Source organism: Diceros bicornis, chromosome 14 (genome assembly GCF_020826845.1).
Source record: "Diceros bicornis minor isolate mBicDic1 chromosome 14, mDicBic1.mat.cur, whole genome shotgun sequence".
NCBI lineage: Eukaryota > Metazoa > Chordata > Mammalia > Perissodactyla > Rhinocerotidae > Diceros > Diceros bicornis.
Window position 1 is genome coordinate 65,940,110 of NC_080753.1, and position 144,179 is coordinate 66,084,288.

The window sequence follows — 144,179 nt, forward strand, 5'->3', positions numbered from 1 at the left end:
CAGCGCTCTAAGTGCTTTACACGCATTAACTGATTTTATCAAGACAGTCGCTAAGTTTAACTTAGATATTAGGCCACTCAAAAAGTCCTCTTTCAACTCCCCTCCACATGTTTAGCTTAAAAAATCTGAACATATTTTCTTTTTAATGCTCTAAGACTGTCGTTTATGGATGCAGCTGATTTGTCCTGTTTCAGAGTGTGAGACGGCTGCCCACGCCACGTCAGGGGCAGTTTGATTTGGACGGGACCTTAGATTTGTGTTCTCCACCTATCCTGCAAAGCCCCCAGCAGCCGTAGAAATGGATACCTTCAGAAGTCTGATGTGGAATTCCTGCTTTGCATCTCTGAACTGGAACAGGGGCTGGCCTTCCAGGAGCCTTCTGCTGCTCTCTGGGGATCCCCACAGGCAGTGTGGCACGGCCCGTGCCCACACACCCACCAAGTCATCCAAGCCCGGGTACTCTGCGGGGACACGCAGGACAGCACAAGGCCTGCCTCATCTGCTTTGGATGCCCAGCCTGCTCCCCAGATGTGCTCTGACCGTGGATGAGAATTTCTGCCCTTTCCGAGCTCACCAGCATTCATGACGGCCTCCCACTCAACTCTCGTCCACCAGCGGCTGTGGGCAACATGGGGCCTCATTTCCGAGACTGCAGAGGGTCTTTGAGACACGTTTGAAGATTGCTTCCTCAGTCGTTTTACTATAACCCAGCAGGGAAGTGACGCAGGCATTGTGATTCCATTTTACAGAGGAACACATGAGATTGAGAGGTTATTATAAGTGACTGATGTCAACAGAACGAGCTGGGCGGTGAGGACAGCCCTCAGCCACACGCCTCACTGAGGCCTGAAGCCTCCTGGCCTCTGACTTTTCACCTGGCCTTTCTGCCGGTCCCCACCAGGGGCATCACTGCGTCCACCTCCCCTTGCTCCCTCTCCCACATTCAGGTTGGTCCCAGGGAAGCAAAGCCACACAGACTTGGCCTGGCTTGTGTTTGCCTGTCTGGCTTCCACCTGCAGGCTAGGCTGCTGCCGCTTCTCTTTTTCTCCCTAACTTACTCCTCACAGCCCACTAGGCCCCATGCCTTTGCCCCACTTGCCTCTCACCCCCACCTCCCTCCCCTGTGGAGAAGATGAGGTGTGAGATGAGACTGCCTGGACATCTTCCCTCCCACCCTCTCCTCCACGTCTTAGAGGTTTCTGTCTCCATTTGCAACTTGTGGATATGGCCAAATGAGGGAATAAAGGAGGCACCGGCATGAGTCTTGTTCTGTCTTCCTCTAAGCACCCTTGCACAGTCAGGCCCAGGTGCTTGCTCAGATTCATGTTTTGGACTTCACCTGGCCATTGCATCTCAAACTTTCGAGGTTCTGAAAGGGTACATATGAGCAGGGTAGTAAGACGAGCAACAGGACTCGTGGGCCCGTGGGAACAGACACACATCGTGTTGGTGGCATTCAACTGACAAGTTCAGTCTGGACATTGCACAAAACATTTTGGCATTCTTGAATGGCGTATGTTGTTCTAAGTTGTTTCATAGGCTTATCAGACAGCGCTAGATAATGGTACTTTACGTGAACAGTAGAGGGTTTTAAGAGGATGGCTCTGCTCAGAAATGTCTGAGACCCCCAGTGGAATGTGAGCTCCCTCCCTCTCCTCCTGCTGACCTGAGTGCCTCAGCTGTCCTTCTCTTCTCCCCCCATGCTGGGCCCTTTGTGTGGGGCAGCCCCAGTGCCCTGGAACCCCTGCTGGGAAGGGCGGTTCTGGCTGTCTCTGTGCGCCTGCAGCGCCCCTGGACCCCCAGCTCACAGGAGGCCCGCAGCAGTTACTGGACTAACCTGTGTCCCTCATCCAGTTTAAACTGAAATTTCTGTTTTGAAACTCCCTTCAGAAATTCCCTTTCTCTTCTAAATGTTGTGCTTTTTCTTTCAACGCTTTGCAAAATCATCATTCAAAGCCGTGGGCAGTGCATTTTGAATAAACCCACTAGACTTGTCTGTTCATTTCTGCTCACTGAATTTGGTTCTCTGTTTTTATCTGGTATCATCTGTCAGGTGTAAAAGGAACCAACTTATATAGAAGATGAGGCCTCAGAGGGGCTGTACTGTGAACGTTTTGATTAAGCTTCCTTGGCAGATGTATTTTCCTTTTATCTTGAACAATCAGTGTGTCACTCCAATCCCTGACAGTGTTGTCACAGTTCATAAATGAATCCTTGCAGGTTGTACCTCGGTGTGTTCATCCTGGATGACCTACACAGACCTTTTGGGAGGCTTAAAATATTGTATTTTGCCAATTCATGATTTATATGAACTTTTTATTTTGTAAATTAATATGCTGTCCTTTTTTGGGTAAAATTTTACTATTTCTTGGCTTTTTTTGTAGCATCTACAACAAAAGTCTCCCTAATACATTCTTCCTTGCCTTCATCTTTATAAATTAGAAATAGATATTCTTTTTTTTTTTTTTAATAGAAACTTCCCAGTTCCTTCAATGTTTCTTCCTTTTTTTCAAAAGGAAGGAAGGAAAATCAAGTTCAGGGTCCATCAGCAAAGTTAAGTTCCAGGATGTGTTTGTTTTGATTCCCACATTAAAACACCCAGCTGATGAGAGTATATTTAGTGTGTGCTGTTTTTTGCATTAGCCTATTGAATAATTTTCAGAAAAAAATCTATTCTTGAAATATTGAATTATCATACACAGATCTCAGTAATTTTAGCACTTTCCTTGCCACGGGTTTTGTAGACACGTGCCTCCCTAGTCTTTTGTGACGAGGCTCCATGAACTCTGTCGACATCCCCCCTGCCCCCCGGCTCGCAGCTCTTCCTGACCGTCTGAGTTCGCTTTTCCATTTGCCCAGTTGAGGGAAATGTCTCAACGTGCAACAGTATAACCACAGGAGGCACTTACTTTTCCAAGGGCTCTGAACCCCATTGTGTGACCAGGTCTCTGAGAGAAGTATAAGCAGGTGCCTACGTGATGCCTAGGGGCACTGTGAGTCCTGCACACCCGCGGCACCATTCCTTCCCTCCTGCCCAGGTGACAGTGAACATCCCAATGTATTTTTCTGAGTCTACTCTCCAGTGTGACTCTGACCTCTCTAGGGCACAGGGCCTCTCTCAGTGAGACATTGCTGCAGGTGCCCCCTCTCCTCTGGGCAAGCAGGGCTTGCTAAAGCAGATTCCTGAAGTTGGCAGCAAGTACACGACATTTCTCTTGTGCCTGTTTCAAGCTGGAATGACGTCCTGAATCTCAATAGAGCACAACTTTCTCCAAGATTCTGTGGCTGATTTCAGACAGGCAGAGTTTGTGAGGGGCAGCACCAGGCACCGAGGAAGACACAAGGATGACTGCGACGTGCAGCCCACCCCGTCATAGGCCTGAACCGTGCACACGCCACTCAGCCACAGGAGGAAACACAAAGCAGAATGAAATATAATTATGACAAAATGGAAAAGGGGAAGATCCTAGAGAAAATGCCATGAAGGTGGCATTTGACCTGAACCTTGAAGTCACAAGGTTTCATTGTGATAGAAGAAAGGAAAGGACAGTCCAGGCTGAGACCAGTGTGGCCAAAGTCCTGAAGTGTGACTGGGGGATGTTGGTAGAAGAGCGTCGTCTGGGGTGGAGGTGGGGACTCAAAGAGTAAAGGGGCCAGAAGGAAGGCTTGAAGCCCATCAGAAAAGACCATGGAGGGTGTGACACCACCTAAGGGATTCATACATTATTGGCAGAACATTGGTTCTTCAGAATCACTGTGATCCCAGAGATTCAGACTCAGTCAGTGGGCCCAGGAACATGCATGTCCATCAGACAGTGGGGGATTTTGATTCAGGGGTCCTAAGACCACACGCTTTGAACAACATAGCTGGGAGAAGGGGGGCAGTATGTGTGTGTGGGGCACATTAAGAGTTTTGGACCAGGAAGTGACTCAACCCAACTCAAGTTTCAGGAAGGCAACTTTGTAGTGGGTACAAGCGAGTTGGAGCGCAAGAGAGTGCAGGTGGATGGACAGGCGTTGCTGGGCCTGGGGACCAAGGAGGTCACAGAGAAGGAGGCTCTGGTGTGGGGAGTCACGGCTCACTGTAGAGTGGGCAACTGAGGGGGACACCACGTGTGCTGAGAACCAGGGACAGGAAACGATGACAGAGGAGTGACGTTTATGGTGGATGGTGCTAAGTCTGACTTGGGAACTTGGGTTTGAAGCGCTAGAGGGATGTTTGAGCAGTTTGTCCTGTAAAAAGCAATTAGAATCCACTTCGGAAGCAAGTTAGGCAGGGGACAGACAGGCTGGGTGTGCATATATGGGACCCACGGGCAGACAGAGAGGTAGCAGAGGACTCCTGAACTGTCTTGAGCTGCGGTTAATAGCAGGCTTCTCTATTTGCCTGCCCCAAACTTGGAAGGTTGGGGGCAAGGGGAGGTCAGGGGGAACTAAGTTTCCTCTGACCATGGATGCTGATCACTGCCCTCCAGGGAGGTTTCATTCATCACAGCTTGGAGTGGCCCTGGGTGGGAACAACCCAAGGTAACTTCCTTTAAGCCTGCAGGTTCCCTGGCCCTGGAGGAAATGCTGTCGGATGCCACACCCCATCAGAGCAGACACAGTGGGAACGACAAGGGAAAGAAGGAAAATAATCAGGTGCCAGGTGTGAGCAGGCGAAAGGGGGAAGAATATTGGGGAGCTTCCTATGAATACAGTGGCTTTTTGGAGACTTCTTCTCCCAAACTGGTTTGAAACATAAAGCTGTTCTGCACGTCAGTGGAAGGAGGAGCCTGGGGCCACGCATTCAGTCAGGGACCGTGCCCACGGCCGAGGTGGACTGTTCGAGGTCAGAGGTCTCCACAAAAGTGCCACGTTGGATCAGTGTTCGGTAGCAAGCTGCAGAGGGGCCAACCTAACATCTGGTCTGCGGCTTACTAAGTGGGACTTTCTTCATTGATTCCTCAGTCATTTTTCAGTATAAGCCAGTGGAGAAGGGAAGTAGCCATTATGATTCCATTTTAGAGATGGACATGTTGAGATCGAGGGGGTTATTAGAAGTGCCTGATGCCAACAGAACAAGCTGGCCATGAGGACAGCCCTCAGCCACACACCTCATTATGAAATGAGCCCAATTTGATCAATATTGAGAGACACGTCCAGCCTCATTAATAACCTCTCTGCTGGAAGGCTCTTTGCAAGTTTCTGTGCCTGCTCCTGGCTTTCCTTCAGGCTTTACTCAGAGATCATGGTGCAGGGACCTTCCATGCCCCCACAGTCACGTACTCACACACTCATACCTGCCTTAGTCTTTCTGCTCAGCTCTGCACACTCTGCTTCTTCACGTGTTGGCACTGTGGACGGCTCATCTCTACTCCTGCAGTGTGAGCCCCCTGAGGGCAGAGGCTCCAATGCTCCTGCTCACGGCATCACCAGCACCCAGAACAGTATCCGCACCTGTCAGATGCTCAGTAAAGGTTTCCTGAATAAACAAAAGAGTGAGTGATCATTAAAAAGGGAAAGCAAATTCACACCCATTTAAATGAGACCACAGGAGACAACAGCTGTGTGGCTGAAAGGAACACACTCCTTCTAGAAGGAGACTGGACACTTCGTCAAAAATGTTCACCTCAGCATTGCTACTGTAAAACTTGGAATTAGTTTAAATATCTAATCACTGGGGAACAATTAAATACACATTAGTACATTCTCACAGTTGGGAAGTTATATTTATGAAAATTTTTGTTAATTTGGGGAAAATGTGTCTGATGTAAAGTTAAGGGAAAAGAGCAGGATGCAAAATTGCATGCATGATATGATGTTAACTGAGAAAAATGCTCCAAAGTTAGGGAAAACCCCAACACGTGTGGTGAGGTCACACATTATTTATATAAATTGTTCTTGTCCCCATTTTTTTCCCTGAAGTTTATACTTTTTGGGGGATAAAAATATAATCAAAACCATAAGAACATTTTCTTAACAACAGAAAATTAACACACATTAAGATTGACTGATCATGTTGGTTTTTGTCAAATGCTATGACAATATCTCTTGACCTTCACTTTTACTCAACTCTCAATCTGTCAGCCCTCCACTGTCTTCCTTCTTACTGTACAATTCATTCTGTAAACATGTTTTTGATTCAAGTTACTCCTATTTTCTCACTAGTGCCTTACTCTAGATTTCTTGAAATCTGGCGTGGGTTGAAGCTCTTGGCAGGGAAACATAGAACTCTGGTGTTAAAATTCAAAGATGATATTCTGTGCTAGGTATTTTGGGGAAATACAAAGATGTATTAGAGCATGGTTCCTGGCCTCAATAAATTTTCAGTTGAGTAGCCTAGTTCTCTCGTCTTTACCTTGGAGGAACTACTTTTATTGAAACCACCAATGACATTCTTCTGGCAAAAATCCAATGGCCTCATCCCTTTTCTAGGCCTCTGGGCCTCTTAGCTTCTCTGTTGAGGCTGACCAGCCCCCTTCTCCATGACATCCCTCCTTGTCTGGTCTTCAGGGACATTCTGCACCCTTCATCATAGCTTTCCTAATCTTTTGGGCGTCTAACTGAACTCGTTTCCTCCCTCTCAGAATCTCCAGGCCGCATGATGCTCTTGAATCAACTCCGATTATCTGACCAAATACTTCCAAGATGTTTATCTTTGTGACACCAATTACCCTCATAACCTTGGGCCCAGTGGCCTATGCTGCCCTCTTCAACCAAAAAAGTAAACCTCATTGCTGCCTCTCACCTCTGCCATACCCCATCTCCTAATGATTCAAGCGCTCTGTCTTTAGCAGAAACAGGCAGGTCCCTCTCCATCCCAAAATATTCTCTGTGCAGTCATAATTCAACCATTCAACCACAGCTTTCAACTTCCTCTTCCTGGACTGATCCTGTCTGTCCCACTCACCTTTAATGGGATGTCCCTGTTCTTAGCAGAAGGTTATATCTCAGAATATGTGTAATATCTATAGGCATGGTTTTTAAAATTCATTAATTATTTACTTAATTTTTAAGACACTTTACTGAAATATGATTGACATGTAAAAAGCTATACATATTTAATGTATACAACTCAAGTTTGGGGATAAGCATACGTCCGTGAAGCTATCACCATCGTCAAAGCTGTAAACATATCCATCACCTCCCAAAGTTTCCTCCCATCCCTTTTATTATTATTATTATCATTATTATTATTATTATTATTTTGTGGAAAGAACACTTAACACAATATCTATCTTCTTAGCAAAGTTTAAGTATGCACTACAATATTGTTAACTATAGGCACTATGCTGTAGAGTGGATCTCTAGAACTTATTCACCCTGCATAACTGAAACTTTGTTCCCTTTGACCATCACCTCCCTCTGCCTTCCTCCCCCCATCCCCTTCAGTCACTATTCTACTCTCTGCATTTATCAGTTTCACTATTTTAGATCCATATAGAAGTGAAATCAACAGTATTTGTCCTTCTGTGTCTGGCTTATCTCACTTAGCCTAATGTCCTCCAGGTCCATCCATGTTGTCACAAATGGCAGGATTTCCTTCTTGTTTTAAGGCTTGAATAATATTCCATTGTATGTATACACCACATTTTATTTATCTATTTGTTATAGGCATGTTTTTAATCTTTGGTTTGTGTATGTTTCTTGTAATATCCTATTTCTCCCTAATAAGTTCTAAGGGCAAGGATCTTGTTTTCTATTTCTTTATTATTTTTTTACAGGACTTAAAATAGTGCTCTGCACAAAGTAAGCCACCTGACAGGCAAAGTGAAGTAGAGAATTCAGGCAATTTTTCAAACAAGGCTAATTTTTTAAACCCGCTATTGAGAAAAGTAAGACATTTGGGTTTGCGCTATCCTAACTGTCCATCTACATTGGCCAAATTCGATGCTTTTTCTCTCATACTTCATTTTATCCCTACAGAGATCTCAGAGGTAGATTTTACTTGACTTTCAAGCTTTCCAGATGATACCCCACTCCTGCCAGGTTCAAGAGCATCTCTTCACCCACCCTAGTCCTTGTTTTCAGGAGCGCAGGTCACAGGAATCATTGTGACGGTTCCTCAGTCTTTCCTGTCTTTATGCCCATGGCACTTTTGATACTACATCAGTTACTTTGTAGAATGTCTCAAACTTGGATTTTTCTAATGTTTTCTCGTCATTGATTGCATGGAGGTGATGCATTTTGGCAGGGATTCCATGGAAATGATACCTCAGCCTCCTTGGAGCATCACGTTGGGGTGTATGATGCCGACAGGCCTCCTTCCTGGTGCTGTTTCCTTGGTCACTTGGTTAAGGCAGCTGCAGGGTTTTCCACTGAAAACCTACTATTTTTCTCTTTCTAATTGATCAGTCTCTTGGGAGAGATAAGTTGAGACCATGAAAATATCTTGTTTCTTTTCAAAGCTTAGCCCAGTGATTTTTGTATCCATCATCGGATCTTGCCTGCAACGATTCTTACTGTAATGTTTGCCTAATGGTGATTTTGTATCTTCCTCATTCCTTCCACATTTGCTAACTTGAATTCTTCTGTGAGGAAGAGCTGCCCCTTCTCTGCCATTTATTTATTTATTTATTTAATTGTTTTTAACATCACTATAGACTCAAAAATATTTATTTTATTCTGTGGATTAGAATCCAATACTTCTAATTTGTGGATTAGAATCCATTGTTTATCCTTTTGCTCAAATCATTCTAATTTTGGCCATTGGAAGCTTCTTCAGGTTGGCTCTTGTGCCTTCTTGGTATGTCCCTTTCTTTTGTAAACACTTTATTTTCTGGCCCCACAGTCTCAGGATCATCTGGTATTTTCCCTGCTCCAACGCTGGAATCAACCACTTAGCCATGAAATTCATCCCCACGCTTTTGAATCTCTGTTTCACAAACACAGCTGCGTTCCAATTACCACCTTCTGGTGGAGATGTTGGCCCCATGGGAGCAGGGGCCGTGCTTGCCCCGTCATGGCTATTTCCACCCCACCCAAAACAGCGCTGGAGACAGCCCAGGAGCTCCCTGGTGTGCTTAGTGAAATGAGCAGAGGCTGACTTACTCCTGTCTCCTTTGGTGACCTCTTATGATCTAGCATAGAGTTCTGGTGAGTGACCATAGAAGAAGTTGGTGGCTTTGAAGCAATTCCAGCTTCTGCCAGTCTGGGGGGCCTGAAACTGGGAATCAAATCTCTGTCCTCATTTTTCTAAAAATAGTTCTGAAGGAAACAGAATCCAGGAGAGAATAAGTCACTCCACAGAACCAAGTGCCACCTCAGGCAGTCAGGAAGCAGAGACGGGGTGTAGGACATCTCAGGAGTTGTTTCATCATTAGGCTTGGTAGTAAACATGCAATACTGACATGGATTCTGGAGAATTTATTGGCACATACGTGACAAATTTATAAAGTAACAATTGAGAGCCAGGAATGAGCTGCTGAGTTGGGCAGTCAAAGGTGTACAAGAGCGTTTGCGGGAGGATTGCCGCTGAATAACAGGGTGAAGCATTAGAGCTGCTGCTGATGTTGTTGGTAAACTAAAGTAGGCACTTCGCAGATGCGTGTGGCGCTCTTTATCATCGAGCTGAACTTTCAAAAATAAAGTCTGAATGACGTAAGACAGGCCAGAGCAGTCTCTGCATCTGCCATTATTGCATTCTTAAACCAAGTCATTCACTGCTTGGATTAACAAAGATTCAAGAAATGTGGCAAACTAAAATGTAAATGATAGCTCTTTACACCTTACAACGAAGAGCCAAAGGTTTCAGAATCTTACAGAATTGTTACATGGCAGTCCTGGCTCTTGACGTATGTTGGGATATGAGTTTTCGGCCTCACCTTTGGGAGGTAGTAGTAACAAAAGCAGAGTTGACAGACAGACACCCCTGAGTTCCAATCCCGGCTCCACCCACTGCTAACTGCACTCTTGAGGACCCTGCTCCACTTCTAGCCTCCATCCGGCAACTGCTCAATGGTGATGACTCAGCTCCTTCACTCGACTCTTGGTTGCCAAGTGCCGACCATGTGCCGTGCTATGTGCTGGACCATGGGGAGATACAGTAGTGAGTAGTCAGCACAACAGATGAATTTCCTCCTCTCATTGGGTTTGCATTTTTTATGTCAATATGGACCCATGGATATTTATTTTATTCTATGAATTAGAATCCAATACTGTCATTATTTATGTTTTTGCTCAACTCGTTCCAGCTTTCACCATTGGGAGCTCTACCGGGTTGGCTTCTGTGCCCTTTCGATATGTCCCCATCCTTCTGTGAGCACGTCCTTCTTTTCTGCCTCCACAGATGGAGATCAAGTCTTAAACAAGCAGTTACAATAACAGATAACTGCCATGCCGAGGCGGCGATGCTTCCACCTAACAGGACTGACTTGACGCTAAGGCTGTGGGGTGGGGGTGGGCTGCAGGGGCAGGGAGGGTCAGGATGGCTGCTTGTTCCTGAGGAATGAAGAACGTGCACAGGGAGAGGGCGGGATGCATTGAGGAACTGAAGGAAGGATGCAGGCTGAGGGCTGGGGGCATGTGGCTGGAAGAGAGCTGAGCGGGCCAGACATGGCCCAGGGTGTCGTAAGTCAAGGTAAGGAGCGCAGACATTATTTTAAGGGCAACTGAAGCCATTAAGGGTCTTAAACAGGGCTGTTTTTAGGATCAAGTGTGCGTACATCTAGGACAGTGTTTGGCACATAGGAGGTCTTCAAGAAAGGGTGGCTGCTGCTGCCACTGCTGCTCTGACTGCCACCACCACTGCCACTACTTCTATTGCTGCTGCTGGCACTGCTGCTCTGACTACTCCTGCCAGCTGACTACTACTACTTCTCTATCTTTATCTCTATTTGGGAAGCTAAAACAAAGTTCTTCTTTTTTAGTGAATTCCTTGTATCTCTGAAGGCCCCCAAATTGGATACTGGCCACTCCATAACCCTGTATTAATTTACAGGGACACTCCTCAGACTCAGTGGGCACAGCGTGTGGAGTCCAGTGAGTGTGTGTGGTCCTCCCAGACGAGAGGGAGCTCCAGTCTGGAGAAGACAGCCTAGACCTGCAGCTGGCCACGAGGCCGTGACACCACCCGAACGTCTACTACATGCCACCACGTCAGTCTTTGGTCCATGAAAATGTGCTCTCAACCCAAACACCTCTAGTCCTTCGATAAGCCCGCACTGAGCACCCACCACATGCTATGCACTGTTCTGGGGCTGGGATCCAGCAGACGCAGGGTGGCTTCCAGTCCCCTCGGAGCTTACATTCTTAGTGAGCAGAGCATAGAAGGGGTCTCTGAAAGAATATCAGAATACCTGTTACTATTGTTTTAATCTAAAATCTAACAAATAAAGTGAACTCTTGCTTAGCCTAGAGAGTCAGTGGCCCCACTCTGTCTGTCCATTATGCTCATGATCCACGGGCGACGGTCCTACAGGGAGATGGGCTTCCTGAAGCACAGGCTGGTGGTGGCCCCTTCCATGGGGACTGCCACAGTGCACTGCAGGGGCCCCTGTAAGTGGATTTGCAGGTAATACCTTCTGGTGTTAAATAGACAGCCCCAAAAAGAACTATTAGCAAAGAAACTATGAGTGAAAGACAGCAGTAACAACGAGCAAGCAAAGGGAAAACGCAGAGCTCACTCTCTCCTCTGAGAAACTCTTTGTCAGCCGCCTTTCCAGATTAAAAACATGCAGGACTAATCTGACAAGATCTGACAAGAAGTTAACCCCTACATTTGAGATTCTCAAAAGGGCTATTTGCAATACAGATGCGATAGACTGAATGTCTGTGTCCTCCCCAATTGGTACGTTGAAGTCCTCACCCCTCCGTGTGGTGGTGTTGGGAGGTGGGGCCTTTGACAGGGGTCAGCTCATGAAGGGGGAGCCCTCATGAGTGGAGTTAGTGCCTCTTTAAACGAGACCCCAGAGAGCTGCCTCACCCCTTCCACCACGTGAGGACACAGTGAGAAGACCCTGTCCCTGAACCAGAAAGAGGGTCCTCGGCACACAACAGATCTGCCAGTGCCTTGATCTCGGACTCCCAGCCTCTGGAACTGTGAGAAAAAAACGTTTGCTGTTTAAGCTGCCCAGTCTGTGGTAGTTTGTTACAGCAGCCAGCCAAACTAATACAATGGATTTCCAGTCTCTGTCATTAACATGGAACCTCATACTAGACACGTTTTACCCTGTGGTGTTAGCTAACGATGTCAACCCCATCCCAGGGGATGGGAGGTGTGAGCTTAAGGTTTTCCCCCTCAATGGAGATGCGTTCTGTAAAAGTGTGGAGTACACAGCCTTAGAATCCCCCAAACCCACTCACTGAATGAATGAGTCATTCGATAATAGTTAGGGACCAGACAGCATGCTGGAAGCTGGGGGTGCTGAGATGAATAAGACACCATCCCCAGCCTCAAGGAGCTCTCTCTCTCACACACACACACACACACACACACACGCACACAAACACACATGCACACACTCCACAATACAGTGTGATAAGTGTACAAGGAGGCTTCAGGATGAAGTTCTGCAGGTGCAATAAGAGATGTGTGTGGAACTGCGTGTGGTTGTGCCTGCAGAGGCCAAGTCACCAGCAGTGGGGACCTGTGCACTCAGGACCTGGGATCCCTGGATTCCTGTTGGCCTTGTCCCTGTGACAGAGCAGGAACTCATGGGGGCATTTCTGCCTCAGACTCCACAGCGACTCTGCTCTCATGCGGTGTGGAGTGGGGTCACGAACATGCCTGCGGGGCCTGGCCATGCTTTGTTTGAGTCCTGGCTGCATCATTTCTAACTATCTGACCCTGAGCAAGTTTCCCAAGAGTGTGAGAAAGGAAATATCAGTACTAGCCTGATGCCGAATGACATGAGGTTTGTAAAACCCTTGGCAAGCGGCCTGGGACTGAGGAGGCGGCTGGTACCATGTTCTTCCAATGATCCTCCTGCTCTCTGATGGAGTAAAAATGAAATGGATCTCCTTTCCTTTCAGGACCAATGAAAAGTACCTCTTCTTCCTAACGACAGTATTATGAGGGATACCGAGCAAGGGCTCGAGCTGCTTGCCACAAGATAAAAGGCCAAGCAGGCAGTGGTAGAGAAAGAACTGTAATAAGAGATAAGCTAGCATATCGGAGGATGGTGGACTATCGTCCTCAAAAAACCCATTTTAAAGGGGAGCTGATTTGGAAATGCCTTATATAAGGCAAACGGGATGGGGGACGGGGCTCAGAAATGTCAGGTGATGGATGACCGTGGAAAGTTGAGCACGTCTCCGTAGCAGATCTGCTGAATGCAACGTTCCTGAGGAATCTAAGAAAACCTCAGTTACTTCTTTATCTGGGACAGAAGGGACAGTTTGGGCAGAAGACAAATTATTCTTTCTACCAGTCACAGAGTAGCTTGCCTCTGTGCAGGTCTAAGCATTTTTCCAAAGCACATTGTGAGAATGAGACAGGGAGGGGTGCATGTGGCCTTGGGGGCTGAAGGTCAAAGAGTCTTCTGCAGGGGCAACTGCTCAGTGCTCCTGCGAGATGCTTAGTCACGGGTTTGGGGGGCTGTCAGCAAACTACTCTCTTTATCTGTGGTCCTCCTGCTGTTCTGCAAGGCAAGCTCAGAAACTTTGGTTAATGTGTTTTCCACGTTAACCCTGTGGGCACAGGCCCAGTTTCATCCTAATCCAGGGAAACGTGAACTCCTTCATCCTTAGTTTCCCAAGGGCTAAAAACCTTGTCAGAATGCTTTGTGCTCTTTGGTAGAAGAGATGGTACATAAGTACAAGAGAGCATGTCCCCTCATTTTGACGTGCAGGAAGCCAGGGTCCGCTGAGTGTTGGACAGCTTGGCGATACCTCACCATCTAGAATGGACGTCACTCCCCAGGTTGCACTTTAGGTCATCGCATGCATCCAAAGTTGGGGTAAACATTTCCAAGTGCCATTTAAAAAATAATAGTAATTTAAATCTTACATAATAAAATGTCTCCGAAGAAGACCTAGGAATGAGAAAGAAATCACAGAAGGCAGGCTGGAGAAGAGGAGGGAAGTCCTGGGGAAGGGACGGCTGTCGAGAGGGAGCCAGGCTTCATCCAGGGAACACAGGTTTGGGGGTAAACTTCTAAAAGGTAACAGTTTCCTACTGAACCGAGAGTTTCCTGCTCCCAGAGATTTTTAGGTCTCCATGGGCAGCAAACCTTTCCTGCGGGCAGAGGATCACCCTAGTGGAAGAACAGACACGCTCTTAAGGGGAACAGTGACAATAGCAGACAACAACTGCTCTTCTCTGAGATTCTGGGAGCTCCCTCCATTGATTGATTCTGGAGAGAGAAGATGAACACAAAGATAAGTCTCAGAACATTTTTTCCTCTCTCTACCACCTCCCACCATTGAAAATCAAAATTTGTTCCTAGAATAGTTTTTTTTAAAAAGTGAGAATGGTGAGGAGGCCTTACATCTCTTTCTTTTAATTACCTATCAAAAAAAAAAAAAAAAAAAAAGGAGAGAGAGAGAAGTTAAATGGAAAGCCACAATCCACTGTTCTGTTCTGTTGTATGAAGTACAATTTGATCTGGTATTTCTGGAGGGCATTTAAATGTGCAGATCTTCTGACCCACAAATGGCACTTCTGGAAAATTATCTTAAGAAAAAAATCACTTAGACTTGCAAAAACATGTGCATGAGGGTGCTCAGATACCAGCCCCCTGTACTCCTCACCCCCCACAGGGAGATTGACTTCCCCTTCCCTCCCACTAGCATTCATGTCCATCTTGCTTGCTGACATATCCCTGGACGTAGAAGACTGCACGGCATACAGTAGGCGTTCAGTTAACACTTGTTAAACGAGGAAGAGCACTGAAAAAAATTGGCTCCAATCTCAATGTCCAAAAAAAGAGATCATATCTTCCCAGCATTTAACACAGAGCAGGAACACACTGATGGAAGCAAGGAGGTCAAGCATAGAATCCTGCCGTGTTTCTAGAATGAAGGGAAGAAGCTCAGAGAGGTGGCTGAGGCTCCAGGTGAGGCAAGAGCATGCTGAGCTTCTCTGTAGAATTGGAGAAATTGTAGGATTGGGATAGCGTGGGCTCTTAAGGTCTGATGCATCCACTGTATTAGTTTTGGGGTCAAACTTTTGCATTAGTCCAAATCTAGTCTTTATCAGGCTCAGCTGGGCTTAAAGAGTTTAGGCTGAAGATAGCCCTAGAATTTCAAGTAGTTAGAAATAAGCAGATCTCAGTTTACTGAAGGTTTGTTCCATGCAGACGGTGGTGGTTGATTCCTTTCTCAAAGACATCTTTTGCCCCAGTGTTGGGCTTTCCATGGCTACTTGTCTTGCCCCAACCTCACAAGAGGGCTTAAGAAAACAAACAAGGATATAGGTCAAATAGATCACAGTTATGAATCAGTGTGGCCTTTATAATGATGATATAGAATTAGATGTATTGACATAGAACGTCACCCTACACTGTTGAGTAAAAAAAAAGCCTGCTATATTACAGTATCTATACCATAGTATCATTTACATAAAACTGCACCAATCATCTCTCTCTCTCTCTCTCCCTCTCTATCATCTACCTATTTAATCTTCCTAGAGAGATAGCAGGAGGAATGTTCAGGAAATGTTAAGATTGCTTATCTCTAGGTGAAGAGGTGAAGATAATTTTTGCTTTCTTTTTTGTATTTCGTATACATATATACTATTTCCATAATTAGCATATGTCATTTTTATCTTCAGAAAAAAAAAACTACTTTTATTTTAAGAGAAAGACAGACAGACTAAGGTTATCATATTCCTGAGGTTCAACTTCAGGTAGGGCATTTGATTGCCCAAGTTGAATTTTCTGTGAACGGTGTTGGAATGACTGAGCTGAAACAGTTATGTGTGGAGTTATATCTTTTTTTTTTCTTACAGACTTAATTTTTTTAGAGCAGTTAGAGGTTCACAACAAAAGTGAGAGGAAGGTACAGAGATTTCTCATACACCACCTGCTCCACCCCCAACACACACACACACACAGCCTCCCCTCCTATCTACAACCCCCACCACAAAGGTACATTTGTTGCAATTGATGCACCCACATTGACACAACAGCATCACCCCAAGTCCGTAGTTTACATGAGGGTTCACTCTTGGTGTTGTACCTTCTATGAGTTTGAACAAACATATAATGACATATATCCACCATTATAATATTATCCAGAGTATTTTCACTGCCTCTGTGCTTTGCCTATTCATCTCCCCCTACCCCCGCAACCACTGATCTTGTTATTGTTGGAGTTATAGCTTTTTTAAAGGCAAGATTTTCTTCCACACTGCTTCTCTTTTCAGAATTTGGATTTAGAGCAAACTTGGTTTCAATCCAGGCTCTACTACTTAGCAGCTGTATGGCCTTGAGCAAATTATTTAACCCCTCTGAGCATAAGTGTCCTCAGCTGTAGCACAGACCCATAATATCTATCTGGCAGTGATGAATAAATGTGCACAAAGTGCTCATGGTAATTCTGAGGAGTGTATGTATGCACGAGTGCCTGTGCACACATGTATATGCCTGCATGTAACGTGTATATGTGCGAGTACATGTGTTGCGTGTCATGTGTGTGCACACACATGTATCATGTGTGCAGACATGCACATACACGTGTGTGCATGTGTTATGTATGCATGTTGTGTGTGTGAACACATGCATGTGCATGTATGTGTTTTGCCCGCTGTGTACTTTCACCATATTTTTCTGATGCAGTTTACCATTAGTGTAAACAGGAGGTGCTAATGAGACTCAGGGGTGATCAAGGCCATTAAAATGCAGAAGAGCCTCCAGAAAACCCCATTCTGCCCCCTCTCTCCTGGCAGCCAGAAAGTCAACTCCGGTCCTCCATCTCCTGGCCCTTCTCTGTCATTGCCCGAGTCTCGCAAGGCTGAGGCAGAGCTGCCCACTGGAACAAAAGAGGGGTCAGAGAGAAAAGAAGTTGCTCAGGGCAGCTGAAATGCCACTGTTTATTTGTCAAATTCCCAAAGGTACCCTCTGCCAAGTATGGTTTACCGGCTCACAACACATCAGCTCCACTTAGGTTACCAAGCTCCAGCAGAGAGCTTTGTTTCCAATCTGTCCTCACACAAAGCTCCAAAGAACTGCGAGAGAATTCCACCTCTTGGCATCTCAACCACCCCAGAGAAAAAATTAAGCAGTCGGTGAGGCCTTGGTCTCAGATAAAACAAAATATTTCAATTCTGGCTGATTTCTTCTTATTCCCAAGAGGGGAATGCTGCACCAAATGCTGGGTGATAAGAACTTCTTTAGTTTTATTTTTTTTAGATCTGTTTTCTTCTAACCTCTGCCCTCATGTAAACTTTATTTACTAATGTTAAAATAACATAGTAGATTCAAAATTCTGGAGCTGAACTGGCAAAATATAACTAGAATGCGTAACATTGGTCCTCAGGCCACAAAAATTATGGTGCAATTTGTTGCTAAATAAACTTAATGTGCCTTATTAAATGCCTTTATCATAAGCCTCCCAACAGTTCCTGCAGCTTCTTGGGAACCTCAGCTGTATAAGCCAACATCATTTGCTACTCTTCTGTTGCTAAATTTTCAAAACCAGGTTGAATTGAGATCTCAAACAGGAAATAAGAATTGTATACTCTTTTCCTCTCACCTTTCTCTCTGGTGGACAGTGCAATCTCTTGAATAACATTTTAGGAGATTCCAGAATTTTTCCAAATGATAAAAAAAAATTATCAGTTTCACAAATGAGTTCATATTTTAAACATACATAAAAATTAGACAAACAGAACCCCAAAGCAATGACATGTAGTTCAATCAAAGGGAAATTTGCATCATGCAACACTTGGTTTTAAGCATGTGCCCTAATGATAAGTGGAAATTTAGTAAAGTCTAACCCAGGGACTCTCAATTTCTGCACCATTGACATTTTGGTCTAGGTACTTCTTTGTTGAGGGGGCTGTCCTGTCCATTGTAGGATGGTTAGCAGCATTACTGGCATCCATCTACCAGATGCCAGGAGCAGGCTCCATTCCAGTTGTGATAATCAAAAATGCCTCCAGACATCCCACAGTCAGAACCACTGGTCCAACCCACTAGTGATCAGACCTTAACTGCAATAAAAATAAACCAGGCTATTCAATAAAAAGGAAAGAAATACCAATACATGCTACATCATGGATGAATCTCAAAAACTTTGTGCTAGATGAAGGAAGCCATACACAAAAGACTACGTACTGCATGATCCCGTTGATATTCATGTCTCTGTAAATCTACAGAGACAGAAAGTAGACAAGTGGTTGTCAGGGGGTGGAAATGGGAATGGGAATGAGCTGCAAACAGGCGTGAGGGATCTCATTGGGATGATGGAAATATTCTGAATCTGGATTATGGTGACGGCTGTACAACTTGGTAAGTGTACTAAAAATCATTGAATTGTACACTTTAGATGGGTGAATTTTATGGTATGTAAATTTGACCTAATAAAACTGGTTAAAAAAAAAAAAACGTGAAAAAAAATAGGAGGGTAAAATGTATTGCAGGCGAGAATCAAACCAGGAGGTAAACCTAATCCCAGTGATTTCCTTCAGCTATGGAAAGTAGGCTCCTAAAAACAGGCGTCAGATTCCCCATCTTCTGTCAACCTGAATGACCGTTAGAGCAAGCCCACAATGTTTGTGCCGGCCAGACAGCTGCGCTGTCTGTTAGCACCTGATGCAGCTCAACGGGCTGTTTAGTGAGTTCTGGGGTGTATCTTTCTATGGAAAATCCTGTGTATGCATGGTCACCCATGTTCAACACAGCCAGGATGAAGACAGGCTGACTAGCGGAGGTTATCTTGTAAGACCTTCTATGTTTTCTGTTAGCATATAAAATAATTCGCATTCACGACGAAACATGCCTAGTGTGACATTATGTGTGGAGGGGAAAAAGGTTTGAAACCACCCAGAATCCCCCATTGCCCACTCAAACCTCTGTATAGTAAAAAAAAAAAAATTTCTCTCCCTTTGATGTGCATTAAATAACAGCTGTTGTTGCTATTCAAAGAAATTCTGGGGACTCTCTTATTGTAAGTGGGACAGCACATGTCTTCTTGGAGAATGTTTAGCTGCTGTTAATTTACTGTAAAAAATATTCACTCTTTCCTCAGAGGCCTAGTCATCTTCAGGGGGTTTGAGACCTGTCTGGAGTGTTAGCAAGTGGCGTGCAGGAGCTTTCCCTGGTCCAGTCATAAACACTAATTTGGTCGAATACACAACCCTAAGTGAAATTTCCAGAATCTTCAGCTCTGATGGGGCTAAGAAAAGCAAGAGATGGGTTAGAAATTGGGGCTTTGGGGTAAGGTATCCCAACATCTCGATCTGGCAAAGTTTTGGGTAAAGGAAGGTATTGATAGTAATTCACCCCCTCCCTCCCCCAACCTTTTAGCTAGAAACTGCAGGAACATGGAAGAGATGATTTCAATAATTTAAATTCACCCAAAGGCCACACACAAAAAGATACTTTCTTCTTTTAATGACTCTACATCTGATATGTTACAGGACATTGAAATTCTGTGAATTCTGTCTTTATTTTAAAGCCTAGTAAACTGAGGACTGGAGAAATCACCCTGGACCTGAGCAAGAAGGCAGCCAGGAAGGCCATATGCCCAACAATGCCTGCCAACATTGCAGGAAAAATAATTGAAATAATAAATAATTCTGATTAGGCCGATAAAACTGGAGGCTGAAGGCAGGAAAGGATGCTGATTTTCCTGAGTAAATCCCACCAGTTTCCTAGAAAATGTCATGTAGAACATTCTCTTTGATTTTTGCTGATCAGCTATGACAACAGGCACTGAAAGATCACCAGGACCACAGTGTTAGTCCCACACGTGTTCTGTGAAATGTACACAGCACAACTTTATAGTGACACTTTGCTGAGCAGGCTTCAGGCAACAAACACATTTTAAAAATAAGCATCTCCTAAAATATGGAAATGAGAAAAAGGTGACATCACTAGAGAAGACCCAAAGGTTTTTTTTTTTTTTTTACCTTAAATGTTGCCTACCTCTTTGAGGCAAATAAATAAATATAAGCTTCAGAAGTAATTTTGAAAGGTTTTCCTTCCGCTTATTGACAGTTGTCAAGCGCTGTGATCAGGTGGAGAAGCGTATGGCTGGGACAAAGCAGACCCCTCGCCACTGGAGTGGTGCAGGTGAGCTGTTGCCCGGAACGCCACGTTGTCTTGCACTCCCACAGAATGCCATGGTTTCTGCTTTCTAACTTTTGCGGGTTAAACTTATAGAAACCAAAGTGTGGGGGGTATTGATTCAACATCTGACCAGGTTAATTCTAGCTAAGAAGTCCGAGATACATTCACCATCACACTCAATCGTTGTCTTTCTGAATATTTGCTCCTTGTCTCCTTAGAATGGTTGTCATAACTACTTTTCAATTGCCCCATTGCTTCTTTTCCTACTCAAACTTTTCTTTTAAAAAAATCAATTCTTTTCCACAGACTTGAGAGCTTTTTAAATTTTTTTTCAAGTTTTGGGGCAAAACAATTCTTACTTCTGGGCAAGAGAAGATTAACTCTATGGTCTTAAAAGTATATTAACTTACATCTGATGATTTGGTATTAGACTGAACAGCTGTCATTAGTCCAGAATTGTGTTTCTTTTTGGAAGGTGTAAGTCAGCACTACAGACAGAGCATCTCCGCTCCACCTCGAGGATCCCCAGGAGCACACGGGCACCCCTTCCTGTTGAGCACCTGCTCCTGGACCATCTGCCCTGACCCAGATCAAATTCCCTCCTCCCTGTGGGCTCAGTTCTTGGGCCACCCACCTCACTGTCTCTCCCGTGCAGCTTCTGCCTTGCCTCTTGCTTCTTTTCTGCACCTTTGTCTTTCTTGGCTTTTCTAGCAGGGTCCCTCCCAGACAGACCCCATCTCTATCTGCTGCCCATCCTAATCTAGATGCCACCCACTGCCTTGATTCTGGATTCCAGACACGACCAATTCAAGTATGTGAGCCTCAAATACGATATCAGATCATGTGGAGACAACACTCTTTTGTAGACTAGTTAACTGTGGCCTCTTCTACTATTCATTTTGACTTTATTAATTCATACATTAATTCACTGAGAACCAGCTATGTCATATGATAAAGTTGCCTCATCCTTTGTTTCTAAGTTACTTTGGCAGGTTATCTTTGTTTTGCTCACATGAAGAGCTTGTTGTCCATTGATTCCAACGTGGTGTAGTGCAAAGAGCATTAGACTAAGAGTCAGACCTGAGTTCTAGATCTGGTTCTGTTAGTTAGCAGCTAAACGTGGGTGTTGGTGATCCACAGGTTTGCTGAGAAAATGAATTAATATATGTGAAAGTGCTCTATAAATGGAAAACACTTATAAAGCATTATAGAATTGGCCAAATAAAAGTAATTTTCTTAATTCCATTGTAGACTTGTTTTATTTTGGGGGGCAAGCACATTTTGGTAATCTCAGAAAGAAGCTGTTGGACAGAAAATCTAGAGAGTCTGGCCTTTTCCCCAAAAAACCTGAAGAAAAGATGTTGTAAACTAAGACAGATCTATACACTTGCACACTGTTTGTGCCCTCAGTAAACCAAGGGCACTTCAGAGCTGGGTCATGAGTCTGTGTGGGGCCTTCATTGTCATTGTGCTAGCTTGTGGCTCATCATTCAGGGTGTTCAGTGTTAGCTCGCGTCTTTTCTAGAGAGGTGTGCGAGTCCAGCATCAGAAGTTGTGTATTTCTAAAAGAAAAGTGGCTTTAAGCAACCGTTACAACTGGTACCGTGAACTTTGTTCAGAGCTAGTTTCAGAGCAAACACTCAGCATCAAAGTCTTCTGAGAAATGAATGTAACTTGTGAGAAAGGCAGTGAATGAAGAAATCCAGGAAACAGAACAAGGTTATCAGATAGTGCATGGATTTGAGTGAAAGGGGACAAGAGTAAGGTCAACGGTATTGTAAGAAATAGATAATAGTTTAAAAATCCAAGCCACAAGAAGATACATGAAGCTAGAAAAGGGGGGTGGGCTCTGATTGGGGTTGCAGAAGCAATTCACAGAAGGAGGACCTGGAGCAGGCCTCTCCTCTGTGCCTGAGGCAGCCCTCGACCCTCTGGAGCGAACGTCGGGGCTCAGCTGGGAGGGGTCTGGCTCACTGCTGTGTACACAGTGGGGCTGCCAGTAATGTTGACTGATTGACTTAAACACAGAAAATGGAAATGAACACGTCAGGACAATTTTTCTTATGTAGTTTAAGAAGTAAAATAAAACAAGATTAGGATGTTAGTGGGAAGGCGTTGATAAAAAGATAGTTTAAGAAACTAAGATTCAATTCCCCAAACATTTGACTTTTATTATTATCTTTTTTAAAGAAAGGCTCAGAAACAAATGATGGCAGCATGTAGGGAAGATTATAAAGCTCCAAGTGGGCTACACCAGGTCCTGCCCACTCCTCAGCGTGCTCAGATCTACAATTCCCAATGTGTAATTGCACGCAGGCAAAGCAGGTTCCGGAGCAGATTTCTAAGAACTGGGTGGTGCAGCGACGCCTGAGGAGAGAGGGCCCCGGGGAGGCCCTGACTACAGCAGAGCAGGGACGAGCGGAGAAAACCATAGGACCAGTGACTGCACAAGAGTTCACGAGAGAACAGGGCGCAAGTACCTACTGTGCACCAGGCCCCGCCCTCAAGGATCTGAAGGTCCACTGGCAGAGGCTTGTACCCCCAGGCAAGAGAAATGCACTTGGTGACTTTCAGCACAGAGGAGGGGCATGTTTTATGACTGGGAGTCACCAAAACTTCACAAACATTTTAATCAGGTCCCATCACCAAAGAGAGGTGTGCTGTGGTTTTGGCAATAGAGGAGGTAGTCTTATTAAGTTGTATGTACATAGAATTATTCTAAATCTGACTCTCTGAACACTAGGGGAGATGGCAATTTAAAGACACACTAATGGGAATTCTTTGACCAAGAGAAAGGGGAAGCTTCAGCCTCCATTGACCACTTGTGAAATGTAGGTATTCTTAGAGCGAGCCTCTTAATGGGAGGGATGCCAGCAGGACAACACAGCACCAGACAAACAAAGCAGCTTTCTCATCCAGGGTCTTCAAGAATAACCAAGGTAATCTTCAATTATCTTTGAAGAAAGGACCAGAAAAAAATGAAAGGAACATGTGAAAAGTCAGAGAATTTTCATGATCTTTTCACTTCTATCTCTACAAAGAAAATGAAATGGAAACAGCTGGCCAAGTCTCAGGTGTTAGGAGATGTGATAAAACCAAACGAGAGGGGAGACAGGCACCACTAACACAGGCCACAGTGAGATCGGATGGGCTTCAGACCCCCCAACGTTTCCCAAGAAAAGGGGGTTGATACAGAAGGAAGACAGTAAAGCACATACATGATTGTTCTGTTTCTCATGAAGGACCTCGTGAACACAGGCGCATCCTCAGGGTATCTGACACCCTGGTCCTCTGTGTGACCATCAGTAACAGAACGAAACAAGAATAACATGGGACAGAACAGAAATGCATGCTGTCAAAATGTTCTTTTACTGCATTTTATATTTATTATCATGTCAATAAATAAGAAAAAAATAAATATCACAGTAAAAAGAAGGAAAAAGTCATGTACTAATACTTTTAAATTATAATAATGTATATTTTGAAAAATGGGGCACAATATATACCTATATGTTAGTCTGTCATATTAATGAATAATTACAATTTGTTTTTGAGGCTTAACTTCTGCAAATTTGTCAATGATTTTGTCAAAACTGAACTTTTCTTTATGTCAGATTTGTCTATCTTCACTTATTGATCATAGAACATTTTTGCTTTATTTTAATTCTGAAAAATTTCTTCCACGTTAAGCAACAGATACACAAATAGGAAAACTGTTAAACAAAAGGATAAGACTGGGAGAGATTCATAAAAGCTGCATTTCACATCAAATTTCATAAACAGCATGTCTGTTTCTTTGGGATCAACTATCTTTCAAATATCTCTGCTGTCAAAAAATTTTAAAGAAAGTAAATATTCAAGTGGTCCCTTGGAATGCCAGATTGAAGTAACCCACCACGCTCTCCTTGGTTATTTCAAATATAGTCTGCAAGTGCAGAAATGTCATGTTATAGGGGTTGGAGACCAAACTGTCCCCATGGAGCTCAGATTCCAAATCACTCTGAATTTACTGGAGAAGAAAAACAGAGAAGCTGATTCTCTATGTGCCTGTCCTGCCTGTCACCTGAGAGTGCTCCACATTCAGCTCCATAGAGAAAACACTGTTCACGAAAGGACAGGCAATAACACACACATCTGGGAAGGTTACACATGTATTATCACAGCTCTATAGCAGACGCAGCCATCATTTACACTTAGATCAACAAAAGAATTTTGGGGGAGGCGTATTTTATCACTGCAATGGTTTAGGATTGCTGGCTCTTGGTGGTAATAAAAAACAGACCAACTTTTAGTTGTTTATTCCTAACAACTGTTTTTACTGAATGCACTATAGCCAGTGTGTTTCCACACCTCCTGCGCAGGGTGTGAGGCCCTATGGCAGCCTGGGGCTCTGAGGCTGCAGTTACTGCAGGAGGGTCAGGTGGAAACCCTGACTCCTGGTGTGCCTTCATGCTTCCCCCACTGCACCCAGCTCCAATCTGAGAAGGCGGTGAGTTTGGGTGGAGCGTTGTGGCTGCCCTGCTGTGAGACACTTTGTGGAGAAGTTTCCCTGCAATGTCGCACTATCGTACCAGGTGGCCCTGGAGAGTGGCTAGGCTGTCCCTCCCTGCCATCGAGCGTGGTGAGTGCCCCTGAGCTCTGGCCTCAGGGCCCCATCGCCCAGCAGCCCAGGCCACTCTTCCTGGGAACCAGCCTCGCCCGCCCCCAGGCTCCTCTGGCTGAGAGGAGGTGGGACTGCCCTGCTCCTGATAGGCCCCGCCCCATCCGCCTCCTCTTCTTCTGTCACAGGTGCTACTCACCAACCACCTTTTGCACCCCTGTTTCTGCTTCTGCAGAACTCAAACCAGCACTGCCTGCCACTACTGCAAGGTGGCGATTATCCCAGGGTGTCTGTCACCTCACCTGGTAGACTCGTCTTTGGAGAGGTCTCATGGGCATCCCAGCCAGTCCATGATGCCAGCCCCTCCTAACTGCTCTCCCTTCTTGGCTCCAGCCCATTCTGCACAGGCCCCATGGCTGTCCACAACTTACAGGACGAGGATGCTCTTTGGCACTGATAACCCAGCCCCTGCTACTTTCCAACCTCTAGTCTCTCTCACAGTCACCTTCCCTGTGACAAGTCCGAGGGTGACTTCCAAGTCCATGCGTTCACACCCGTCTGTGCCTTTACCCGCCCAGAATGCCCTGACTCTTCTTCTAAGTTTTCCATCCCTGGCCAGGGCGCTCTCTATCGAGCATCTGTGGTCCTCTTGGCCTGCATTCATGCTTCTATGCTCAGCATTTGCTTGCAGAATATTCTGGAGTGACTGCCTTCTCTACTCAACTTAATTGAACAGTCTTGGAAGACAGGGCTGCCATGCCTAATTCTTCATTTCCCACCTGGCGGTCTGCACGGTGCTAACTATACATGTCTCATGAAGTGGCTCCCACAGTGAGCCGTGGGCAATGTGACATGATTGAGGCACTGCAGACTAGCCTCTCCTGCTCTTTATGGGTGGGGGTCCTGTCAGGAGGGCACAGTTCATAGCAGATGCTCAGACGCCATCTGACCCTGATGGTCTTCCCTTCGAGGGTGTCATTTCTCCAGATAGGCCATGGGAAAGCACAGATCAGTGGGGTCACATCAGCAGGCATGGATACTTCTAGAATGCTTTCTAAAGATGAAAGCAAGTGAGTCATAGGCCAAGCTCCAGACTGCATACTTCTGGGGCAAAGCGTGTAGGAGCACCCAAGCTCCCCACTCAAACCCACGTTTAGTGTCAGCTTGTTGACACTGAGATACTTCTTGGAAGCTGGTGGCACTTCCTTCATCCTATCACTGAGTCTCTGCCCCACCCATGGCTGAAGGCCAGGGCTGCCTATTGTAAGGCAGTTGCCCTGCTCTGTCCCCATGGCGCACAGCATGCAGGATCCTCTGCTGCCAGCTTCCCACTGGGTGTGAGGACACAGGACGGGAGAACACCGGATGGGAAACTGCTACCCTGCTCCCTCCTGGCCTCTCCATACTTCTTACAGACCTGCCCTGCTCAGGTCCTGTTGGGCCCCCCTGCACATTCCAGTTCTTACTGGGCTCTGGTAACTCCCTCTCTCGGCCCTGTGCCTCAGCCGCAGGGTGGGAAGGAGGTCCTGCCAACCTCTGATGGCATCAGCATCCACGGTTGCTTCCCTTGCCTCTGTCCCTGATCAGCGGCCCCATCTAAGTTATTTGAGTTGAGTAACAGCAAATCCCTGTGCTTCCTGCAAAAACCGTACCAGAGCTCCTCAATCTATCTAATGGTGGCACGTCAAGCACAGACACCATCGGCTCACAGTGCCAGGCACTCAGCGGCCCCGCCCCTGCGCACACAGGGGCAATTCTGCATTCCTGCAAAGGGCCTCCTGGGGCCCTGGAACATCTCGGTACCCTGTCCGCTACTCTAGGAGAAATCAGAAACGCCCAGTTGGAGGCATGTATGGCGGCCAGTTTACACACAATGGGCAGGCTTTGGCGGAAAGAAGAAGGGAAAGACTTTCCCTTGGGCTACCATCTTTCACTTGACCCTCCCCACAAGGCCTCTAATCTAATGTAAACCCACCTTCAGAGAAGAACTTGAACACACATGCACGGCTATTAGCATTTCATTACCCTGGCCCTCCCAGTGGAACTGACATTTTGAAAGGAGTGGTGACTTTTGGGCACACTTCAGTCAGATTGCTTGGATTCCAATCTTCACTTGGACACTTTCTGGTCCTGGGCCGGGTAATGGTCAAGTTCTCTATAACTTGGTTTCCTCATCTGAAAAATGAGGATAATAAACTATCTCACAAGATTGTCGTGAGGACGTGATTTCCGGAAAAAGTCTCAAGGAAGTGCTGAGTGCATGAAATGCTCATGGTGATCGTCTTGTCATCTAGATGGGGGGGTCTTTAGGATCGGAAGGGGCCTTCCTAGACACATAAAATGCCACCCAGGAAGACTGTGAGACTGGCTCTGGCCATATCACTGGGCCACTAGACAGGGTGCCATCAAGCACTGCTCGTTTCTTCCAGGGGGTTTCTTTCATGCCAGTCCTGAGAAGTTCCTCACATGAGTGGGTTGTCTCCTCTGGGACTTCCCCAAGGTATTCCAGAGAACCAGGATCAAAACGGAGCTCAGCCAGGCATGCTTGGCATGTGTCTACCATGGCTGCCTCATCACCAGTCCAGGACCTTGGCCTCCCATCTGCTAAGTACCACCTCTGCCCCCACCTGCTCCACAGGACCTGTACCTTCATGCTCCTGGCAGGTGGAAGATGACGGGTAGGGGCTCTGGCAAAGCAGAGAACAGGCCTGTCTGCTGTGGGATAGTGACTATCAGGGCATGAAATGGGTTTCTGCGCACCTCTGCAGCACACCTCTGGAACACACCTGATTTTTGGATATTCACGCAGGCCTCTGCAACAGTTGAGACATGGACCTCTCACATCTTCTGGCCTTTCCCTCTGTCACCACATCAGTGTGGCTTAACACAAACCAAGGAGAATCCGAACACCTGACTCCTGGCACATGACAGGCCTCTCCAGGGACTCCCATTCTGAGGACGCTCTGTGCCACTTGTGCCTGTCACTGTGAAGGGTACACCCTTTGCAAAGCAGAAGGTGACATTTCTCTAGTGCACATAGAGAGGCCTTTTGATTTTTATTTTCCAAAAAGGCTCCCCCTCAGTGCCTTGGGGAAACCCAGAGCCAACCAACAAAAGGCAAACTGCTCACCAGAGAGGCCGGCTCCTGTTGGTGCTGATTTGGCTGCTTCTGGGGCTGGGCACAGGGGGCTGAGGACAAGCTGGTTTTGTGGGGAGAGAGGGGCCAACATCATGTCAATGGCCATGTTCCATTCACATAGGTCGCTTGTCACTAATGTGTGCCCTGGAGGACTGAGCAGCTAAATGGAAAGGCCACTGTAAGATGATGTGGCCTCCTGGGGTCAAGATGGGCAAATGGAGAAATGATGTGATTAGCATTGTTTCCAAAAACTGTCCCAAAGTACATTATTCTTAGAAGGAATTGTTAACCCCCTCCAAAAAAATCAAAGTTTTCTTCCCTCCACTCCTGTCTAGTTTTCTTAAACAGGCCTTTGTATAAAGGATGTGCTCAGATACACATATGACCCCATCCAAAAAGTCTCTCCTACTAAACCAACCTCTAAACAAACAGTCAGCACCACGCAGAATACGGAGCTGCCCGGTCCTCTCGGTCCCTGCTAACATAGCTCCGTCGACACCGGGCTCTAATCACTGAACCAGAAGCCTCAGGAAAGTTAACTGTGAACTTCTAATTCTTTATGATCACAGTTTGTATACAGACCTAGAACCAAGATAAACCCAAACTCACAGATGTTCAAAAATGTACTGGCAACTCTTTCCCCCTGATGGAAAGAGACAGACCCAGCCTAGCAGCCTTCAGTCAGATGTTCCCTAAGGTGGTTGAGTGAAGCTGCAAACAGAACGCTAATTGTGATACCAGCCGAAATAATCATGTCCTACTACTGCAGCCACAGGTCTCAAAATCTCTAGCAGGGGTAGGACAACAAGAGAGGCAAGTGCCAAGACCTCTCTGCACGATGAAAACACGGCTGGTGTCACCCGGGCCTGACGAGCCCGAGGCCTAAGGAGACCCCACTAAATCCTAAAAGGGAACAAGGGACATGCTCAAGCCTCCAGTGACAAGTCAAAGGCAGTTTTTTTTTTTTTTTTCACAGTTTCTCCCTTTCTCTGGGCAATAAAAAGGAAAGGGAAGAGGAACTTCCCTCTGAAGTCTTGGTGATTTCTTGTTAAGTACATATATAAATACAAGCGTGTTGAAAGCACATTCTTAATAAAATTATTAATAACTCAAGGTCAGGATGGGAGGAGTCATCTGGTGTGGGATCACAGGGTCTGATTCTTAGTGTGTTCCCTATTTGACGACTCGACGCCGTGTGCAGAGAGGCCCTTCGTGACCAGCTCTGCTTGTGCCCCTAGGGGTCTGATGTTTCCCTGGATGCCCAGGTCCCTGAGCTCAACACACCCCTCGACACTGCACACGTGACTCCCCTAAAGGCTAAGGATTTCTCTAAAATAAAGTTAAAAGACAATAAAACACGGCTGTGTGTGCACACACGCTGCACACCAGTCACCACACTTATAGGCTGTCTTCATGTACCTATGTCTTTGCAACATGAAAAGCCCCAGAAGCTGGAAGTGGGGCTCCCTGCTGAAACAGAAACTAGAAAGAACCAGTGCCTAATAAATTAAAAAAGCCACTGGTGGGAAACCATCCTCACGGAAAAGCATAAATGCTGTCGAGGACACGCAAGGACACCCAAGGTTAATGAAGGTGCTCAGAAAAACGTGATTTCAGTCAAACAATCACCCTGGGCAGAGACAGCCATTTACAGGATGGTCTGCCTAGGACCCAGGAAAGGACTCCAGGGGGCCAGCAGGAGCCTTGCTCAGCTGGGAGAGACTGCAGGCCGGTAGAGACGCTGCTCGAGTGTGCCATGGCTACAGCACTCCAACCGTGGACACGCCAGAGCGGGGCCCCCTCAGCTCTCAGCTCCACGTCCATGCTCTCAGCACAACGCCCAGGGACTAATCTGGCCTCCCAAAAGTCTTTTTTCTTTTTTATGATTTAAAAGATGTTTTACTCCTTTTTTCAGCTTTATTGAGATATAATTGACATATAACATTGTGTAAATTTAAGGTGTACAATGTATTGATTTCCAAAAATCTTGATGATGAAAGAGAGACAGCCTGGCTAGGTAATAAAATTAGTCTTCATAAAGCTAATATTATATTTTTCACAATAAATTAAGAAATTGGACATTTGAATTCTATATTAATTGTCCTGAGTCTGGTTCCTAGGAGCCTGTTCTGGGTGCATGGACACACTTGAGCACCCATGGACAAACCCCTTGGAGGCCCTGGGTCTAGCAGTCCCCTAAAATCTAACCTTGACATTGCAGAGCCCACACACTACCACCACGGTGCAGGAAGATGCTGATACAAAGAACCATTGTGTTGGAAGCAAGATTCAGAGCGTGGCAAGGCCACTAAGCCCTCACTGCTCCACATTCCACCCAGCACCAAGAGTACCTGCTTCTCCCTCCCCAGCCTCCCTCAAGTGCACCTGCCTCCGTGGCTCCTCTTCATCCCCACATCATGGCCCTGTTCAGGGCACCAGCTTCTATCACCTGGCCGGCTATAACAGCTCCTTCTCCACCCGCACAGATCACAGTGCCTGCTTGCCCAGCTGGCTCCCTACCCCCGACTTCATGTCCACAGACGGCGTCCACACTGCTTACAAGGCTCCAAGCTTGGGAATCAGACCTCTGGGAAGCTGGCAGGGCCCCTGACTTCTGAGTCTCGGTTGCTCCAAGGGCTGGTGTAAGAAGTAACCAGGGTTGGGGCCGGTCCCGTGGCGTAGCGGTTAAGTGCGCGCACTCCGCTGCTGGCAGCCCAGGTTTGGATCCCAGGCGTGCACCGACGCGCCACTTGTCAGGCCGTGCTGTGGTGGCGTCCCACATAAAGTGGAGGAAAATGGGCATAGATGTTAGCCCAGGGCCAGTCTTTCTCAGCAAAAAGAGGAGGATTGGCATGGATGTTAGCTCAGGGCCGATCTTCCTCACAAAAAGGAAAAAAAAAAAGAAGTAATCAGTTTCTGTACAACAGGTCCTGGGCACACAGTAACAGGCCACGATGATAACAACCTGGCTGATGGGCCTCAGCTTGTGTCTGCAGCTTCGTCTGCACCACTCACCTCACTGCCCACCCTTGGTGTTCGCTCTGGTCATACAAAGCTGACCCCAGCACGCTGTGCTCTCTTGTGCCACCACATACGTGCAGGGCCTCTGCTGGACTCCCCTCATCCCTCTGAGCCCAGCTAATTCTAGCACTTACACTTTAGGTCTCTGATAGGTACCACTTTTTCTGAGATGCCTCCCTTGAACACCACCTTCCTCACTCCAAAACTGGAATGGTGTTTTTCCACTCCCTCCCCACACAGCACTGAGAGCACCTGTGCCCGTCCTATGACCTGCTCTGTACCTGCCAATCTTCCTAACTGCCAACCCCACCGAGCGGCAGTCTCTCTGGAAATCAGGAGCATGTCTGTGCATCTGCCCGAAGCCCAGACACCTGCTCTGATGAATACGCACTTGTCAAGGGAAGGAGCAAAGAACTGAACAGAGTGGAGGTAAGTACAGGTGGACAGTTAACTCCTTCATTGTAGGCATGATTCTAAGTTCCAGGCTAGAACAGATCTGTGTTCAAAGAAAATCACAGAAAAAATAGCCTAAGAAAACTGCCCTGGGCCACACACCTCATCCAACAAGCCAAGGCCCTCGAGGTGGATAGAGTCCACCATCCTCATCTCCGGGGTGACTCCAAACACCTGGGCTGGTCATGGACAGAGAAGGGGCCTCTGCCTCGAACATCTCAGCACGGGCAATACCATCTTAACAGAAATGTCCGTGAGCTTCCAGAGCAGACAGGAATCGACCACCACCCCACGATGGCCCCGAACAAAGTCCCCAGAGAGACTGGGGGGAAGCAGCCAAACAGAGGTTCTGGCTTCAAAGCCTGGCCGCTTGCTGCAGTGAGCCTCACTCCCCTCGAAGTGCAAGCCCGGCGGCCCAGCCGCTCTCTCTCACCCTGCCCAATGACACAAGATTTAGATCTGGGTTCCAGCAAAGCAATGCTAACAGGTTTAGTTTTTGGTGTGTTTCTTGGCCTCTCTGAGCCTCGAGTCGGGGTGATAGTGTGGGACCTGCAGAGCACCAATTACTAGGCGATTATTCTTGGTGCCAGATCTGATCCTGCAGCAAGAAGAGGTGGACAGGGAAGGATGGCAGGCCGCGAGGGATGGGGACCCTAACGGATTGTGGCCAGAACAGCTCCTTTCCTAGTGCTGTCCCCTCCTGCTCTACACAGCGCGGCTGTCCAGAGGCTCTGCACTCGGACTTGGCGGCTGCTCCTGAGTCTCCGGAGACAAGGTTCCAGCACGTCCTCACAGGTGGGACACGGGAGACGGCTCGCGGCTGCAAGTCTGGCGCACGGGGAGGACTCAGAGGCGTCTACAACCAGGTTATCTGTGCTACACCCAGGCGAGCCTGTTAAGTCAGAATAAGCATTTTAATGCCCCAAACTCATCAGTGCATATCATCTCACACCCATCAGGGGCTGCTGCCAGCACACAGGGTCCTCTCTGCCCCAGTACACAGCTCCCAGCCCCTCCCCTGAGCCCCCTGCCAGGAGCTTCCAGGCATCAGAAACATGAACTCAGAATCTATGTCAAGCCCACCACCTATAGTCAAAGGGCCCAAGTATATTAGCTCCTGTGCTTACCTGCCTTTAGTTCAAGCCAAACCTATCTTTGAAGTAAAAAGTTAAATTTCCTTCTTCCCCCTGTGTTTAGACAAGGAAAATTTAGGAAATCGACTTAAATTGCTCCTCAAGTCAGTTTGTGTTCCTTCAAATTAAAAGTTGAACATGGAATCAGAAGAACTGCATTCAACAACGTGCAGCACATGTTAAAGGGGGACCTGGGATGCACACCCCCGTGGTAAGGCAGTAGGGGATTACTGCCTGACCAGGGGTGCCGAATATTCACTACCCACATCGTGCAGGCAAAACATAACTCCAATTTCCGATTTCTCTCTGCTCACACTGAGGATCAATTTTTCTCTCATGGAGAAATTAATTCACATTTCCTAGTGTCCACTGCACTACCTTCTGGAGGAAAACAACAGCCTCTAAGAGGAAAGCAGCATGACTGCTGGGGGAGCAGCTCCAAACCTGCTTCAGGACCCTCGGAGGCAGAAACACGCCCACAGCTCAGCCAAGGAAGAGCACTCTGCGACAAAGCCCAACGTGGCTAAGTTGCCCTTTATCAACAAAAATGTGTGGATTTGGTAAATGCCACCAGGGAGAATACAAACCATGGATAAAACACAGCCCAAGAGCTGTTTCCCAAACCGGGGAATTGAAGAGCACACGAGCAGAGTTTACGCTGCAGAGCCTCATGAGAGCAATCTCGATCAGGAAACAGTAACCAAACCAGTGCAGCCGGCCCGGAGGCTGCTTTATAGGCCTTTGTAGGTGTTCAGGTTCATGTTAAAAAAATAACTGCGGGAGTGAAATTAAGGTAAAAATATTTTATCTTGCTAAAGAGTATCCTTAGTTCTCAGCATATAACACCACAGTTACACACGTATTCAGTTTAAATTGAAAAACAAGTTTACAAATCACTTCTGGATACTTGAAAATCAACACTGGGTTGCTTTTCTTTTGGCAGCACCAGCCTAAACTCTGTGGCTTTGCAACATTTCAGAAACTTCAGGTACATTACAGTCTTCTGAGAAAGGCCCAGGACTTCAGAATTCCCGGAGGGGCTGTGGAGAAAGAACATTACTGGCAGCAAATATTAAAACAACATTTCAGGACCTGCAGGGGTACATCTAGATGTTCAGAGATGTACACACATTTAAGCATTCAAGCTGATACCCTAAATACTTTTTATGTTAACATATTTACATTTCATTTTGGTTTAAGGAAAAAAATGTACTTTAAAGGGAAATTGTTTCAGCTGTAGATGGATATTTCTGTGGGCACATTTCCCTTTCTCACTGTATGTCTGGGGCCTGTGTGTGAGTGTAGACTCAGGCAGCTTCATTCTCCCCGGTCCCCAAAGAGCTCACCTGTGACACACCCTCTACAAGCACAGGAAAACTGCTCTTCTTATTTAGGGGCTCTTTTTGTGGTGGAATTTGGAAAAACTGGGTTGCAACATGTTTTTAGGGAGAGGTCGAGTATATTTTTTCATTCTTGTGGCTCTGTGTGCTTAAACCACCTGACTTGGTAGAGAGGAATGGACCACAGAGCTGCTCACAGCATCCAGGGTGCCTGCTGCCCAAGCTGTGAACTGCAGATGCTCTCCTGGCCTGCTGGCCTTGGTGTGAATGCAGAATTTTACCCACCAGAAAGCATTATTGGAGCCCAAATCAGATCCCTTAAACAGCTCAATGATGCTTCTCCCTTTGGCTTCAAAAGCAATCATGACCGAACATTTTCAACTATGAGGCAGAGTTGATTGGAATAACGAAAAACACCTTTCCAAAAAATATTTAATGAGGTAGCTGAGATCAAATATGAAATCCACAGCATACACAAAGGTGCTTGATGAGTGCTCAGGCATTTTTAAATGTATCTTTAATGCAAACTGCTACAGTGCCTAATAAACGCTCTTTCTTCCCAGCTCCTGAGGGTGCATGCAAACCCTGCCAAGACACGCCTGCAGAATGACAACAGCGGGAGGCTAGAGCAGTGAAGCGGGACAGGAGGGGGAAGGAAGAGTGCTCTGGGCACACAGCTTTGGCTGAAGAGGCAGTGCTCCCCGTGGAACCAAAATGCAGCCAGTGCCACAGAGAACAAACACCAAGAGAGGACACGATGGGCTGAAAAGGGGGCCTTGGCTTGAGGCAGCAGGGAGCCCTGGGCTGGGGCACTTTCATTAAGATGGAGGCAATGCTTAGAGCACCCCTCCTTCCAGGGCCCCTGGAACTACCTTCAGGCGGGAGCCTGGCCTCCTGCTCCCCTGCCATGACCACCCTGGTCCTGGGGAAGGCCGCGGCCCTCAGCTGCTCGGCCGCCTGAGTTCTCCTCACTGTCTGTTCACAGGCACAGGCTGCTTCTGGCTGAGCAGCTTTCCAGACGCCAACTTAAATGCCTCGCACGCGGAGTCTTGGACGGAGGGAAAGGTGGTGATACTAATCCTGACAGCATGGATTTTGTGACTGTTCTAAGCAACGTGAACATTCAGAGCTTACACACTCACACACGTGTGCATACACGGAGGCGCCAGGCAGCGGTGCAGCAAGCTCAGGTGGGGCAGGGGTGGGCGAGTGAAGGGGTCTGGGGCAGGGCTGGGGGGTCTGGGGAAGGAACCACCTTCGCCACGCTCCCTTTCCTGGCCTCCGAGGTGGCAGCCAGCACACCGGGGCACCCGGCAGGAATACCCTGAAGACAAGCTGCGGGAATGGCAGGCACCAGATGGCTCTGCATTAGGTCTCCGTCGTGTAGTTGCTGAAGGCCAGTGGAGGCAGAGCCTGAAAGCTGCTCCACTGCCTCGTGCCAGGCCGGGACTCCATGTGCCCTTGCTCTTTATATTTACCCAGAATGTTTTTGGCTTCTTCCGCATCCTGCAAAGGGCTCTCTCCATATTCTTCCTTTAGCCACTGCCGGTACTGGAGGAGTTGGAAACAAAACCAAAATGTCACACACACCCCTGCATCCCCGTAGACATTTCACCTATTACTTATTGGTACTGATTTGGCCACATATAAACAGGGAAATAAATGGGCATTGGGCAATCATAGTTCTGTGGTTGGACAGACAGGGTCAAGCAAGAGAAATGACTGCTTTTTCAAGGCTTTGGCCTGAGGACACGAAAGCAAGCCAAACTCAGAAAATGGCACTTGACCCAAAGGGAAAGAAACAGAAGCTAACACAGGGCCTAAGGAAGGGGATCAGGGGTAATGTCCTGTGGCCGCGCCTGGTGAACAATGGACCAGTGACCACTGCAGTGGGGACGCAGGCTGGGCGTCTTTGGACCAGACGACCTCTGTGGGTCTTTCCAATTCCAGTCTCCATGATTCTAGGTGTGTACAGAAGGACTGAGGCATCTCCTCCGGGGCTGCTGCCTACGTCACCAAAGTCCCCGAGCATGGTTACCTGGTGGACTTCACGCTTCTCGAACTCCTGGAGCTGCCTCTGGAAGCCCGGGTTGGGGTTGGCACAGGACCTCCCTGCACGCACAGTGTGCAGGGCGTCTTCCCAACCAAAGTCGGTGACGGTCATGATGTACGCGATCACCAGAGTCACGCTCCTGGAGACGCCGGCCAGGCTGCAGGGCCGAGAGAACGCCACACAGGCAAGGGAGGTTCAGGGTCCACAGGTCTATCTCCCAATCCATTGTGGAGCAGGGGATTCTGTGGACCTCACTTTAGAAAGTCTTCCTGTCTTGGATTATGAGTGGACAGCAAGCCAGTATGTCACTAGGAAATTACTCAGAAACATGCAGGCTTCTCTACTTTATTACACTCAAATCTCAGGCATTCTTTACCTGTGTTAGCCTCATTTTTTATTGATTTTCTACTGCCTATGGCTCTGGGCACTTCAGTTTCACAATTCTGTACGTTCCTGAGCCTTTCTTCAGATATTCTCCATTTTCTCAGACAGATAAAATTACGAAAGCACAGCAAGGTAACTGAGGGGTCCTGGATCTAGGCAATAAATCCATTCAGAACCTGCAGCAGCTGAGAAGCCTTCACGTTTTTAAAAGTCTGGTTTTCTCCCAACAAATTGTTAACAGCTGACTGATCCCTAAAGCTGTAACCCCTCCTTCTGTGGGCATTTATTTGAATAAAGCCCATAAAGTGATTAAAAAAAAAAAAAAAAGTCTGGTTTTCTTAGATATCTGAGAGCTAAATCTATAACTCAAACAACGATTAAATACAGAAACCCTTACCAAATATTTTGTGTTCTTCTTGACCTAACTAAACAGAGCACCAGCGTGGGCACACGTGGTATGCTCTGAGATGCAGGTCGAGGTGGCCACTCTGCAGGCAGCAACGGTTGCTGATCTCTAGCAGGCTGAGTAAGGGGACCAATTTTAAATGCATATGCAAATTAAGGCGGTCACAGAAAGGCTGTGCTGTGTCAGACTTAGAGTGTTCTAGCAACGGTTTAAGACGGGGAAGTTTAGCCGATTTCTCATTTTTAGATGAGCCTATCTTCAGATTTATACAACTGTATGAAATACGAATTCCTAGAATATCAGGCCTACACATATTCAAATATAAATAATAATAATAATAATAATAATAATAATAATAATAATAATAATAATAAAACACTCTCAAGTAGTGGCTCTTCCCTAGGGCTTTATATCAGAAATACTGAGAGAGCTTTTAGGAAATACATCCTCCTGAAGATTCCAATTCACCAGGAGCCATAGAAGCGCGGGCACGGGATCTCAGGACTCCCTGCCAAAGGGCTTCAACTGCACCCCCCAAAGTGCTTTAAAGCAAATGAAAATGAACATTACAAAACCTGCAATTGGTATTTATCATATGTTCTACTCTTTTTAAAAGTTTTTACTTTTGGAAAAATCACACTATTTCAAGAACTGTATAAAACTGCAGAACACTATTTTTACGGCAAACTATCCAGTGTCCCTGGTCCCCCATTACTGGTTACTGGCCCTTAGAATAAATGAAAGGCTCTTCTGGATACCATGCAATGGGTCCCCTCTGCCATGGCAGGACTGCCACCAATCTTAGCTGCAACACTCCCCAGAAGACATCGCTTTGCATTTCCAGAGAGCCTTCACTGCATTAGCAACTTCTCTGAGGGAACTCAAAAGATTAAGCTTTCAGTTAATTAAGATCAAGCCTCATTCAAGATAGAGAGAGGACTTGTCCAGCCTGCACTTTAACAGACAGCAGAGCCCTGGCTCCAGAATGCTGGTTGCTGGGTCACATTATGTTATTAGTATGAACACACCTGGCAATAAACATGAGAGCCGACATCCACCGAGAGCTCACGATGTGCCGGGTGCGGAGCTGAGAGCCTCCCGTGAGCTGGCCTCGGGTTATGTGTGTTATAACAGTGTGTGTAGACGTGCATATGCATATATATATCCACACGCCCAGAGTACAGCTGAATGCTGTATGTAATAGCTGTAGGTAAACTGTTTAATCTAAGAGCCTATTCAGATCTTTTCAAAACAAAGTAGTAAGCCAAATACACATAAAAGCCTCAATCTGTAAACGGAGAAGAAATGGTTATTTTGGTGCTACAGTAATGCAGTGCAAACACCCACATATGTGATCAAAATTCTCCAGAAAAAAACAGCGTTCTGAAAGGCCACTGGGGTTCCAGGGATGAGCTACAGAACCCACGCCCCGTGGGAGGGGCTGCTGTGGTGGAACATCAGAGGGAGGCTGGGAAAGGAGCTTCTGTCGTCCAGTAACCTCCACAGGCCCTACAGAAGTCCTAACTGTAAAAATGAAAATTCTAAATGAAAATGAAAAAAAAAGTAGGGTTCTCTTTCAACAAGAGCAAACAATGACTAATAGACAGCAGGGGTCAGGGAGGGTGTGTGCTCAAGATTCAGAGGGTAGAGGAAACTATTAGGAGATGAAATAATTAATCACACACAGAAAAACACGTGATGAGAAATCAAGCTGAGCAGAACACGTGAAGCTATTATTAGGCAGGAGGCATACGTACCAGTGTACAAGACAGCCCTCACCCCTGAGTCGGCACTCGTGAATGAATTTAATACTCTCTTTGAAATGTCTTGTCCTGGGGGAGAAAAAAAGAGAGAAGTGACATCTCTCTACTTTACTCAACATATGATGAAAAGAAAAATCCGCCTGAGGTTTCTTGAAAAGGTCTCCGACTCCCACAGCTTCAAAACCCTGGTCACACCGTCTGGGGCCAGAGCTGCCTAAGCTGTAGAATTTGTCACATGGGGGCCTGGGGTGGGGGCTGCCCATCTTCTGGGATTTTCAGAATTTCTCTGCAAGGAATCCCTGAAACACACAGTTGCCACTGACTTGGCAGGGGGTGGTCTGCCCATCCCTGCGGTCAGTCTGGGCTCCTCAACACTCAGCAGCACACCAGTGACCCCACATCGATGACCCATGCACCAGCTTCGAACAGTCACAGCCATCCAGGTGAGGGAGGTGCCCACATCATGTGGGCTCCCCAAGTCCTAAAAGCCAGTTTACCTCTGACAATGGAAAAACCTAGTAATACGCTCCCATCTCGGTCTCCCTTGACTTCGGTAGGTCCTGTCTGCACGTCATCAAAGAGCCGTGGGGAAATGGAAATGGCAGCTCTGACCCCTGCTTGGCCACAGACTGGCTGTGTGCCCTCGGGAAAGTCACTTATCTTCCCTTAACTTCACTTATAAAGGGAATAAGGTCTTACAGGTGGGGCGAGGGAATGTAAGCCTGGATGCTCTGCAAAGTCCAAAGTCCTATAAGACGATGGAACCATGACCCTTCCTTCTTCTGACCGCCCCTTTCTCCCATCTCCTGTTCATGTAGCATGTGAGGACCAGTGCCTGGCGGATTCTGGACCGGCCGGTGGGTTAAGCACAAATACTCCGAGAGGACCTACAGAGTACGTATGTGCTTTCCGATGTCTCCTACCTTTGAATGGCTTATAAAGCAGCAAAATACCTAAGTTGCCCATGGACTAAATTCACCTCTCTTTAACACTGATTGAGTACTGACTATCTATGGGGACTCTGCTAAGCTGCAATAGATTCAGAGAAGAATAAGACGTAAGTCCCTACTGCACAAACTAGGTCTACTGTCTCATGAGGGATGATGGGGCAAATGAACTTAATAAGAATGGGAAATGCAGGTGTGGCAAAGCAAACTCAGCCAGGTACTGACTGAAGAAGAAACTCAGCAACCCAGGGGTGGGTGCCCAGCTGCATTAGGTCAGGCAGGCAACAGAGGAAATTGTCAGTGTGCACGTGCACACCGCTGCAGCAAACACAAGGCATGGCATCAGCACACGTGCACAGTCCTAGGGTCCAGCCCAAGGACTCCAGGCTCTTCCCTGAAATCTCTGCCTACCAGAACACTGCAAGACGTGCTTCTGCTAAGTTTCCTAGGGACAAATGCTTTTGATGGAAACTTATAAAAGTGACTTGGGGCACTGCAACTTTACTCCCCAACACTGGGTTGGCATAAAGCAGGCAAGACAAGACTCCAGCTGTGACCTGAGATCTGAAGTGTTGGTCCTGAAAGAGTCCTCACAACAGGGTGGTGAAGCAGTGAGCTGAGCATACCAAGGGGTGGAGGGGTGTGGCACGGGGGATGTGACCGGCAGAAGCCCAGCCCCAGGGCAAGGCGCTGCAGGCAAGAGAGAAGGCTTGGTGCCGTTAGAGCTTCCGTCTTGAGGGAAACCAGCAACCTGGAGTTTGCATGAAGACTTCTGATTCTGAAGTATTGAAACCTGGCAGACATCTTCAGCCGTGATTTTGTTTGGGGCAGCAAAGTGCCCAGACTCTCAGGATGTCCCACCTTCCCTCCAGCTCCAGCCCTGGAGAGTACAGGGGAGGCAGTGGGGTGGGGGCTTCTGGAAATGTTTTCCCTTTCTGATTAAAAGCAAGTTGTTTATCTCCGTTCCAGTCTTGCCAGGGAACTGTCACGGAGCGTCCTGCTGAGAGCTGCATCAGCCACTCTGGAAGCACGGGTGATGGCCCCAGGGTGGAAGGGGAGCAGGATGGTAGGGAGGACATCAAGGAGCTGCTGCCCAGGCCTGGGACCACCTGCCTCCAGGCTTCATGGTCACGGAGTTAAGTAAATAAATGTCTTTATAACTTAAAACACTGTCCATCAGATATTCTGTTACTTATAGCCAAATACAATCTACCTGATGCCAGCAACTAATTCAACAGTTTTAAAACACTGAGCCAACTGACCTGGGCTAGGAGTGGCTCCAGGCTGCCCATCTGCAGTCTGCTTCCTGTCCCCCTCCGCAGGCCCCCGCATAAGGCAGACAGGCTGGGGGCGGGGGGGAGTTTGACTGTAGACCCCAGGGCCAGGCCAGGCTGTCCAGAACCCAGGGCTCACCCCTGACTGTGAGGGGTGCGGCTGGAGGGCACACGCCTTTGTCCACTGGGCTGGCCACCCTGGGGCCCTCTCCACGCTTGCAGCCCATGTTCCTGCCTGTCCTTGTGGATCTGCTTCTGTTGGAGGAGAGCTGCATCTGAGACAAGACAGTCAGGGAAGAACACAGCAACCAGAAAAGGAAAAGCGAATCTAGAAATGAACGATAGCCGCCTGAGTCAGTGAGCAAACCACAGGCAGCCTCCGAGCACAATGCGCAGGCACCGGTGGCATGAAAGCTAGCAGTCTCCTCCAGGCAGACAGGACTTGGTGTCTTAGGAACATGGCTGGTGCTGTGGAGCTCACCAAGATCTTGCAAAGATGATAACTGAATCCCTTTACTGAAACCTGAGAGTGGAAACAACTTCTTATATCTGGCTTTTCACCTGCATGTCGTAAATTACATGTAGGATGAAACCCGAGTCTTAGACGTTGTGGAGTCAGCCTTGCCACATCTCGAAAAGAGAGTGGGGGTGGGGGTGTGGTCAGCAGGGCAACATCCAGACCTGCCAAGTCCAGAGTGAGTGTGTGAAGGAGCTGAGGAGCCAGGGAAGTCGTGAGACGTGCCTCCCCCACCCCCCGCCGGCTCTTCCCTCTCTCAGCTCTGTCTGCATCAAGCGCTAAGTCCAGAATAAACCCATGGACAGCTCCTGTCGACCACTGTGATGGGGCAAGGGCTGTGGAGCCCCAGGGCAGGCATCTGTGAGAGGGCTGCTCATGGCCCTGGCTTAGGAGCATAACGATGAGCCAACAAAGGGACGGCTCAGAGCCCCACCACGAAACTTGACTCATGAACACAACTGGGCTCCAGGCCAAGCCAGGCAGACATTCCTAGAAATGCCTTTTCCAAGAACAGCCAGGAGGCAGGCGCACTCACGACTGCTTCGGTGCGTTGCAGGGAGTGGGGGTTATTTCCAGGGAAGCTAATGACATAAGCCCAAGCCCTGGTCATTAAACTCCCTCCTCCACAGTGGGAAATACCCGCGGCTCTGGGCCTCACATTGCTCAACTCGCCAACGTGAAGCAGAAGCAAATCTGAAGCCCCATCCACCACAAGCTGTTTCAATGAAGACAGCAGGTTCCCTATTCTACTCTTCGTTCTGTTTCTTTTCACCTTGTACCTCTACTTCCATATGAAGACATGTGGTGTGAGGTCTGTCCAAGGAAAGCCCACCGGGCTCATCCAGAAGGAAGCATGACCTATACGCATGTCACAAACTCACCCCACAGTGCCTGCTGTTGCCGACCCCCAGAGAACACCCCGGCAAGAGGCGCTCGGATGAGAGATGCCCTCCCAGGGGCGCAGCAGAGCTGGCGCTGCCACTGTCCCTCCTCCTCCGTCTGTGCTGGCTCTCCCCAGTGATCAGTGTGCCCCAACCCCTCCCTCCCTCCAACCAGAGGCCGACAGCCAGGACCAGCCAGGTCTTCCTGAGCTTCAGAGAGTTCGCAGAAAGGATGGTGGATGGATCTAGCAAAACCACATCACACGATGCTCATTTTTTGAGGCTGAACCATTACTTCTTACTCCAAGCCTGCAAGATTCGGAGGCTGTGACCCCCACTGTGGCATCTGAGGCAGTCCTGTCCTGCTGGAAAGAACTCTGCTTGTCTCAACAGGAGCCCAGAGATCTGGCCATGTGCCTGGAAGGGCATCTGGGCTTACCCCAAAGCCAGCGGGACCAGACCAGGCTGTACTGACAGCAAAAGCCACAAGATCCAGGATGCTTCTCCTTCCCCTCAACAGAGTATGGAAATGTGTGTACGTATGTGCACACGTGTGCATCTGTGTGTATATATATATATACGAAAGCAAAGGAGAAAAAAACCAGGAAAGGCAAGTACCCTTAGAAGTTTTTCCTCAGAAAGGAATGCTTAAAAAAAAAGGCAAATGGGTGAAGTGTTCTATGTGAGCCCAGGCTCTAGGGGGTGGAGACCAGAGAGCTGCCTCCTCCGGGGGCAGAATCAGGCCAGGCCCCCACTCTGTCCAGGCTCTGCAGCTGGAACACTGCCTGTGCCGCTCTTGCCCCCTGAAGCAAGCACAAAGGAGTGTCCTCCACCGCACAGACACGGGTATGGCTGCTCCATCAGCGTGCAGCACTGAACACACAGAACGAACATTTCTATCAGCCAGTCCCCAACATTTATATTTCCTGTACTGTCAACATTTTTAAAAAATTGGGGGAATACGCTTACTGTACTTTTCATTTTGCCAGATAGGTCATTTTAAAAACAAACTAAGAAAGAATAAAACCTCTCTACCGTCTACTACAACCTCACTTCACAAAGAATAGTTACACACAGAAAAAACAAGGACGACATAGTCTAAGACTAAAAAATAGTTTTTAAGTTGAATAAGCAAAGTCTTATGAAAAACACAATACACGTTTTCTACATATTCCTCATTTCTATGGGCTGCAGAGTGCTCAGGAGTCGTGTGTAAGCGTGTATGTGTATGTGTATGCATGTGTATGCTCACGTGTGTGTGCATCTCTGTCTGGAAGCAGGATTGTAGCACTCCAAGGGCCCACCCACCTCTGATCTTGCAAAACTACTTTTAAATAATGAAAATAAAGAAAAATGTAGATGAGAGAAAAAGAGAGCAAGAAGCACAGAAGACATCAGCTACACTAAAGAACACACACAAAGACAGCAAGGTAGATGAAGACGAGGAAGTTTCACTGATATTTTAATATCAGTATTAAATACTGTATTTAATACTCTCTGTATTGCTAATGCCTCTTCTCCCCACAAAAACCTCAAGAAATTTAGAGATCTGCTCGATTCTCAAACCACTGAAGGTCACACAGGCTCCACTGTACCGATGCAATGCTGCCAACTCCACAGCACAGACCAGACTCTCCTGGACGTGACAGGAGGAGAAGACAGAGAGAGAGAATTATTCCCTTAACAATGTCTAAACACAAAATACCAATTTAATAAATATTCAGATGAGTGAATAAAGTAAGCTACTATACATCCAACCATTTACTCTCAAAATACATTAATACTCCTTACAGAGTGCACACAGAAAGTATAATCTTATTTTTGGAAATGCTTAGTGTTCATAAAAAACACTTTTACTTATCTCACTATAAAAATGGTGTGAGATAGGTATTTTACAGATGAGAGAAATGACTTGCCTAAGAAAGCACAGAGAGAAAGCAAAAGCAAGTATTTCCAAAAGCCCTCATTCACTACCCCGCCCCACATTAGCCACGCAGGGAACATGCAGTGTGTGCATTTGATACAAACCCTAGGATGCCTCTAATTGTGAGAAATCATGCAAAACAAACCAGCCTGGGTCTGTGGGGTTATTATGACTCTGAGAACTTGAACTTTCATATTTCCTGACACTGCAAGGCAAGGTGGTTGGGGGAACTGAGCTAAAATCTTAAGGTACTAATGTTATCTCACCCAGGTTCCTGCATTTTAAATTTCTGGAAGGTCAGAAGGAGGGTTTGTGAGGATTAAGGCCAAGACAGAAAACTGACCTTCCTGGGCAGTTAGCAGCAACCGAATGCCACGTGAAAGCAGTTAGTCTCAAAAGGTCACAAACCTCTTACTAAGCATAATTAGCAAGAAGAATTCCCATTGGTATAGGGATTTGTTGGGAAAGATTTAGGATATAAAACCTTAAATTATACCCAAAATTGGAAATAATTTTAAAAATATGTAACTAAGTTTAAAACAAGAAGCAATATAGTTTTCTAGAATTTATTTCGTCATGAAATACAGGAACTCTCAGGCATCAGGAATTAAAAGCGGCTGGACTAAAGAACTACTAGTTTTAATTGTTGGGTTACCTAGAGCACATTTTCCAAGTGACAGACATGATTTCTCTTGCTTTGTTAACCAGAGCACTAAGAATGCTTGTCTCCTGACCATCTATATTGGTTGATGATACAGAAAGCGAAGGTTCGCTGTCAGCCTTCATACGCTCCTGATGTTTGGTGAGTAACAAGTACAGGCTACCTGAAGTGAGGCAGGTCATAAAAACAGTCAAGTGTGCCGCCTGCCAACGTCAATAGTCTGATTATATTACGAAGCATGCTCACCTTAAAAGGCATGTTATGCCTTCCAATGCAACACCTTGTAACAGGTGAAGAGAAAGTCAAGCTATTTCACAGGCCCTTTCTCAGCATACGAAGTACACCTGGATTCCAAACTTAACTCCACAATCTCCACAGAATGTCAGCAGAGCAGGAGATACTGCTAGAATAACGGACATTTACGTGCCCGGAGCCTTACTCATGCGTAAACTTTGCTATGACTGATGGATTAAAAATAAGTTTCCCCCAAGAATCATACCAGTGCCTATGAACATGACTTCTCTGCTTTTTGATGAATTATGGTCTTGACTTCCTTTTCCAACTGAAACAGAGGTCATACTGTTGTAGGACTTCACTCAAAATAGCAGCAATGTTCTTTCTGTCATTCTCTGAAAGTTCTTTCTGTCATTTGCCCCAAACACGGATACTGTGTTAACTATCTATTGAAACATGGTACCCACCCCCTACTTTCATCCAGACACAAAGAAAGGGTTAAAAGGCAAACCACACATCTCTGTACATATTTGGGACAGGGGAGAACTAATTCAAATCTTAAGGGCTGGTCCTCTGGCCCCAAGGTGACTATGTTTGGGCTGGTTTTGCCAGAAGATTTGAATTGACCCACGAGACACGAACACAGAGAAGCAGCTGCTGTATTCTCAGTCACCCTGGTCTCTCCACGTAAGCACATCTTCGAAGTAACTGAAGTGGGCCTCCTGGGCACCAAAACTTCTTATTTCAACTATCTTTTCTCTAACTCAAAATACATTAATATACTTTGAGTACAGTAAAATATACTTGGATTTTCAAAAGTGCGTGAGTTCACAGTGAACACTTCCACCTACGTGATCTCATCCCCAAAAATCCTGAAGGCAGGCATTTTTCAGAAGAGACAATTGAAGTTCAGATGGGTTAAAATGACTTGCCCAAGGTAGATGGAACTGGTTTTAAATCGAAGATATCTAACGTCTAGGTCGACTTCCTTTTTGTCTATTTAGTGCAAGACTGCTCAACACTCATCCTCACTCGGTAAATCAGGGTTGCTGTCCTGCACATCAAGCACAGTGCTTGGCTGAATGAAAGCTGAAAAGTCCCGCAGGCAGCTCAAGGACACGTGGCCATTCACCCTGACAACAAATGCCCAGAATGTGCTACAATCTGATTCTTCCAAAGAGTCATATTGCCAATCAGGTATTGACAAGTTCAACGGTATGTTAGAATCTCAGTTTGAGATAAGAGCAAAGCAACCATTCTAAAAATAGCCACCAAAACACAGGCAGAAGATTGCTATGGTCTTCAGAGAAAGGCAGTGGCTCACTTCCTTCCGTACACACATGCCCTTCCAACCACTTCTGTTTCTTGACACGACTAGTAACCAAGGAAGTTCTCTAGTGCTTCTCCTCCTCCTTCCAGACCCAGGCTACTACTGTTTTCCTAGTGATCCTAGTAAAATCTCTCCTCCACCACCCTCAATCTTAAAAACGGACTTTTTCTGTGAGATATGGAGAACTGGTGTGGGAACACAGTCCTTGGCAGAATTATTTGCCCCCTCCCAACCCACTCCTCCCTGTCCTGGTCTAAGTCTACACTCCTGGCCCCTGCTCTACCCCCACTCTGCCCCACATCAATCCATCTGACTGTAGTCTCATTTTTTTCTAACAGGGAGATCTCACAAAATCATTGCATAACCTGTGATTCCTCTGCCCTCCAGCAGCGAAAAGTCAAGGTTGGCTGATGTTCCGGTATTCAACAGCTTTCGGAGAGGCTGAACACTTGGGGTATCAGACAGAAGACTGTGTGGTCTGTACTTCTGATTTGTAGGATTTGTAGGCAAGAGAGCTTGAGAATCATGAAGGATGAATCCTCACAAGCCTGTGGACTCCCCAATTCGCAAACACCACCAAAGCCTATAACCTTCCTGATGAAATGCGGTAACATATAACTCTAGGAGGGTCGTTGTGTCTGACCTCCAACACCTAGCACAAGGCCAGCCTGAGAAGCAGAGCTGGGGTTCACTGGATGCGCCGAATGGCTAAGGACTTCTTCCACCCCAGCCTCCCAGCCTGTGAGGTTCAAATCCATGCCTCAGTAACACTTTAGTCCACGTCACAGTCTTTCTGGGTCACTTCTGAACATGAGAGAGTGTGAATGTTAAAGCCGTAAAAGTCCCCAGAGCCCTGCCCCCCATTTTGCCAAAGCCCAGTCCCATGAGTCTCCACACAACTGCTGTCATCTGGAAAGAAGAGCAATTATGAATTTCTCTTTATAGGGACAAACAGAGTTCAAATGGCATCAAAGATGTATTCTGCTGTGAGGAAATAGAGGACTGCACTTTCCTAAACTGAAAGGCCTATTCACTCAACTCAGAGAGGCTGCAGAAGCACACTGTCCCATTTGGTGGCCACTAGCCACTTGTAGCTGTTGAGCACTTGAAATGAAGCTGGTCCAAACCGCTGTAAGTGTAAAAACTCAAACCAGATTTTGAAGACTTAGGATGAAAAAATGCACGTTAAATATCTCAATTTTCTTTTTATGTTGAGCATATGCTGAAATGGTAATATTTTGGATATATCGAGTTAAATAAAGCATATTATTAAAATTATTGTCACCTGTTTCATTTCTACTTGTTTTAATGTGGCTCCTAGAACATTTAAAATTACATGCGTGGCTTGCATTTGTGGCTCATGTTCTATATCTATTCGACCGTGCTGCTTTAGACAAAACCCAACAGCTTCTTTAAGGCTTTAAAGAAGCTCTAGAGAAAGGATGAACATGCTATAGGTTTGGTTTGAGGTGTCCTTTTTAAAAATTAGACTCTTCATATAGACACCCCACTAGCCAGTGCTGCACAGCGGGAGGACTGGCAAACAAGCAGCGTGCCTCCAGCTATGGGACTGCCCACACGGTCGCGCAGACTGCCGTGGCCTCACGGCGATGCAGGGCAGCGGCTTTGTGTGGCAGCAAGGGTCCCATCAGCTCCAGAGACTTCACAGTCCTTTACTCATTTGACTTTAGAGTCCTTTATTCATTTTTAATATCTCCCAATATTATAGGAAAAAAACCAACTTACAGGTTTTGAGATGGTGAATCCGCGGCTGGAATGCACAGGTATTTAACCCCCTGTAGAATGATAAAAAATAAAATAAAATAAAAAGATGACACTCAGTGGAGGAAAATATTAAAAGGAACTATTTACTCAGGTCAAAAAATATAAAATAAAAAGGAGAAGTTTTTCACTCATCTTTTGTTGCCAAGGAACTGCAGAAAAACTCTTTAATTAAGGTTCCTGGTTATTTTCCGTGACCATGCGTACAAATATTCATGCTCTAGTTTGCAAACAGCTTGTAGGTTAGACAGGGCGCATCAACAAAGTGAAATAATTGAGCCTTTTCCAGTTAAGTGTCAACAAATTTCAGAACTATCATCTCAGAGGGTTGTTCACAGATTCCACATTTTTTATCTATTTCATTTAGGATCCTGAACAGTCAAAAAGGAAGCACTGTTAGTAAAAACCTTAACACAATAATTAAAAGTTATAACGTTATGTTACAGTTTTCTATGTCAAATTTTAGTATGAGAGAGTTATAATTTCACTGATGTGCTGGTAGGAGCTTTCCAAATGAGAAAAACAATTGGATTTATTTTGCTTGCTCTTCAGAAGAGTGAAAGTTTGTGTACCAAACTAATACCTTGTTTAAAAAGAATGGTCTGATTTGAAAAAAAATCAACTTCACATAGTTCTCTATAAAAAATGTTTATGTAAATTCATGCTACAAAAAATCATACTAAATTTTGAGTTTTAATGAAACAAAACCTGGTTGTTCCTTCCTCAGTGGGATTTAAAGTATAGTTCAAAAGGTCTTCAATGTCAAGTAAAAACACAAAATCTAGAAATCTCAGTGACCTCTGCAAAAGAATATGACTTCATGAAGACTTAGATGAACCATTTTTAAACCCTTCCTCTCTTGATAGCCTAATCTCATAGAATCTTGCTACCATGTCATGGATAGTAAGCAGAGGAACACGTCAGAAACTAAAAAAATAACCAACGTAAGAGAGTAAATGAAGGAGAAATATGTAGAATCGCGATAAGACAACCACAAGTCCCGCAGCCGATAAAGTCACAAAATAACTTGTCTTCCAGAATTATTTGAAAATTTTTTGCAGTTGATGATTACAATTTTACTGTTAACTCATATCATCAGGAACTTGTGTGCTGTATTTTCTAAGGTAGTCTTGTAAGGAGCATCTGAATTTGTGGCTGCCCTAAACCCTTCCACACCGCCACATTTTGATACTTTCCCACATTGTGAATCCCACTTTTCCAGTACAGAATCCATAGGAACTACATTTCTCAACCTCCTTTGCTACTAGGGTGTGGGCTCAGGACCTGGTTTCATCATCTGACACACCTACACGAGGTGGATTTGGAAAGAGGACATGGGAAGAGGCAGATGGGTAAAGAGCACCTGTTTGGCAGGTGCAGGTGGTGCTGGGGACAGATGTGGCAGCAGATCTCACTGGGCCAGTTGTGTGATGTGGTTTGGGTGTTGTTCCTGGAACTTCAGCTGTTTCTCTAGCTATTCTGAGGAGACCATAAGCTCTCAAATCTCTCTTATCAAACCCCTTCCCGGTGAAATGGGCTCGGGGTGGAATCTGCTGTCTGCAACTAAGACCTGAGTGATACAATTCCTCTTCCTGTCTCCCACTATTATGAGAGGTCAGAAAACAACATTTTTCCTGCTTAATTCCTATATATCTTTTTTGGCTTTGAGTCTATCATTACATCTTCCAACAAAGGCTCCTTTGGGTCTTGAAGAAGATGAGTTTTACCTCTGCTTATCCAGATGAGAATGCATCACATGAGACCAAAGGGGCTTTAACATGCCAAGGGCAAAACTTAGGGATCAGCTACCAGAAGAAGAAAGTGAAACAGCAGATTCTCCCTCATTCAAGTTTCACTTCATCATCCCCAATTGCTTCCTTCTGTGTCTGTCCTCATTTTTCCTGGACTCTGGGTGCTGTGCTCTGCTGGAAATAATAAAGCAGTTGTCTGAAGTTCTAAAGCACCTCCAAACCCAAAGAGGTATTACAGTAGTGATTTAAAGGGATAGAAAATGGAAAAGGAAACGATACTGTCAAAAAAGTCATTTCACTCCTTCCCTCCATCGAGGCCAAACCAGCTTGTTGGTGTAGATACATACACTGATCATGTCATACATCCGCCATGACTCAGTCACTTTTTTCCTTTTACTCTTCAGTGAGATTTGGCCATGGATCAGGCCCAGAAGTTTGAGAAAATCCTTTCTCCCACACACTTCCTCCAACCTCTTTCAGACCAGTGCTTCCAGAGGGACGGGGAGAATTCTCAGGTTTCCACCTTCCCTTCCATTGTGATGGTCAGTCTGGGCAACTTCAATTAACAAGGACACTGAGGGGGTCCCCCCTAACAGGATGAAGATGCCTGCCTGTCATACATGCTGTCTGACAGCCACTGAATTCTAGCAGAATCTAAAATCAGCCCAGCCCATATGCTGGGAGGGAAAAAAAAAAAATGAAGGAAAGAAGAGAATAACCAGAAGGAGAGGCTAACTAACCCTCAGCTTATTGAGAGCGTTCGCCATAAATGCCAGCAGCGATGTGGGTGGAAGGCACTGTGCTTCCTTTCGGCATTCCCCAAATGGGGCTGCATCTCTGCTGTGGTAACTGAGGCACAAAAGGAAAGAGGCCAGCCCCACCAGGCAGGAGCCAACTGCAGGAAGACGGCAAAGGGTATCCCTCCCTCGTGCCCACAGAGGACGAGAAGGCAACTTTCAGCCATGCTGGGCCCCCACCCTCACTAGCTGGGATGGGCGTGTGGCAGCTACAGCTTCCCATCTGTGGAGCTCCTAAGGAGGAACAAAGCAGCTCCCAACCACAAGTTTGGGGATCCCCTACTGTTAATGCAGGACAGAGAAAACACAAAACATAAGATAAGATCATGTCCTCTCCAGGATAGAATAAGGATGACAATAACCTCTCCCAGAAGAACGCCCGGCATAGTGGGCACTTACTAAATGTCTGCGAATGATGAGAACAAGGTGAAAACCAAGAAACATGAAGGTCACATTGTATGAACAGTACCAGGGAACAAAAATCTTGACCTTGGAAACGACCTTTCCAGCGACCTTGGAAACAAGAGAGCTGGACTTGCAGCCGCACTGTGCGAGGGGCCCGCTGCACATGCTCCAGATACCAGCCTCTCGCCCGTCCCACTCGGGACGTGGCTAAGAAGCAGCTCACCGTGATCTACAATAAGAAGGGAACAAACTATGCAAATGCAGTAAAGAAAGGAGTCAAAACTGTCAAAAAGGTTCAGCTACTCGCCGCCCAAGAACATCTATTTATCTTGGCTTAGTCATTAACAAAGCATGAAAAGTCTCTCTCTTGGAGGCCACAGACTGCAGAACCTGAGCTACCTGAAAAAAGGCTTCAGATGCCTGCACATGTGTACAACTCATGGCAGTTAATTACTAATTCAGAAAGCAGCAAGAGTGTGGGCAGCATGAAGGACCTCACTGCTACAGGAGAGCTGTGAGGGCTTAAAATTATCCTAGTATTAATGAAATGGGTTCTGCAAATGTTTTAATGTGATGTGGAGTAGATTTTTCATCTAATTGGACCTAAACAAAGAACCATTCTCCAGCGCTGAAGTTCACAGAGATACAGATATGAGACAGGATGTATTTAGCTAAATTATGGAAAGTACAGCAAAGTAAAAAAAAAAATAAGAACATCTAATTCTAGAACAATCTGAAAAATTAGTAAGTAATAAAAATAGCAGCAATGTTTCCATTCGTATAGCATTTGCTATGCGGTATTTACTCCTTTGTATCACCTCTAATAATAAAAAACCCATAAAACTAAAATTGCTTATCTTCTTCTTTGAAATAAAATTCTGACCAAATAAATAAAAATTCAGTACTTTCCATGATGTTTCAAAAAGATGATTGGTGGAAAGCCAATAAACATTAAACTTTTACGGAGCTAATAAACATATAGTCACAGACACTCAGTTTAGAGAGCTGGCCCAGGAACGCACTGAAGGATCAAGACGAGCTCCGTTCAGGGCACGGGGCTCGGGCTGTGTGTTGAGATTGTTATGATTTCTGAGAGAGAGAGAGAAAGAACAGCCAATTTCTTCGGATCACATGGCATTCTGAATGGCCTAACACGTCCTGAGAATGCACCAATCCTGATAAGATGGGGACCAGAGGGAGAAACAGGGCAAAGAATTAAGAAAAGCCTCATTCATACACTGACCACATACACACTGAATATTCATAATACCAAGTGACACATCAATTAGTATGACATAATGTGGGAAAAAATGAGGAAAATATAGGAAATGAAGTAAGAGGTGGGATCTGCCAGGGAAAGCTTTTTGGATGAAGTTTTCGTGTTAGGTTTTGAAAGAAACAATAGACATCACTTGGCTGATAAGAAAGTTTAGAAAGTATTCCAGAGGCTCTTCTTGAACAAAAGGTTAAAGCTTTCTAAGTCCATATTCTCAAAAGTTCTAATACTTTTCAGTTTTCTGTTTCAACAAGCAGAGTAACCACTAAAAGTAAGGTTGTTGGCTTTCTTTTGGCCTGAAACTAAAGATTACACTTAAAACGATACGTACACAAGTGCTTGAAAAGCAGACCCAAGATTCTGATTTCAGGACTAGTAAAGAGATCAAACTCTCGCTTGTTTCAAGTACAATTTCTAAAATTCACTGCTCTTTTCTTTCTGAAACATTGTAAGTAAGAGTCTTCTGAAGAACCTAGTTGACATTCTACTTTTCAAAAGATCGAGCACTTCAGAATCTTTCTCTTTCACCCAGGAAAGCTACCGAAAACCAGTTATAGAATATCACCATATTCTCTGCAAGGACCTATGCAAAACCTAAGAGAAAACATAAATAGAAGGAGAGGGAGTTCGCTAAGGGGCCAAAATCAGAATGCAATGGACAAGTTATTTTAGCTGCTAATAAAAACAATATGATTAGAAACCTTGGTTTTTCATCTCATTCCATCTAGTACCAGTAGCAATAAGGGTGTACAAAGGAGGGGTCCTCCTGAAGATGATATTTTTAATTTGACAAAATCATGTTTACGAGGAATCAGGGTGGCATCCTGAAGTGGACTTTGCAGTTCCCACACACAGAACTCTTTATTAATATTGATCATCTAATACCCATTAACACATTAAGCAAAATAAGCTAGGGACCATACTAAGAGCTAATTTCACCATATTCTCAAAAAATCTGAGTCAAAAAAGAAACATAAAATTTAAAAACATGTAAATTCAGACTGTCCCATACGTGATCAGAAGCAAAACTAGCTTATACACTACTAAAAAACCAGAGTCTCTCTCCTAGAGATGACCACTCTCTGTACTTTGTTTTCATTGTGGTAAAATGTACATAACATAAAATTTACCATTTAAACCATTTTTTAAGTATACCGTTCAGTGGCATTAAGTATACTCAAATCTACATCACCACCATCCACCTCCAGAACTTTTTCATCCTCCCAAATGGAAACCATATCCCCATTAAACACCTATTTCCCATGTCCCTCCCCCAGCCCCTGGTAACCCCTATTCTACTTTCTGTCTCTATGAATTTCACTACTTCTGCCCTTTTATATAAACCTAAAGGTAGGTAAACTCTGAAAAAATTAGCCTGGCGGAACTCTTGAAAGTCACAGACCCAAGAGACAGCCATCACTGACTTGAAATTGCATTCGGATGCACACACTAGTTGACAGTCTTAGTCTCCTTTACAAAGCCCCTCTTCCCACAGTGTCTCGCTCCAGAGAAAGCACGTGAAGATTTCTACCTAGTTTATGCATGTGGAAGCCAAACCCAGTACCCGGCACATGCATTTTGATTATTATTTCTCCTCAATTTAAGAATTTTCAGACAGCCAATAACATTTTAAAGGAAAGAAGTAGAATAAAAAATTATATCCATAGAAAGATCACATCTGGAAAACAGATGTGACGTATGCCTGTGGACTAAGAACTGGAAGTCAGCATAAAAAACGAAACAGACGAGGTCCAGGGGTGACATTCTTGGCCATCTCTCTTTTTAATGGTTTGTACCATAACAAAAATCTCAGAAATGACTGTGGAAAATCTCCACAGAAGATAAGTACAGTCCTTTAGTCGTGCTATACAATACACGTTTTAAGTCTAGGTTCTAACTGAAAATGTATTTTCTTCAGGTACCCATTTGCCACTGATTCTTCCTGCAACAGCTAAATTTAGGAAACACGACTACAAATAACAACTTCCAAGAACTCTGTGGTACTTGATGGGGTGGGGAGGGGTGGGAAGGTCGGAGTGGAGAGACAAGATTTAGCCCTTGGTTTGATTTTGTGAGAAAAAATGCAAATGAGAAACCTCCAACACCTGTTGGCTTCTTTCAGGTTAGTCAAAAAATGACATACATTTGACTTGTCAGATCAACAGATGAGGACCCAATGCTTATTTTTGCTCAAGCCATTTCAACGAAAGGCTAAAGTGGGCATAGTCAGCACATCGGATTTCCCTGAGCCAACATGGGTAGGTTATGGGAAGGCAGAGAGGGAGATTCACGCCAGCTCCAGCCCACCCCCGAAAGCCCTCTTCTGTGATTTCGGTTCTCTCTGAGGACTTGCTGACGCACCCAATGTGACTCAGGAAAACAGGGCCAGTTTCAGCAACCTCTCCAAACTAAGTAATTCCACAGCATTACTCAATAAATGTTAATGCTAAACAACCGTATCAAAAAATTATCATGAATGAAAACTCATGCTTAGAAATCAGCAGATGCTTCAGGAGCATGCTATAGATACCACTTGTAAAAGATAGAAAGATAAATTTTTATCTGATCATGTATCTCAGCTGCTAAAAAATATTCAGTGGCTCTTTCTTGTCTGCAAAGTAAAGAAGACCCTCTTCAAAGTCCTTCACTTCAAAGTCCACAACCTACCTCCTAACATCACGTCCCCCAGCTTACCAAACCCCGCACCCTGGGCTGCTTGTGAGTCTCCCCAAATGTCCGGGACGGTCCTGCCCACCCATCCCCATGGTTCCTGTGGGTTCTTCTCTCTGGAATACCCTTCTCCTCAGCACTCCTCCCAAGGGCATTTCCTCAGTGGAAGCTCCCCAATGGAACCCACCAGCCCTCTGGACAGAGCCTTCCCTGACCTCATCTCCCTCTCCTTAGGCTGACCCCAGCTCCATTTTAAATGCCCCACCACACACAACAAGCCGGCATGCAGGCCCCAGGGCCCCAGCACAAGGGCTACCATAGCTTGTGGTGGCCAGTCTCTCTCATCAGACCCCAAATTCTTTCTATGCCCAGGTCCTGTCTTAGGTACCTTTCTCTTCCAAGACCATCAATAAATGGTTGCTAAGTGAAGGAAGGAATGCATGGGAAGGGAGATCCACTTTCAGAATTTTACATATATGGCCACCAATCCAATGGGCCCTGAGAGCACTGTCCCCAGGCTGGCCAGAGGCACCTGCAGTTGGCTCCAAAGTCACAGTCCAGTGCAGGCAGGCCAGGTACGAGCAGTCTTAAAGGCTAGGCCTCCATCTTGGTTGTACTACACTCTCTAAATGGTCTCAGCAGGATGTTGTCAGTCTCACTGACAATGGAAAATTATAATGGAGGTGAAGGCAGGAAAAATGCTCAGAAATTTTCAGGACTGCATTAAATTGGGGACTAAATGGCCCTGAGCTTTAGATCCAACACAGGCTCCTAGAAGATGCTGGTCCATCCCAGTTATATGGACCAGATAACCGGTCCATCCCAGTTATCTTCCCTGCCACCTGGCCATGAAGACCGGAGATGGCATGCAGCCACACCTGTTCATCTACGTACTGTCCACAGCTCCTTTCACGCTACAAGGGAGAGTACAGTACTGCCACAGAAACCTCAAGGCCCGCAAAGCCCAAAGTATTTATTATCTGGCCCTTGACAGAAAACGTGTGCCACGCTCTGGTCTAGACAGTGACGTTTCCCAGTCATTTTGATGATTTGGAGTTCATTTTGTGTATCACATTTTTCTTCTACATTTAAATGACATCTAATACAGGACACCACCTTCTTAGAATTACAGCACCCTTAGTCATTAGTTGTGCTCAGTTCTTTTCCTTACTCTTCAAGAGAGAGGGACAGAGGAATTTCCCTCTAATGCAGGACTTTTAAAATAAGGAAATTAGATGCAATATGTGAAACACAGCAAGTGCAGCTGGTAGGTGCTCAATAAACGATGGAAGGCAGGTTTGTCATCTACCTCAATGGCAGTCCTCAGTCACCAGCAAATATGGTGTCAATAGGCCAGGCTGCAGAATGCTGACAGCAGATGCCTCCAGTGGAGCCACTACTGGAGAGAGCCATGCTCCCCACTCAGCATGCCTACCAACCTGCACAAGCACACCTGCCTAAGCTGTCCTCACCTTCCCGGCAAGAGGGGGACTGTTTCCCTTCTTAACTACAGCTGTCTCCTCAGGGAGGAACACAGCATTGGTTAGAACATTACTGGCGGCCTCTTCTGCAGATTACTAAACAAATGAGTTCTCAGACTCCTCCACTTAACGACAGATGATAAAACTAGTGCAGGATAAGTTATCGACTGTAGACTGCCACTTGTCTTCAGGCTTGGACACAATCCTCAGCACTTAAGAAGCTTGTTCTCAATAGCATTCATGATCCCTTGGGCCTAACCTCACCTCCTCCATGTGCGATCGGACTCTAGAAATGGTTTGTTTTGAGAATGAAGCAAACACTGGCCCAGAACAGCCCCTGCGCTGGAGAGCTGGCCAGTCCCCGGTAGGGAGGGCTCAGGCTTACAACATGCAACGGCTGGATGTGTTGAAGGCCAGTGCATGGGCCACACAAGAAGGGCCACGGAGCTCAGAGCAGTGAGAAAGCACTGTGGGCTCAGAGGGTGGAGAGAAATAAAGCAGAGAACAGTCACTCTCCGTTTCTCCCAAATACAAGCAAGAGCGTCCCTCTACCGTTCAGGTAAATGTGGATTATTAGAGACGGCACTAAATTTCTATGTTTCATGGTACATCCACGTACAGCAGGTGTGGGGTGTCCTATTTCCCAAACACGACAAGGGGGGCATTTTCCTTGCTCTGTTCTAAGGACTGGAGGTCAGGCTTCCAGGGCCTTCCTTCGAAGGGGCAGCACTTCACCAAATCCTCCCTCCCCCAGGCTGCCATTGAAAGCAATCTGATGGGCTATTTTTATTTTGACAACTGCATCCTCTTGCACTGGGCATAGAAGGAAGTCCCAGGCCACCTTCGTTAGAGCCTCTGCAGGGACTCACAAGGAGAGCAAGAGCACTGGCCACCAAGGAGGCCAGAGGTCCCTCACTGAGGTCAGCAGGACCTGGAGATGACTGGTTGAAACCATTCAACCACTGCAAACACAAGAGTAGCAACAAGAGACGTTTCCATCAGAAAAGGCGGGAAGGCTCAGTTTAAAGGAACATTAAATAAATAAAAAAAAAAACACTTGAAAATGTTATTCTTACTTTGTTAGCTATGAGAGACTTTTTCTTTAAGGCATAGAGTCAGGGTGTTCTATAATGCAGTTTAAATGAACAATCATTTTGAGTAGACTTGGAGGTGCCTTCCGCTTGGATGCTGTGGGGCTGGTATCTTTGACGAGGTATTTCATTAAATAGGTAAATTCAAGTTAGACCAGTTCTACCGTCACGAGGCCCACCTATTCTAAAGGCCAGTGTACTCTGTAACGATCACGAAACTACTCTGCTTAGGAAGAGTTTTCAAGACCAGAACTCAAGCCAAGCTCTGGGCTCAGCTCTGTATGTCCGTGATGCCTCCCGCCACGATCACACAGCATCAGAGAAGCTGTCCCTTTGCAGCCACTCGATAAAGGGACAGCCTGATGGCAGCTTTCCCACACGTCCTCTCCTTTCTCTGGCAGCTGGCTGTGGTTCTCGCTGAAGGAGCCTATGGATCCCCATTATCTCCCTTCAGTTGGGGAAAAATCTGAGAAGCAATAAGCATGTCCCGGGTTGGCCCTCAAGAGAAGGAGGCTCTAACTCAGATTTCAGACGCGTTGACTTCCTCTCCTTCACGCAGTGCCGTAAGCAGCTATGGCTTGGTTAGCCTGAACTTTTACCGTGCATTTCCTCTGTTTTCCCATTAGAAAAAAGGGCATGCGCTAGCTGAAGATGCCCCTGCTCAGTAATGAATGTTGAAACTTAACATCCTTACTAGTTGCAGGGGTAAATGAAAGGAGAGAAACAATTTCTCAACTCAAACCCAGGTTTGACACCAGTGTCTGCCCCGCTCCCTGCAAAGGTCTCCAAACATCCTGGGAGTCGGACCACAGGCAGGGAAGCACTTCCAAAGGCAGTATGGCCACGACCTGCCCCCTTAGCCTGCACCGAGGTGACAGCACACGCTGGCTGCCACTGCTTCACTCTCAGGCTTCTGAAGTCAGGCTGGATCACTTCCCTTGCAGGTGTGGCAGGCACAAGGTCCAGCTGTTGCATCTACCAGGCAATGAATTATTAGGAGCACCTGAAAATGGTAAATTTGCTTAAACCAGTCTTCAGTTAACCAGGCTACATTTAAATCATTATTTTCCTTATGGCTAAAAATGACGATGGTGCCCACAGAACTGCTGAACTCTGCTTTGGGCCTTAACCAACCACCCACCCTTATCTTCTCATTCAAACTTCTGATTGCAGACTTGAAGGCCCTTCACCCAAGGAGCCTGCAACCCATGCAACACCCCTGAGCTAAACGTCCTTGGCCACCACCACCACGACGCCCAGCGCTCCTGCCTGTCTGCAGCCACGTGCTGTGCTGCATTGATCTGGAACCATGGATACTCTCCTTGCTGTTTTCCCCAAACCAAGCTGCTCTTCCCTTTGAAACTCCTTAGCAAAACTGTATTCCCTGCTAAAGCTTTCCAGATTTGCTCCTATGTCACTCTCCCCCTTCTAGTGTCCACAGTGCCTAACACAGCCATGCACAAGAGGGTTCTTTTTAAGTGCTGATGGCCAAAGGACTGCAGAACATCTGCCCCAAAGCTCCTCCTCTTCAACTCCTCTGTGGCCTGGTGTGCCCTTGCAGGGAACCCCAAGGACTGTCCTCAGAAGAGCCGAGACTAACTAGAACCCAGCAAGGGGTGTGGCCTCAGGAATAATAATCAAGATGCATCCCCCTCACAACATGATGTGTGATGACTGACGGGATCATGTGTTCACATGCTTTGAACATTATAACAGAACATCATATAAAGCCAGACGCTTCCACCCTCCCAGGACTCTGTTCATCTCCTGGTCTTCTAGACATGCTGCAGCAGCATTTCCTTGAATGGTTTTATTTAACCCCAATAGCTTAGCTACATGTCTACACTGATGATGCTGAAATCTTCATCTCCAGCCCAGACCTCTTTCCTGAGCCCTGAATCTATATTTCTACCCACTTGGGAATATCACACAAGCATCTCACCCAGAACTGAGCTCAGTCCTTTTCAACACGATCTCTGCCTCCCGGAGCACTCACGTCCATTGGTGGCACGGCCGTCCTTTCAGTCCATCAAGCTGTGACCTCAGGCGCCCCTGACTCCTCCCCTGCTTCCCTCCTCACATCTACTCAGTAAACAATTCCCATTCACTGCACTTGAGAAACGGCTTTCTATATTCTGAAGCTATATTATGAGGTGACTACAAGTTCATGGTTATATACAACTATAAATATATAACTTCTTAATGATCGTTCCTTTTGTTCATTTATGTAGTTTTCTTCCTTCCTCCAATCATTTTGTTTTCTTTTGCTTTCAATTCTAACTTGTCTGGTAAAATTATTGGTATGCCACCCTTCTTTGGGTTCATGTTTGCTGGAGAATCTTTTCCCATTGATTTTCAATCTTGCTGTGTCACTTTATGGAAATGGCTCTTGCACTTCTAGAAAAAAATCCCATTCCCCAGTGTCCCAGTTCAAACCCTCATCATTTATGACCAGGACTACTGTAAGAGCTTCCCAGCAGGTTCCTTGATATCCATTTCCCTCACTCCACCCCATCCCCTAGTCAACATCCTGGAAAAGAAATCTGAATGGGTCACCTGACTTTGTTCATAAATCTTTGCTGAGTCCCTGCTTCACACAAAATAAGGCTCAGACTCCTCAGCTTGACAAATGAAACTTTCCCTAAACTTCCATCCACTTCTGAAAAAGCTGGCTATGAAAACCCTGTGAAGAGCAGCGGAGCATTGTCTGATACAGCGCCGGAAGGTGAGAGGATGGTGCAAAAAGACCGGGCGGGCAGGGTTCTGCTCTGCTGGACACAGGGTCACCAGGAGGCGGAATTAACTCAACAGCACTAAGAACAACAAATCTGCTTCTCCACCCTAGGTACCCTGCAGACCTGCTCTTCAGACCCTTCATGAGTCCCAGAACACGCCTCACTTTTGCACACCCGCTGCCCCTGCAAGTGCTGCTTTCTTACCCAGAATCCCACCCCCCTCCAACAGCCCCTTCTCACCATCACTACCTGGCAAATCTCTGTTACCTTTAGGACCACATCAAACTGTCAGCTCCTTGGCGAAGCCTGGCTGACCTGGCAGGGTTTTCCATTTTCTCCTGGGTGCCCCAGGGACCCTCACCTCCGTTATGCATTCCCAGCTCTGTGCTGTTATAAGGATTTCCATGCCTGTCTCTTCTTAATGCTGGGACCCATCTTACTTCTCTTTGTATTTTATCCCCAATCCCTGCTACAAGGTAGGTACTCAGTAAACATTTGCTGAATCTGAAGGAATAAGTCCCAATTTAGCCAAAAGGAGAACTGAAGATGGCACCCCCCTCACCCCACCATGCTGACCACCGTCTCCACTCTGTAATCAGCCGACCTCCACACATCTCCTACGGCTCCAGGGCTTATTTCCCCCTCCTGACCAGCCCCGAAGGGCTGCTCCTACTCGAGACACATCCCCTCTCTCCCTCTCCACTAAACCAAACCATACCAATCCTACAAGGCTGCCTCAACACCCCTCTTTACAAAGTCTTCCCCAAATCCCCAACCATGGGCATGAGGATCCTGTATAAACGGACAGAACCTCTACCGTCGATGCCCTGTGCTTCAGCACTTACAGGCAATCAAGTTCAGCTGTGTCAATGCATACTCTCGCTCTGGCTGGAGCACAGAGGACAGACCACATGCCACGTGCTTCTCCTGAGACCTTGGTTTGGAGATCCTGGCAGATCTTGTCACTGGCATATTCCCGTTGAGGACTGGGAGGGATGCAAACTAGGAAGCCCACACCACAATGGGCTCGCTACTGGGTCATGCAGGGGAGTCAGGAGAAGAGGGGTCAGGGATGCTCAGCAGGAATCACTTCAGAAACCAGGACTTGACTTAGAGGACAAGTCTAGGAAGAGTGTTGGCAAAAGTCTCCAGCTGTGTGGAGGGGCTGGTCAGTAAGCATGAGCACTACAGAGGAGGTCCACGGGGGCAATGCGGGGACTCGAGGAGCCAGGTGAAGGAAGGTCAACATGGATCTCTCTCATGTAGAGAAGAAAACACCACTTCCTCTCTAGAATCAATGAAGTACTAGACGATTTCAAGCCCCTTCCAGTCCATTCATGCTGGAATTCTGGCTTTAGAACTCCATTTGCAAGTGAGTTTATCACAGAAGGGTCAGCAGCCAGATGGAGCTGCCTTCTTATGCACTCGACTGCCCACACACAAGGAACTCAGATATAGCTTGAGTCAAGAAACAGCAATTACTAGACAGTTTTCGATACCTACCATAATCATTTCTATTTGAGTCATTTCTATTTAAGTCTGGGGTTGGCTTCAAACAAATTTACCTCAACACATGAAAGCTGTTGCAAGCCTTTGGTATAGCAGGTGCCACTAAGACTTGGGCGGCATCAGAGAGACTTTCCTAGAGAGGTGACAACAACTGAGGTTCACTGGAAACAACTGTCAATCTGAAAACCATTCCAGGTCAGACAATGATCTGTTTTCAAAGGTCCTGGATCTCACCAGCCATTTAGCAGTAAATGCCAATAAAATGACTGACATTATCCACCCTGAATACAATGGACAATCCAAACAGGAAATCCTGCCCAATGATCTAAGTTGTATCACTAGGGGATCTGTGAATCTTAAAAAAGGACATAAACTCATTTAACCGAAATCATCAAGTAGAAGTAGAATATAACTGATACTGAAAATAAAACCTATACAGTTGAAAGGTGTGTCTTGGGCTATCTTCTCCCTTTGAAGATTAAGATGACTAAGATGAATGTTTTGTACCACTGACCATGGATGACATGATGTGGCATGTCTGATGTCACACATTCACACAGGAATCCATGGGCAACTTTGTTATCAAACACAGAGCCCATTCCGGCCAAGCCTGAACATCCAAATGCAAGCTACCTGTCCCTACCACAGACCCTGAGAGTAGGGCCACCCCCTGCTTACTTTCTTTCCCTATCCTCTTCGTTCAAAGAGATACTATGAAGATACTCCCACTGTAAAAACTAAATAAAAATAGAGTAAAAAGTGAAACTCATCCTTTCCACCCTCTTCTCCCATCCTCTTTACCATTCTCAGGAGTCTGGTACAGTCCTTTCAAACCCTTATCTGTGCATTTACACACTTATATATGAACATGCAAAAATACATAATTTATATTTAATTTTACAAAAATGGGATCATATTGTGGATATTATTCTACAACTCACTTCTTTTGCTTAACAATTAAACCTTTTCCTCTGCACACATATAAACCTTCCTCTTCTTTTTTGAACAGCTGCAGAGGATCTCTTAATATGGGTGTATCATAACTGACCACTACCCTTCTGCTGAACATGTGGGTGGGTTCCAGTTTTTTGCCATTACAAACAGAGCTGCAGTGAACGTCCTCGCCTGTACCTCTGTGTGGATGAGAGGAGACGTGTGGCTCTCAGCAAGTATGTTCCCTGTGCCAGGGGAAAGGTGGCCTATAGCTCCTGTGACTTGAAGGTCATGGACAGGATGGCCTTTGGATCCTAAGAGCTGAGAACTAACGTGGTCACCGGCAGAAAGGCAGAGCTGGGGGTGATGCCCTGCGGTCGGCCCGCGTGGCCGCCAGAGGAGGACCACAGGCATGAGACCTCTCTCATGAGCCAGAACACAAGCGCCTGCGTCTTTAACGTTCTCCCAGCATTTCACAATCTGGCTATAAGCTCCCTGAAATGTGAGACAACATCTCAACCAACTCTGCCCCACCTCCAGCATGCTGCCTTGGCTGTGGCAAATCTTTTAATTGATTATTCACTGTGTCTTAGATGTACTATCCTCCTTGTAGCATCAAGCTTCTAATGCAAACCAAAGGCAGCTGAAGGACCCTTAAGAGACCAATCAGAAAGTCACAGAAGTGTCAAAGGGGATTCTTGGTTACAATAACTCAGCAAGAGGTAATTCTAAACTACAGGCCATAACGGCTCCATAAAACAGGACATCTACACCTGCCAGTGCTTACAGACAAGTGAGGAAGTGCATAAACAGCCCATGTAAATGAGGCTGCACTGCATAAATCAGACCCTCTGGCTTCACAAATGACTTGTGATTAATAAAACATTCCTGGCACAGCTCTTCCTTCATACCCTCAGCGAGCCGCCGGGGACCAAAGACCTGAGTCCTTTCTTTGGAATGGAACTGAAAAGGCATGAGGCTCTCAGGGAGTCAACAAACCTCTGCGGAGGGCCCTGTGTGCCAGACCAGGCTGAGTGCTAGGGAGACCAAAGAAATCTCCACGTGGCACCTGCCTGTGGCGGGCCTGAGATCAGCTCAGGAGCCAGGACACAGGCATCAAAGAGCGAGATCATCAAACAGAGGTTAAGCAGCCATTTGATAACCTACAGAATCTGTCACAGAATGCATGTAATTCATGACTCAACGAGGAGTTTGAATTACAAATATTATAGAAAAAAGGGAAGAAGCCCTGAGGTTGGAGGGCACTGGGAGTGTCCTTTACAGGAGCAGGAGCTGGGGCTGAGTTTGAGGGGGGGCAGGACGTGGGCACACGAGAGAAGAGAAGAAGGAAGAAGAGCACGTAGAAGCATGGTTTCTTAAACTCAAATGTCGTTTTATTTTACTTTTGGAAAGCCTACAAAACGTCTGAGGGAGAGAAGTGGGGTGGGTCACCAGATGGCATGTAGCAGGGACCGAGGCCCTTCCAGGAGCCCCCAGTCCCTCATCACCACCATCCATACAGACTGGATGTCTCGCCTTGGCGGGTTTCCCCCTAAGGAGGTGGGTAAACGGAGGCGCAGTGCAGACACCAGACCACAGTGACGATCAGAACCCAGAGAAGCGGCCAGTACAAACAAAACTCACCAAGGAGACTGAGCCTGGGCACCTCACAAAAGGTCTGCAGTGTTAAAGGAAATACAGAACAGAATGACCAGGAATAAATGCCTGCCTTGGAAAACATCCTATTCTTTAAAAACAAAAACCAACTTAGGTGGTTCAAAATACAAAAGTCACAGCTTAAAATGGAAAGAATATCCAAGCCAGACTCAAGCTCAAAACCTCCTCCCTGGCACACCACACTCACCACCCGGGTGGAATATACCTGCATACACTACTTTTTTCTATTTAATCCTAAAATATACATCATTTAAAAATTAAAATTCTTTGGGTTATCAGCCCAGTGAAGGAATGAGAATACTTTTTAAAGCATTTTTGTTAATAGTGAAAAATAGTTTGTTTCCTGCAGGTGCTCTGGTTAAATACCCAGAATGAAAAATGAAACAAGGTCTGAAATTTTTACATTAGAAAGATAGAGTTCTGTTTCTTTTCTCGGGGGAAGGGAGAAACCTTTCATTGTTCAATATTACTTCCTCAGCACCTACAAACAATATGGGGCTTCTGATTTGAAAAAGCATGGTCTTCGTGACAGGAGTCTTTACCACCCCTCAAATCTGGAGTCATCGGGAGGCGCTGAAGACACAGCTCATAAAGAAGGAAACATTTCTGAGCAGACGTGAGCAACTCCCCAACCAAGCCCTAAACATGGAAACAAATGAAGAGTTTCTTCCCTCTTAATTACAGCTCTGGGCTTAATTCCTATTTGAAATTAAAATATGTGACAATGACTTTTTTCCCTTTGCTCTGCCACTTGCTAGTGAGTGATGTGAGCAAGTCATCAGGCCTGATGACACTGTGAAGGAACCAGGACAATGCCATCCACCTTGCGGGGCTCGGAGTTCTAGGAGGATAGCACAAGACTAGCACCAGAAGAAGTCATGTCTTGGTGCTCTCTACCAGCATCCTCTAGGCCAGAATGCCAGCAACCAGACTTTCCGAAGTCCCAGCTCTCCAAAGGCCCAGTCAAACGCCTGGTCACCACAGATGCCTCCAGATTCACGTGGTAGAGGAGGGACCTTGTCCTCTGAGCTTCCACATCCTCTGTTCCCACTTGATTCCTAGCACCAAGGGCCTGCCCTGAACCACCGCTCTTCTTTCACTGGACTGTAATTGTTAGTAATATTTATAAAACAGCCATAATATAGATATTGTTCATATACTAAGGACTTCCCCAGGGCAAATGTTGGGACTGATTCACTTCTGTGGTCTCTGGCACCTGTCCCAGGGCCTGGCATATTATAGGACCTCAAGAAATGAATCAATCATTAACTCCCTGCCTTCAAAGGGAAGAAATGTCTGGACAAGGGACTCAACAGCGTGAGGAATGCATTTGCAGCAAAAAACACAAAACAAAAATACTGCTAATTAAAAGTAAAGAAGAATAAAACTCTGTGCTGGTGGTGGTTTGAGGAAACAGGCACGTTCACATACTGCCAGGAAGGGCACAAAAGGCACCACCCTTTCCAAAGCTGATGTGGCAATACCTATAAATATTGCCAGCAAAATCAGAAGCATCAGTCATGCTAGGAGAAGATCAAGGCAGTAAGGCACTCTGGGAAAACCTCTGGTCTGGAAAAGAAGATCCAGGTTCCCATAGAGCTACCTAGACGGGCTGTGGGACCGTGAGCAAGTCCCTTCATGTCTCTGAACTTCCGCTTCCTTGTCCACACAGTGAGGGAGTCAGGTAAGTGATCTCTAGGACCCTGTTCAACTGGGATTTCTATGTCAAACAAAGAGCGGTAGGCATAGAAATGGAGTCAGAGCTCTTCAGCATCTCAGATGTTAGTTTAGGGCTAACTCAAGTGAGTATGAAGGTCCCCAAGTTTCTACCGTGTCTCTAAGAATCTTCATTCTGGAAGAGCTACTCCTCAGTTAATTTTCTGAAGAAACAGTAAGTGGAGCCTTTCCCTTGGCTGACAACCTCACCCCAGGTTCAGAGGGTAAATCAATCTTGTCTCATCCACCAAAGAAGCAACAAGGACCACCCAGCTCCACTCGATGACCAGAGGTGAGGCCCAGCCACTCCAGAGGTCTTTCATTCTTTCATTTTCATCTGCCTATCGGGTTGCTAGGAAGAGTATGAGACACTCTAATGCTATGTTGGGAAATCCGCCCAAAAATTACCCAAATAATGAAGAAGCACACCTAATCTAGTCACAGGTTCCTTAAGGTCCTTCCTAAGTAAAAACAATAAGCACATAATACTAAAGATGTCTAATATGTCTTCAGGATATTCATGAGGCCTTTCATGGTGGGTGCACTTTATAATATTCTCACTGGTCAGGTGCTGGAACAGGTTACAAATCATTACAACCGGAGAGGATGTAACAGGCACAAAAACTGTGCAATCTTCCATTCTACCTCTACCAGGTTCTCACAACAACGTAGACTAGGGCAGCCTCAGTTGGTAACATCAGTTTTGGCACCATCTCCCTGACCCCAGCTGCCTTAGCTTACAAGTTGTACCAGTGTCCCTCTGAACAAGTGCTCATCCAAGAGGCTCACCCTGGACTGTGAGGGGCAGGAGACCCCTTACCTGGGTCCTCCTTAGTCTGGATCCCCCTGACTGTATTCAGCAGAACATAGCTCCATGGGGTGTTATCAGGTGGTGTGTCACAAAAGCACACACACACACAAACTGGTTCCCTGCCCAGAAAGACTGATAAATGTGTGTCTTCAATGCAGAAACTGAGAGCTTTTATTCTGTCAGTACAACTGTGAATCTTCTAGAGGGGCCTATGGTATGCTAAATTCCCTAAACTTATTTATTGTTTTCAAAGCAATCACATCCCAAACCTACTGTTCAACAATCTGTCCTTTGAGAATCCTCACTAAGCCCCTGACCTGTGACCTCTGTTCTAGAAACCACATTGAACAATATGAGCGCCCACTCTCACTTAGCCTCCATTGCAATAAGAGCAGACCAAAAGGTTCTAAAAGCCCTTGATAGCTGATGTTAAGCACCCTGTGCTTTTAAACGCATTCAGATGTGTGTTGGAAATGATCCAAAGAAGTACCTACAGTCCAATGCCCAACACAGAGTGATCCGGCAGTAGGGCGCACCAAACTCCTGCACAGAGGTGACAGCACCGGAATCTTTCAATTTCAGACAGTAACTACCTCCCCACTTCTAGCCCAGCCCCACAGTGGCATTGCCTAGAGTAAGTGCGGAGATTTGACAAACATGCATGGTTTTGAAGATCTGAGAAAAACAAGGAGGTCCCAGCTCTCTCCTCTCCCATTCCTTACCCCTCCACCATGTATTAGGGCCCCCACCAGGCTGGGGCTCAGCTTCCTGCAGGTGCTTGGCTCTGCACACAGTCTGCCATCTCACCCTCCTCCCTGCCCTATTCCCTCCCAGGATCAGGGCCAGCACGACACAGAGCTGCTGAAGAATAAAACCTCTGTTAACTCCCTACTGACTCCAAACACACAACTTCCCCAACTCATCCCAGGCTGGGTGAGATCACGGCTTCTGGAACTGAATGTGAAATCTAGGACAGAAGACTGCCTTCTCGTATCAGGCAGAGGGCTCAACCAAGGTCTGGAACTTCTGGGACCCTAGCAAACCTCCTCTCTCCCAATACCTTAAGGGGAGCACCCCAGTTCAAATGACTTCTGTGTCTCAGTTTTCCCCACTTGTGCAATCAGAGAGGCCATTGTTTTAATTTTTTTATAGGAATGTATTTATGAATTACTTGTGAAGTTAAAAATGAATAAAATAAGAGGGGTGGGCCGGCCCCATGGCTTAGCGGTTAAGTGTGTGCGCTCCGCTATTGGCGGCCCGGGTTCGGATCCTGGGCACGCACCGACGCACCGCTTCTCCAGCCATGCTGAGGCCGCGTCCCACATACAGCAACTAGAAGGATGTGCAACTATGACATACAGCTATCTACTGGGGCTTTGGGGGAAAAAAATAAATAAATCAAAAAAAAAAAAATTAAAAAAAAAAATAACAGGGGCAAGGTTAAACTACGTTATGTTATAAAATGGTGATCTACCCCCTAATGAATATGAAGTCACAGGAAGGTACTCATTCTCGAGCTGAGGTAGTGAGAGCACCCAAGGACAACAACAGGACGTCACCAAGCAAAAGCCATCCCTGTGAAGAAAAGGCACAGAATTTCTCTTTCTTTTCCTTTTTTCAAGGCAGAATTTGTCCTTACAGACTGAGATATACAGGGAATAAAAAAGATCACGAAGTGTACTATTGATGAGGAAGCAGTTTGCCAGCAGCTGTGAGGTTTTCACGGCACTGGTGGTCTCTTTGTAGCAGGTTCAATCCCACCTGTTTCAGTCCCCAGCCTTCTGTCTCCCTACCTCCCTATGTGTAAAATGGGGAGGCTGGACAGAGAAGGGCTGGAGCTCTTTTATTGCTAAAACTTGAAGATCTTGTATTTAGACAGAAGTTACAATGTGAACAGATTCAAGGGCCATGTTCACACATGACAGTGTGGTCCATTAAATGGAGTTTAAAGGAGTAAGGCAGGCCAGGAGGGCGAGGTGGGAAGGATAGCTATGTAATTTATTAAAGTAAAGGAAACCTCAAGCCTCATCTTGTGATTTAAGAGGAAGTCAATCGTGACCAGTTTGCGTTTAACTTACCATCTTGGCCATAGTTTGGCTATATTTTAAATATAAACTATCGTTGATAGATGAAAAAATGGAGTAGCTATTTTCAAAGGAATTGTTAGGCTGCCAAAAATGATGTGCTGCTGTTGTTTTCAATAAAACGATGCTGCAACATGAACTATGGCCTTTCACAAACCCACGAGCTGAAACAGAAGGAAGTACGAGCTCACAGACCTGGAGAGACGAACAGAGGTCTGGCCACCACCTGTAGTCCTCCATAGCATTTAACAGAATCACTTATTTACTCCATGTTCTCATCTGTTACACTGACTGAAATCTGGTAGCTCTAATGGCTAAGGGAAATAGATAAATTAAAAAAAAAATTACCTACTCTTGCATAATATGAATTTAAATGAAAACATCTTGAACTAGGATTATTTCTTTCAGAACAGGTCACCCCTCCCTCTCCAACACCCCACCCTAAAATAGAAAAACACACACATGTCACAACCACATATGCATTATTTTCTAAAAAGAGGTAACTTGGGCTCTGTCAAGGCTAATAAACAGAAATAGATTTTACTCCCGGCCAACAGCTCAAACCGTCCATTAGGGTAAAATTGAAGATGTTTTTGGAATTAGTGTACAGGCAGACACACCCTGTTTACTTGAAAACCTAAAACACAATAACAGCTTTTACATTGAGAGTCTCTGTGTCAGAGAAGCCCTGGACAATCTCCAGTGACAATTTGTCTTTCACTCTCTTTTATTCCTAAATGCAAATAGTTGATAATTGAGCTTAAATGAAAAAAATCAGGAAATGAGCAGCCTGAACACTTTTGGATTCTAAAACCAGAGATAATTTTGAAAGGAATGAAAATTGCTTTTAAATGTCCTTAAAATCCAGAGGGAAGTGCAGAATCAGCTTATTCTTTGGCATTTAGCCAAGAAAGCCAAGCTGGCAATGCAGCAGGAGTACAATCAGAAAAAGAACACACCCTTCCGCCACGCCAGGGACAGGGCACAAACATAAATTTGGCTAGAGCACAAAATTAATGTGGCCAGCAATCACAGGAGCACACTGGTGTCAGAGAGAACATGGTTGCCTTCACTACTGTCCTATGCACTCCCAAGGAACACAGATGAAGACACACGTGCACACCTCCCTTACCTCCAACATAGGCCTGGCACTATCGTGGACAGACAGAATATGTGTCACCTTGTTCTTGCTCAATTGCTCTGTATCTCTGGCATCTGTCATAGAAGAAAGAGAACGAACATTTTAATATTCTCTGTAAGTGAATTCTAAAGTTTAGCCAGGAAAAAACACAAAATGACTTGCATATTTCTTTCTGGAAACTTCATAATTGATCATACCCAGAATAATATAGATCTAGGGAATTTAGGGCTATGGCTTTCATGTATTTACAACTAGTTATCTGCTAAATACATAACACCCCACCCTAAAACAGAAAAACACACACGTCACAACCACACAGGCATTATTTTCTAAAAAGAAATAAACTGATTGGCACATCTTTTTATACAAAGTGGTCATCTAAAACTTGAAAGATGTCCAGATTAATAAACACGGTAATCATGATTGTTGCTGTTTAAAGGAAGTGAACTTATGAGGTCATTTTGTAGTTGACATTTGTGAAATTGTAGACACTTACAATGAAACAAACAATAAAGATGTTTAAAATATTTTTAAAAATTACTAATCTTAACGATTAGTAATCTAAGATAAAACTAAATACGAACGACCCATTTACTATACAAGAAATAGAAACCTGCCAGAGACAATTTTACTCTGATGTCAAAAGCAGGGATGGGTCCAGATGCAGACAAGACTGTGGTTTATAACATCTATATCCATTTTAGGGCAAAAGTGAAAATGAAACATTTTCTAGAAATTCCAAACAAAATCGTCTGTAGTTATCAGTTGACTATTAAATTATCTGCAAATGAAACTAAGAAGACACCAAAATCATATTCCCTTCCAATGCTCCTACGTGTGGAAGAAAGACTGAATGAATCCCTGTAAGTTGGAACCCTTCTGCTAATCTACAAAACAGGACGTCCTGCAAGAAACAAGATGGTCAGCTCCCCTGTGTCCCTGTCCTGGCCTGGGACAAGCTTTGTAAAACGACACAGGGTAAAATGAACCAAAAGTCAAGTGTTTAATTATCATGTGTCTGGGGAATATTAACGATAGGGGAAAATGCTCAGGACACAATGGTAAGTGGGAGTAACAGCAGGTACCAAACTATAAATACAATATAAACTCAATCTGCAAAAACACATAGGACAAACACACACACAGAGGGAAAAAGCTATAAGGAATTAGCCCCAACAGCGATAATCCTGAAGAAATGGAATTACAAGTGTTTTTAATTTTTCTTCTTTTTTATAGTTTTTTTGTGTGTATTTGACACAGGTGGTTCTAAAAGTTTAACATGCCCATAAACTAACCGGGGGACTTGTTACAAAGGCAGATTCCTGGGCTCCAATTTAGTTTAAGGTCTACGGCAGGGCTGAGGAATCTGCATTTCTAATAAGCCTCAATGATGGAGCAGAAACTAAGAAACACTGTTGTAAATACTCTGCAATAAGCGTGCACCACTTTTAAAGTCAGAAAAAGATCTTTAAAAGTTAATACTAAAACATTGGTTTTATTTTAAGACCTCTTTATTGCTCCCACCATCTCAAGCTTCAAATTTAGGTGTGCACAGCAGCCGTCTACATTACATACCTGGGGACTCAATTCTAACCTCCCCCTCACCTCCCCCCTGCCCCCTGCACAGCTATCACAAGTTGCTGTGTCAGCGAGCTCGGAATTTCGCAGGAACTAGAATCATTTAGGATCCCATAGCCAGCCAGCCTCCACATTCTCACCAACATGCGATTTTCCAATCACCCCGGGTGTGTATGTTTTAGACAAGTAGGGCAACAAGACAAAGCTGGAGCTTTGGTGCTCAAGGGAGAGCCCAGACAAGGTGGGGCAGCAGCCTCGGCAGAGGCAGAGTCGTGGGGAGCTCCCGCAGCAGGCTCATGACGGTCTAGTACAGGACCTTCCAGATTCTGATTCTGCCCAGGATGTGAATTGTAAAGATCAATACTTGTTTCAACATATTTTTTTTAAACAGCTTTATTGAGATAATTCACATATCATAAAATTCACCCTTTTAAATTGTACAATTCAATGGTTTTTAGTATATTCAGAGTTCTTTAACCATCATCACAATCTAACTTTAGAAGATTTTCATCACCCCATAAATATAATTTTTAAATATACAGATTATATTTATTATCTTAACAGATTAAGATAAACAACAAAAAAGTGGTTTGGGAATAAAATTATACATTTTTGAATACAGAAGACCACTTGATACCACAAATGAAACAACTGACTGTTGGACTCCAAAGAAAATGGAAGTAACTGTTGGAAAATGCTCCTTTTGCTCTGTGCTCCTTTCTATTTCATCACAGCGCTGTAGACACTGATACACCACTTTGGAATGACCCTTTCCCATGAGCACAAGTTCTGTCCACCTATTTGTGTGCATTAAATGCTTAATCAATGCTACTGGATGATGACATTGGACCTTTTATTCTTCAAAACTAGAAATTATTGATGGTTTTGGATGGCTGCCTACAACCATGGGCACTCTGGTAACGAGTTGTGAATGCATCTGTAAGAGCCCTGGGGTCATCAGCTCATGTGCATATGCACCAGCCTGGAAATTTGACACCAGCTCTCCCTGAACACAAAATCGTAGGGGCAGAATTTAGTCCTTTGCTGCTCAAACCGGAGTCAGCCAAGCAGCAGCATGGCGTCACCTGGGAGCGTGCTGGAAATGCAGACTCCCAGGCCCACTACATACCTGAAGGATCAGAACCTGCACTTGCAAAAGAACCCCAGAAGGCTGTGTGCACTGTACACATGGAGACCTGTGGGCCTCTTGGGAATGACCTTTGACCTGGTGCCAAGAGTGCCCCTCTACCACTGAGGCATGTTAACTCCATTTCTAAGTCAGAAAATAACTCAGAGCCATTTCCAATAAAAAATGCAAAAACTCAGTATCAATAAAACCAATGGAGGTGGCCTAGTGGTTAAGTTCGGCACATTCCACTTTGGTGGCCCAGGTTCGGTTCCTGGGAGCAGACCTACACCACTTGGTGAGGCCACGCCGTGGCAGCGGCCCACATACAAAAAGGGGAAGATTGGCAGCAGATGTTAGCTCAGGGTGCATCTTCCTCAGCCAAAAAGAAAAAAGAAAAAAAAAAAAAACCAATGGAAGATTACAGGTGAAAATTCACATGGAAAAAAAATCTAGAGGGACATAACACTGACCATGGTATCTCAGGATGTGGGGTTTGGGGAGGTTTTTACTCTCTTTAACATATTTCTATCATGTTTGGACTTTTAAAGTTTTTATTTTATTTTAGCTTGATAAGCCCACATTACTTATATAATCAGGAAAAACAAAATTTGAAAAATACTGTTCACAAAATTCAATATAAATTGCATTAATAGGTAAAACGAACAGTCAACTCCTCTTTGGGAAAAACAGCTAACCATGTTCTTTTCCTCTGTCTGCCATCATCTCCCCTGGTCCCTCGACTCCTGCCTACTCTTGTCGCCTGCCTCTGTTTTCCCCCCACCCCAGGCCTCACGTGGCCTTCTGAGGAAGCAAATGTCACCTTCACACAGTAGAAGCACTGAAACAGAAACGCCTGACCGATCCTTCTCCTTTGCTGTTGCACGTTCCCTGCCTGGCTCAGAGGAAGAGCCCACCCACCACTGGTAAGACCTCACTGGGGTAGCAGATGGGTTCCTGAACAATGCTGTCCTCAACCGGCAAAGTGACAGCCATGTGCTTCCTTAGGAAGGGGAATTAGTGCTCTAGATCTTGTATTGATACAGAAGATGAACAGGGGTCACCAGTCCTGAGATGTGGGAAATGCCAGAGTGGCCACGGGAAATAAGCTAGTCCAGCAAAATCAAGCAGAATTGCTTCTGAAAAAAATTAACGAAACTATATTGGAAAAAACATTAGAAATTAACACCATCACCACAAGCACTATAGAAAAACAGACATTCAGTGAAAAGAACTTCTTTGGTAACGCTGTTCCAATACTCAGAGCATCTGCTGCACTGCTGTCCGGACTCAAGAGCACGGCCATGCAGGATGAGAGGGGAGAGAAGGGGAGAAGAAAGGTCTTTGTTTCAAAGGGACCCAGTTCCCTCTGCCCTGACCCTGAACCCCAAGCCATGTTCAGTTACTTCCCAAACAACTTTCACCTCCCAGGGTGAGAATCTACGAGAGATGGGCAAGAGATTCCAACTTCTTTGCAGTTATACTTCTCACTGCAAAATGAAGGTAAAGACCTCTAGAGTTATAAATTATCATACATTATAATAACTGCTGGAGTTATAAATTAGCTGTTAATGGGTTCAACTTTTCAGTGGATACATTCCCAGCTTGGGCTGGGGGCCCAAATGGGGCATTTCCTACCTGTTCCCTTCTTTACAACCCTGGCTCTGACATTTTTGGAGCTGACCTTGGGTGAGTGTTTCTGTGCTTCACTTTTCTCATGTGTAAAGTGGGAAAATGTTAAGAGTGAAACCTCAAAGGGTTGCTGGAAGTACTAAATGGTATGAAACGCCAAGAACAGTGCTGCCTGGCGCGTAGTGATGTTACTGTTGCCGCCATCATCACCATCATCATCAGGACCAGAGTAAGTCCCTAGGCTGTGTTATGGGCCTCAATCTCAGTCACCTCTGAATGTTTCCAAATACACGCTTACTTCCAAGACAGCTGACTCCAGCTCTCCCTGCACCACCTGATGCTCTTGTGGGCTAGGCTGACAGCAGGCCAGCAGCTCAGCCTCATCTGAACAACCAGAGAACCACCACTGAGACCATGGCCCTTCTCACCGGCAGACACAGAACAAAAGCTCTGAGCCCTCAAACATGTCTCCGTGTACATCCCCAGCATACACCGGGCCTGAGCATGTCTCCCACTTTTCTAGATTTTTGTGGGTACCTTCAAACAACACGGGCTTCCTCTGTCCGCTCACATCCACTTTTGCATGTGCCAAGTTGTGAGGAAGCAGCTAACTCCACCCTCTCGGCCTAGGGAGGGGCTGCTCTTTGAGTTTCCACCCTCCCTTCCCCCCTGGCATCTGGGCAGAGCCACCTGCCAGTTACAGGCACCTCAGCTAAGAAGCTCCATCAAAGACTGGGCTCGAGAAGTTGGGTGTGTTTGTGGGTTTTTCTCTAGGTGGAAAAATCACCAGGTGTTGGAAAACCGTTTGTGATTCATTGCAAACTTAAAAGGAAAAAAAGAAAGTTGCAGAGTGACATGTAAAGGATCCCACTGGAAGGAAGGCAGGGCAGGGAGTGAGGGGAAGGAAGGAGATGGGACAGGAGACCATTCAATGAGCGGAGTGAGGAGAACATGGCAACTAGAACCAAGGCCTGGGTAGCAGTCCTGATCCACATTCTGCAAAAAATAAAGATCTCTTAGAAAGTCAAAAAAAATGTTTCCATTAATTTTTCTTTATACATTTCCAGATGGGTTGCTATGTTATAGTAGGCATGTGTTATTTGTAATTTAAAAAGAAAAGAAAATGAGTCTGAACCACTGAGGACCAGGATGTACATCCACATCAGATGCCCTGCACGTCGGGCATCTGCAACGAGTCTGTGGGATGAAAGATTAATTCACAGGCAACTCGACGGACGTAAGGCTTCCTCGCAGCATTATGATTCCGTGGACTATCATTTCCGTGGTGTAGATATGCCTTACCCGTTAAGTGGTTAATAAATGTTGGTGAATTAATGAGTAAAACACAACCGCATATGAGTGTCAGAGTAATTGAAGGCAACAGCAGAACCTCCCTGCCTGAACATGGGCGGTGTGGCCGCTGGCGAGCTTTCTAATGGGGAGACCCAGAGAAGCAGTCCAGGGACTGTGAGGGAGTCCTCCATCACTGAATGTTGACAAGAGGTAGAGACTCCAGTACACAAAGAGTTTTGAATTTTTCCTTGAAGTTGGACACACATGTCCTTCTAAAAGAAAGTAACCTTCTATGAGTATGGATAACACTCTTAATACTGTTGGCAGTAGTACCGAATTTGGTTGACATTTATTACAATTTTTAATTTGCAAACACTTTCACCTAGCAATTCCACTTTTAAGAATTTATCCTAAACTCTGCTTTCAAACACAAAGACATTCCCCTCTTCCCATGAAAGCAGTTAATAACAACTCACTAAACAACCCGTCAAGATATTTGCTCCTGACTATATTCCAGCACCACTTGCCTGCCTACCACAGAGCACTTGCTGCTTTTTCAGAACTACAAAGCTTACTAATTTAGGAACTCTAGTACTATTTTTAACGTATTCTGGTAGCAATTAGCAGCTGTCAGCTCCCTATGCTCAGTTCTCTTTGAAGCCAGTTAGCAGCACTAGGAGTCTACGGGGGAAGAAGAGGAAATAAACATTATGCAGAAAAATCATACAGATTGTTTTTACAATCAATTTGAACCTGAACTCACAAATTTAACCAACAACTAGGAAATAGGCAGGGATGTGTTCTGGCTTGTTTGGGGAGGGAGGAGCTTCAGATGCTTATGACGAGGTTTGGTCTCTCCAACTGGACACGGGCAGCCTTGTTTCTTCAAGTTTCCTAAGTCCATTCCCTCCCACTAAGTACACCCTATCTCCAACACTAAGGAACCAGTGTTTTCACACTTGAAATGTCACGTAGGGACATGGTGATGGGGACCCAGTTCCTCCCTGGAAATCAACAAGAGCCTGTTCTCCACCAGGCGCTTCGCTCTGTGGGCTTCTACTCACAGCTGTGATTACAGAGCATTTTGAGACAGATGAGCTAAAAACAAAAAAATCAATAACTGACAGCAAATCAATAAATATTGAACAAGCCGCAGAGAAATGTAGAAGAAAAGTCAATACAAGATGAGAATAATTTGCCAGAGATGAGATTGCCACGTATTTTTCCCAGTTGATTTAAAAAAAATAGGTTTCTGAAAATTTTTTAACAATAATTAGAAAACAAAAGTGGTAAAAGATTATAAATAAGTTACATGACTGCTAAATGTGCCTTGCCTTTTAGCTACCTTCTTTTATAATCATGTTCCAGCAAGCATGCAGAATTAAGACAAAGACCGGAGGTCACGTTGGAACCTGCAGGGCCCCATACCACTCTGTCAGCCACTGGCTGAGGGGTCGCAGCACAGGGATGAGGGCCCAGCAAGGGTCCTGGGCACAAGCGGCCACGTCCAGACCAGACTTTGTATAAACTAAGTCTACACTTTGACTCAATCATGCACGAGAAGCCTAAAGCTGATCTTTTAAAAAGTGAACTCACCTTTGGTGGAAGCAACCCAAATGTCCATCAACAGATGAATGGATACACAAAACGTGGTATATACATAAAATGGAATAGTATTCAGCCTTAAAAAGGAAGGGAATTTAGACACATGCTACAACATGGAAGAATCCTGAGGACATTATGATCAGTGAAAAAAGTCAGACACAAAATGACAAATACTATATGATTCCACTTAATGAGGTCCCTAGAATAGTGAAACTCATAGAGATAGAAGGTAGAATGGTGCTTTCCAGGGGTTGGGGGAGGGGGAGGGGGAGTTAGGGTTTAATGGGTACAGAGTTTCATTTGGGGAAGATGAGAAAGTTGTTGAGATGGATGGTGGTGATGGTTGCACAGCAATGTGAATGTACTTAATGCCACTGAACTGTACACTTAAAAATGGTTAAAAATGCATATTTTGTATTATGTATATTTTACCACAATAATAAAAAAAACAGAACTCACCTTTGAAGTTGCCAATGTACAGGCCAGGCAGGATCTAGTGGAGAGACACAGACCAGAATGAGCGTTCTGGACCAGGAGCTGACAGTATTACGCACACAGAGGCTGGGCCCTCACCACAGCGGTCAGAGCACAGCCCAGGCCTGTTGCCCACTACAGCCACTTCCTAGCACCTCCCTAGACGGACAGCACGGACGACCAGGGATCTTTGTCTCCAGGGCCCTGGCTTGCCCATGGCCACTAGGAAGCTTGCTCAAATAGCCTGCGATGGCTGCATTTTGGTGCTCATCAGCTCACAGAACTTTAAAGACTAGGATCCCCCACAGGTCCTCATGGCTCCACGTCTCCTCCCTCACTCTGAGCCCCTCAGGGCTCCTCGGCATTCTGAGTCCAGCCCTAAACCTAAGCACCTCCAGCATCCCCGTTATTCCTCCTACCTACCCTTTCCCCCACAGCTCCTCCTCTTCTCACTACACTCTCCATGTCCCCTACACCCTACCCACCCCCTACACTCTACACATCCCTGGCTTCTCTCACAGCTCCAGCAACCATCTCCCCGCCCACTGTCTGAGGCCTCTGCAATGGTGTTCCCACTGTCAGGCAGCTCTACCCTGCTTTCCTCATCCTTCACGTCCCAGCTCTGACTCACACCCTAGCGAGGCCTGCCCTGAGCCCCGAGTCTGGGGTAGGCCCCTGCTTCAGCATCCACAGTCCTCTGTGCTCCCCCTGTAGTGATGCTGTCACAGAGGCATTACGAGGTGAAGGTCAGTCCCCTCTGCTGGTCTGGAAAACTCTTTGGGCAGCAAACACATCCTGTTGCTCACTGTTGCATACCCAGCTCCTGGCCCAGGGCATGGCCCATGATTACCATTCAGTAAGGAATTGCTAAATGAATGAATGAACTGTCTAAACAAGCCAAAATGTCTATCTCTTCTGAGGCAGTGGTCCTCAAACCAGACTATCCATCAGAATCAGCAGAATCTGTTAAAAATTCAGGTTTTTAGACAAGCCTCCAGCCCCAGCTGCCATATAGAATGATTCAGTAGATCTGATATGGGAACTGGGGACTGTATTTTTCACAAACACCCCCCACTTTGCAAAATATGAAGCAAAATCCTGTACTGCCAATACTTGGTCTGGAAACTCTGAAGTCCAGACATGGACACTGCCTTGGAAGCCACACCACCTGATACAATTTCCAAGTGCACACAGCAGGCTGGCCCCGCTAACACTTCACTGCAGACCCCCAGCAACACACTCCGTTCAGCACCACCACCCTGCACCCCTCTCAGCTGTCCACTCCCACTAAGAAAGCGGAAAGAAGCATGCAGTCATGTCCTTCATGCACGTGGATTTCTTCAAGCATCATCCTGACAACCAGCTGCCTTGCTAAAAACTGACGGGTGTGTGCGAGTCACCGCTGGGGAAATCTATCGTGGCAACATCAGGAGAGCCTGCAGGGACACAGTACTAGGTCCAGGGTTAGCCTCTGTGCTGCAGGGAGGGCCAAGCTGAGGGACCACAGGACACATCGATCAAACTGGGACACACATGAGGGTGCGGAGAGGGGCTATTAATAATGACTCCAGACAACAGGCAAACCCAGAAATGACTTGGGCACAGTGTGTGCGATCCCCTTGGCTGACTCCTACCCAGGGAGGCAAAATGAGCTTGGAGAGTGCCCCATGGGACTGAGAGGTCAGCTATGTCTGTGACGGAGGTCACAGCATGGAGGCTGGCTGGGTGAGCTCTGTAACCAGGAAGATGTGAAACAGAATTTCAGAGGAAAACGGCAGCATTCACTGCCAAGGAACAAAAGCACTTGACAGGTCTTTCTTGAAACGTAATCAGTCTTTTGGGATTCTCCTGGGAGGAAGGGTAGAGTAGATACTTCATCATTCCTGTTCTAAAACATAAGAACAATGCAAGTTCATCGTGGAGATGGATCAAACTGATGTTCTCTGGCAGCTCTTGCCCACATACATGTGTAATCGCCCATTCTCCAGGGTCTCTCCTGTCTTTATGAGGATGTGACATTAGATACCATGGGGCATAATCATCACATGGTCCTTTTGGCTGATGGCGACAAGGACGTCCACCTAGACTAAGCTTTAGTCAGGCTCCCTCAAGTCCTCTTCTCGACTAGGCCTCGTCCTTGGCCTGCCAAATTTAGCAAAGAATCCTCTCATTCTTGACATCCAATGAAGCTCCTCTTCCTCCACCCTTGATATGTAATCAAGTTTTTCTTAGCAATTTTCCATCCACTTCCTCACCCTGCCCATTGGCTACAAATCCCCACCTGCCCCTGTTGTACTGGGAGTTGAGTTCAATTTCTCACTTGCAATAGTCTCTCTCCCGTATTGCAATAGTCTTGAGTAGTCTTCCTTCCCATTTTTACTAAGTGTCAGAGTAATTTTTCTTTTATAGCGTTGACCACAAATGGCTCCAGATTCATACAGCTGACAGTTAAAATGCACTACACTATGAGCACGTTTGTTTGCCCAACGTGACAGAATGTATTACAGTGGATGAACGGTTTACTGAGTTCCTGTCAGATGTGGGCATCATGCTGGGCAGGCAGGATACAGGTGTGACCAAGACAGACACGGCCCTGTCAATGCCCTATTTCCTTTGCGGAGCTTCTCGTCTAGGGAAGGAGGAGGTGACTTGACCACTCTGGGATCCTCAAGGACTTCTAGGAGGCAGTGACACTCAGGGGAACTGAAGTCCAAGAGGAGTGGGCCAAGAGAGAGCAAAGGACAGGTCTCGAGAAAGAAGGTCAGTCTCTAGTGGAGAGAGTGAGCGAGGTAGAGACAGTGGTGAAGGGTGTTGGTCCTGCGCAGCGGACACTGGCAGCCATTGAAAGTTTCCAGGGTGCCAGGTTAAGTGCCACTAAGATGTTTAAGACATGTGGGGCTGTTAGAAGGAAGTATATCTTTCTATGTATTTTTATTTACTGTATCTTGGAACCAAGTCATGTGAAAGGAAAGGAAAGGTAAAGCCGTGTGTGCAGTACGATGGCTTCATCATCGTGCTCACCTCTGTGAAGGGGACTGGGGGCCAGGGAGGTCTGGGGAGGACCATTTTTGTATTTCAATTTGCACTTTTCCATATGGTTTGAATGTTCTAATCGTATGCATACATTACTTCAGTTTACTTTTTTCTTAAAGTCAAGTGGGGTTACTTGGGGAATAGATTATGTGCCCATTTTTGCTTTTCTTCTTTGTATTTCTACTACCTTCTCTATGAAACATAAACTAATACATCTCATATTTTTTAAATAAAATAAAACAAAGGCATGAGATTAGATCACCTTTGTGCTCTACTGCTCTAGAATCATGATTTTTTTATTTCTAAATCCACCCTTTGGAACTCAACTCCAGTCTGGCTCCCACTCCCTGTGCTCCACTCTCTAAAACAGACCATTATCTTCCACTCCCATTATCAATTCCCCGATGGTGTCACCTTCTCCCCGTCAACCAGAATGAAAAACCTGGAGCTCACTCCCCGCAGGGCACCTCGCTCCCTCGTCCCTAGTGCCCCTCCTCTGTCCAGTGAGTCATGAAGTCCCATCAAGCCCAGTTCACACAGGGTTAGAGTAGTAGCCACTGAACTTACTTCTGTGTCCCATCAAATTAATTTTCTAAAGTCATATTCTCACTGGGTCATTTTGTAGATCAAAATGTTCAGTGGGAAAACCTTTCCCAAGAAAATGAAGGCCAAAACCGAAATGCAACTGAAAATTTCAACACGGCTTCCTATCTCTGAAGGACTTCCCCCACTTCTCTTCAATCTCCAGGTAAGCCAGGTAACCCTCATTTTCCCAATACCCCTTACTGGTCCCACCTTGCAATATCACCTTTCTTTGCTTCCAATATTCTCTCTAAACAGAGAAGAGGTTCTTACTGTTTGGGGTACCTCATCCCTTGGGTATGCTCAAAAATCATAAACCCTGTGATGGACAACTATTTTATTTTATTGGTTTCCTAGCCTCTGAAGCCCTTTCCTGTGTTTGGAATCCCCACTGCTCACCTTGGGGTCTTGGTGGGAAGCAGAGCCCAGCTCTTATCACAGAAGCTGCAAACGCCAGATACCACTTTCATGTGCCTTTGCTGCTATAGCATCGACATGGGACCTAAGTGCAACATGTCTCCACAGTTTCTCTAGACTAGAATCCAGAGATAACCCGCAGCATCTTCTCTCCAGCAGCAGGGGCAGTGGGGCTAGTGGCACATCTGGGGCCCGCTGGCAGCAGCAGCAGTATCTTGGGGCAGCCTCAGAAATGCTCTCACCAGACCAGTTCTAGGATCTGCTCCTCGCAGCGTAGCCTGAATTTGGTTCTCCAGCCTTTCCAGCAATCTGACCTATTCTACCTAAAGCAGCCACATTTGGATTCTGTTGCTTACAACCATGGACCCTGATGTAGGCCTTTCAACTCAGAAAAAATGCACAAATGCAAATGAGTTGCACACACCTTCAAGCAAGTTATAGACTAGCAAAGTCCTACCCCCCTGCAACAGCAGCCCCAGTGGCACTACCAGATCCAGTCAGAGATCACTCTGACAGGAGAGTCTTCCCACCTCCGGATTCCACTTGTGCCTCATCTGGCACTTACTTCTGCTCCTCAACAGCTGCCCAATTTGTCTGCTCCTCTTGGAAGGTTAGTGCAGTACCTTTGTTCAGCTTCTTAGCACCTCCCCTCTGATTTCTGCAACAGCCTCCTAGAGATCTCCCTACCACCGGACTTGTCCCTCCAAAGGATTCCTCAACCCGCCTCCAAGGTGCCAAGTTGATCAGGTGGCTCTTCAGATTAAAATCTTAGGGCTCCAAGTAGCTATCACCATGAAACCCAAAGTCGACACCTCAGCAAGTGAGACCTTCAAGGATGGAGGTTGCTCTGCCTTCAGCCTCCACTCCGTGCCTAGCGTCTTTCTCAATCTTCCCCACATCTGAGGAGGTGACGACGCAGAGATGCAGGCCAGGACCCCCAATTCCAGCATCCAGGTTCTATGGGAAATGGCCCAATTTTCAAATACTGTCGACTAGATTAAAAAAAAAAAAACCCTTAAATGTTATGACAAATAAAACACTTCTGCAGGCTGACTATGGCCCACGGATATCCAGTTTATGACCTCTATCTGCTGCTTGCATCATATTTGTGACTACGTTTTCTTTAAATGTGAATGGCTCTCCTTTGATTGGTAGGTACTCAAGTAAACGTTTCTTCAATGAACAAATGAACAAGAAGACAATGTGAATAGGGCGGGAGGAGGCGAAGCAAGGAGGAGAGATGTGAAAACTATGGTGAGTGAAGCCTGAAGGATCAAACCCCGCCCCTTTCTGCCCTGGGCAGGTTTCCAGAGGGGTCAGTGGCACCAGGCCAGTGCACTGGGCCCCAAGGGGACACTGGGGAAGAGTGCTGGCAGAGACAGAGGGCTAAGCTTACTACATCAAGGAGCCAACTCACTAAAAATCATATAAATCACTAAAAATCTCCATTTTGTATGCATTTAAAATATTTTTCAGTAATATAAAAAGAGGACAGAGTTGTGTCAGTAAACTTTTAACTCCATTTTCCAGATCAGGAGAGTAAGCTAGCATTTCATGGGCTGGAAATAGAAAGCAGATTGCTCAATCCCAGTTTCTGTAGTTTCTTCTTTACAGAATTACAAAACAACATGAAGGAAGGCTGGAGGACCAGCCATTGGCAGAGAGAGAAATTACATTTTTGTTTTCAAGAAGAATAAAAAGCCCATGAACATTTAAACTTCTATTCCAGTCAGTTTCAAAATTAAAACTTAAAACTCAAAAAATTTGGCCCGTTGACTTCCCCCATATTATTGCTGCTGGTAATCCTGAAGTACAGAGAAAGAGAAAATGAAACGAAATAAAATAATTTTCCAGACTAGGGAAGAGCAGAGTGCTCACCTGGAAGACAGTGGCTGATTCACGGCGAGTCTGAGCTCAAGCCAGAGCAAGACCAACCAGGCGTGAAATCCTTACCACCTGGAGGAAGTCAGGATAAATCAAGGAGGAAAGTTTGTAAATGCAACGTGGGAATGCTCTATAACTCTAAAAGAGTCAGTACAGAATTGGGCCTAATCATCCTTGGGCCTTGAAAACAACTGTTCTTTCCCTCTACCGAGGATGGTGCTCTCCGGTTGTTCACCTGGTGGCTCCTTGTCATTTGGGTCTTCCATAAGGTGACAGCTCCAAGGGAGGTCTTCCTGACCACCAAGTTCCCTGACACCCTCTATCACTTTATCCTGTTTTATTTTCTTCATCATACTTATCAGCACCTAAAATTATTTATTTGCTTACTTTTTTAATTGACCTTGAAGCAGGAGGTGTGTCTGTCTGGTTCCCTGCTGTGTCCCAAAAGCCCACTGCAGAATCTGGCACGTGAAGAGATAATCACTGATAAACGGTGACAAAACAGCACACACCACAAAGGAAGATCATCTGTGGCACTCTGCTGGTCAAAAAGATTCTGGTTTTCTGTTAAAAGACCACCTGGGGATAGATAATGAAGGTCAACTCCTTCTGCAGAAATACTTGGAGATCATGCTCAAGATTCTCCATGGTTGCTGGCTCCTCTTGATCAATATCCTTCATACTCACGCTACACTAACACTGGCCACACAGAAACGCATAAACTCAGATGCTCAGCCACAAAAAAGCACTTAAGCACAAAAGAATACTGCTTCTAAGGCAGAAAATATTTTGAGTTTATTTTTTAAACATTTCTCTTAGTGTTTCAGGATGCCATGGAATCTAAGACCACCACCCAAACAGATGTAAGAGATCAAATTCCTGATCCAAGGAGCAGTACAAGGTAGTGATGGGGGTGGGGGAACTTAATTCTTCCTAGGTCAGAAAGGACTTTCTGGGTGTCAAAGCCAGGGGTGAGAGGGAGAATTTTGGTGGATTCCCTGAAGGGTTAAATGTCACAGACTTTTTTGATGCCATTTGGCCATGGACTTAATCTGCTTGCATTTATAAAAGGAAGAATCTGAGAATACTCTTGTACGTACTTAGAACACTGCCTTAAGCATCTGTTCCTTCAATATGAAATAAAACTACAATGTTGAGACGAGAAAATATTCAGGGAATGGTGTAGAGGAGAGAAGACAGACCACCAGCATGGAGCCTTCTGTGCATCAGCCCCACAGCCGCGGTTTTACGGCTGTGCCGCTCACAGAGTGCTCACTTCCTGCAGGGGGCACCTCTGTAAGCTGCCTGGGACCCTCTGGGCGGCAGGGTCTTCTTGGATCCAGCACAAGGATCTAGCTCAGTGCCTTGACAACAGCAGGTTTTCAATAACATTATTTGATGACCGGGCGAATGGACAGATGAATGAATTATGAAGGCAGCCAAGTCAGGTGCTCCCATGTACACACTGCAGCATCTAACAGCTTGAGGATGTCTGACCATCCAGCCCCTCATCACTAAAACAGTGCTTCTCAGCCTTTTAGGCCCTAGTCTGTCTTCTGATAGTCATCCAGTTCCACATCACACAGGCCTCAGGAGATTTTGAGTGGAGAACCCTAGGCCAGTGGTTCTCAATGTGGGATGATTTTGCCCTCCAAGGGACATCTGGCAATGCCTGGAGACATTTTTGGTTGTCACAATGGGGGGAGGTGCTACTGGCATCTAGTGGGTGAAGCCTAGGCTATTGCTAAACCCCCTACAATGCAAGGACAGCCCCACAACAAAGAATGACCCAGACCCAAATGTCAACAGTGCAGAGGTTGAGGAACCCTGGCCTATGCTGGGGAGGGCATATTCCCCTTGCTCTTTACCCTATCCTCCTTTCTCAACTACAGTCCCTTTTCTTTCTATAGAGAAAAGAGCCGTCCTAAAACAGCGTCAGCCATATCCAAGGCAGAGGTCATCACTGTAACCATTGAGGGGACAAATCCAAGGACACTCAAGCAGTGCATATTTGCACTTTACAGTTTGAAAAGATATCTTCCAATAAATTCTCATTTGCTTCTCTCAAGAATCTGGGTAGTAACCGGGGGAGGTATCATTATACTCATTTTAGAGCGAATCAGGAGACTAGATAACCTAACCACGATCCCCACGACCGAGTGAGATACAGAAACTGAAGCTCAGAAACTCTAGGTGATTGTTCAAGATCACACCCATGAAGCAGCAGAGTGCTAGAGACACCCTAAATCAGGCTTTCTCATGGCCCTATCCCTCTTTCTTTCACAACAGTGGGCTTCTCATGGAAAAGTGATGTACCAATTGAAGTGTTTGCCTCCCATTACCACGAGCAAGTTCCCACGAAATGCTGGGACAGCATCCATTTCCACCAGGCAGGATGCTCTTGAAGGAGACACAGAGCAGCGAGGAAAACGCCACCAGACTGGGCAGCCGGGTGCTGGATGAACTGAACCAACCCCAGCAGTCAGTGGGGGGAAAAATGTCAGAGCCAGAGGGTCCTCACATCCTGCCCTAGAATGGCAATGCTGCAGCTCACTTTTAGGTCATAAGTTCAGGTTAAGGTAAAAATATGCATATGGAGAAGTACTTAGGGCAGATTTCTCTGTCATAATGCTTGGCTAGAGAGGCTAGATTTTTGTTTTTAATGAGGTATTGTAGGACTTAGGACTTAAGACCTATAAGCTGACAATGAGGAGTTTTCTTTATAGGCCCTCCCCCAAAAGATTTTGAGGTTCAGACCCTTGAGAGAACTTTGAGTCAACCAGGAGTTTTCAAAGGCTCCACAGAAACATGACATTTGCATGCAACAGCCTGTTGAGTTTAACCCTAATCCTACAGAGACATTTACCAGCAGTGAGGCCCTGGGTCGTGGCTACGAGCCAGACCACCTGGCTGTGAGTCCAGGCTCTGGCCCTGAGCAGCTGGGTGACTTGGGGCAGGTCTTAACCTCTGTGCACCTCATCTGTAAGACAGGGATGAAAATAACAGCACCGACTTCACAACCACAGGGCTGTGGTGAGGATCAGATGATGAGTTACTCTAGTGGTCAAGTCTCAGCACAGGCCCTGGCACACCATAAACTCATTCCCGATTGTAATTTTGGCCAGTTCAGAGGATCTACTTAGGAACTGCAAAAAAACAATGAAAAGAGGGTTTTAGGTTGCCTGCTTTTCCCTCCTCCTCTTTATCAATGTCAAATATGAAGGAAGAAAGGAGGTGGTTTTTCCTATTTTGCAACTAATTTGGAATTCTGGGGAGCTTTTTCAGCATCTTCAGAATTCACTTGGGATGAACCAGCATCCTAGCTCAAAGGAAAGACTTCTACTATCTGGTCTGTTCCAAACCCAGTTCTGCCACTTCCTGGCACTGGACCTTAGTCATGCTACTTGACCTCTCTGAGTCTCCATTTCCCAATCTGTACAAAGAAGATAAGACAGACTGACCTCCTAGGGCTACAGTGAGACTTAGATTTCACAAATTGCAGGCATATGATATGCAGCTCAAAAAATAATAGAACACAACTGCTCTGTTCTTTCTCTATTTCCTCATCATCTTCCATTGGCCAGAAGACAGAAGCCTCTTTCCCTCTTACCCTCTGTGTAACATTCTGTGCACACCTGAGATGGGCATGATGTTCTGCCACACAGGAGACTGGGACATAGTGATGAGAAGATCCTCCATGAGGACGTGAGATATAAATAAAAACTGCTACATTCAAAGCGGTCAGAGTGGAATCTGCATTGTTTAGTTCATAAGTTTTCTTTCGCCAAGGGAAGAAATCTCCTCCCAGTAACCTCAGTGCACACACACTGCAAAGAATCTTTTTAGTTCCAACGGCATTGTACATTTTATCCATAAATGTTCTTAGAAAAGCATTTCTATGGATAACACCTCATAATAATCCCACTGACTGTGCAAATCTACCACTTTTTTTTTTTTCCCCACAGATAGGGAAAATACAAAGCCTAGTTCCAAGTCACACAGTAATACATGAACAAATTCTAGTCAAGGCTTTTAATTTCTGGCTTCTAGCAATCTGCCTGGCACTAACTAACCTTATACCTTTAAGCAATTCCTTCTGATCTCAGCTTAAACATCTTTACGTCAGCAGAACCTGGGCCTAGACTGAATGCCTCTTCCAGATTGTGCTCACCACATCCACTCCCCCTCTCCTGACATTGCCCATCCTACCCTCCGGAGCCTCCACTTTCCCCAGCTCGTGTTTGCTTTCTCTCCCTCACACACACAACCAGTGTTGTGCAACACACTAGCCATTAGCCACAGCGGCTACTGAGTACTTAAAATGTGACTAATCCCAAAGGAGATGTGATTTAAGTATAAAATACACACCAGACTTCAAACACTTAGTACAAAAAATGAAAACCATTCTATGAATATTTTTATATATTGGTTACATGTTGAAATGACAATATTCTGAATATATTTCAGTTAAATAAAATAATTAAAATTAATTTCACCTGTTTCTTTTTACTGTTTTAATGTGGCTACTAGAAAATTTTAAATTACATATGTGGCTCACATTATATTTCTATTGGGCAGTCGCTGGTCTATACTGGAGATTATGTGAAGGCCCTCTGCCCATGTCATTTACCACTGTCCTCTCCTCCTCCCTCCTCAACTAGCCCAGTACCTGGCTAACTAAGTGCACAATCAACAGTGTTGAATTAATGACGTCTCTAAATCTGTCTGTACGTATGTTTCTTCATCTCTACATTGGAAATAGTGGCTCTATTCACAATACAAGATGGTTATAATAATAACATCATCAAGAAATGTATTACTTTCTTTGAAAGGTAAAAATCATGACATGGATATGACTGTTTTTGCTGAAAAGCCTGAAATTAATTTTGAACGCTTAGGCAATCATTTGTATTCCTAAATATGTTACTCGAATTATAATATAAAAACACTACAAATTAAATGCTGAAAGAGGTAAAGAGTGAACGACTCAGGCGGAAAAACTCAGGTAGGAAGAACCAAAGGACAGGTGAGGTATGACCATAACGAATGGGAAGGCAAGCAGAGCCCACAAACTTGTGAAAGCACCTTTATTGTTATGTTTTCGTTTAAAAAGCAGATGGCTCATGGTGCTGATGGATTCCAGTGCTAATGGGGATATAATCTAGTATTTATCCAAGAGAGAAATAATCTGTTTCCAAACTTGATCACTGGCCCCCCCCACAACCAATACAATTCTTGTTACCAAAAAACCTCAGATATGCAGGCCCAAAGCACACAATAGTTCCTTCAGAAACTGGGTCTCCAGGAACCAATAAAGGCGATGTGGGCAGGTGAAAAGAGTTAAGCAAGTACACAGGATTACCTCACCACACTTTTCCCTCCCCACCCTGGCTCCTAACCTCCCCACTCTAACACTCCAGCTGAAAGAACCAAACCACTGCTGACCCCTGAGACAAAGCAAAAAAGAAAGAAAGCCACATCGTTCCATCCACCAAATAGGAAAGCTGAATGTTTGTGGGGATGTAAGTGAGTGGAACACACTGGAGGCAAAGAAACAGAACACCAGAAACGGACCTCTGATCCAGGACCACTTCAAAGCCTCGGGAAGAGCTACTTGTCTTTACTGAGCGATTTCTAAAAGTTTTAAGTCTTTCCTTGAAATCAGCAGCACCAGATCACAAAATCCGTAATCTTGTGGTGGACATGAGTACACCCCACACAGCTCTCCCCTGCAAGAGCTGGAGTCTGCTACCTTCCATTGCCAGGAAAGACACAGACTATCCCACAGTCTAGGAAGGGGGGTCTAGGAAACCGGGGAGTAGTGGGTGGGGGCCAGAACAGAGACAAAGAGAGCAAGACGGATTTTCTAGAAGGCATAATCAGCACAAGCAGCCAGCCAGCCAGCAGGCTGCCCTTGTCGCCAAAGCCACATAACCCAGGATAACTCAGCTCTGAATCTAGTCGTCCCCCTCCACCGCGCCAGGTATTTAAAAACACCTCAGCACTTGGGCCTCTGTCAACTTTTCTGTTCACAAGAAAAACTTATCTGTGCACACGAAAAAAATCTGGGGAGAAAGAGGAAATTACAGAATAGAAGATAGACTTATCTACTCCAGTTTACTAATGATGTGGGTGGTGATGTTTCAACAGCCGAGTTTGGGAGGGAAGGGGAGGGGAGGGGAGAAAAAGAAACCACAACCTCTGAGCTCAGCTGGGGTCTAAGCAGAACCAGTGTCAACGCTTTTAAAGGGCACGGCTTGTTCTCAGCCGCAGGGCGCAGGGCTAGCGGAGCAGGCGTGGGGACTGCTCACCCGGAAGCCGGCAGGGGGTCTGGGGGGGGCACCTCAAAAACACAGACGTGACGATCAGGCCCGACACGCCGCCCCTCTCCCGCTCCCCTCCCCGCCACGGGAAGCGCACCACGTTGGAGTGGCGGTGGAACTGGACACTGGTGACAGGTGGGGGAGCGAGGACGGGGTTTCCTGCCCAGCAAATCCCCGCCTGAGGGAAGGCTGCAAAGCGGAAGCAAAAACAGCGCAAGGGAAAGAAAGACACGTTACCTTGTTCATCCCATTCCCCATGGCGGCTGCCCGCGAACTCTAGCACCCAGGGCAGTGCGGGCGCGGCCTCACTAAGGCATGTTACAGCAGAGGAGGGAGGGGCGGGCGGGGAGGAATTTCGTGCTCGTAGAATAAACAACGACCACAACAGGGATCAGGGACGCCCAGGCCACTCGGTTTGCGGCAGGGATCCGGCACGGACGGCAGGGCTTTCGGCCCGTCCGCCCCGGACTGCCCAGCCCGCGCAGGACAGGGGCACCGGCGCCCGGGCCTGGAAATGGTCTCGCTTTGCCCGTCCGCGCCCAGCGCGCCCCTCCCCGGCCGGCTCCCTGGGACTTGTAGTCGGGCTCCCGGCGCCGCGCCCGCCACGCCCCGCGCGGACCGGGCTCCCGGCGGCCGGGCTCGGGGGCGGCCGCGAGTCTAGGACCCAGGGCCAGAGCGCACGCGCCGCCCGCGCTGCCGCCGCGCGCGTTCCCGCGGGCGGTCGGACAGACGGAGGGCCAGACGAGTGGACGGCGGGCGGGGCGTGGGGGGGTCGCGCAGGCACCGCCTCTACCCGGCGGCTGCGTGTCACCGGGCAGGTCCCCCGGGATCGGGGTCACCGAAACTCCCGCAAGCCTTTTCCCCTGGGGCGACTCAGGGGGCCTGTTCCCAGCAGTCGCCGCCCTACGCTGCTTGCCGCGGTGAATCAGGTGCTAATCCGAGCCTCGGTCTTCGTGGCTCCCCTGCCCGGGTTTTCTGAGTGCGACAGATTTAGGCCGCGTGGGGGGATTCCTGTGGCCCTGCCCCACCCACGAAGACCGAGAAGGCTCACTCAGTGGGGAAAGGTGGGCTCAGTGACTCATCTCTGGGATGACCTAACCTCCCTGCCCTGGGGGAGCAGATGGCCGGATCTCAGGCCTTGTGCCGTAGTTTTGGACGTCCATGTGTCCCCTTCTTCAGATTGTAAACTGGCTGTGTTGGTGCATGGATGTGTTGATACAGTTGCTTCTGGAAAGCCCCTAGCCTTGCTAAGCACCCTGATAGTGTCTGCGTTGTGATTCTGTCTGGAGTGGAACACTTTCTAACCTGTAGCAGAATTGTTTTGAAGATTCTGTCACCCTTATTCAACTCTTAACTTCTTCCCTGGGGACAGAATCTTTGAGCTAGGGGTTTCTCAGTTCCATGTTTATATCCTTAGCGATGTCCTGCACATAGTAGGTGCTTAATAAATATTTGTTAAATGAACACACGCATCAATCTGAGAGGGCGGGCTCACCCCCGGTGAACTCATTTAGTATGCCCCTTCTTGCTCACCGAGTGACAGCCACACTGGCTTTCTGTGTGTTCCTTGAACTTGCCACACTTGATCGCTGGATCGTGCACTGCGGCCTTTGTGTGGGCGGTGCTCTCTGCCCAGATGTCTCAATCCCTAGCTCTTTGCAAAGCTGGCTCTTGCCTTTTAGGTCACAGCCCAAATGTCACCTCCTCAAAGAGGCTTTTCCTGGATCCTCTGGTCACTGTCATATTACCCTGTATTATTTTCTTCACAGCACTTAACATGAGCGGACATTATCATATTTATTTGCTTGCTTTTTGTCTGTCTCACTAGAAAGCATCCACCAGAGGAAAAGGACTTTATCTGTCTTACTGCCATAACTGCATGGCCTGGGACAGTACAAAATGGGGTCCAGTAAATAGTTGATGAATAAATTAATGAATTCCAGGGGGCTGAGAAAATAGCAGTGAGTTCTGAAGAATGCTGACATTTTGAAAAGAAGTTGCAGACTCCATCTTAGTCATTTCTCTCCTGGTATTCCACATCTTTGGGGCAACAGCAGGGACCAGAGCCCCCGTGTAGGAAGCGCCCATTCAATGTGCACTCAAACTGTCTCCTGTAGGAGAATGGGACCCAGACCAGGCAGTGCCCTTCCCGTCCTTTGTTTCTAGAGTGTTCCTTCCCTACCACCTTCACTTCCCCTCTGCTCCTCACCATCATTATTTTTACTGCCTTCCTGCTTATAGACAACACAGCATGGTTAGTGGACTGCCTGGGGAATCCCAAGACCAACCTCTGTTTCTAAATCTCAGAGTATCCTAGGCGTGATGATCAACTTTTCTGAACCAAGTTTTTCCTCCTTAAAATGAAAGCATTGGATTGTGAATTTTTGAGGGTCCTATCCAGCAATTGATGAAGTACTATTTCCCTCCACTCTACTTGTGCTGTTGTTGCTTCCAGTAGTCAGATGAACTTTCCAGAACATAATCAGTTCATAAGTTGGTACTTGCCCATAAATGATAGATTCATACCCAGTTTTTCTTCTGTTATCCATTTGCAACATTTCCTTTCTCTTATTCGTTTCCTGTCAACTTATTTCTCTAGCTCAGATCATGTGTTTAACAATCTGTCCTAGGCTCAGAACCTCTGTTGCTATTTCCTAACAGTCAAAATGAGCCCTCTGGCCAGCATTCAGTATCGCCCTGCAAGATCCACATGCCCAGAGGTCATTTCAAATTCTCAAATTTTTCTTTTTGGTTAAATGAGAAATGAGGAGACTATTAACACTAGAAGTCAGAAGAGTCAGGCTTTAAAAATGTATTCTTTTGTGTGTGGGAGGGGTTCTGCATAAGAGTCTCTACCTCCCTGCACTCCCCTCCACCCTATCCTAGAACGTAACCCCCGCTCCATCATAAGACAGTCGTTATCAGTTTGTCATGTCTTGCAGTTCTGTGACTAAAGAAAAGGAAAAAGGCAAATCTGATCCCATTTGGCAGCACGTCCTGGTTTTCTCTCCAGTAATTTTCATAACACCACCTCAGAGACTGTCAGGGTCAGCTCTCGTGCTGACCAGGTGACCTGCCCATTTCCAAGCTCTTTCCTGTCTTCCTTCTTTTTTTGTCTATAGCTTCTGATAATGGAAAGATGGGAAGGAAGGAGACTCCTAGACAAAGCTGGCATGCGTCACATCTAAAGTAGAATCTATTTGTTTGCATTCTCTTTCACTCACAAAATGTTTAAGTCCTCGTAAGCCTAGTGGAATTTTACTCCATGTAGGAGTGAAATTTTTACTTCCACGTCCCTTCCTGCCGTTTCTTCTGTCTCGCAGCACAGCCAACACCACGCGTTTTGCAACAACTCTCAAGCAAGTAAAGCCTTCATGTGTGCACAATGAGGGCTGGTCTACCAGTCATATGGGCCAGCTGCGTCCCTACACATGTGGTTAAGGATAACTAGTTTTCAGTGTGTTTAGTGAGCAATGACTTTGACTTTAGGTGGGAGTGTGTAAAAGGCCGCAAGCAGAAGCTCCACGATTAGAGTCAGCCAAATCATCAGGGGTGTTACTGATAACTTCAGAGAGTTGAGAGGAACCTCTGCCCAAGTGAGAAGCAGCTCTGTCATCGTCCTGGGCCTTGTGAAAATACTGTGATCCAGCGTGTCTTAGCCTCAGCACTGCTGACATTTGGGGCTGGATAATTGTTTTGTTGTGGGACTGTCCTGTGCATTGTAGGGTGTTTAACAGTATCCCTGGCCTCTACCAACTAGAAGCCAGAAGCACTCCCTCAGTCATGACAATCAGAAATGTCTCCAGCCTGTGAAGAGCAAAATGCACCTCCTGCCACTATCGTCTGTATGATGGAACCACAGGGATGAGATATTTTAGGGGTGAAATCTCTCTCTCTCTCTGTTACTCTTTCCCTCTCTCTCTTTCTCACTTAATAACCAGTAAAATCTACACTAGTAGGTAATGTTAGTCCTCTGCAGAATTATTAGATCAAATAAGAACAAATTAAGAACAAGAGGTTAAAATGAACAGCGAATCTAGCCAAAGCATGATTGAAAGTAAAAGAAAGCTAGAACCTAATGAATTGTGGAAAGAAGTAAAAAGGTGGAGGCTAGAACCACTGAAGCAAAAGCATAAAACATTTTGTCTGTTTCTCCAGAACTGTCCAGAAAGAGAGTACCCAGTTGACTACTTGGGGCCAAGCAGAGCAGCTTGACCATGAGGATGGGCCCCTCAATGACCTCAACCTTTAAAAGGCCACCAATTTCCAGCCCTCCAAGCAGTCTTCTGATTATGAACTTGGTTTCCTTCTTCCATTTAAGAAGTTTGGGGAGCTCAGATCTCAGAGCACAAGCATCTGGAGAGTGTGGGGTCAGGGAAGAATAGCAAGAGAAATGGATATCCAGGTAGGTGAGCAGGGCAGAAAGATGGAGTTGGAGAATCTGGGAGGAGGTAAATAGAGAGATGCTAGCAGGCATGTAGTTGGGAGTCCGTAAAGTCTTTGAACATGTAGAGTTCCTGGGAGGGTTGGCAGAGACAAGGACAATCTTGGAGGAATGGAGTTATCAGGCAGATTACAGAGCAGAGTATTGGGCAAAGGGGGAAATAAGACAGAGCCCTAGTACCTAAAAATTGAGTGGAAGATGACACTATTGTCAGCCTATAGATCATAACATGTATGCCTGTGTATTGTCAGTACACCTAGTTTCCAAAATTGTAAGCTTCATGAGGGCAGGGACCAGTTGTCATCAGTCTTAGTATCTAGCACCTACAATAGTTCCTGGTATATGGGAAAACAGTCAGATGTTTGTTGATTAAGGAGAAAAATCACAGCTGGGAGGTTGTTGCATTTGTCCAGGTGTGAGGTTCACAAATAATTCATCCTTTTATATGCCAGATACTCTATCAATGCTGCATCTGCCTGTCTTTCCTTTTCTAGAGCAATGCAATTTCCATATGTGATGGCTCTGTGACCTAGGAGTGACCAAAGTCCCATTGTCCTTTGTTTTTGACACTGGTGCAGCATACACTGGTATGTGTGTATGTGCATGTAAGAGAGTCCTTGCACATGGTGCTTTCATGTACTGCTGTCCTCTGCCCACCGATTTGCAGCCATAGCTGTAGTTGGCAGAGCCCAGTACTTTCCATAGCTCTGCCCCTGACATCATGTTGTTCTTTGAGCTTTGGTTAAGAAATCATTGCTGGTTTATGAACATCATCTTATGTTGGCTATGGTTATTCTGCTTGTCTAGAATGGTTTGCCTTGACCTATGTACTTCCCTGTCTCTGCCAAGGAAGATCTACCTGAGACAGCCAACATGTCCTTTAAAACGTTCCACAGTTTAAAAAAAACAAAAAACTTTTTGTGGTTGATGATCCCAGCTCAAAACAGCTGCCAAAATCTGAACCACTAATATCTTTTTAGACTCAGTAGAATCATCATCTATTTGATCTGTGTCTGACAGGACTGGTCTGATAAGTTGGCTTTGTTTCTTTCCCTTGCTCACTTGGGCACGAAGAGTGCCCAAGCTGCCTACCATATAGTACTATGTTCCTGGTCTCCAAATCTTCATAACCACTATTCATAGTGACCCCATGGCCTGCAATCTAGTGGAGAGTGGGATGGTCCCAAAGTGTCCCTGCTGGGAGGATCCCATCTGTCTGCATTTACCACACCTGTGTGGCCAGCCGCCTCTCAGAGGCACACTTCTGCTTCTTCAGATGCCTGCAGGGGCCCCGGGGCCGCCCAGGAGTGAAGACATAGGAAAGATGGCAAGGGAAGCCCCAGCCTGTGAAATGAAGGGCAGCCCTCCTTGGAGAACCTGACACCTAAGCTGATAAATGTTGCTTTAGTTCTTCCCTAGGGAAGAGCTTTGTGTCAGTTTTGTTTGTTTGTTTGTTTCACCTTTTTATGTGAAACAGAAATTGAACTAGATCTGAAGACATTAAAAAATGTCTGGGTAGGGGGCTGGAGGGAGAAGGGAGTTTCCTCAGAGAATGGAATGTCCCAAGAGAAATTTTACTTGTCGTGAGAGGGGAAGTCCGTTTCATATGACATAATGGTGTCATTATTTAACACTCGGTTGGGTTTTACATTTGTTAATAGTTATCGTTATTTTGATTAGTCATTCATCATTAAAACCTTGTGAATTATGAGAAAACCATCATACATGAAGTGCTGCTCGGGCTGAACAGCAGACCAGGATCGTTGTCTTTCTCACCCACACCAGGGCGCTGCATTTTCTCACTGAACCCCACTTGGTCTGCAGGAGGCTCCCTGCCCTGCTCAGACAAGATGGTCCCACCCAGAGTCACATTTTGGTCTTCAAAGGCCGGCGCCCTTCAGGTGCTGGTTGAGCTGTACTTTTTATGTCTCCGTCACACCTGTGTGCCCTTTCTGTGCAGGGCTTCACCTGCAGGTCTGCGCACACAGCGACCGACAGGCACGACCACAAAGAGGGTCAAGCGAATGCACACGAGGTACATGCCAGTTCACAGGGAGTTAGGGTGTATTTCCCTTTCACCTCTCGTACACCCAGTAACCCCTAAAAAAGGACAAAGAAGTCTAGGACAAAGCTCGCCCTGATTCATCGATGCACAATTGCATGCTATACAGACTAGAACGATGTCTCAATCTAAAAACATTTGTATTTGACTGTATAATGACATCAGTTTCTCCCTGATTCTGCTCCAAACTACAAGGCAGTGCTTATTTACCTCTCTTGTAATTGAAGGGTCCACGACGGTGCTTCTTCCCTGTCAAAGGCACAGTGTGTCTTGAAGATGTTGTGACATCTCTATCTCTACAGACAGCATTTTGTGACTTTTAAATGGCAGTTCCCACTCGTGCTTGTCGAGGTTTTGTAGGGCAGCCCAGCATGTGGGCAAGTGCCATGGATGGGTAGAAAGATAGATAACTGATATATAGGACAGCGTGATATGTGGACATCTTTGCTCACTGCAGTGCTTTTCAAAATATGTACAATTTAAGATGAACTTTTGTTTTTAAACTCTCACTATTTTTGTTGCAGTCATAACAACTAAGCAAATGGGTCAGGAAGCTCTCTGCATTGTGGTTATTTTATTCAAGCCATTGTATGATGCTTTGTTTTGGTATTAAGATACATGTGTGGTTTTTTTCTTGAGTGATAGAAACTTGATAAGTGTAGAGTCACTGTAAGTGTTGATTCTGATGGCAGGAATTCCATATCGGCTGTCCTAGGGCTGCAGAGGTGAAATGTCTCCTCAAGCGGAACAGACCTTCCTCTCTTCTAATCATTAAGTCCAACAGTTTCATAGAGTTAAGATAATCATCCCTTAGCTTGCTTTCCCTATTTCCTAAAGACATATTTGGTTTTAGTCTGCATCAGCCACCTTCTGTTCTTTTTAATTTTGTAGAGTTTCTAATTTCCAAGATGTTTAGTCATCACATAAAAAGAGGGGACAATTTGGTTCTTTGACTTAGTATGAAGCATCTATCATGTGGGTGACCAGCCTGTCCCGGTTTGCCCAGAGTTTCCCTGGTTTTAAAACTGAAAGTCCTGTGTCCCAGGAAGCTCTTTAGTCCTGGGCAATCCAGGACAGCTGGTTACCCTACAGCTATGGTGTATTTTGGGGAAATAACACTGGTTTTTAAATGAGAAAAAAATACTTATCATTTAAGCCCCTTCCTCTTTATTTACAAATACTTCCACGTGTAAAATCTTGAAAAGGAGCAGCTGCCTCCCCTTAGTTGGCAGGGCCAGGCAGTTTTCAGCCCCCTGGTACATGAGGCAGGAACGCTCTCCTCAAGGGTTGCAGTAGGCAATTGATACTTCCCGGAAAGGAAATACTGGTTGAAGGAGAATCAATGTCAATATTTCTCACTGGGGAAAAATACATTTTGATCTCTCCCACATGAGTCAATAGTTGTGTTAGGTTCAATTTGAATATTTTCCCTAGAAACTATCTCAGAATAACCGTGAGATCCTAATAGATTTTCCTTATAGTATTGAATTGAAGAGATCACAATGCTTGAAAGAGTGAGTGTTTATTTCAAAGGAGATGGACAGTCTCCTAAAAGTCGTTAGATTTTCTTAAACTAGAGGGTTTGGGTACATAAATACATTAATTAATCATCTTCTTCTTAGATCCCCTCACTGCCCACTGTCCCTCCACCCAGTCACCGCTTTCCAGGTAACATGGTCATGGATGTCCTTGTGCCCTTCTCCATCTCCAAGCATGGAGGTGGCCTTTTTATTCATTCAACAAACATTTATTGAAAACCTACTATGTTCTAGGCATTGTGCCAGAAGCTAAGGATACAGAAATAAAAACAAAACTGCCCCCACACTTAACTCACATTTATTTATGAATCTGTGGGAAAGAGAGACTTATGCGGAGATAATTTCCATGTAAGGTGGTGGACTCTGAATTTGTAAAACTGTCTTTGGGAGCTTAGAGGAGGGCCCTCTGAGAACTGCCTCAGCTAGCTCTTCTTTTCTGTTAAAATAGGCATCTCTCCATATTTCTGATATGCAAGTTAAGCACAACAATTTTGGTTATTTAGAGCCAGGAATATAAGATTGGCCTGTCTTAGTGCCACATTTTGGAACTCTTGGTTCATAAAGTATCATTTCCAAAAGTGATAATATAGGGCATAATGTAATATAGGGCATAATGCATGTGCTTTATGCCTAGACATAAGAAGGGCCATACCAGAATGTGCTCTTGCTTATAAGCCAAAACTGATTTCAGTGGCTTCCCACCTCTCACTATCCCCACTCCCTTCCCTTGCCATTTATGGGATTCTCACAGGTGCCATTTTCAAGTGAAGCCTTTGGACTTTAGAGAAGCTGCAATAAATAAAAGCAGCATAATTATACATACAGATTTGGGAAATATCCAGCCTTGTGAAGAGAAAGCTTATCTCCTGCATTTCTTGAGGAAAACCTGGCCACAAGAGATAGATGATTGGTCATGAGCAAAAGCAGCAAATCAAATTTGGCAAATATTGAAAATAATTGAATTGCAGAACTTGAAGAGCCTTTGAAGATCATCAGATTCTAGTCTAAGCCACTTGGCAACTGAGGCACCAAAACATTAAGTGATTTTCTTAGGGCCACACAAATAAGCAATATTAGAAAATATTTGCTGTTCCAGGTCCCCCTCTCGTTAGCCCCCTCATTGCCTTGTTACTCTGGGATTCCCCCAGCTTCCCACTATCCAGCAAGCAGAAGGTCAACCCCTGCACAGCTCGGAGCCTTCAGGACTTTAAACCTGCCCCTACTCCAAGCTGCTTTTGTTTGGGTTGCTCTGTACCCATGATATAGTGATATTTTGAACATCCACCCCTAGAAGGCGAGGAGAGCAGCGCCGGCTTCAGGTGGAGTGAGGTGTGTGAGCAGTGGCACAAGGGCTGGCAGCAGAGGTATGTTCTGGGCTGGAAAGTGGGTGGTGGTGATGGGCATAGTGGGAGTATGAGAAATTGAAGGTGGGTTTAGACTGAGTGTGGGTGCCTTGAATGCCACATCTCTCTGAAAATCCTTTGTTAGGAAGACTAATCTTTTATTATAGACTAATCCTTTATTAGGAAGACTATCCATCATTAGTAGTGAAGTGAGATCCACTGGGAAGCTATTTCCACAGTCTAGATGAGGTACTAGGGCACTAAGGAAATAAGACTGGGAAGAGGCCGAGGGAGGAGGTGGGGCAAGGGGAGCATCATCAGTGATTGAATTGCACAGCGGATGTTGAGCGCCACGGTACACCAGATACCAGAGGGGGCCGAAGATACAAAAATCAACAGGTGTGATTTTTACCCCCAAGGAACTTGCAGTTTCATAGGGAACATGGGCAAGGAGTCAAACAGTTGCCATACTGTGTGCTGAGTGTTGGGAGCAGGGGAGGGAAAGTGGCTGAGGGAACTCCCAGAGAATGCACTGTATCAGTGTCTCAGCACGAAACTGAACCCAATCAGATAGTTGAAGGAATGGCACTGAGGAATTACTTCCCGAAAGGTATGTCAGGGTTGGGAGAACCCAAAGTAGCTGCTGAGGCAGCAGGAGGCGAGGACTGTGGGAAGCTGTTGCCACCCCGAGGCCTGAAGCGGGGAGAGGAGGAACAGACTGAGGGGAGCCTGGTGGAAGCGGAGCCATGGCAGTGGGCCACTGACTGGAGCTGTAGTTGGGAGCATTCTGGGCTGAATCGTGACCCTTAGACTCGTATGTTAAAGTCCTAACCCTAATACAGAATGTGGCTGTATTTGGAGATAGGGCCTTTAGAGAGGTAATTAAGGTAAAACTGAGGTCATTGAGGTCTTCCCTAATCCAGTATGACTGGTATCCTTATACAAAGAGATTAGGACACAGACAGAGACAGAGGGAAGGCCTTGTGAGGACACGGGGCACTTTGTTATGGCAACAGCCCTGGCAAATTAATATAGAGAAGGAAGCAGCCACTGCCAAAAACGTGACTCGATCAGGGAGACCAGGGAAGGCGCTGGGAAGGCCAAAAGCTGAGGGTGGAGCAGGAGCATTGAGGAGGGCTCTCCAGGACCTCAGCTCCTACCCTTAGCACAAGGTAATACCAGAGAAATTTGATGCTGGTGGTGCACGGAAGGTAACCAAAACCCAACTCCAGCTCAACTCAACCAGATTGACTCAACTCCCTGAATTAACCACCTAGAAGAAGAGTCATCCCATTTCCAGGAATAGATTCTATATATCTGAATATTTATGCAAAAGAATTGAAAGCAAGGACTCAAACAGATACTTGTACCCAATGCTCACTGCAGTATTATTCACAATAGCCAAAAGGTAGAAACAACCCAAGTGTCATCAACAGATAAAAGGACAGACAAAATGTGGTCTATACATACGATGGAATATTATTCAGCCTTAAAAGGGAAGGACATTTTGATACATGGATGAACCTTAAAAACATTATGTTGGGGCCAGCCCCGTGGCTTGGCGGTTGACTGCGCGCGCTCCGCTACTGACGGCCCGGGTTCGGATCCCGGGCGCACTGCTTGTCAGGCCGTGCTGGGGCCGCGTCCCACATGCAGCAGCTGCAAGAATGTGCAACTATGACCTACAACTATCTACTGGGGCTTTGGGAGGAAAAAAAAAAAGAGGAGGATTGGCAATAGATGTTAGCTCAGAGCCGGTCTTCCTCAGCAAAAAGAGGAGGATTAACACAGATGTTAGCTCAGGGCTGATATTCCTCACAAAAAAAACCCCAAAAAAACATTATGTTAAGTGAAATAAGCCAGAACAAAAGGATAAATACGTATGATTCCACTTGTATGAGGTACCTAGAATAGGCAAAGTCATAGAGACAGAAAGTAGAATAGAGGTTACCAGGGCCTGGGAGGAGGAGAGAATGGGGAGTTATTGTTTGGGGATGATAAAAAGTTGTGGAAAATAGATAGTGGTGATGGTTGCACAATATTGTGAATGTACTTAATGCTACTGAATTGTACACCTAAATGTGGTTAAAATGGTAAATTTTATGTTATGTAAATTTTACCACAAAAATAAGTTAAAATATAAGTTAAAAAAAATCTTTCGGGCTGGCCCCGTAGCTTAGTGGTTAAGTGTGCGCGCTCCGCTGCTGGCGGCCTGGGTTCGGATCCCCGGTGTGCACCGACTCACCACTTCTCTGGCCATGCTGAGGCCACGTCCCACATGCAGCAACTAGAAGGATGTGCAGCTATGACATACAACTATGTACTGGGGCTTTGGGGGAAAAAATAAATAAAATTATAAAAAAAAAAAAAAATCTTTCAAAAAAACTTCCAGGCTCAGATGGCTTGACAGGCAGATATCCCAAACATTTAATGAAGAAATAGTACCAATTTTAAACAGAGTCTTCCAGAAAATAGAGAACACTTCTCAAGATATTCTGTGAAGCCAGCATTGCCTTGGCACCAAAACCAGACAAAGACAATACAAGAGAGGAGAACTATAGGGGAAGTTTATCATGAATATAGGTGTGAAAATCCTGAACAAAATATTAGTAAATCAAATCCACTGATCTATGAAAAGTATAATAAATCATGACCAAGTGAAATTTATCCCATGTATGCAATGTTGGTTCAGTATTACAAAATCAAGCAATATAATTAGCCATATCAATAGACTAAAGAAAACAGGGACCATCTGGATAGATCCAGAAAAAAATCTTTGACAAAATCCAACATCTGTTCCTGATACGATTCTCAGCAAACTAGGAATACGAGGGAACTTCCTCAACCTGAGAAAAGAGATCTATAAAAAAACCTGCTGCTAACATCAATACTTAATGGTGAAAAAATTAATGTGGTCCCTTTGAGATCAGGAACAAGGCAAGGTTGTCCACTCTCACCACTTCCGTTCAGCGTCATACTAGAGATCCTCGCCAATGCACTAAGGAGGGGCAGGGGGAGAAAGAATACAGATTGAAAAGGAAGAAATACAACTGCCTCTGTTTGCAGATGACATGATTACCTACATAGAAAATCTGAAATAATAGACAAAAAATGCCAGAACTAGTAAGTGAATTTAACAAGGCCACAGGATACAAGATAAATATAAAAATATCAATTATTTTTTTATAAAATAGCAATAAAAAGTGGAAATTGAAATTTTAAAAAACAGTTCCATTTACAATACCACCAATAAACATGAAATGCTTAGATGTAAATTGAATAAAATATGTGTAAGGTCTGTGTGTTTATAATTAACAAAACACTGATGAGAGCAATCAAAGAATATCTAAATAAATGGAGAGGTATACCATGTTTATGAATTGAAAGACTCAATATTGTTAAAATGTCAGATTTCCCCCCAAGTTGATCTATAGAGTCAATACAATCTCATTTATACTCTGTAGGATTCTTTGTGGAAATCAATAAGCTGGTTCTAAAATTTGTATGGAAAGGCAAAGGAATTAGAATTGTTGGATAAACAATAAATTTCCTTGTGGTATAAGCACACTTAGTTTGGTTTTATGTCACTTGCAGCTAAAAGCATCCCAACCAATAAGAAAGCAACTGTTTTGGCAACAATAGTCTTTAATGATGTCCAAATGTAAAATGAAATAATCTTGCCAATTCAGGATGATGAAGCTCTTTGAAGATACTTGAAATAGTCACTTAAAAATATGTTCTTCATAAGGAGTTAATTGAGTAATGATAAATAATAGCATTTATTAAGTATTTACTATGGGCCAGAACTCTTCTATGTTCCTTAAATATAGTAACTTACTTTATGCTTATGGTCCTATGATTTAGGTGCTATACTCCCATTTTAACTAATGAAAAACTGAGAGCGTAGCTAAGAGAGGGTACCTCCCCATAATCATGTGCTGAGTAAGTGGAAGGAATGGTATTTGTACCCAGGCTGAGTGCCTTCAGAGCACCAGCACCTAACCATTACTCTAATGTGAACTCTCTTTTTATTATACATACTTACTCATTATGTTGTATTTCATTAGAGATAATCACGGAACAACCCCACATGGAATTATAACAAATATTTTTTAAATAATAAAATTGTTTTTAATTTTTAGTAATCCCCATATGTTGAACTGATTAATAGAATCACAGATTAGAACGTTTTGTATTTTATTTTCATATACTGACATCTCTAGACATCTACTGTGATTTTAATTCTGCTCAAGGAAAAACATCTGCTAAATATTTGTCGTTGCTTGGCTGAGTTCATCAAGTTGGTGGAGGAAGCAACAAAGAGGAACCACATTCCAGCTCTAATTCTGAAGAACAACAGATAGCAATATAGAAGTATCTTTGTCTTTAGAGTATGGACTGACAAAGAAAAGATAATATTGGGCACAGCCAGGCACGAGTCCAAGAGTTTTGGGAAAGCATATTTTCTTTTCAATTCAGAGAATATATGGATGTAATTTCACAAACCTAAATTCTTGAATTACTGAAGATTCTTTTAGTTCTAGGGCAGATAAATTGAATTTATTGAGATGATACTATGTGTATTAGTTTTCTATTGCTGCTTTAACAAATTACCACAAACTTGGTGGTTAAAACAACAAAAATTTATTAGCTTACAGTTCTGTGGGCTAAGAGGTCTGACATGGGTTTCACTGGTCTAAAATCAAGATGTTGGCAAGCTGCGTTCCTTTCTGGAGATTGTAGGGAAGAATCTATTTCCTCCTCATTGGTTTGTTGGCAGAATTCAGTTCCTGCAGTTGTGGGACCTATGTCCATGTTTATTGCTGGCTGTAAGCTCAGGGCTGTTTCCAGCTTCTAGAGGTTGCTGGGCTCCTTCCTCGATCTTCAAAACATTGGCAGCTTGAATCTTTTGCACATTGCATCTTTCTGACCCATTCTTCTTTTATTGTTTTCCACTTTTAAGGAGTCACGTGTTTAGACTGGGCCAGGATAATGTCTGTATCCCAAGGTCCTTAACCTTTATCACATCTGCAAAGTCCTTTTTGCCATGTAAGGCAACATATTCACAGGTGCCAGGGATTAGGATGTGGGCATCTTTGAGGAACTATTATTCTGCTTACCGTAGAACATTAGTTATGAGTGTTTGCAGTTGCAAATAGAAAACCTGATTAATAGTGACTTAAAGAAATAGGGATTTATTTTTCTGTGATAAAATGAAGTTTGGAGGCAGTGAGATCAGATTTGGGTGGTCCATCAAGGATCTGATCTCTTTACACCTTCTATTCCACCATCTTTAATGTATTGCTTTGCTGCTGTTGCTGCTGCAATTCCAGGCACTATGTCTGCATTCAATGCCAGAAAAAAAGAGGGAGAGCTATTCCAGAATCCCTCCTCCAACCTTCTCCTATGTGTCTTTGGTCAGAACTGGGTCATATGGCCACACTTGTTGCACGAAAGTATGAAAAATAGAGTATCTGGCAAAGATAAACTATATTGTCTGGAAAGTCTTAGAGTAATTATAAGCCATCTCATGAGACTATCATGGGAAATATCTGTGGTTTTAAGCAAAAAAGAACAAGAGAGAGTTCTTGGGTAGCAGTAAGAATGGATTATCTCACAGAATCAAAGGAAAAATAAAACAACCAAGAGTCAGAAGAGAAATACCTGGCATATCTCCAAGGATCTGAGTGGCAGGAATTTGTGAATCTTCTCCCCTAGATACTGCAATAACATGACTCCCCTTCAACAGCTCCTCATCTCTGGGTTCTTACTTCCAGATTTTAAATCCCTGGGAGAAACAATTTGATTGGCTCAGTTTAGGTCAGATGCCCACCCCTCGATTGATTAGCTATGGCCCTGAAGTCAGGGATATTTAGTGCAGACGAGTCCTAGCCCTGGAAGTCTAACCCTGTGTATTGGGGACTATTCTCAGAGAAATGGTAATTATGAGATAGTCTTTAACCAAGAGATGACTGTTACATTAAAAAAGTAAATATGGATGAAGGACACTTGAAACATTAAAAATCAGACTAGATGGCTATGTCATGATTTTATCATGCGATAATAATGGCCAAGACAATTTCTAGTTTAGTCTAGTTTAGTTTCTACTAAACTAGAAATTCAGTAAAGTTGTAGGATACAAAATCAATATACAAAAGTCAGTTGTATTTCTATACACTAACAATGAACTATCAGAAAGAGAAATTAGGAAAAGAATCGCATTTACAATTGCAACAAAAAGAATAAAATACTTAGGAATAAATTTAACCCAAGGAGATGAAAGACCTGTACACTGAAAACTATAAGACATTAATGAAAGAAATTGAAGAAGGTACAAATAAATGGGAAGATATTCCATGCTCATGGATTGGAAGAACTACTATCGTTAAAATGTCCATACTACCCAAGCAATCTACAGATGTAATGCAATCCCTATAAAAATTTGAATGGCTTTTTTCACAGAAATAGAACAAACAATCCTAGAATTTTTATGGGACCACTAAAGACTCCAAATAGCTAAGGCAATCTTGAGAAAGAAGAACAAAGCTGGAGGCCTTACACTTGCTGATTTCAAGCTATATTACAAAGCTGTAGTAATCAAAACAATATGGTATTGGCATAAAAACAAACACATAGATCAAGAAAACAGAATAGAGATCTCAGAAACAAAACCCACGCAAATATTGTCTATTAATTTACGGCAAAGTATCCAAGAATATACAATGGAGAAAGGATTGTCTCTTCAATAAATTGTGCTGGAAACTGGACAGCCACATGCAAAAGAATGAAACTGGACCCCTATCTTACACCATACACAAAAATCAACTCAAAATTGATTAAAGACTTGAACATAAGACCTAAAACCATAAAACTCCTAGAAGAAAACATTGGGGGTAAGCTCCTTGACATCAGTCTTGGCAATGATTTTTTGGATTTGACACCAAAAGCAAAGGCCATGAAAGCAAAAATAAATAAGTTTGACTACATTAAACTGAAAAGCTCTGCAGAGCAAAGGAAGCCATCGACAGCAAAGGCAACCAGCAGAATGGGAGAAAATATTTGCAAATCATATATCTGATAAGGGGTTAATATCCAAAATATATAAAAAACTCATACAACTCAATAGCATAAAAACAAACAATCTGAAAAAAAAAAGGTGGGCAGAGGAACTAGACATTTTCCCAAAGAAGACATACAGATGGCCAAGAGGCACATGAAAAGATGCTCAACATCAGTCATCATCAGGGAAATGCAAATCAAAACCACATGAGCTATCACCTCACACATGTTAGCGTGGCTGTCCTCAAAAAGACAAAAGATAAATGCTGGCAAGGATGTGAAGAAAAGGAGCCCTGGTGCACTATTGGTAGGAATGTAAATTGGTTCTCCACAATGGAAAACAGTATGGAGGTTCCTCAAAAAATTAAAAATAGAACTACTACATGATCCAGCAATTCCATCTCTGGGTATATATCTGAAGGAAATGAAATCACTATTTTTTTTTTTTTTTTTTTTTTTGTGAGGAGATCAGCCCTGAGCTAACATCCGCCAATCCTCCTCTTTTTTTCGCTGAGGAAGACGGCCCTGGGCTAACATCGGTGCCTATCTTCCTCCACTTTATATGGGACGCCGCCACAGCATGGCTCACCAAGCAGTGCGTCGGTGTGCGCCCGGGACACGAACCAGCGAACCCCGGGCCGCCGCAGCGGAGCGCGCGCACCCAACCACTTGCGCCACCGGGCCGGCCCCGAAATCACTATTTTTAAGAGATAGCTGCACCCCCATGTTTGTTGCAGCACTTTTAAAATAGCCAGGACATGGAAACAACCTAAGGGTCCATTGATGAATGAATGGATAAAGAAAATGTGATATGTGTACACACACACACACACACACACACACACACACACACAGGAATATTATTTAGTCATAAAAAAGAAGGAAATCCTGCCATCTGTGACAACATGGATGGTCCTTGAGGACATTATCCTAAGTGAAATAAGTCAGACAGAGAAAGACAATTACTGTATCATCCCACTTATATGTGGAATCTAAAAAAAACCCAGAACTTACAGAAACAGAGAACAGATTGGTGGTAGCCAAAGGCAGTGGGTGGGGGTTGGGAAATGGTGAAGATGGTCAAAAGGTACAAACTTCCAGTTATAAAACAAATAAGTTCTGGAGATGTAATGTACAGCATGGTGACTATAGTTAACAATACTGTATTGTATATTTGAAAGTTGCTGAGAATAGATCTTAAAAGTTCTCGTCACAAGAAAAAAATTTGAGTATGTGAGGTGATTATTTCACAATACATATATCAAATGATTATGCTGTACACCTAAAACCAATACAATGTTATGTTTTAATTGTATTTCAATAAAACTAAAAAAAAAGAGGATTGGAGAAATGGAGAAGGAGCTGGTAAATATAGAAACTAGAAAAATAAAAGGGGTGCCTACAGAGAACAAATTCTTGATATATTTTTCCATTTGAACAAAATGCACAGTATAGCCAAGGATCAGGGAGAAATCTTGGAAAGAAGGAAAAAACCCTACAAAGATTAAATATTTGTAGCATTTGGAATAGAAAAGCTGCTAACTTATTACACGGTGGAAAGAACATGGGCTATGGTATCAAACAGATTTGAGTTTAAATCATGGTACGTCCACTCAGCAGCTGTGTCACCCTGGGCAAGGTGCTACAGTGAGTCAGCCTCCTCAGGTGAGCAGGGGCAAGCTACCACCCAGTGCAGTTATGAGAATTAGGTAATATGTATGGAAGTGGCTAGTGGGGTAGCTAAGAGCCCAGGACCCCACTGATGACAACCCTTTGATGCGGCAGATCTGAGCCTGGACATGAGTACCTGTGTTTCAGAAAGCTCCCTGGGTGATTATACTGCATGGGCAGGGTAAAGAAACATGGAAACAACTCAGTGTTTGTCACATGGCAAGTACTTGATAGTTGTTTTTACGTACAGAATACAGAGCTGCTTTCATTTTTCATTAAGGTTGTCATGACTTTTCTCATTAAACACAACGACAGGATCTGTCATAAATGAGAGGCTCAGATTTTTTGCTATGAAAGATATAAAGAGGGAGGGAGGATGGAGGTAGAGAGAAAGAACTAAAATGAGCGAAGAAAACAATATAAATGCCATTATGGTCTAAAGCAGTACCATGGCATTCAAAGATTCAACATGAGGTCTTTGACGTGGTCATGTATAATTTTGCTGAGGCAAATTTGAATCATTTCTGCCTCATAATGTGTAGGACCAAGTCACTTAGTTGATCTGTGTGCTTACTCATTAATCAGTATCCAAATTTGTTGAACTCTGTTCATCACCATACACAGATAAAAGCATTGTTCTTTGTGAAATGGCCTCAAAAGAAATTCAACTGCTATGATACAAAGATATTTGCAACTTTGGGGAAATGGAAAATGTCTCAGTAAATATTCTAGCAAATGTCAAACATCTATTATACAATTACATTTTTTTACATAGTGGAAAGGTCTTATCCCATTTCATAAATAGTTTTCAGCAATAAAAAGTCACGTGAAAAAGTCAGAGTGCATGGCACATAATGCACCCAACATTTCAAAAGTTTGTCTGCCTTTCTTCCTAGGGGGAAAAAAAAATAAAGCAAAGCTTGGGAAAGGGAGAGAATCTGATTTCCAGAGTTACCACATAATAAGATTCAAATGTCCAGATTCAAATGTCCAGTTTTCAACAACAAAAATAATCATAGGGCATACAAAGAAACAGGAAAGTATAACTCATTCAGAGGAACAAAATGAATTGACAGAAATAATTCCTGAGGAAGACCAATGACTCACTTTAAAGACTTTAAAACAACTTTCTTCAAGATGCTCAAAGAGCTAAAAGAAGACATGGACAAAGTTAGGAAAATGATGTATGGACAAAATAGAAAGACCAATAGAGACACAGAAAACATAAAAAGAACAAAAAGAATCCTGGAGGTGAAAAGTACAACTGAAATGAAAAATTCGCTAAAGGGATTCAAAAGCAGATTTGAGGAGGCAGAAGAAAGAATCAGTGGACTTGAAGAAAGGACAATTGAAATTATTAAGTCTGAGGAACAGAAAGTAAAAAGATTGAAGAAAAGTGAGCAGAGCCTAGTGGACCTGTGGGACATCATCAAGATCAACATATGCATTTTGGGAGTCCCAGAAGGAGAAGAGAGAGAGAAAAGGGCATAGAGGTATTTGAGGAAATAATGCCTAAAAGCTCCCCAAATTGAAGTAAGATATAAATCTACAAATCCAAGAAGCTTAATGAACTACATGCAGGATAAATTTAAAGAGACCCATACCACAACAAGTCATAATGAAACTGTTGAAAACCACAGACAAAGAGAGGATCTTGAAAGTAGTAAGAGAGAAGTTATTCATCACATACAAGGGACTGCCAATAAAATTATCAGCATATTTCTCACCAGAAATCTTGGAGGTCAGAAGGCAGTGGGTTGAGATATTTGAAGTGCTGAAAGAAGAAAACTGTCAACTGAGAATTCTATATTTAGCAAAATTCTTCTTTAAAAATGAGGAGAAATCAAGACATTCCCCGATAAACAGGAGCTAAAGGGGCTCACTAGCACTGGACTTCTCTGCAAGAAATGCTAAAGGAAATCTTTCAGGTGGAAATGAAGGGATGTTAGACAGGAAGGTGAGGAATTATGAATAAATAAAGATCTCTAGTAAAAGTAAATACATGGGCAATTATAAAAACTAGTACTATTGTATTTTGGTTTCTAACTTTACTTTTTATTTTCCACAAATTTTAAAAGACTAGTACTAGTGATTGTTTTGGGGCACACAATGTATAAATATGTAATTTGTGACATCAATTACTGAAAGGGTGGGGGCAGAGCTGTATAGGAGTAGGGATTTTATATGCTGTTGAACTCAAGCTGGTATAAATTCAAATTAGAGTGTTATAACTTTAGGGTGTTAAATATAATCCCCATGGTAACCACAAAGAAAATAGCTATAGTGTTAATACACAGAAGGAAATGAGAAAGGAATGAAAATGTTTCAATTAAACACAAAATAATACAGTAATGCAGGAAATGAGGGTCAAAAAAGCTATAAGCCCTACAGAAAACAGATAGCAAAATAGCAGAAACAAGTCCCTCCTTATCAGTAAATAGTTTAAATGTAGATGGGTTAAACTCTCAAGTGAAAAGACAGAGATTGCTGGAATGGATTTTAAAAAGTGATCCAACTATTTGCTGTCTACAAGAGATTCACTTTAGATTCAAAGACACAAAAGAGTTCAGAGGGAAAGGATGGAAAAAGATATTCTATGTAAATAGTAATCAAGAGAGCTGGGGAGGGTATACTAATATCATACAGTATAAACTTAAATCAAAAAAGTCTGTAAGAGGCAAAAAAGGACTATATATATTAATAAAAGTTTCAAAACAGCAAGATGATATAAGAATTATAAACATTTACACACCTAATAACAGACTCTCAAACTATACATGAAGTAAAAACTGACAGAATTGAAGGGAGATATAGACAACTTCTGCAATAATAGTTGGAGACTTGAATGCCCCACGCTCAATAATCGATAGAACAACCAGACAGAAGATAAGTAAGGAAATAGAGGACTTGAATGACACAATAAACCAACTAGATCTAACAGACATATACAAGATACTTTACCCAACAAAAACAGAACACATATTCTTTTAAGTGCACATAGGACATTCTTCAGGATACACCATATGTTAGGCCACAAAACTAGTCTTATTAGATTTTAAAAGATTACTATCATACAAAGTATGTTTTCTAAACCAAACAAGTTGAAGTTAGGAATCAATAACAGAAAGAAAACAAAAAATTCACAAACATGTAGAAATTAAACAGTACACTCCTAAACAACCAATGGGTCGAGGAAGAAATCACAAAGGAAATTAGAAAATACTTAGAGATGGGGCTGGCCCTGTGGCTTAGCGGTTAAGTGCGCGCGCTCCGCTACTGGAGGCCCAGATTCGGATCCTGGGCATGCACCGACGCACTGCTTCTCCGGCCGTGCTGAGGCCATGTCCTACATACAGCAACTAGAAGGATGTGCAACTATGACATACAACTATCTACTGGGGCTTTGGGGGGGAAAAAAAAAGGAGGAGGATTGGCAATAGATGTTAGCTCAGAGCCACTCTTCCTCAGCAAAAAAGAGGAGGATTAGCATGGATGTTATCTCAGGGCTGATCTTCCTCACAAAAAAAAAAAAAAGAAAATACCTAGAGTTGAATGAAAATACAACATACAAAAATTTATAGGATGCAGTAAAAACACTGTAAAGAGGGAAATTTATAACTGTAAATGCTGACATTAAAAAAGAAGAAAGATCTCAAATCAACAATCTAAATTTACACTTTAGGGAACTAGAAAAAGAAGAACAAAATAACCCCAAAGCTGGCAGAAGGAAGGAAATAATAAAGATTAGAACAGAGATAAATAAAATAGAGAATAGAAAAACAACAGAGAAAATCAATGAAGTCAGAAGTTGGTTCTTCAAAAAGATCAACAAAATTTACAAATCTTTAGCTAGATCCACTAAGACAAAAAGAGAGAAGACTGAAATTACTAAAATCAGAAATGAAAGTAGGGACATTACTGCCCTTCTACAGAATTCTACAGAAATATGAAAGATCATAAGAGGGTGCTATAAACAACTGTACACCAACAAATTGGATAACCTCAATGAAATGGACAAAATCCTAGAGACACAAAACCTACCAAGACTGAATAGTGAAAAACTAGAAAATCTGAATAGACCTATAACTAGTGAGGAGATTGAATCGGTAATAAAAAACCTCCCAACAAAGAAAAGCCCAGGACCAGATGGCTTCACTGGTACATTCTACCAAACATTTAAAGAAGCAATAACACAAATCCTTCTCAAACTCAAAAAATTGAAGAAAAAGGAATACTTCCTAGCTCATTCTTAGAGGCCAGCATTGCCCTGATACCAAAGCCAGACAAGAATGCTACAAGAAAAGAAAATTACAGGTGAATATCCCCTATGAATATTGATGCAAAAATCTTCAAGAAAATACTACCAAACCGAATTCAAGAGTATATTAAAAGGATTACACACCATGATCAAGTGGGATTTATTTCTGCAATGCAAAGATGCTTCGACATATGAAAATCAATTAGGTAATACAGCACATTAACAGAATGAATGGGGGGAGATCACATGATCATCTCAATTGATGCAGATAAAGCATTTGACAAAATTCAATGCCCTTTCATGGATAAAAACACTTAACAAGTTATAATAGAAGGAAACCACTCAACATAATATATGAAAAACCCACAGCTAACATGGTACTCAGTGGTGAAAGACTGAAAGCTTTTCCTCTAAAATGAAGAACAAGACCAGAATGTTCATTTTTATCATTTCTATTTAATAGAATATTGGAAGTTCTAGCCTGTCTTAGTCAGTTTGAGCTGCTATAACAGAACACCATAAACTGGGTGGCTTAAACAGCAGACATTTATTTCTCACAGTTCTGGAGGCTGGGAAATCTAAGAGCAAGGTGCCTGACAATTTGGTTCCTGGTGAGAACTCTCTTTCTGGTTTGAGAAAGAGATGTGAGGATACAGCCTCCTCCTTGCTGTATCCTCACATTGCAGAGAGAGATATCATTTCTCTGGTGTATTTTCTTTTGTTGTTAGTGCTGTTGAATTGATTGGAACTCCTAGTGACCCCATGTACAGCAGAGTGGAACCCTGCCTGATATCTTTTCTCTATCCTCTCACCTTCCGGTGCTATATCAGATAACGCTCTGCTGCTATTCATAGAGTTTTTATGGACAATTACTTTTGGAATTGGGTGGCCAGGTCCTTCTTCCTAGTCTGTCTGGTCTGGAAGCTCTGCTGGAGCCTGTCCACCATGGTGACCCTGCTGGTGTTTGAAATACCTGTGGCATAGCTTTCAGCGTCACAGCAACATGTAGCCACTACAGATATTTTCTTATGGGGCACTAATCTCATTCATGAGGGCTCCATCCTCATGGCCAAATTACCTTCCAAAGGCCTCAAAGGCCTCATCTCCAAATACCATCACATTGAGGATTAGAGCTTCAACATATCAATGGAGGGGGGGATATTCAGTCCATAACATAGCCAGAGCAATTAGGCAAGAAAAAGAGACAAAAGGTATTCAATTGGAAAGTAAGAAGTAAAATTTCCTCCTTCACAGATGATTTTATTTGTAGAAAACCTTAAAGATTTCACACACACACAGACAGAAGAAAAAAAAAAACTTAGAACTAATATACAATTTCAGCAAAGTTGCAGAATACATCAACATACAGAAATCATTTGCTTTTCTATACACTTACAATGAACAAGCTGCATAGAAAATTAAGAAAATAATTCCATTTACAATTGAATTGAAAAGAATAAAACATTTGGGAATTAAGTTAACCAAAGTGGCGGAAGACTTCTACTGAAAACTACAAAACATTGTTGAAAGAAACTAAAGAAGAGATAAATAAATAGAAATACATTCCATGTTTATTGATTGTGATATTTTAAAGATGTCAGTACTGTCCCAAAGGATCTATAGAGTCAATGCAATCCCTATCAAAATCTTAACAATATTTTTTTGCAGAAATAGAAAAATCTATCCTAAAATTCATATGGAATCTTAAGAGACTCTGAATATCCAAAAAAATCCTGAAAAAGAAGAACAAATTTAGAGCGCTCACACTTCGTGATTTAAAAACTTACTACAAAGCTACAGAAATCAAAACAATGTGGTAGTGGCATAAAGACAGACATATAGACCAATAGATAGGGCAGAGAGCCCAGAAATAAGCCCACACATGTATGGCCAAATGATTTTTGACAAGGATACTCAAACCATTCAAGGAGAAAGAATAATCTTTTCAAAAAATGGTGCTGAGAAAACTGGATATCCACACACAAAATAATGACTTTAGACCCTTAACTAACAGTATATACCAAATTAACTCAAAATGGATCAAAGCCCTAAACATAAGAGCTAAAGCTGTAAAACAAGTAGAAGAAAACATTAAGGAGAAAGTTTCACAATATCAGATTTGGCAAAGATTTCTTGGCTATGACATCAAAATCACAGGCAATAGAAGAAAAAAAAATAGACAAATTGGACTCCATCAAAATTAAAAACTATTTACATCAAAAATGCTATCAACACAGTAAAAAGACAACCCACAGAATGGGAGAAAATATTTGCAAATCACATATCCGATAAGGAATTAATATCCAACCTATAGAAAGAACTCCTAAAACTGAACAATAACAACAAAAAGCAACCCAATTCAAAAATGAGCAAAGGTCTTGTGGCCGGCCCAGTGGCACAGTAGTTAAGTGCGTGCGCTCCGCTGCGGCGGCCCTGGGTTCGCAGGTTCAGATCCCGGGCGTGCACTGATGCACCACTTGCTGAGCCATGCTGTGGTGGCGTCCCATATAAAGTAGAGGAGGATAGGCACGGATGTTAGCCCAGGGCCAGTTTTCCTCAAGAAAAAAGGGGAGGATTGGCATCAGATGTTAGCTCAGGGCTAGTCCTCCTCCCAAGAAGAAAAAAAAAAATGGGCAAAGGTCTTGAATAGACATTTTTCCAAAGAAGATATGCAAATGGCCAATAAGTACATGAAGTTCAACATCACTAATCATTAGAGAAATGCACATCAAAATCACCACGTCATAGCACTAGGAGGACTATTATTAAAAGAAACAAAAAAAACAAAAACCAAGTGTTTGTGAGGATGTAGAGAAATTGGAGCTCTTGTACATTGCTGGTGGGAATGTAAAATGATGCAGACACTGTGGAAAACAATGTGACGGTTCCTTAAAGAATCAAACATAGGCTTGTCATATGATCCGGCAATTCCACTTCTGAGTATATACATGAAAGGAGTGAAATCAGGGACCTGAACAGGTATTTGTACACCCATGTTCATAGCAGCATTATTCACTATACTGAAAAGATGGAAACAACTCAGAGGCCCATCCACAGATAAATGGGTAAACAAATGTGATATATCATACAATGGAATGTTATTTAGCCTTAAAATTAAATGAAATTCTGACACATGCTACAACATGGATGAACCTTTAGACATTATGATAAGTGAAATAAGCCAATCACAAAAGGATAAATATTGTATGATTCAGCTCACATGACATTTCCAGTATAGGCAAACCTATACAGATGGAAAGTAAATTAGAGGTTGTGTCAGACTGGGGAGTAGGAGATGGGAACAGGGAGTGACTGCTGATGGATACTGGCTTTCTTTTTAGGTAATGAAAATATTCTACAATTAGATTGTGACGATGGCTGCACAATTCTGTGAATATACTAAAAACTGTTGAATTGTACACTTTAAAAGGGTGAATATTATGGTATGTGAATTACATATCTCAATAACGCTATTGGGGAAAAAGGCTGAGGAGATTTAAAGATGACAAAATAAAATTTCAGTAGGGGGCATAAGTCAGTTCCTGGATCCCTTTCTAGGCTCAGATCAGCTCCTCTCATCCATCCCCATTTCCAGCCATGCCCCACTTGTTCTTTTATGTTTTGCTTAAGCCACAGAGGACTCTTTCTTCTTCTTTCTCTTTTGGTTGTTAGACACTATCCATTCCATCTCTTGGAATTATTAGCTCTAAACTCAGCTAACGGCCAATGCTGAAATTTCCTGAACAACCTCTTCCTTGCCAGGCAGAGTTCCCCTTGGGAAGATACTTCTGCTCTGGACCCTGTCAAAACTAGTTTTGAATACCAGCTCCTCCACTAGTAACTAGCTATATGAACTTGGGATATCTGCTAAATCTTTAAAACTTGGCTTCCACATCTGCAAAATGAGGATATAATACTTGTGTGCATTTCCTAGCGTTTGTGAGAATTAAATGAAGTGATGCATCTGAGGCACTCGGCCGAGTCCCTGGGACATCTTAGTGCTTAGCAAGTGCTTTTATCATTTGATTTTCTAAAGTGCAACACTTTCTTCTTCTGTTTTTAAGTAATTGTCACTGCCAATTACGACAAAACTAATCATTACAGGGAAAGTGAAATGATATAACAACAAATTAAAAATGTAAAGAAGTTACAAAACTTACAAAGTTCCCATAGTGTGTTAAAAAAGAACTTCTCACTCTATAGTTTCTGACAGTTTCATTCAACGTTCATTCAACAAATGTGTGGTAAGCAGAATAATGCACCCCCCCTTGCAAAGATGTCCATGTCCTAATTGCTGGTATCTATGAATATGTTACCTTACATGGCAAAGGGACTTCACAGATGTGATTAAGGTTAAGGACCTTGAGATGGAGACCTTGAGACTATCCTGGCCCAATCCTTAAAAGTGGAAGATGGCAAAAGAAGAGTGGGTTGGAAAGATGCAATGTGAGAAGGACTTGACCTGCTGTTTCTTTAAAGATCGAGGAAGAGGGCCATGAGCCAAGGAATCTAGTGGGCTCTAGAAGCTGGGAATAGCATTCAGCCTACAGCCAGTGAGAAAACATGAGCCTAGGTCCTACATGCACAAGGAATTCTGCCAACAAACCAAATGAGGAGGAAACAGATTTTCCCCTACAACCTCTAGAAAGGAATGTAGCCGGCTGACACCTTGATTTTAGCCCAATGAAACCCATGTCAGACTTCTGACCTATAGAACTGTAAGCTAATACATTTATGTTGTTTTAAGTCACTAAGCTTGTGGTAATGTTAGGACAGAAGCTAACACAAAATATTTATTGAGTGCAAGGCATCAGGCGGGAGTGGGTTGAAGGGGGTGGGGGAGGGTACAGGCAGGGTGTGGCCCTCATGGAGTTTATAGTCTGTTTGGGGAAAGAAATGTTAACTAGAAAGTCTCTACTGCAGTAATGGGATATTTAGAATGCTTTGAAAGTAGAGTAGGAAATCTAACCCTGCTTGAGGGTATGGGAAGTTCATGATATTTCAGGGAGACTTGCCAGATGATAACAGGAAACTTCAAAGATTTGCTCTTAGCTTATATTTTGGATAGTGGAGCTCCTTTACTAGCCCTCTGTCCTTGGATAAAGGCTTCTAGTACCTTTCTTCTAGGGCTTCTCTCCCCAACTGGAAGAAGCCGTCAATATAATTTTCATCTCTAGGGGCCTCCAACAAGTTCACTAGGCCCCTGCTAGCCCCTAGTGATTCCCTTTATGGAATTTCATTTATCAGGTTGGGAACACTAAGACCTCGGATTTAAACTACAAAACGTTGGTAATTTAGGCTGGTAACACCCAAAGCCAAGTGTTATGTTGGAGAAGGAGGACTTGCTCTTTTATTCTCATGAGAAATCACTTTGAGATGAATGAAGGTTGATCTTGGTCATACAGTTATTAATTTTTTTGATTTGTGCTAGTCTGCCTAAAGACCAGAATAAGGTGGATAATTTTTTTAAATAAACATTTTATTTTAGAATAGGTTTATATTTATAGAAATGTTGCAGAGATAGGGCAGAGAGTTTCGCTATCTTTCTCTCGTTGTTAACATCATATGTAACCACAGTACATTGGTCAAACTAGGAAACCAAGGTTGGTACACTACTAGTAACTGAACTCCACACTTTATCCAGTTTTCACTAATTTTCCACTACTGTCTTTTTTCTGTTCCAGGATCCCATCAAGGATTATATTTACATTTACTTATCTTCTCTGGTCTGTGACAGTTTTTCAGACTTTGTTTTTGATAACCTTGACAGTTTTGAGGAGTATTGGTCAGGGATTTATAGAAATGTTCCTCAATTTGAGTTTGTCTGATGTTTTCTCATAGTTAGATTGTGGTTATGGGTTTTTGGGAGGAAGACCACAGAGGTGAAGTGCCATTCTCATCATATTATATTAAGGTTATGTGTTATCAACATGACTTATCAGTGATGATGACCTTGATCATCTGACTGAAGCAGTGTTTTCCAGGTGTCCCTGCTGTAGAGTTCACCTTCTTCTGTCTATGTTCTTCTCTTTGGAAGCAAGTCATCAAGCAAAGCCCATACTCAAGAGGAGGCTGGGCCAGGGAGGAAGGATTAAGCTACACCTCCTAGAGGGCAAGGTATCTACATAAATTATTTGGAATTCTTCTTTATGTAAGATTTGTTTATGCTTATTTACTCATTCATTTATTCATTCAAGCACTTATTTATATCAGTATGGACTCATGGATATTTATTTTACACTTTGGGTTATAGTCCACTACTATGTTGTTTATTTTGTTGCTCCAATTGTTCCAAATTTGGCCAATGGGAGCTCTTTCAGGTTGGCTCCTCTGTCCCTTTGATATGTTCTAATCATTTTGTTCCTAGATTACTTCCTTTCTTGCTGGCACTACTAGATGCTCCAGACTCACCTTGTGTTTTCCCTGCCACAGTCCTAAAGTCAGCGATTTCTATGTGGTACTAGGAGTTCTAGTTCCTTTTACTGGAGAATGGTTTTGTTAGAAATCAAGCACTAGGTATACTCATTGCTACTGGGGTGTCTTGACATTAGTACAGCCATGTTTGGCCACTCCATTGACCTACAGCCACCAGCACAAAAAGAAATATAAAAGCTGCTTTCTGCATGGTGGGGACTGGCCCTTCTCCCATGGAGATAGTTGCAATGTGTAAAAATTTCAAGGCCTTTCGGGTGCTGCAGCCTGGGGCAGACTGGCCATCTGTGCCGGGCTGGGACGATAAGCAAGGTAAACGATGCACGTACACAACTACTGGGCTGGGATGACAGCCAGGCGGGGCTCAGTGCACATACGCCACTGATAACCATTTGTGCATGGGAACACTAGATGCTTGCTCTGAATAAAAGCTCTGTAACTGCTTACTCTGGAAATTATTGATGCTATCAATAACTGCTGGGGACCGAGACCTGGTGAGAGTTCCACCTGTGGAAGGGACGCCTTGCTCAGGATGTGTGATCCTTGCCCAGCCGTGTCGATTGACAGGACTCTCCCAGCAGTGGGGCATGGATGTCGTGAGTAATTGATTTATTGTGAAGTAATTGATCTCATGTGTTCTCTTTTCGGTCAACCTGGTGTTTCTCTTTCCAGTTGATTTGTGTCATTTCCCTTCAGTCGATCTGGTGTTTCCCTTTCCGATCGGTCTGATGTTTTTCCCTGTTATTATATGACCTATTCAAATCTGCCGCTATCTCAGCCGATGTGGATGTTTTCCCTTTCCAGTCGAGCTGGTGTTTTTTCCCTCTTATTATTTGACCTATTCGGATCTGTTTGTGGACTATCGACTTTACTGTCCTCTATATAATAAAATACACCTTCAGTCCATTTGTTTGGAGTGGAAAGTTTTTTTACGTCTCTGATTGAATCCCCGAACCTCTCATAACATGGGGTCCTGCTGCTTCTAGGATCTCTTAGTAGACAGAGCTAGGACATGTATGTGTATATACTAACTCATGTGCACACATATATCTGTAATTATTTCTCTTTCTATCCATCTGTATCTGTATTAAGCTAAACATGAGTTCATTCTGATGTCTCCAACTCTAACCTAGTACCACAGGGTTCATTCTAGGGGGTAATATTTTGAGATTTTTTCCCAGAAATATCAGTTTCAGGAGTTCAATGATAATTTTACATATAGCACAATAGGCATTACCTTTCTCTCAAAACTTTCCAGGTGATCCCCTATTGCATACAGACTCAAATGCCAACTCTCAACTTATATACCTATTTTTACAAATTTATTGACATAGGTGTAATTGATAAATAATAAATTACACGTTTGAAGAGTACAATTTATTGTTTTGACATATGTATGTATAGGCCTGTGAAGCCATCACCACAATCAAGAGAGTGAATAAATTTGTCCATCATCCCCCAAAGTTCCCTCATGCCCCTTTCTGTAATTCATCTCTCCTGCTCCTCTCTGCCCACCCTCCATCCCCAGGCAACCACTGACCTATTTTCTGTCACTAAAGGTTAGTTTGTATTTTCTAGAACTTTATATAAATGGAATCATGTAGTTTGTACACTTTTTTGTTTGTCTGCTTTTACTCTACATAGTTACTTTGAGATTCATCCATATTGTTGCATATATCAATAATTGATTCCTTTTTTTTATTATTGAATAGTATTCAGTTGTATGGATATACCACAATTTGTTTATTCATTCACCTGTTGATGGACACTTAGGTTGTTTTTGGTTTATGGCTATTACACATAAAGCTGTACATATTTATGTACAAGTCTTTGTATCAACATGGCTGAATCATATAGAAGGTGTATGTTTGAATATGCTTAACTTACATTCCCACCAGAAGTGTATGAGAGTTCCAGTTGTTCCACATCCTCACCAACACCTAGTTTGGTCACTGTCTATAATGTTAGACATTCTAATAGGTCTGAAGTGGTATCTCATTCCCTAATGACATATGATGTTGAATATCTTTTCTTGTGCTTATTTATCATCTGTATAATCTTCTTTGTTGAAATGTCTGTACAAATTGACTATTTTAATGGGGTTGTTTGTTGTCTTATTATTGAGCTTTGGGAATTCTTTATATATTCCAGATACAAGTCTTTTACCAGATACGTAATTTCCAAACACTTTCACCGTGGACCTTCACAATAGGAAGTCTGAGAAAGTAACATTCAGAGACACAGCTTAGCAGATAAATGGTTGGCCTTGGGGTATTGTCACAGCAGATTACAATGGGGCTCCATTCCTCAGTCGTGAAGGAAGTGAGGGTACCAAATCGGTTTTCACGGCAGTGGCCCACTCAAATCTGTACAAAATAAAGATATGGTCCTAAAATGGGGTACAGATAGAGTCTTGATTACAGAAAGCCCATTTACTATACTGGAAGAGAAGTTCAGAGTGGAACAAACGGGAATATCAGCTTGGTGAAAAATTATTCCACCTTAGGGATCCCTAGATACCTTTTCTACTATGGACGAGTTTGGTACCAAAATATGAGACAGAGCCATATTCTCAGGTGCGCTTTCACTAAGTAATGCTGTGGTGAGTGGAAATCTGTCTGACCAGGGAGAACATCAAATTATTAAAGTTAGGTCACATCAAAGATAGTTGAATAGATAGACTGGTTAATATATAGTTTGAGTTAACTAGAAGGCCATATGGAAAGATAAATAAGTATGGATCCTTAGCTCACATTTTGAACCAGCATACATTCCCAGTGGAATTTATTTAGTAGTGTGTTAAAAAAACAAAACAAAACAAAACAAAAAACCCAGATGAAACCAGAAAGTACTAAAAGAAACTAAAGAAAAAAATAGTTTTGCAAACAATTTTTGTGTGAAGAATCCTGGTTAACTATTATACAAAACTCACAAAATATTGATACATTTAGATACATGAAAATCAAATATTTCTGCATAGCAAAAACTACCATAAGAAGAGTCAAAGAACAAATGACACTGGTAAATGCATATTCACAAATAACATTGAAACTAAGGACTAATTACCGCAATACATTGTGATTATATATATATAAATAATTTTTAAATAGTAGAAAAGTGAGCTAAGGATGTGAGCAGAGAGTTTATAGAAAAGAAAAAACAAATGACTTTTAAACATGTGAAGAGGATTCTCGATTGCAGTCATAATAGGAAAAATTCAAATGAGCAAAGCACATTGGCAGAGATGACAGCTTGATAGAGCTATGTTGGCAAGAGTATAGGAGATAATTCATGAAAAAGATCTAACAGTTATAAACACATGATAAAACAGCAAGGCTAAAATATATGAAGCAAACATTGACAGAGTTGAAGGGAGAAATAGTTCTACAATAATAGTTGAACACTTCAATATACCATTTTCAATAATGGATAGAACATAGACAAAGAATATTAATTAGGAAATAGAAGACTCAAACAACACTATCAACCAACTAGATCTAACAGACATCTATAGAACACTCCACCCAACAACAACAGAACACATATTCTTTTTAAGTGCACATGGAAATTCTCCAGGATAGACTATATATTAGGCCACAAAATAAGCCTCAATAAATTTAATAAGATTAAAATAATACAAAGTATCTTCTCCAATCTCGATGGAATAAGCTAGAAATGAAAAATAGAGGGAAAACTGAAAAAGTCACAAATATGTGGAAATTAAACAATATGCTCTTAAACAACTAATGGGTCAAAGAAGAAATCACAGGGAAAATAGAAAATACTTAGAAGTGAATGAGAATAAAAATAAAACATACCAAAACTCATGGGATTCAGCAAAAGCAGTGCTCAAAGGGAAACTTATAGCAATAGCTATCTACACTAAAAAAGAAGAAAGATCTCAAATCAATAACCTAACTTTACACTGGAAGGGGCAATAAAAATAAGAGAAAACTAAACTTCCTTTTGCAAAACTCAAAGAAGGAAGGAAATAATAAAGATTAGAGTGGAGATAAATGAAATCAAGAATAGAAAAACAGAGAATCAATAAAAACAAAAGTTGCTTTTTTGAAAAGATCAACAAAATTGGCAAACATTTAGCTATACTGACAAAGGAAAAAGAGAGAAGATACAACTAACTAAAATCAGAAATGAAAGAGGGGACATTAGTACCAATTTTACAGAAAGAAAAAGATTATAAAAGAATACTATGAACAATTGTAACCAACAAGTTATATAACCTAGATGAAACGGACAAATTCCTAGAAACATGCAAATTACCTAAACTAACTAAAGAAGAAGTAGAAAATCTAAACAGATCTATAACAAGTAAAGAGACTGAATCAATAATCGAAAAACCTCCCTACAAAGAAATGTCCAGGACCAGATGGCTTCACTGGTCCAAACGTTTGGAATTCTACCAAACATTTAAAGAATTAACAAGTCCTTCATAAACTCTTCCAAAAAAATCGAAGAGGAGAAAATACATCCTAAGTCATTCTCTGGAGTCAGCATTACTCTGATACCAAAGTCAAAAGAAGATATCACAAGAAAAAAAAATTACAAACCAATATCTTTTATGAATATAGATGCAAAAATTCTCAACAAAATATTAGCAAATGGAATCCAATGGCATATTAAAATGATAATACACCATGACCAAGTGGGATTTATGCCAGGAATGCAAAGGTGGTTCAAAATAAGAAAAATGAATCAATGTGATAGATGATTATATTAAAAGAAGGAAGGGGGAAACAAACATATGATCATCTAGATTGATGCAAAAAAGACATTTGACAAAATTCAATACCCATTCATGGTAAAAACAAAACAAAACAAAACAAAAACCTCAGAAACTAGGAACAGGAGAGAACTTCCTAAACATGATAAAGGGCATTTATGAAAAACCCACAGCTAATATCATACTCAATTGTGAAAGACTGAAAGCTTTCCCCCTCAGATCAGAAACAAGACACGGGTGCTCATTTTCACTTCTGCTATTCGACATTGCACTGAAAGTTCTAGCCAGAGCAATTAGACAAGCAAAAGAAAGAAAAAGCATCCAAATTGGAAAGGAAGAAGTAAAACTATCTCTATTTGCAGAGGGCATGATCTTATATATAGAAACTCCCAAAGAATCCACAAGAAAACAAATCCAGCAAAGTTGTAGATTACAAGATCAACACACAAAAAATCAGTTGTGTTTCTATACATCAGTGATGAACAATCCAAAAAGGAAATTTAAAAATCAATTCCATTTACAGTAGCATCTAAAAGAATAAATACCCAGGAATGAATCTAACCAAGGAGATGAAAGACTTTACACTGAAAACTATAAAATATTGCTGAAAGAAATTAAAGGAGACAAAAATAAATGGAAAGACCACATCCACATGTTTGTGGATTGGAAGACTTAATATTGTTAAGATGTTAATACTACCCATAACAATCTGCAGATTCAATGAAATCCCTTTCAAAATTCCAACAACATTTTCTGCAGAAATGGAAAAGTTGATCTTCAGATTCATAGGGAATTGCAAGGGACCCTGAATAGCCAAAACAATCTTGAAAAAGTAAAACAAAGTTGGAGAACTCCCACTTTCTGATTTCAAAACTTACTGCAAAGCTACAGTAATCAAAACAATGTGGTGCTGGCATAGGGATAGACATATAGACAAATGGAATAGAACTGAGGGTCTAGAAATAAATCCATATATCTATGGCCAATTGATTTTTGACATAAGTGCCAACTCCATTCAATGAGGAAGGAATAGTCTCTTCAACAAATGGTGCAGGGACCACTGGATTTCCATGTGCAAAAGAATGAAGTTGGACCCCCTACCTTACACCATATACAAAAATTAACTCAAAATGGATCAATCACCTAAATATAAGAGATAAAATAGTAAAACTCTTAGAAGAAAACATGGGAATAAATCTTCATGACCTTGAATTTGTTAATGAATCCTCAGATAAGGCACCAAAAACACAAGCGACAAACGAAAAAATAGCTAAGTTGAACATCAAAATTAAAAACTTTTTTTGGTTTGTTTTAATTATTTTATTGAAGTCACATTGGTTTATAACTTCTGTAAATTTCAGGTATACATTATTATATTTCAGCTTCTGTATAGACTGCATTGTGTTTACCACCAAAAGTCTAGTTTCTGTCTGTCACCATACACATCTGCCCCTTTAGCTCTTTCACCCAAAAACTTTTGTACATCAAAGGACATGATCAAGAAAGTGAAAGACGATCTACTGAATGGAAGAAAAGTATTTGCAAATCCTACATTTGATAAGTGATTAGTATCCATAATATATAAAGAACTCCTACAATTCAACAACAAAAAGACAAATAACCCAATAAATAACATGGGCAAAGGACTTTAATAGACATTTCTCCAAAGAAGATCTACAAATAGCCAATAAACACATGAAAAGATTCTCAACATCATTAATCATTAGGGAAATGCAAATCAAAACCACAATGAGATAACACTTTATACCTACTAGGATCACTATAATTTAAAAAAAATTGAAAATAACAAGTATTGGCAAGGATATGGAGAAATTAGAACACTTGTACAATGCTGATAGGAATTTAAAATGTTCAGCCATTGTGGAAAACAGTCTAGTGGTTCCTCACAAGGTTAAACACAGAATTACCACATTACCCAGGAGTTCCACTCCTAGGTATATACCAAAAGAATTGCAAACAGGAACTCAAACAGATACTTTTATGCCAATGTTTATTGCAGCATTATTTACAATAGCCAAAAGGTGGAAACTGTTCAAGTATCTACCAAGAGATGAATGGATACATAAAATGTGATGTATATATATGATATGTGTGTGTGTGTGTGTGTGTGTATATATATATATGTATATATATATATACACACACACACACAATGGAATATTATTTGGCCTTAAAAAGGAACGAAGTTCTGCTAGATGCTGCAACATGGATGAACCTTGAAAACAATATGCTAAATGCAATAAGCCAGATACAAGAGGACAAAAATTGTATGATTCCTACCTTATTTGAAATATACAATACAGAATGAGCAAGTAAATAGAGACAGAAAGTAAATCAGAGGTTATCAAGGGCTGAGTGGGGTGGGGGCAATGGGCAGTCATTGCTTACTGGGTACAAAGTTTCCGTTTGGGGTGATGAACAAGTTTGGAAATAGTGATGATGGTGGCACAACACTGTGAAGGTAATCAATGCCACTAATTGTAGACCTAAAAATGTTTAAAATGACAAATTTTATAGTATATATATTTTTCCAAAATAAAAAAAGGAGAAGAAGAAACAGTGGCCTCAAAAGAAAAAAAGAGCAGTGAGTAATCTGTGTCCTTTTCCACTCACGATTCTGAACTGCTCTTGTCCCAGAGGTTTCACTCCCGTGAGTCTTGTCTTCCGTGTCACTGGCAAATTGCGCTGACTTGACCAGAAGTCCCAGGGACTCAGTGGCTCCCCAGTTATGTGGAGGTCTGAGGGCTTTCTTTGTCTCCTTTCTTTTCCTCTTCTATCTGCCTCACAGCTGATGATGAGACATGTTCCTTGAACACTCCTCCCATGATGCCTGAATATCCTGGGTATATGGAAAGCCTCAGAACACTGGCTCTTCCTCCATAAAACACTGTCTCCCAGTCCCAAGCTATCTCCCAGTTCCAGCTAACCCAAGTAGAGAGGTGGAGAGTCACCTACAGCTTCCTTAAGCACTGACCTATTTGGCCAATATTTGTGATTATAAATAATATTCAAAGAAGATGTATTTTAATTCTGCTAGAATGCACTGGACTAGGAGAGCTTTTCTTGAGAGAGAGAGAATGCATAATGGCAAACATTTTGCAACCTAATTAGGGAAAGTCAGAATTCCTGGAGCTAGCTACAAAGATAATCACAAGGAGGGTTTCATGTAAACCCTGGGTAAGAAAGCCTTTGCGATCCTGGCTGTGCTGCATTCTATGGGTACCCCATGAGCAGAAAGAATACATAATGAACTGAAATGTTACCTGGCACTTAGTAGAGTGCCGTGCAAGGCAAGGATGCTCAGAAATGTACAAGAGGGGCGGAAATGATGATGTTGAAGTTATCTATCTTTTTAACAGAGAGCAGAACTTAGGTGAGAGCGTTTGTTAGACACAATGAAGATAAGGAAGGAGAAGAAAAGATGGGAAAAGAGAAAGAACACAAAGATTGTAAGTGGGTAAGTGTCACCTCACAAATTGTGGCCAAGACATAGTGTTCAATAAAGTTCAAATGCTATTTTTGTGCTTAAGGAACAAAATTAAGGAAAAGGTCAAAAGAGGGAAAAAAAGTTTATCTGGGACTTGAGCAGGCTAAGAAACAGAATTCTATTTTGACACTTGAGCTAATTCAACCATTAGCAAGATTTTATAAAACTTCACTAAAATTTATTCTCTAAACTGACAAAATCACTGTCGTCTAATAAAAAAAGTGTAGAGGAGGAAGGGAATTTTCTTTATTGCTGATGGGAATGTAAGTTGGTAAAACAACTATGGAGGAAAATTTTGTATCCCTTCTCAAATTCCAAATGCACATACCTTCTGACCCAGCAATTCCATTTCTAGGAATTTACCCTAAAGATGTAGTTGGACAGGTGTGAAATAATATATGTACAAAGTTATTTATTGAAGCAATATTTGTTCCAGCAAAAGATTTGGAAACAACCTAAGTGCCCATTAGTTAGGGTCTGCTTAAATAACTATGGTATGTATGTGTGCACACACAAGCACACTGGAACACCATGTAACCATAATAAAGAATGAGAAAGTTGATAGAGAAATATTACCAAGAAATATCATTAAGTGAAGAAAGAAAAGTGAAGAAATGTGTATAGTGTGCAAACCTTTTTGTAAAAAAGATGAGGGAAAGCACACATCTAAAATATCTCTGGAATTACGTATAAGAATTTGAGAACATAAGTTGCTTTTGGGAAGGGAACTGAGTAGCTGGGGATAGAGGTGAGAGAAATACTTTTCATTGTATACTGTTTTGTATCTTTTTAATTTTGAATATATTATTTACTTTTTTAATTAAATCAAAATGGATCAAAGTGAAATTGCTGAAATAGAGGACTACCTTCTGTGCAGTAAAGGGTTAACTCAGCAGGTCTGGGTCATCCAGACCCGTGTTTTCCAAAGGGTGGTTGGGGCCCTACTGGGCTCCTAAGAGATACCCTCTCAGCCCTTAGAATGTCCTGTCGGGTAAGAGTGTCTGTTTACCAGAGCCCACATCAGATGGTTTATACTGGTGCTCTGTACGTGGCATCAGCTTGCCCTCTGGAGGGACTGGAGACCAAAGTCAGCCATGTCTAATGACTAACCCGCAACAAAGAACCTGGACATCAAGACTTGGGTGAGCTTCCTTGGTTGGCAGTACTCTTGGTGTGCCGCCACACATCACTGCTGGGAGAATTCGACTCTGTCAGTAAGACTCCAGTGGCGGACACCTGGAAGCTTCTGCCTGTCTCCTGCACTCTGCCCCACGTGTCCTTTTCTGTCATTGCTTTTAATCTATAAGCTTTCTCTGTAATAAATTGTAACCATGAATATAACAGCTTTGCCAAATTCTGTGAGTCCTTCTAATGAATCATTGAACCTGAGGGTGGTCTTGAGGACCCCCCCCCAACAACATTTAATTCTTTATTTGTTAGATCTTTAATACAAGAGTTCAATGATGTAATTTAAACCTATAGTTTACTTATTTCTGATCCAATTACAATGTATTGTTCTACGTGGGGCCTCCCACCAGAACTTGCCAAATAGAAGTTTGTAGTTTCTCTCTCATACAGACACACACACACACACACTAAATACAAACCAAACATGCCCCCAAAAGTTAGTTAAACAGCTATTTCCAAAAGAGTCTTGATTAATAAATCAGCGATAACAGGAGAATGGTCTCAAGTAGCGTTTAATTGATAACTGGCACAAAGACTCACCGTAATGATTTATTGTATCAAATGTGTAGAAGACAGAATGTGCAGAATACATTAGATGACAGATTAAGGAATTATAAATGTTCTCTGATAGGCTGCGATTAGAGCCTTAAACCAACAATATGAAATAGAAGTATAAAAAAAATTTCTGCATGTAAATAAAAAAAATGATGTAAGTGGAGGAGAACTCAAGTAAAAGCATTGATGTAACTAAGAACTGGAGGATTTTAGTTGACCAAAAGCTCACAGCAAGTCAATAATGAGAACAACAAAAAAGTGACATGACCTGAAGGTGAACTAATAGAAGAGTAACATCCACATGAAGAAAAGAAATTCCGGTTAGCCCGGTGTACCCTGACCAGGCCTGAAGGCCTATGTTTAGTTCTTGGCCTGACTGCCAAACGTCCGCAGGAGGACACTTGTACTCATGAGGCGCCTGGGAGCGATGATGCTTGAGAAATGGCAGAGGGCAGTTGAGAAAACAAATGTAAGAGAGACAGTATAAGACAGTACAGAAGCAGGCCACTGTTCCTCAGAGCCAGCCAGACATTGGTTGACTTGGAAGAATGAAGACCTGGGGTTAGCATATCTTCCAGTTTATAAAGAGTAGATAGAAATCCGGATTACATGAAATCTTTCAACTTTCACATGTTGGCAACTATCCAAAAAACTGAAACCTACTGCAGAAGGAATGAAATCCCCAATAGGGGTCAATTTGCAACCTCTGTTGCATTTAAGTATCTGAAGGGCCATGTGCTCGAGAGAACATAGACAGGTTCTGGGTTAATCCGGGGGTTGAAGCTGCATGGAAATTAATTCTAATCACAATATAAGGAGGAACATTCCAACAATCACATCTGGACAACAGTGGAATAGACTATTCTGTCTTAGAGTGATGTGCGTGTGCTCACTGGAGACCTGTAGCCAGCACACAGATGACCATCTCTCAGCTATGTTGCAGGCAAGATTGGACTTGATGGTGTCTCAGGCTCTTCCCATGCTGAGTCTGTAAATCTATGTACATACGACAGGCTGCAATCTGAAAAAAAGGTCTTTTCTTTGGATTACAAAATGAATAAACAGTCATTTATAAAGAGCCAATGAGGGCAAAAGGGTCCCCTAGGCTGCCAGAGGATGCTCCAAGAAACAGTTGTCATTGGACACAGATCAGTAAAGTAACTTGGATAAAGAATAAGTTTGAAACATTTTCCTCTCAAACTTGTCTTTGTTTAAAAAAAAAAAAGCCAAAAACTTGCACTATTGGTTTTTGGCTACCTGGTTAAAACAAAACAGAGATGTGAGTTTAAGCTTTATTGTTCAACGCTAAAAAAGGAATCAGTTGTGATTGTATATTTCCTGTAATACAGTGAGCTTTAAAATGAAAGTGTCCGTTGCACAGCCTGAATGCTCAATAAATCAACTGTGTGTATCTGTGTTGGTGTCTGAGATTTGTAACTAACGCCTTCCTGCAATAATCACCCCTTGAAGAACTGCCTCAGTGCATGTCCTCGAAGAAGCTGCAGCATGCCTTATTAATGTGCTGGTTTCTGTGAAAGCATTAGAAAGGCAAACACACATAAGCAAAATTATCTCCCAAGATGAGTTACTTGTTTACAGCTGTCTCCCTCCGCTAGAATGTAAACTGTTTTGTTTAGTGTGGCATGCCTGGCACCTAGAACAGTGCATAGTAAGTGCTCAATAAATTACTGCAGAAAGAATTCTAAGACTTATTTGAATGAAACTCTTCTGCCTTCAGCTTCTTAGCTACCAACTTTGATGCTAGAGACAAACAACGTGAAAAATCTCTCAAAGCAAAAGAGGCACCAAGTTCCACAGTAGGAAAAGGGAAGGGGAGAGAAAGAGGGCCACTCCTCATGCCCGTGGAGGGACACTGGGTCTCCAGCCCCATCGTTGTTGCTGGCGGCCAGGCTGGCCTGAGGCTGGAGCTGGGCTCATGGCCTCTTTTGGTGAGGCCATAGTGCTGATAGCAGAGCATTTGGTGAGGAGGTGGGATTTAAATGCATGCACAGTCTTTTCAAATTATTATTTAAAACTTTTGCTGGGCTCTCAAGTTTTGGTGCCCTATGGGCAAAGGCCCATTAGGCAAAGCCTAGGTTCAGTTTTGGCCCACAGTAACATTCTCAGTGACCTACTGAAATGATCAGTCAAAGGGAGACATCTCCCTGTCCCCATCTGCTCCTGCCTCAGCCCGGGGAAAAGGAACTTCTGACCTTTCAGAAGTATCGGAAAGAACTTTTTCCTCCTCCCCTCTCTAACTTCTCAGCAAGGGTGACCACTTGTGCTACCCATTGCAGGTCAGGGTCAACGTATAAAGGTCACTGCTCTCGTTTCCCCCTTCTCCTTGGTGTGCCCTCTCTCTCTCTCATAATTATTTTAAGCAGCCCAGCACAGGCTGCACCTGTCCCCCTCCCTCCTGGGATAAGCCCAAGGAGCCAGGTGCTGCCTTACCGGGGGAGGCCTACGGCTGTCCTGCCTGTAGGGGGTAGTATGTTAAGTTGAAGACTTTTGTGGACCTTGGGTCCAAGCTCAAGGTTGGATTAAAAATCCAACCTTACCAGTAATAAAGCCAATATGTTGATCCATATCTGGCTTCTGTGTCTGTTTGTCAATGAATTCACAAAGCCATACCAGGAGAGGGGTGTGATAAAGTAGCATTCTCAAACTCCAAAAACAATGGATTTGATTTTCCTCAAAAATAAAAGGTATTAAAACTTAACAAATAAAGATCAGCCAATTCTTTTACATAAAAATTCTGCAAGGCTTTACTGAGGCTTAAATCAGGGCATGCCAGGTTTAGTTTCAGAGAAACAGGGAGCTTTCATCTGTCTTGGTCTGGAAGGCAAGTGTTGGGATCTCTGTGGGAGCCTAATTATTGGTACCTTTCATTCCCACCTGAGGCTTGAATCAATTAAGAAATGACAGATGAGTTGGTAAATATTCATAAAAGGATAGCTTATATTTGCAGGCAAGTGTGAGCTTCCCCACCCAGTCACGGGCAATGGCAGAGGCCTCCCATCATGAAAGTCCTGTCTCTGCAAGACCTACAGCAGGGAGGAGCAGGAGGGAATGTGGACGTCCCCATGAGCATCTTGTTCTGAGGAGGGAGGCAGAAGGGACGCAGCTGCACACCAACAGCTTCTCCTTCCAAACTCCATCAGGTGAGGAGGAGGAGTTGAATGGGTAGAAAGCAACCAAGAGTGTTACGCTAATAGATGTTCCTCTACATGGAAGGCAGCATCAGGAGTGGGTAATAAGCATTCCCCCTTCAACAACAAAAGTGGAGGTGAGGAGCAGTGCAGACCATTTACCAGTCATCCCCAGGTAACTTGTCAAAGCTGAGCTGAATACTTGGCTGGTTCCGAGCCAGGAACAAGAGGTGGGCACAGTTGAGGCTGATGGGAAATGTGGAGAGAAGTGCTCTACACTGGTCACTAGCTGGCTCACTAGCTCGCTCTGCCTTTTTAAAAGAGGTATAACTTACATACAGTAAAGTCCACACTATTGTAGACGTTTTATATGTAGACATTCATATAACCTCCAACAGATAGAGATATAGAACATTTTCTGGACTGCTTTTAAAAGACTTGGCCCACACGTTCTGCTGTCATGAGGAATATGCTAGAAGCCCTCCCCAGCACCAAACATCCAAGTCCACAGATGAATTTTTAAATGTAAAAAATTCAGTTTTAGGGGCTGGCCTGGTGGCATAGTGGTTAAATTCGGGTGCTCCACTTCTGTGGCCTGGGGTTCGCAGGTTCAGATCCCAGGTGCAGACCTACGTACTGCTTATCAAGCCATGCTGTGGTGGCGTACCACAAATAAAGTAGAGGAAGATGGGCATGGATGTTGGCCCAGGGCCAATCTTCCTCAGCAGAAAGAGGAGGATTGGCAATGGATGTTAGCCCAGGGATAATCTCCCTCACCAAAAAAAAAAAAAAATTTCAATTTTATACCATCAACACTCAGTTCCATCATAAATTTATTTTTCCATACTGGCATTTACCTTAAAAAGGTAATCTTTAAATTGTACCCACTTTATCAATTTTAGCAATAGTTTCAATTTTTAAGCATCGAAAAATTAATTTTTTAAGCTTACAACATTCCATTTATCAAGAGATATTATTCTTCCAGGGAAGTCATTATCTGTCCCAGGCGCTGGCTTCCTCTTAAAGAGAAATTCGAAGTTTTCTTTCCCCCATGGTGACAGCATCAGAATTAGAATTCCCTCATCAAGGGGAGATTTCTCATAATTAGTCAACCAAAACCAGTCAGAGCAAGATAAAATGAATATTCAAAAGGAAACCACTTCTCTAGGAAGTATTTTTTTCTAGACTACATTTAGTATTTTAGAGGAAAATATATTGACTTTGCAAATGGGTATGTTGTCCCTCAATAACGCAAGTGGAGTTCTTATGCTGAAAAATTTCTTATGAACTTTTTTCTCCAAGGAATTTTACATCTAAGTTAAAATGTAAAATTGTTGATTTAAGGCGATCAGCTTAAAACATTTTTTGAAAATAAAATTGCCGAATCCAGTCAGGCTTCCGTATCTGAGTGTTCCATGTCAGCAGATTCACCCAACCGCAGATCGACTGGCCTGTGATGGCTGCATCTGTACTGAACATGTACAGACTTTTTCTTGTAATTATTCCCTAAACAATACAACAACTGTTTACATAGCATTTACACTCTATGAAGTATTTTAAGTAATCTAGAGATTATTTAAAGCACACGGGAGGGAGGATGTACTTGGGTTACGCACAAATACTATGGCATTTTATATAAGGGACTTGAGCATCCTCGGATTTTGGTGTCTGTGGGGGTCCTGGCACCTACCCGAGGGATGACTATATTTCTTCCCTTTAGAAGGCCCCATGAGATGTGAAATAGTTGAAATCCAGGGAAAGGATACCCTTGTCACAAACTGTATAAACTATATATATATAATTTAATATTAAATGAAATAATATATACATTTATATAAATATATTATGTATTTATATAAGTATATATAATAAATGTAATTTAACATAAAATATTACATCTCTCCTAACCACTGTGTGTTAGTACACTGACGAGCTGCTGACAGTATAAATACTGACCTGTGACCCTCCTTTGGGCTCCCACACCCGGGCCACAGGGCTCAGGCCTGTACTACCCGGCTTTGACATAGCACTCGTTAGCCAGGCCTGGGAGAATGAGAATACCCAAGCACAAATCAGGTCAAAATATCATCACGGTAGCACCAATTTAGATAATCCACAGCAAGCGGCTAAGCCCACACAGAGCTCAGCTACAACTGTGTCCAGGTCGGGGCCAGTCTTCTATTTACTACATCAGTACTAACTAAACTGCCCATGGCCTTCATTTATGCATTTGCTCTTGGTTTTCCTTTTCGGCTCTGAATGACAGGATAGCCTTTAGGTGTTGTATATCCATAACATCAGTGGCAGCTAAAGACTCTGCTTTTCCAGACCACTGAGCTGGGACACTCTGCCTCTAGCTGGCAGCAAATGTGTAGTTGAGTCTCTTCTGTAAAATTTGGGAAAAAGACGAGATGCTGCGTTAAGTTCATTTTAGCTCTGAAGTGCCACGATTCTCCCTTAGAAGCTTTCTTTGGACTTTAAGGTCATGACTACTAGAAAGCAAACTGCAAAAAATTGTCCACCTCGGTCATTCTTTATTGGTGTCTGTATTTTTAAAGGAATGTGAGAAGCTCTAAAAAAGACCTCCAAGTCACTGAAATCTCAAAAAATATGTCATTCTATTATCCCTTCCTTCTTGTTTGATGTCTTAAAAGAAAATATATGCTTGTTCTAAGAGTCATGATTGGCCTTCGCTCTATCATGCGGTCTTAACAAGTGGTTGTAAATGCACAGCGTCTAGTGTCAAGTTTTACTGCCTTCTAGGAACTTCTATTTCAAAACTATGTGGCTTGTTCTCTTGGGCTAATATTCTTTTAGTTTCTTGTTAAAGGCAAAAGTGAGGTTCACTTGGTGAGCCTTTCCCTATAATTTTACTTTCAGTTGATTGTATTCATTTGTGCATTCATTCAAAAAGCATGTACTGAGTACACACTCTGGGCTAGAGCCCAGCACCAGGAGACATTGATCATGGGCCTCTGTCAGAGCTAGAGTCCAGGATACCTTTCCCATGCATGTGTCTCCCTCATCCCATTCTTGTGGTAAAAGGACAAATGGCTGTATTTGTATCACATAACCTCCCGAACCTCCACTCCAACTTGGCCACAGAAGACTGGATGAGAGGAGAGGAGTGGCTGACACAAAATTGGCCAATCACAATTCTTTCCTAGGAATTCAGAATTGAGACTGAGAGAGAAAGAGTTTGTCTCCCTCCATATAAAGCAGTGTAGATGTCAAAGCTATTTTCTGCCAAGTAGTAGCTACTGCAAAAATGAAGAATGAAGCAGGCTGACAAGGAGAAGTGGAGATAGAGATGGAGAGAGGTGACATCCTGTGTTCCCCTCCACACCCAAGTGGGTATCTCTGGTCTCTTACTGAGTCCCAATGGTATCCCTGCTTATGACCTCCATGAAATACTCCATACCCCTGTGTTCTTAAATCTCCCCTTTTGTTTAGGTAAGCTCCAGTGTGCTTCTGCTGCTTACAATCAAGAGTCTTGGCATGGTGTCTTTGCCCCCAGGCAGATCTCAACTTAGTAAAACAGACTGAAAAATACGCTACACAATACTTCACAGTGGGGCAGGACTCTGAGTTCTACTCCTCCCTGTGTCCCTGGAGCATTGTTGGAGCTCAGTGGATCATGTGTTGACTCTACAACTAAAAGAGTGAAGGAAGAGCAGTGAGAACTTGAACAGGTTACTTAACCAGTCTTCCCCCAGGTTCCCCATCTGAAAGGACCCTCAGAAATTGTTTGGTTTAAGTGTTTATTCTACAGAAGGGGAAGCTGAGGCCCAGAGAGGTAAAAACTATTTGCCCAGGGTCACACAGCTAGTTAGCAGCAGAACTGAAACTACAATTCATGTCTCCAAGCTCTGAAGCCAGTATTCTTTCCACCTCTCTGTGATACCCCCTTCCTGCTGAACCAACTTCCATTGATCTCAATGGATAAGACAGCCAAAAGCCCCGAAAGTCAGCCTCCCCTCTTTAAAACTTCCTCAGTGTGGGTTCATAATTCAGCCATTACATAGAAAAGCTCTCGAAAAGGAAACTCAGCCCAATCATCACTGGGCTTGGCTAGCCACAGACACTATTCAACAAGTGGAAGAGGAGCCGCCCATAGCTGGCGTGTCATGAAAAGACCCACCATGAGGTAACCAAGACAACCCACAGAGTACTTCTTCGTTTTCTTTTCCAGTGAGATGCGATTTTTCTCTGCCCCTGCCAGTCATAAGAATAAGTGAAGAATTGATTACCCCAACAACTGATGAGCAAAAACATTGTGTCAAATACAGTGATGTGAAAGACATGTCTGAGTGGGACGTGAGAAGGACTTAAAAGTAAAGCAAAACAAATTGACCTGATAATTAAGAGACACAAAGAAAAAAATCTACATTAAGAAGGAAGGCAAGGAAATGATGAACACAGGATTTAAGATGGTGGTTACCACCCTAAACGTTAGGTGGGCAGAGGCAGAGATATAGATGGGAGGGGACCAGAACACTAGAATTAAATTACTGCCAAAATACTGGCTTTTGTATTGGTGGTGATGGGCGGTGAGTTCATGGGATTTTTACATTCTTAAAAATAAATAAATGAGTAAATTAATAAAAGAGGACCACATATGGACTAATGGTCAGAGTGTGTCATGAACCAAGAATTATGAATAATCTAATTATGTGCAACAAGTTTTGTGGACAGGAAAGAAAGGGGAAAAGAAAGAGCAATTGTGGTGTCACAGTAATGTCCTTATTATTTCTCTCAAACTAGAAAATAAACATTTCATGACATTCCAAATATTTTTGAGTTTTGTTATTATTTTACCTGTTGTGACAATTACTTTGTCACTGTCCCCCTAGTAAAGAAAAGTCTCTTTAGTTTGTTTAATATCTGAGTTAAGCTCTGCATGCTGATAAATGAGTGTTAGCCTTACTTTATAGAATACTTTATTAGACGTGGTAATACCTGGACTACTATTGTAGAATAAGACACTCTATGATAAACGTGGGGTTCCTGTGTGTTGCTTACAATATCAGATTAACATGCTACAACTTGCTTTAGTTTCACTTATGAAATAATTGAGGATAGGCTTTATCAGGTACTTCAATGGTTTTTGAATGTACAATAACATATGTTTCTAAGACTTTCTAAACAAGGTTCAAGAAACAAGCAAAACTAAGAAGGAAGACAGGAGCCAACTGATTAAGAAAGTTGGAGATGAGTTTTGAATAGCAACAAAGCTGTCTTGTTAGTGCTTTACGGTTTACTGTTAGTTGATTGCCTTCCATATGATGAAATGAGAACCCATGTTCCATAATCCACTCTAGAGGTCACTGCTTTGTTAAAAACATTAACATAGATAAAACAAATCTGGTAAAATATTAACATTTGGGGACTTCCGGTGAGGAAACATGGGGATGCTTTGTGCTATTTCTGCACAACTTTTTGTAAGTCTGAAATTATTTCAAAATTACAAATCTATAAGAAAATAAATAAGACAAAAATTTAATACAGGCATTGGAATGCCAAAGGAGCAAGACTGGTAATCAAATTTGAAAGGCTCATTCAAAGACTTAGATATCAGTGATCAAATATTATTTTTATAAAGATAAGAGAACAACAACTTTTAAGAGAATGTAAGAGAAATTATAGAATTTGGTTTAAATGATTAACCCAGTGTTGCACACAGTTAACTGCAAAACTACAAGCCAGAGTCCAGGTTGTGGAGAGACTGTTGGTCTTTCTTCAACGACCTAATAGTCATGCAGTGGTGAGGAGCATTTAGAATGAATTCAGATGCAGTGAAATTCTTCAGTGAGCAACTATTAGATAATTTCTGTGCAATCAAATCCCCTAGACTGAATAAAGATAGGAAATAGAAACTTCTTGGTAAATAAAACATCACGGTGCAGGAGTGGATGAAGCAGAGTTGGAGGAAATGGCGTCCAGAAAAGGCTGTCAAATCCCTCCGAAGAAAAGGTGCTGCCCACGGCCTTTGGAAAACTGCACTCCTGAGATGGGGCAATGCTAGGAAACTGTGAACTTTGCTCAAATACTTTTTCTCACTGCAGTTTGAACACAAATTTAAAGGATATTTTTGGTGGTGGTGGTGGTGGCTAGCTTTTGTTTTTTAAAGTACATTAGGGCAAAAATAATTCATCTCCTTCTAACAGCACAGAATTGAGGCCTCTGTCACAGGATGAAATGATGGGTTACCCCCTCTCTGCTCAGTTGCTCTGGAATTAGTAAGAGAATCATAATCTTTTTTTACCTAGTTCTTTGTGAAAGTGGTTCTCCATCAATAGATATGAGATGTGATTCAGAAAGAAAGGAAAGAGACTTGCAATTAACTTTCATGGAAGAAATAGTATTTCTCTTCCCGTGAAAAATTCTAAAGAGGAAGGAAATGTAGGATTTTATGTTCTCAATTCTGCTGAAGTTATGAATCATCACACCTTTGTTGACAGTTCCTCACTGTGAGGGCCTTGAGATGCCACATGGGCTAGGCCTATTAGTGAAATTTGATATGTCAACTTTTTATCCATGTGGCCCTTGCAAAATAGACTCAAATCTTCCTGGAGCAGTCGCCCCCTGCCCCTCCCCCCCTTTTATGTTTCTCTATAGTTGAGTAGTTTTCAAGAGGAGCAGCAGTAGCTAGAAGGAGGCCAGATATATGAAAACAAACCATAGAACAACAGAATCTAAAGGAATCTGTAATATATAAACAGATAATATATTTTTTTCCTCATTTGTCCTACAGTCACTGTCAAGGGGATGAACCTAATTAATAAGGAGACTAGGTAGATGAGAGAGAGGGAGAGAAGTTCCAAATTAACTTTTTCTTTTAACATGTGTGCACCAGAAACAAACTATCAAAACTGACAGAAGAAGAAATAGAAAATATGAATAGACATATAGCAAGTAAAGAGATTGAGTTAGTGATCAAAAAAATTCCCACAAAGAAAAGCCCAGACTCTGATGGCTTCACTTGTGAATTCTGCCAAATGTTTAAAGCATAATTAATAACAATCTTTCAGAAACTCTTTCAAAAAAACAGAAGAGGAGGAAATATTTCTTCCCAACTTATTCTATGAAACCAGTGTTACACTGACACCAAAACCTGACAAAAATATCACAAGAAAAGAAAACTACAGACTAATAATTTCTTATGAATATAGACACAAAATCCTCAACAAAATACTAACAAACTGAGTCCAGCAACATAAGAAAAGGATTAATCCAAGTGGGATTTATCCAAGGAATTTAAGATTGGTTTAATATCAAAAAAGCAATCAATGTGATACACCATAATAATAGAATAAACAACAAAACCAGATGGTAATCTCAGTAGATGGAGGAAAAGAATTTTACTAAATCCAACACCCTTTCATAATAAAAACACTCAACAAACTAAGAATAGAAGGGAATGTCCTCAGTGTGATAAAGAACATCTCCAAACAATTCATAGCTAACATCATACTATATGGCAAAAGACTGAATATTTTCCCCTAAAATCAGGAATAAGACAAGGATGTCTACTCTCACTGCTTCTATTGAATGTTGTACCAGAGGATCCAGCCAGGGCAATTATATAAGGAAGAGAAGTAGAAGGCACCCAGATGGGAAAGGAACAAGTAAAACTATCTCTATTTGCAGATGACATGATCTTATATATAGAAATCCCAAGCAATCCACAAAACAAACGACAGGCATGCCCTACATAATGATGTTTATGTCAACAACAGACTGCATGTATGATGGTGGTCCCATAAGATTATAATGGACTGAAAAATTTCTATTGCCTATTGGCGTTGCATCCATCATAACATCATAGCACAATGCATTACTTACGTGTTTGTGTTGATGCTGGTGTAAACAAATTTACTGTGCTGCCAGTTGTATAAAAGTATAGCACAGACAATTATGTACAGTACTTAATACTTGATAAGGATAATAAGCGACTATGTTACTGGTTTGTGTATTTACTATATTATACCCTTTATTGTTATTTTAGAGTGTACTCTTTCTACTTATAGAAAAAAGTTTACTATAAAACAGTGTGGTGTGTTATGCCGGCAGCAGCCTCATACATATTGTGTTTACTGCTTCTCTTGATTGCATCATTTTCTCTTTTGCTTGATTTAATCTCACGTTGTTTTGTTCATAATGGTCCCTAAGTGTACAAAATCCACTGCTAGTGTTGCCAGTAAGAGGCTATTTCAAGTGAATGACCTGGAAATGAAATTAAAGATGACTAAGAACTATGAAGGTGGAAAATCAGTGATGGTTATTGCTCGCCAGTCAGACATGTCCTATTTCACAATAGCTAAAATCTTGAAGAACAAGAACAAAATGACAGAAGCTGTTAAAGGATCTCCTTAGTTAAAGGCAACAAGACTAACAAAAATTTGAGAAGGGCCTGTATTAGACGTGGAGAAACTTCTAACGACCTGGACTGAAGACCAGACACAGAAGCGTGGCCCTCTCAGCACCATGACGATCGTGGCCAAAGCAAAAAGTTTGTTTGCGATGTGGAAAGAAAAGGCTGGACACAACTACCATGTTGAATTTACTGCTAGCTCTGGGTGGTTAAAATGATTTAGGAATCGTTGTTCATTACATAATGTGAAAGTGAGTGGTGAGTCTGCAAGTGCTGATGCAAAGGCAGCTGAAGAATTTTTGGAAACATTAGATAAGCTGATTGTGGAAGGAAATTACTTGCCAGAGCAAATATTCAATATGGATGAAACCTCTCTATTCTGGAAACAGATGCCTGAAAGGACTTTCATCCAATAGGAGGCCAAGTCAACGCCAGGTTTCAAGGCTTTAAGGGCAGGATAACCGTCTTGCTTGGGGGCAATGTTGCAGGCTACAAACTGAAACCCTTTGTGATCTGGCCCAGTGAGAACCCCAGGGCCTTCAAGCATATCAGTGAGCACACACTGCCAGTGTACTACAGGAGCAATAAGAAGTCATGGATGACCCAGCTCCTCATCCAAGATGCCCTCCTGGGTTGCTATGCAAGCAAAATGGAGAAGTACCTTTTGGAGAATAACATACCTTTGAAGATTTCGCTTATTGTTGATAATGCTCCTGGACATCCTCCTTTTATTGGTGATCTTCATCCCAATATCAAAGCAATGTTTCTCTCTCCAAACACCACTTCTTTGATCCAATAACGGATCGAGGAGTTATAGCAGCTTTTAAGACCTACTGCCTGAGGAGGACCTTTACCCAGGCTATTGCTGCAGCTGAGGAAGACAATGAGAAGCTACTAATGCAGTTCTTGAAGGATTACAACATCCAAGACTGCATCAAGAACCTTGCTTGAGCTTGGAGTGATGTCATCAAGAAGTGTAAGAATGGCATCTGGAAGGATACGCTCAAGAGGTTCATCTATGACTTAAAAGGATTTGCCAAGGATGAGGAGGTTGCAAAAATCAACAAGGCTGTGGTTGAGATGGCAAACAACTTTAACCTGGGTGTGGATGAGGATGACATTGAGGAGCTCCTAGAGGTGTTTCCTGAGGAATTGACTTATGAGGAGTTGTTGGAACTGAAACAGGAACACATAGCCGAAGAAGAGGCAAGAGAAAAGGAAACTGCAGGAGAAGAAAAAGAAGAAGAACCCTCAAGAATATGCACAGTGAAGGGTTTAGCAGAAGCTTTTGCAGACCTCAGCAAGCTCCGTAAATGTTTGAAAACATAGACCTCAACCCCAAAAGATTTTCATTAATAGAAAGGAACGTTCATGGTGCATTATCTGCTTACAAGCAAATCTATGATGAAAAAAAGAAACATACCAAGCAAACCACAATGGACATATTTTTGAAAAGAGTGACACCTCTTCAAGAAGAGCCTCAGGCAGGTCCTTCAGGAGGTACTTCAGAAAAAGGCATTGTTATCATAGGAGATGACAGCTCCATGAGTGTTATTGCCCTTGAAGACCTTCCAGTGGGACAAGGTGTGGAGGCTGAAGGCAGTGATGTTGATGATCTTGATCCTGTGTAGGCCTAGGCTAATGTGTGTGTTTGTGTCTTAGTTTTTAACAAAAAGGTCTAAAAAGTAAAAAATAATAAAAATTTTAAAAATAGAAAAAAGCTTATAGAATAAAGATATAAAGAAAGAAAATATTTTTGTACAGCTGCACAATGTATTTGTGTTTTAAGCTAAGTATTATTACAAAAGAGTCAAAAGTTTTAAAAAAAAGTTGTTAAAGTAAGCAAAGTTAAGTTAAGGTTAATTTATCATTGAAGAAATAAAAATTTTTTAATAAATTTAGTGTAGCCTAAGTGTACAGTGTGTATAAAGTCTACAGTAGTGTCCAGTAATGTCCTAGCCTTCATAGTCACTCACTACTCACTGACCCACCCAGAGCAACTTCCAGGCCTGCAATCTCCATTCATGGTAAGTGCCCTGTACAGGTGTACCATTTTTACCTTTTGTACTGTATTTTTACCGTAATTTTTCTGGGTTTAGCTACATTAAGATATGCAAATATTTACCATTGTATTACAATTGCCTACAGTATTCAGTACCGTAACATGCTGTACAGGTTTGTAGCCTAGCAGCAATAGCCTGTGCCATAAAGCCTAGGTGTGTAGTGGGCTATATCATCCAGGTTTGTGTAAGTACACTCTGTGATGTTTGCACAAAGACAAAATTGCCTAATGATGCATTTCTCAGAATATTTCCCCATCGTTAAGCAACACACAACTGTATTAGAGCTAATAAATAAGTTCATCAAGATTGCAGGGTACAAGATCAATGCACAACAGTTAATTTGTTCTATATACTAATAATGAACAATCTGAAAATGAAATTAAGAAGACATTTACATTTATAATAGCATCAAAAAGAATAAAATAGTTAGGGATAAATTTAGCAACAGAAATGTAAGACTTGTGCACTGAAAACTATAAAATATCATTGAAAAAAATTAAAGAAGATCTAAATTAATGGAAAGACATCCCATGTGCCCAGACTGGAATACTTATATTTATTGTTAAGATGGAAATACACCACAAATTGATCTACAGATTCAATGCAATCCCAGCTGGCTTTTTTTTTTGGCGGAGAACTCATGTGGAAATGCAAGAGGCCCAGAATAGCCAGAACAATCTTCTAAAATAAGAAAAAAATTGGAAGACTCACACTTCCGGATTTCACAGCTTAACTACAAAACTACAGAAAGCAAGACAGTGTGGTACTGGCATAAAGATAGACATGTAAATGGAAAAGAATTGAGAGTACAGAAATAAACCCTCATATTTGTGGGCAATTGATTTTTGACAAGGGTGCCAAGACAATTTAATGGGGAAAAATAATCTTTCCAACAAATGGTGCTGGGACAGGCTGGTTATCCACATACAACAAATGAAACCAGACTCTTTCTTTATATACACAAAGACTAACTCCATATGGGTCATAAACCTTAATGTGAGAGCTAAAACTATAACACTCTTAGAAGAAATCATAGGAGTAAATCTTTATATCCTTGAATTAGGCAAGCCTCCTTAGATACAACAACAAATCACAAGTGACAAAAGAAAAAATAGAAAAATTGGACTTGATAAAAATTAAAAACTTTTGTTTTGCAAAAGACACCGTCTAGAAAGTGAAAAGATAACCCACGTAATGGAAGAAATATTTGTAAATCATATGTCTTGTAAGGGACTTGTATCCAGAATAAATATAGAAGTTTTACAACTCAATAGTAAAGAGAAAAATGACCCAATTTAAAAAACTGGCAAAGGATCCGAATAGACATTTCTCCAAACAAGATATATAAATGGCCAATAAGCACATGAAAAGATGCTCAGAATCATTAGCCATTAAGGAAATGGGCGTCAAAACCACAATGAGATACTACTTTACGCTTATTAGGATAGCTATAGTCACAAAGACAAATAATAAGAAGTGTTGGCAAGGATGTGGAAAAATGGGAACCCTCTTACTTTACTGATGGGAATATAAAATGATGCAGCCACTTTGGAGAACAGTTCCTTACAATATTTAACACAGAGTTCTCATATGACCTAGAAATTCCACTTCTACTATATATACTGAAGAGAAATGAAAACATATGTCTACACAAAAACTTGTACATGAATGTTCATAGTAGCAGCATTTTTCAAAATAGCTAAAAAGTGGAAACAACTAAAATGTCCATCAACTGATGAATGGATAAGCAAAATGTGGTATATCCATACAAA

The 144,179-nt window shown here is 43.5% G+C and overlaps 1 protein-coding gene across 5 annotated transcripts; it reads right to left on the reverse strand.

Moving 5' to 3' along the window:
• Nucleotides 1–33,296: 33,296 nt before the first annotated feature.
• Nucleotides 33,297–90,605, reverse strand: DUSP22 (dual specificity phosphatase 22). 5 transcript variants are annotated; one of them, XM_058555409.1, is made up of 8 exons: nucleotides 90,260–90,605; nucleotides 77,769–77,802; nucleotides 70,067–70,149; nucleotides 47,963–48,012; nucleotides 38,443–38,517; nucleotides 35,881–36,052; nucleotides 35,321–35,393; nucleotides 33,297–33,542 (listed from the first exon to the last, which is right to left on the reverse strand). In XM_058555409.1, the coding sequence occupies exons 1-8, from the start codon at nucleotides 90,278–90,280 to the stop codon at nucleotides 33,496–33,498; spliced, it is 555 nt and encodes a 184-aa protein (XP_058411392.1). In that variant the 5' UTR covers nucleotides 90,281–90,605; the 3' UTR covers nucleotides 33,297–33,495. The 5 variants fall into 5 exon arrangements, with proteins under 5 accessions (XP_058411392.1, XP_058411390.1, XP_058411393.1 ...); XM_058555407.1 differs by having other exon boundaries at nucleotides 33,297–35,393; XM_058555408.1 differs by lacking the exons at nucleotides 33,297–33,542; nucleotides 35,321–35,393 and adding an exon at nucleotides 35,424–35,803.
• Nucleotides 90,606–144,179: the final 53,574 nt, after the last annotated feature.

Bases quoted from the DNA above. Each gene is read 5' to 3' on its own strand.
- DUSP22 (XM_058555407.1), bottom strand. From the start codon at position 90,280: ATGGGGAATGGGATGAACAAG. The intron at 48,013-70,066 runs GTAAGGGAGGTG...ATCATTCTACAG, and splicing joins GTGCCAGGCCTATGTTGGAG to GGGGTTAAATACCTGTGCAT. The intron at 38,518-47,962 runs GTAAGTTGGTTT...TTTCTCCCCCAG, and splicing joins GATTCACCATCTCAAAACCT to GACAAGACATTTCAAAGAGA.